The sequence below is a fragment of the Dipodomys merriami genome, unplaced genomic scaffold, assembly GCF_024711535.1.
Source record: "Dipodomys merriami isolate MVZ:Mamm:240054 unplaced genomic scaffold, mDipMer1.0.p SCAF_246, whole genome shotgun sequence".
Lineage (NCBI taxonomy): Eukaryota > Metazoa > Chordata > Mammalia > Rodentia > Heteromyidae > Dipodomys > Dipodomys merriami.
In genome coordinates, this window is record NW_027203893.1 from 49,050 (window position 1) to 193,228 (window position 144,179).

The 144,179-nt window shown below is 37.4% G+C and overlaps 1 long non-coding RNA gene and 3 pseudogenes across 1 annotated transcript; 2 read left to right on the top strand and 2 right to left on the bottom strand.

The window, feature by feature from the left end:
• The first annotated feature begins 19,946 nt into the window (after window positions 1-19,946).
• LOC138836007 (U6 spliceosomal RNA) lies at window positions 19,947-20,043 on the top strand (annotated as a pseudogene).
• A 40,841-nt stretch (window positions 20,044-60,884) lies between these two features.
• Window positions 60,885-109,580, bottom strand: LOC138835996 (uncharacterized). Its single transcript, XR_011374846.1, has 2 exons — window positions 109,295-109,580; window positions 60,885-61,027 (listed from the first exon to the last, which is right to left on the bottom strand). It is a non-coding gene; the product is annotated as an uncharacterized lncRNA (long non-coding RNA).
• On the bottom strand, window positions 91,842-91,941 carry LOC138836014 (U6 spliceosomal RNA; annotated as a pseudogene).
• Window positions 109,581-143,376: 33,796 nt separating the features above from the next.
• On the top strand, window positions 143,377-143,472 carry LOC138836012 (U6 spliceosomal RNA; annotated as a pseudogene).
• The last annotated feature ends 707 nt before the right edge of the window (window positions 143,473-144,179 follow it).

Here is a 144,179-nt window from a genome sequence, read left to right on the forward strand (position 1 = left end):
GAGGCTTTCTTCAGTGTGCCAGGACACCAGCATCGCCTTCACACAAATGCAGAGCAGGATGACTGTCTCTGTCCCACTTCTCAGGCATCCAAGAGCCCCAGAGTCAAGAGGGCAGAGCCAGGTTCTAACTCAGGTGCTTGGAGACAGAAGAGAAATGGCCCTGCCCCTCCTTGGACTGGGGATTTGCATTAATGATGTAGAGAATGAAGTAAGGAGAATGGACTGGCAGAGATAGAAGGGCCTTCAAACTTGACAAATTGAGAGTCAAAAACCCAGTCCGTAAGACCAGAGAGCAGGGTTTTTCTACTCTGTTCCTCCCCTCTCCAGCACTAAACTGGCTCTCTATTGGTAATCTAAATATAGCCTGAGGCCCACTTCACATGAGGAAGGACGGTTAATTAGTCATTGTTTGAAATGACTGAGAAAAGCCTGATCCTGGTGTAACTCTAACAAATGTTTCAGGTTGCCCCCATTGCTGGCTGTGCCTGGAATGAATGAAGTGGTTTTGCAGCTCACTTCCATGATGAATGTGTATATTCTGCCTCCTAATCCTGCAGGCCTAGTTCTCTGCACCTAGCCTGGCTTTTGAAACTGTTTTCTGTCCTTCAAATACAGTGTTACACTGGAGTTCTTCCTGCTAACAGAGTTAGGGCTTGGATCCTGAGAACTTCATTTGAACCCTGATTGGGTCAATAATATTTCTTTCCTTCTTTTGTAGCTCAAGAACTCCAAGAATATTTAGAGTGCAAGTAACTTCTCATCACCAAGTGAAACAGGAATTTCTTAAGCATCTGACCTTTCAGAACAGGAAGTCAGAATGTCCTAGACTTCCCTGCCTTGGCTGGTTTCACCCTATGAGAGACCTCAGCCTCCTGAGCTAGGGTGATGGGCGTGAGGTACTGGTTCTCTGCTAGTGTCAGAACTGTAATGACATTGACAATACAAGTCAACTGCTTATCATAAAGTGCTTTGGGAGCATATTAAGACTTTCAACAATGTGCCTTTCAGAACCCTGTAGGACACAAGTTTATCATGCTAGAGTCTGAGAGGCTGGGCTTATGGATGTGCTACACTTGAACCTTGAGGTCTGACTCCAATTCTGGTGTACATCAGCATTCATTTTCCTAAAAATATTTTCATAAGTAGCAAATAGGAAAATTATTTTGATTATCCCTCAATCTTTTTCCAGTTGTGTGTCTCAAACTGAAGCCTAGGCGCTGTCTCTGTGCGCTTCAGCTCAAGGCAAACACTCTACCACTTGACCCACAGTGCCACATGAAGTTTTGTGATGGTTCATTGGAGGTAAGAGTCTAACAGGCTTTCCTTCCCTAGGCTGTCTTCAAACTGTGATCTTCAGATCTCAGCCTCCTGAGAAAATAGTTTTCCAGAGCCACTGGAATCTGGAGTATTGTTTTTGCCAGACCTGGAGCTGGAAATTAGGGCCTGGATACTGTCTTTGAGCTTCTTTTTCTCAAGGCTAGCACTCTGTCACTTGAGCCACACCACAGCTTCTGGCTTTTTCTGAGTATGTAGCACTGAGGATTCAAACTCTGGCATTCATGCATGCTGAGCAAGATCTCTACCACTAAGCCACATTTCCAGACCCAACCTTACGATTTTATCCCTTAACTTGCCTATCCACAAGAAAAGGCTTCTGAGTATAAATCGTCTAAACAAATACATATAGGAAGTTGTCCAAAGATAAGACAAAACTCATACTGGGGACAGACTCTAACCATGTGATGACTTGACAAATGCCTCCATTTAATTAAGTATTATATTTCAAAACTTAATAAAGTATTAATGAAAATTAGTCAATGTACTGAATTATTGTGTATAATTTTATAATATATATACACAACATAATAAATATTATGTGTATAATAATACTAAATACAATAAACAATAAAATGAGTAAAATAAAAATTAAATACAAAATTAATAATAATAATCATAATATGAAATAAACATACATATTTAACTATATATCTTATATTACACATGTACACAAATATTTTTTCTATTGCAGGGTCTTAATTCAGGCCCTGGGAACTCTAGCTTGAAAATCTTTTCCTCAAGGACAGGGATCTTAGCCTTCACCCCAGGTGCAAAAGAGTTACATGGACAGTGAGCTCAAATCCCAGCAATGGCAGAAAAACTGGCCCCAGTTCCAAGACAGTGACTTAATATTTGTAACAGGAACAGTTACGTTTATTCAGTTCCATACTGAACACTGAGAAAAATCAGTGTAGAATTTTGTATAGCTGTTCAGACATCCATCCCTTAAACCCAAAGTGTTTCTTGAGCACTACATAATTTTTTGTACGTTTTTTATTTTAAAAATGTTGTACAGATGGGTCACAGTTACATGAGCAAAGTAATGAGTACATTTCCTATTGAGCATAGTTGCCTCCTCGTTTGTTTTTCCCCTACCATCCCTTCCCTCCCATCTTCACAACTAACTTCCCTGCTGAGGTCTGTGACTTATTTATTTTTGGCTTGGCATGGGGTTTGAACTCAAATATTGGCAACTCTGCACCTTCTGTCACATTGCTATGGATTCATCAAAACTCTGAGTTCAAATCCCAGGCTATTAAAGAAAACTGGCAGAAATTCCAAACCAAGGAGCTTTATTATTTCAATTTAGTTAGTTAATTAATTAATTAATTAATTAGTCAATTAATTTTGCCAACCGTGGGGCTTGAACTCAGGTCATGGTAACTCTGACTCAGTTTCACTCTCCCTAGGCTGGGGTGCAGCCTTGAGACCCAAAGCTGATCCTGGGACCCTAAGCCCAGAGGGCTTGCAGGAAGGAAAAAAAGCAGAACAGCACAAAAATTGGGGAGCTGTAGAGGGCTCAGGGTTTTACAATTTTTTTTTCTTTACATAGTGAACATCCTGGGTCTGAATGACATGGTTTCAAAGTGGACCTGGCCTGCCATTGCTGATGGCTGGCAGGCTATCAAGGAAGCCATAAGCCAACATGTCAACATAGGCCCTCGGTTCAAATCCTAATCCTTACATTTACCAGTGGCAGGAGATCACAAGAGACTCGTTCCTATGCGTAAGAATACAGATTGAAAGAATAGTTTACGCATTTGTCTAGTCTAAGATTGGATGCAATAATCCTAGGATGCTGATTGACCTTAATTAATAGTTTATTAAGCATGAAAAGAATAATATTGTTTCAATGGAGATATAATAAATACCTAAGATTTGGTAGGAACGTAGTAGATGTCTTTCAGTCATAGACAGCTCTGGAACTCTTTAACAATATATATTTATTTTTATACAACCTCTGCCTAGCCATGTATTGCTGTTTTGGCTAAACTTGGGGCTTGATCTCAGTGCCGGCTAACCACCTGACAGCTTCATTGGCTAGAGGCTTCTGTGCTCACCCTCACCCAATCATGAATTCGGTCTGCTAGTCCCTGAGTTCAGATCCCAGCACTGCCAAAAATTTAATCTTTGAGTAAGAAGCCGAGTGTGACACATGTTTTCCTTTTCTGGGAGAGTCCAGGGTGTCAGGCATGATAGAGAACACATCTACAAATCTAGATGGTATGTGATATGATGTAAACAATGTAATAAATGGTATAGGTGTCATGAAAGTCAATGAAATAATTCGTAAATAAATGAATAAAAAAGAAATAAAATGAATGACCACACTAAACGTGATATGGACTGAACATCTGTATGGAAGTATAAATCCTACCACACCAAACACGGTATCTGCTGACCATCTGTATGGAAGTATAAATCCTATCTTTAAAATGTATATACGGAATATGTTTTCCATGCCTGAGGCTTGAATTCTGCCCACCCCCATGAGAAAGCAATGCCGGGAAATCCTGAGATACAGGAACAGTCATGGAATGCGATTGATATCATCGAATAAGTAGTTAATGCATGATGTGACTAGGAAATGATAGGCAAGACTCATGGGGTATCACTTATTTGTAAAGCAGTGTTGATTAAGCATGACAATAATCATCACAGTCATGAAATGAAGGCATCTGGAAAGATCCAAGAATCAGTAGACACATGGTAGATTGGATTCCATCACAGGTTATCGTCTCTCCTACTCTATACAAATGTGTACTCATTTGCAAACTACCTTCAACTTATGAATGGATGACTACTGTGTACCCTCCCCCCCCACACCTGGGGGTCCATCTCAGGTCCTGGGAGCGGCCTTACTCCTTAGTAGATCACAGGCTGGTATGCTCACATGGACCTATTCGTCAATTGGGTCTGCTGGTCCCCAAGTCCAGATCCCAGCAGTGCCAAAAGATTCATCCTGATGTCAGAAGCCAATTGTTGCACCTGTGTTCCTTTCCTGTGTAAGTCCTGGGTCTCAGCTAGGATGAAGAAGACATGGGCCACCCTGTGGCCATGGGAATAGGTTGTTATCATGTGAGGCAAGTTATACCTGTCATCATATACTGAAGAAAATACACAATACATCCATGAATAGCATACAAAATAGAATAACTACACTAAATGCACAATGCAGTCCACACACGGATTTGAATATACATCCCATGTTTAAATGATGCTTTCAGGACAATTGTGGCCTCCCTGTTGCTCGATCTCTGTTCCTGGGACCCGACCAGCTCCTTAGTGGTTCACAGTCTTGTGTGATCACGTGGACCCATTGTGCAGTTGGGCCTCTTAGGCCCAAAATTCAAATATCAGCACTGCCCAAATTTACCCTGTTGTGAGAAGCCAGTCATTGCACCAGTTTTCCTGTGCTGTGCAAGTCCGGGGTCTCAGCTAGGATGGAGAATGCACAGGCAACTCTATACTCATGGGAACAGGTTGTCATCCAGGTCACCACAGTTATATCTGTCATCCTATACTCAAGAAAATATACAATACATCAAGGAATAAGACACAAAATAAAGAGAATGACTACACCAAATGCAAGATGCTGCCCATCCATGTATGGAAATATAGATCCTCTGTTGAAATGATAAATTTATGACCATATTGGCCCCCACCAGGGCTTCATCTCAGGTCCTGGGAACGACCTACCTCCTTAGTGCCTCACAGGCTAGTGTGTTCACCATGACCCATTCACCAGTTGGGCCTGCTAGGGCTTGAGTTCAAATCCCAGCACTGCCAAAAGATTCACCTTGATTTGAGAAGCCAATTGATCCACCTGTTTTCCTGTCCTGTGAAAATCCTGGGTCTCAGCGAGGGTGGAAATTCTATATAGACAACTCTATAGCCATTCGAATAGGTTGTTATCCATGTCAGCATAGTTATATCTATCACCATACTCAATAAAATAAACAATACATCCATGAATAAGACACAAAATAAAAAGAATAACTACACTGAATGCAAGATGCATACCAAACTTGTAGGTAAAGAGAGATCCTATGTTTAAAAAAGGCGGGCTTGTTATATTGTCCAGTACTGGGGCTTCAAATCAGGCCCTTGATGAGGCTTGACATTCTAGTCTTCAAGGATGGTGAGATTTCTCTTGCCCCAAAATGCAACAGAGCTACCCAGACCTCAGTTCAAATCCCAGCACTGACAAAAGATTCATTCTGTTGTCAGAAGCCAGTTGTTGAACATGTTTTCCTCTCCTGTGAAAGAACCGGGCTTTCACTAGGATATAGAATGCATAGGCAACCATATAACTATGGGAACAGATTGTCATCCATGTCAGCACAGTATACCTGTCACCATACTCAGTAAAATACACAATGACTCCATGAATTAGACACAAATTAAGGAGAAGTGCACCGAATGCAAGATGCTGTCCACACATGTATGTAAATATAGATCCTATATTTGAATTATGAATTTATGACAATCTGTACCTCCCTGGGACTCGATGTCAGTTCCTAGGAATGGCCCATCTCCTTCGTTGCTCACAGGCTGGTGTCCTCACCTTGACCATTTCCCCAATTGGGCCTGATAGAGTGTGAGTTCAAATCCCAACACTGCCAAAAGATGAATCCTGATGTGAGAAGCCGATCGATTCACCTGTTTTCCTGTCCTGTGAAAGTCCTGGGTCTCAGCTTGGATGGAGAATGCATAGGAAACCCTATAGCCAGGGCAATAGGTTATCTTCCATGTAAGTTCTATTATATCTGTTACATTATTCAGTAAAATACACAATACTTACATAAGACAGAAAATAAGGAGAAAAGTACTCCAAAGGCAAGATACAGTCCACACATATGTGTAAATATAGATCCTATGTTTAAATTATTAATTTATGACTATCATGGCCCACCCTGGGGATCAATGTCAGATCCTGGGATGGCCTAACTCCTTTGTTGCTCACAGGCTGGTGTGGTCACCTTGAACTATTCACCAATTGGTCCTGCTAGGCCCTGAGTTCAGATCCCAGCACTACCAACAACTGGATCATGCAATAAGAAGCCAAGTGGGAAACTTTTTTCCTTTTCTCTAAGAGTCCTGTGTGTCTGGCATGATGGAGAACATGTCTACAAATTTAGATTCCATGTGATATGATGCCATCAATGTAATAAAGGGAATCGGTGTCATCATAGTAAAATCAATGGTAAATAAGTGAATTAAACAAAAGTACAAGGAACAACCACACCAAACGTGTATGGACTGAACATCCTAGGTAAGTACAAATTTTGTATTTACAATGTATATAAATAGTATGTTTTCCAAGGCAGGGGCTTGAATTTTGGCTTAGATTACAGGCTTGACTTTCTTATCTTCAAGTACGGTGAGCTTCCGCTTCTTCCACAGTGCTGTAGATTCACCTAGACTCTGAGTTCAAATCCAAAGCCTGGCAGAATAAACTGGGTGAATTGCAAGCCAGGGAGCTAATCTCTTTTAATTATTTTTTGCTCAGCAGGGGGCTTGAACTAAGATTGTGGTAACTCTGCCTCAGCTTTGACATCCTATGCTGGGGTGCAGCCACTGGACCCACAGTAGATCCTGGGATCCTAGACCCCCAGGCCTTGTGTGGCAAAAATGTACAGAAAAAAATGCAGCGAGATGGCCTTATTTATGTTTTCTTCTTTTGCACGGTGACCATCCTTGGCCTGAATGACACTGTTGCAAAGGGTACTTCACCTTTCATTGCTGAAGATTGTCAGAATTTTGAGGAAGTCATAGGTCCACATTGAAATGTAGGCCCTGATTTCGAATCCCAGTCATGACACCAATCAATGGCAGGAGATACTAAGAGACTCGTTCCCATCCATGGGAATAACAAGGTAATATTATCAATGTCACAGTTGAATGAGTTGATGGTGAATGACGCTCCTATAAAATTAGACAGCATCATTTCAGAAGACTGACTTTATTTAATATTTATGAAACATTGCATACAGAATGCAATAATTTCAGGATATTGATTGATTTACTTAATAGTTTGTTAACCATGAAAACAAAAAGATTAATTTCATGGAGGCATTATAAATACACAAGAATTGGTAGGAATGTAGTCTATTTAACTGAATAATGTATAGACATCTCTGGCACTCTATAAAGATATACATTTACTACCATCTGTATGTCAATCTGTTCTTATTTTGTCAACCGCTGGGGCTCGATTTCAGGTACGCGGGACTGCCTGTCAGCTCAATTTGCCACAGGATGGCAGGCTGACACTGACCCATTCATGAATTGGGCCTTGAAGGCTATGAGTTCAGATGCCAGCACTCCCAAAAAATAAATCGTGTAGTAAGAAGCTGATGGTGACACATGTTTTCCTTTTCTGTGAAAGTCCTGGGTGTCAGGAAGGACGTGCAATACATATGCAAACCTATATCCTATGTAATCAATGTAATCACTGTTCTATTTGTCATAATAGTTAATAAAATGAGTAGTCAATACATGAATAAAACAAAAAATAAAATAACTACACTGAATGCAATATGGAATCAACATATGTTTAAAAATTTAAATCATATATTTAAAATGTAAACAAATAATATGTTTTCTAGTGGTGGGCATCTATTTCAGGCCTAAGAAACAGACTTGAATTTCTTGAATTCAAGGAGGCAAGCTTCCCTTTCCCACACAGTGCAACGGCAGGGTTACCTAGACCATGAGTTCAAATCCCAGTCCTGGCAGAAAAAAAATGGCATCTCTATGCTATGTAATGCCCAATTCGTAGGTATTTCATTTGGCCTCCATTTAATGAAGGTGATTGTTTAAATGCTTCATAAAGTATTAATAATATCGACCAGTGTCCTATTATGTAATTGTGTATAATTTTATCCTCGAATCATTCAAGTACTGCCCATTTTATCATGACATACATCACATTCCTTTGGTAATCATATGAATAGGAATGAATTTCATAGGATCTCCTGCCATTTGTTGGTGGCAGGACCAGGATTCAAGCTGTGGGCTCCTGCTCCAACCACTTAAACCTGAGGATAGGGAACTCACAGGTCTGTCCAAGAACATCAGCAAAACCAGGCATCAGTGACTCTCAGCAGTCCTCCTTAAACTTACAAGGCTGTGAAAGGAAGATCATGGTCAAAGTCACCCTAGGCAGGAAAGTCCTTGAGACTCCTGTCCAACTTGTGCCATCAAAGACAGAAGTAAAGCCGTGTGGCTCCAGTGGTAGAGAGCTAGCCTTGATCAAAAACAACTCACAGATTGTGCCCAGATCCTGAGTTCAAGGTCTGGGAACAAACAGACATACACAACAATCTGTGCAGCCATCCTGCTAAAGTGGGTCACTCTCTTGTCCCCAACTGGATTGGACAGAGTTCCCTGGGAAAGGGGCTGCCTTCATTTTGACTCCACCCATTCTGCCTGCACCAGAAGATTCCAGCCACACCTCTATTGTTTCATGGTTCTTTCTGACCAATGGGATACAAGAATGGTGGCCACACCCACATTCCTTGCTGCCCAGTAGCACCTTGATTCGCTCTGTTTGTTGACACCACTACCTCCCCTCCGACCCGGACCGCGCCTCCCCTGTGCCCCACAGTCTGGCCCATGCCGTGCCACAAATGTGCCCCAGGGGTGGGGCTGGGGGTTGACCCGAGGATGCCACCCCCATCCCCAAGCGGCTAGTGTCCAGGATACGGGGAGATGCAGGTTGGGTGAGGAGTGCGCGCCAAAGATCCCCTGGCCTGGAGCAGTGGGAGCCACACAGCAGCACATCTGTGCCCTTCCACTCCCTGGTGGGAACCCAGTGGCTTTAGTCAGAGGTGGGGAGCAGCATGACTACACCTGCCTTCTGGGTTTTTTCCTTTTTTTCTGGGGATGGGAGGTGTTGGATGCAGAAGATAGACACCCTTGCTGTGTGAGCCCTTGTCTTCTGTGCTGTCAAATTTTCACCTGAAGAGAGAGAGAGAGACAGAGAGAGAGAGAGAAAGAGAGAGAGAGAGAGAGAAAGAGAGACAGAGACAGAGACAGAGAGACAGAGACAGAGAGACAGAGACAGAGACAGAGAGACAGAGAGATAATCTTTTTCCTTGTACAGCCTGACTGTGCTCAGGTGAGTGATCAGTTGTCAAATTGCAGGTACTGCATGGAGGAGTCTTCTGTCACCTGTCTGGATGTGTGTCTGTGTGTGTGTGTCTGTGTGTGTGTGTGTGTGTGTGTGTGTGTGTGTGTGTGTGTGTGTGTGTGTGTGTAGAAGTGGGTTGTAACAAGGAGGATGAAAGCTTTGGTAACTTCTACCTGTTATCTTTGAGGCATGTATGGGCTTCACAGCTGAGGTCTGGGGGCCTGGAAGGGTGAGAGGCTTGAAGGGGACACAGCACAGTTAAATTACAAGAACAAGGGATCTGTGTGCAAAGGAGCTGTGTACTCCCTTGGGCCTGGTTGGTGGCAGTGGGAGCTTGGGAGCACCTGGGAGTGTGGCCTGCAGGGGATGGCTTCCCAGGAGGACAAAGAGCATGGTCAACTCTTAGTAAGGATATGAATTCTGCTAGTATGGAGCACAACAGCATAGGTCAGTCTCTGGGTCTTCTCATAATGATGTCTAATGAGCGAGGCCAACCCTATTTTAAATCTTGAGCTGTGATCTTCAGATCTCAGCGTCCTGAGACTCTGGTTCTTTTTGGTATATTAGGGTTTGACCTCAAAGCCTTAGGCTTGCCAGTCAAATCTTCTACCATGCGAGTCAAGCTTTTCTGTCATGGGCATTTCTGAGATGGAGAATTAATATATGCTCATTCTGGGCTAGATCATGGTCCTCCTATCTGTGACAGACCTGAGCCACGAGGCCCGTTCTTCTGTAGTTGGGATGGTATATATGTAGCAACATGCTCAGTCATTGGTTTAGATGGATTGTTCCAAACTCAGTCTACGGCAGCCGATTCTTGACCAGAGGTGAATCTCTAGGTTGGGCCTCAACCATTGGACTTCAATTTCCTCATGGGACAGTTGTGAGGAAACAAGGGATTGATACAGAGGGATCTCTGGAGCAGGGACAGGCACAGAGGGAGGGGCCATCTGATACTGTTCTTGGCAATTCTGTGAGCATATGATAGGAAGATACCCGGAAAAATCTCAGATGGTGTGTGTTATTAACGGTGCAACAGTTATGTGATTATGAAACAAAACATGGCTCTCTTTCTTTATTACTCTATCCCCATGAGTAACGGGATCCTTCACTTTGTTCAGTTTTGAAGCTGGGGAAACTGAGGCATAGAGAAGCTGGGTGACAGGAAACTCCGCCTGACTTCTCTGCCATGCTCCCTAGTACAATGGGTGCTATTCAGTCCACTTCTTGTGGTGGGAAGTCCACTTCATTTCAGTCATGAGGCTTGAACTTTGGGCCTAGGGCAGCTCCCTGAGCTCCTCAGCTCAAAGCTACCATTCCACCCACTTGAGTCACAGCACCACTTCCAGTTTTTTGATGGTTCTTTGGAGATAAGGGTCTCACAGGTGTTCCTGCCCAGGCTGGCTATAAACCACAATCTTCATATCTCAGCTTCCATTGTACTTAGGATTATAGGCCTGAGCCACCAGCACCTGGCTTAAGTGTAATTCTGACCTTTCTTTCTCTTTGTCTCTCAGGAACTGATTCAATGGGTGCTGGAGGAGGTGGTCCAGCATCCCCATGTGGCTGGAACCAAGGTGGTCCTCTCATTCTCGAGGTAGGCTGTCGGTCAGGAGCTGTCTCGTTCAGTCTGTTGTACCAGCTCCATAAGCTAAGTCCCTCTGTGCCCTGGCTACACTGTGACAGTTATACATTGTCCATCTAGCATTACTGGACTCAGTACTGTGTTCAATGTTCTTTTCTAGCAAAAATTCCTGGTTAAAATTATGATACAGAGTTATAGAATGAAAATGTAATGCCATCTTAAGAAAGTCATTTAGGGTTCTGGGAATGTGGTTTCATGGTATGGTGATTGCCTAGCATGCATGAAACCCTGGGTTCAATTCCTCAGTACCACATAAATTGAAAAGGAAACACTGGAAGTGGTCCTGTGCCTCAAGTGGTGGAGGGTTAGCCCTGAGGGGAAAAAACGCTGAAGAATAATTCCCAAGCACCGAGTTTCAGCCCCCGGACTTCCAAAACAACAGCAACAACAACAATGAACTTTTAGTTAGTAAATGCGAAATAAAGAACCCATACTTGGAATATATAATTGCTCCTTCCATGCTGATACCTGACAATAGTTCCTCATACATGTACTTTACCTATGTTAGGATACTGTGTTGAAAAAAACCTTTTGTTCATTGGGTCACGGCAATTAATGCTAGGAATGTGCTTAGATGTCAGGTGAAGATTAATTCTGGAAATTCAATGATTCTAGGCTTTTGAGTGGGGTCACTGCTAATCACAATGAGAAGGATAGTGTAAGTGAGATTCAGAAACTATTTTGGCCAGTCATCTTACAAAAAAAGCAGAGGCTAATTAACAGTTGTGACATAAGAGAAGGAATAACTCCAGATGGAAAGAATAAATGATAGTAACTAAGGTATAGCAGAACCCGTTCTAGGGAACCATTTTTGCTTATTAAAGAACTAGTTATCAACTAGGCTTATTCCTCATTGTCTTTAGCATTCAAAATCTCCTAGGCTAGTTCTTAATCTCTGTGTGATGAATGTATCTCCTTCTATGCTGATCTTTCATACCTGATCTCCTTTGCTTTCTAAAAATCTGTCTTGCTGTATTTATCTATGAACATTTATCTATGAACACCTACAATGATGAAAGAGGATGCTAATGTAAGAGTCCCATAGCTCATGAGTCATTTATGTAACAAAATGGAAAAGGAGGACATATTTATTGCTACCTTAATTATTCTGAAAAGCTGCAATGTCACATCATATGGTTCATATTTCCATTCTTTGTCTACATAGTGACATTAAGTGCACATAAATGCAAATATGAGCGGGGTGCTGGTGGCTCATGCCTGTAATCCTAGCTACTCAGGAGGTTGAGTCCATAGGATTGTGGTTCAAAGCCAGCCTGGTCAGGAAAGTCCATGAAACACTTATCTTCAATTAACCCCAGAAACCCAGAACTTGTGCTGTAGCTAAAGTGGTAGAGTGCTCAAGTTGTGCTGAAGAGCTGAGAGACAGTGCCCAGGATCAAGGTTCAATCCCCACAACCAACAAAAAAGTGCAAATATAAGTTTAAGTTTCCCCCAAAGGAATGATGAAGTCAATAGTAATCTTAAATGATTTAGTAGTGCACATACTTTTACTGAGTTACTTGTTATGGCTTCTTTGCTAAACATATTCTCTTCTTCAAAAATTGTCAAATATTAGCTTTATAATAAACTTCATCTAATATTTCTAGGTTCAAAAGAGTAGTCCATAGAGTTGATGTCACTTAGCTTTCTTACTGTCTTAGTTCAAAGCCAACCCAGGCAAGAGAGTCTGTCCAACACTTATCTGTAATTAAACACCAAAAAAGCCAGAAGTGTTTGAAGTTTAAAAGTTGATACTCCTGGAAAAATAAAACCTAAGAATATAAAGGAGTCTGGGAAGTTCAATTTGCATCCAGCTTGGACAGTATAGGCTTTGAGACACTACCTATAATTAACCAGCCAAAGCTGGGATACCAGTCACGAGCAAGATTGCTGAATTACAGCTTTAAGTTTTTGCATACATACATACATACAAACATACACATACACACATAGGCACTTATAATAATCTAGACAGAGTTGCCAAAAATGGATGACATTAATTTATACATTTAGAAAAACCAATTTTTAAAGGTTTGGTTTAATATGGTATGAAGAGAGTAATTGTGTGACATCTTTCTTCTACCTATATGTACCACAGGAAGCCATTTCCTTATTTACGTGCCTCTGTATACATGGAGAACAATGCTAGGTTTGGGTTTTTTTTCAATTTTTTTTAATGGTTCATCCTAGAACTTGAACTCTTGGCATGGACAGGGTCTCTGATCCTGTTTATGCTCAACGCTCAAGCCCTACCACTTCAACCTCAGTGCCACTTGAGTCTGGCTTTTGCAGAGAAGTTTTTTGGAGATAAGATTCAAAGAAACCTTCCTGCCTGGGAAGGCTTTGAATCATAATTTTCCTATCTTAGCATACTGAATATCTATGATAGTTAAAAAAGTCTAAATATAAATAATATTAGCAAGTGTTCTGATCTCAAAAATACCAGTGGAGGAAAAATGATGCAGCTCAGTTTATTGTGGTGTTCTTTTCAGAACAAGGAGGGTGTCACATTAGCAGAGGTGTAGTATTTATTCAAAATAGAGATAAGGTATTCATGATGTGAATTAAGGAATTTTAAGGTGTCCCTTACAAGTTGGAAACTGTTGGGCTAGGATGACTTTATGGCATACATTTTGGGATTGATGGTCATAGACATAATAGCTTACTCTTATAAACAATTGCTTACTCTTGAAGAATTAATTATTACACATGCTTCACAGTTTTATCCTCTACAAGAATGTGGCTATTTTTCTGTTTACTTCTCAATCTGTAACACCCCATTGGAAACTGCATCTATTGCAGAATTACTTAACATGCAAACAGGTACTGTTTTGAATCGCTTCGGAATGTTGAGAATTTAAAAATGAGTAGTTGTTAGTCATAGGAATTTTGAAGAACACATATATTCTGTCCTCTTAAAAACTTACTTACTTTTAAAATTATGTGTTTCCATAGTATTAAACTGGGTCCGGTCGTGGGGCCTGAACCCTGGGCCTGGGTGCTGTCCCTCAGCTCTTCAGCTCAAGGCTAGCGCTCTACCACTTGAGCTTCCGGCTTTTTTCTTTTTGCTTATGTGGTGCTGAGGAATCGAACCCTGGGCCTCAGGCATGCAAGGCAAGCGCTCTACCACTGAGCCATCTTCCCAGACCCTGTTTTCTGTTTTACAATGAGAAAGTACTATATTTATTCTTTTTTGAAAAAATTGGCAAGTATATTGTGAAAATAGTGTCTAGTTGGATAACATTCAAGTTGATGAACCTCTGATAAATAAGGGGTAATTAATTCAAATTAGAAGCCAAATAGCATTGATTTTTAAAATGTTACTATATAAAGAATAATATTTACTGTGCCAATACTGTAAAATTACATTTTATGCAGCTTATTTTTTCAATTTTATTATCAAATTGATGTACAGTGACTTTACAGTAATTGTAAGTTAGTGAATAAAAAACATTTCAAACTTGTTACCCCTCCCTCATTTTTCTCACAGTTTTCCTTCACCCCTTCACCCCTCACAAGTTGTAACGTACATTTCCAACATATTGTCTTGTGAGTATTGCTATTGCATTGGTTTGCCTTTTGTCCTTTGTCTCACCATTATGCTCACCATTGTCTCACCATACAGAAGGGATAAACCATAGGGGAAAATCCCAAAGAAAACAGAAATCACATAGTTCACCAAAAACAACAACCACAAATGAAAAAAAATCTGGTTCCATATCTTGGAATTCATTTTGCTTAGCATCAGCTAATATGGTTACATATATGCATAACAAAGCCACTGGAAAATAATAGCTGCATGGATACTATATCATGAAAACAGCATGTTAACATTTTGATGGTAAAGGTGGCATTAGGATTGGTGAATTTGCGGTTCTAATAAAGGATTTTCAACAGTTTTAAATTTATGACAGGTAAAATTTAATAGTTCAAAATTTTTAATAACTTAGCCTATTAAGAAAATTTAAAATTGCCTGGAAGAATAGGCTTTCATGCAAAGAAATCCAAGGAGACTTAGTAGAGAGGGAGCAATGTGGATGAAGATGGCTCTTTTTCAAACTAAACAAACAAACCTCAGAAACCTTGCTGTAAATCCTGTAGGTTCCCTTGGAATTGTCCTTACCCAGGAACTATATTCTCACTGTTTGAAAGAAGGTTATATTGGAATTTAAATGAAAAGTTCTTAAAAAAATAAGGCATCAAAATGTGTGAATTTACCTTTAATTACCAAACAGTAATTCTCTGAAAAAGATAATTTGAGTCAAAATATTTAGGGAGAAAGTGCCCTCCACAATGAAAGAAGGTGTTGGGATTACACATTTCTGTTTGTAACACTTTCCACAATGTCTTTGGACGTGAAGCAGTGAAACACAGAAAAAAATTTGATTGGATACTTCAAACCAATGATTTCACATTTCTAAGTGGCTCACAAAAAATAATATTCTTATTAATATGAGGTAGTGAAGACTTCTTTTATTACATATGCCAAAAAGTTCAGAAAAGAATTGAAAAAATGGAAAAATTAATAATAAAAGTTTTCTTAGAAGCCTTAGCTAAGCGTATTGACTTCAGCAGTGAAGGGAGGCCAAAATTTTTTGATGTAAATTGTGTTAGTATTTTTACTCCCTAAAGTGATTTTACAGAGCCCATTTGGCTCACTACAATGCAGAACTGATTGAATGAAGACATGAAAATACATTCCACATCCAAATGAGGCAACTTGAAGAGTTTTAAAAGAGAAATAATGAAGATGTAGCAGGGGTGGAGCCCGTATGGTCCTTCAGCTTCACTAGACTGGAAGCCAAGAAGCTGTGATTAATTGGAACTCTGGCAAGAGCTAAGAGTAGGACATAGAAGTAGGACATAGAAGCATTTTCCTTTTGTAACAGACACTTTCTTCCAAGGTATGGGTGATTTAACTCTATTCTCCTCCATACATCTTGGTGAACAAATGCAAGACCAAGAGAAAAATAATCTATTACAATAATTTTGCATAGAATAACTTCACTGTTCCTGATATGGTATCTAAGGAGAATCTTAAGAGAGAAGATAAAAAGTGCAGTATTTTTTGGTTTCCTCTAAGCATCTTCTTAGCAAAATATATCTTTGAGGTTAGACAATTCTGATTGAACCAACAAGTGATGGAGTACTTATTTTTGTGGGCACTTTAGACACAGGAAGTCTTTCAAGGTAAAAGAAAAAAATATATAGCCAAGTATTTGTGATCACAGCATCTTGGACTGTTTTCTGGAGACAAGGTTTTACATTAGATTTCTCCTTATTAACATAGATGTTGTTTCATGGCAACCAAATACAAGAGGGAATTTTATGGACTCACTTGGCCAATTAAACAGCATGAAAGAAGAAAATGGCAAATAATATTTAATAAAATTACTTTGACCAATTACTTTGCCAGAAGAAAGAAGGAAAAATATAATTCAAAATCAATTGACTTAAAAGTATGAAGAAAGAGTAGTGAAGAGAGATTAGAGAAAATATGGAGGATTGTTTTCTCTCCAGTGGATTAATGGGTTCTTGATCTTGTTTCTTCCATTCTACCTCACAAACTACCCAGTGTGTCTCAGGACTGGATTATCCAGTTCAGACAGAAAACTCCTAGAAGAAAGATACTGTATGCAGCTGATATAGGTGATTTATAACCTTAGACAATCTATTTAATTCTATTCAAAATTCTCCCCTATCCCAAACTTCCCTCTTTGAACAGCTTTGTTTGCTTTTCCCACGACTGCCCTTCATTAACTGATTAAAATTTTGAGTGGTCATATTCATACTATCTAGAGATTGCTGTTTGGTTGTGATTTTTGTGTGTTTTTGTTTCTAGTTGTGTTTTTAACTGAATTTTAAAAGTTTGTGCAATTGTGTTACAATTAAATATATCCATCTAATTGTCCAATGCTCCTAGATCAGAGTCACTCCTTCTATCATTCTCAACCAACCCTTTCTCCAAGATTTATTTCCAATTTACCACTTCCTTCATCTTATGTGTACATTCAGTATTCTAGCTGTATTTGCTCCTTGTTCATTTTTCATTCATTCTATGTCTTTAATTCCTCTTTGGTTTCAACTTCCTGGTAGTCATTCTGTTAAACTGTCTATTAACACTTTGAAAGGTTTATATACATTCCATGGAGTTTCAATCCTGCATATTCTTGAAATGATGTCAGCTTATATTTCCATAATTCATTCATCTGCAGCAACAATTTGCAAGACTGGAGACGGGAAGCACCTAAACATGATTTTTTCTCAACCGTTTGAAAGATTAATCTCTAGTCAAAAAGAAAGTTAAAAAATGGCTTAGAATGTATTCCTAACTATGCTTTTTTATAAATGGCTTTGTACAATCGTGTGATTCTTTTATTTTACATGGAATAATATTTTCTACAACCTATAAGTTTTGGAAAAAGAAGAAAATTAAAATTTTTTCCAAGATAGGAATATGATAGAAATAGAAGACAGATATTATGTTTGTCATATCTCTGATTAATACCCATTTTCAAGACTTAAAGTCATATTTCTTACTATGTTAGACAGAGGGAAAACATAAAATAACATATGATAAGGCAACTATTTGTGATTGTTTAAAATGTACCTTATTAAATGATGAAATTTATTAGCTAACGTTTGGGTTTGAAATTTAGGAGGCTGACATATTAAACACATTTCTGAAAGTCCCATACTGAAAAACACAAATTGTGGCTGGTAATATTTCTACACTTTAGTGAATGGTTGAACATGTTTGGAATTAGTGCTGTGTAAATAATTCAACTGTATTGTAACTTGCTCCCTACACTTGAAAAACTTGTAAAGTCACTAAATATCATCAACTTGTCAAATGTTATTTTGGCGAAAGTGATTTTAAAAAGTTTATTTGAAAAGGAATATACTTTCAGGAGATTAAATGTAGATTATCATTGGTTTGAGAGTGACATTTTTATACCACAGAACCATGTTGTACTGAAGTCCCAGTGTTTTGAAGCACTCCTTAGTGCTTCAAATATTTTTCTGAATTACATTTGACCTCTAAGTCAAGTTTTCGGGCTTTGGTAGACCAATTATAGTTCTATCCTTCTAGGAACTATTTTTTGGCCCACTTATTTTGGACTAAAATCTTTAGTTAATCATAGGTGGGGGGTATTAAAAATAATCTTATGACGCTTTGTGAACTTGTTCACTCATATGGGCTGGTCATCTGTAAATTGAATGTTTGAATTACAGTACTTTCTCTCAAATTTTGTGATCTCATCCTTCATTTTAAGTTGCCTTGCATTTCACAATTGCTTACTGCTAATTCCTGCATCTCAAGGAATTGGGGCCCTGAAATATAGGAAATGCGAAATTGAGATGGGTCTTCAATTACTTTGTGTTGATATATTGCATGGGCCTGGGTGAAAAGTCTTGCCCCTGTTATCTGATGATGCAGGTAACTGGGCCTTGGCATCCTAGGACCCATGGGTACTGCAGAAGAATAATATTTTTTAGACATCTTAGCAAAATTTGAGCATAATCAGTAAGAATGCTTCAGAAATATGGACAAAAACAGTTTGGGACAAGCAAGTTAAAATAATAAACAGAGCAGCAGAGTAAAATCCATTAGAGATTAGAGGAAAACATTGTTTTTTTTATCATGTGGATTCAGAAGAGCAAGAACAGTTATAATGTATCACAAGTTTATACTAAAAAGATTGCATTGATACGTTTTCTAGTCTAATACATATTTGAAACCTAAATATTTATATTCCAATTCTATTTATTGGAGTAAATAAATATCAATTTATTGGTCAAATTATCAACTAATTCTAGTAAGTTTCATTGTGTGAAATATAAAATCAGCACATATAAATATAAAATATATAACTATATATAATATGATTAAAAGACACACATTTTGTATTGTTCTGTTGTAGTTACTGTATCAAAGGCAACTCTGTTTTAAAGTATGATTCCATTATCTCTACTTCAGTGTTTGATAGAATTAGACCTAAAGCTTTATCATTTGTAGATTTACAGCATGGAGGCAAGAGGAAACACTGTGATTAAAACATTATCAATTTAATGCCTAATAATGAGGAGAAACATATGCACTTCTCCTGCAACTATGAAAATATTTGGTGATAAAAAGGCAGTAGTGTAAGTTCCTGCTAGGAACTTACAGACAGGCCAGGACATTAAGTAATCATGGATACAAACAATTTTTTCACCTTCTTGGCTTTAGCTACTTTTAAATGAAAGGTATAATAAACAATTATATTTTGATAAAATACCTTCTCGTCTGAACAGTTCTGTTTGAACTGTTCATCTCTCTATGATCCCTTGTAACCAAGATTAGTTTTGTTCTAGTAAGAAAATCTTTGCTGTCAGGGTAAGGTATTCTGGTTGGTCTGTTCCCACATGGAAGAAGGGTAAAGGCTCAGGTAGACATTTGTTCCAGTAACACCTCATTTGGGAAAATGTCAACTGAAGAAGTTTAGAAGTAGCTCTTAAGCAACTCTTAGTTTGAATCCATTAGGTCCACAAAGCTGGATAAATAAGTACTTGAAAAAGCCATCACCTTTGGACCTAACTATAAATAATAGAGAGTATGATCAAATTCCAAATAAAAAGACAAGATATTCATTGGCAAAAACGTTTGCAAATGTGAGCAATTGACTGATCAATATAATTTTTTCCACTATTCACAGAATTTTAGGGAAATAAGATATTTAGCATTGTTAGGAACAATAAGGTTTCCTTGTTACAAGTAGGCACCCATAGATATAAGCCTGTATAAAGATTGCATCATTAACTATTATAATTAGAGGATATTACATGCTTCAGCAGCACGTATACTCAAATTACAATACAGAGATTAACATGGCACTTGCACAAGGATAATATGAAAATTTGAGAAGTATTCCATATTTTTCATTCTTCAGATGCAAGAAATGAAAAAAGTGATTAAAAAGTTGATTACAAAATTACAAGTGTAACAATACACGTAATTCATATAATCAAATTTAGTTTGACATCAGTGTATTAAATCACCTCAGAAAGGCGTTTACATAGCATAAACTTTACAAAACTTTTCAAATTAGACAACATTGTCATTTTATCCCAAAGAAAAATAATATTAAGACCTAGAAAAAAAGGAATCAAACTGTTTCTATATGGAATACAATCGGAAAGGACACATTAATGAACCTATATATTATAAAATAATATAGAATTCAAAGTATATATAGGAGAAAATAAATTATGAACATTATGCAAACATAGAATATAGAATATTTTAAAATATACTTTTTCAGACAAGCACCAGAAATATTTTGGTTTCTGTACTACTCATTTCAACAGGTAAATTAAAATTATTTCTTATTAGAAAATCACAAACACTGAAGAAATTATTGTACATGTTTACAAAAACTATTGAATACATTTTTCCATCCAAGGCAGGCAATTCACTTGGAAGAATTCCGCGGAATCAATGAATTTTTACAGTAAAATATTGGTGCTGCCGGGCACTGGTGGTTCATGCCTATAATCCTAGCTGCACAGGAGACTGAGATCTGAGGATCATGTTTCAAAGCCAGCCTGGGAAGGAAAGTCTGTGGTACTCTTATCTCAAATAAACCACTAGAAAACTGGAAGTGGAGCTGTGTCTCAAGTGGTAGAGGGCTCACCTTGAGCTGAAGATCACAGGGATAGCTCCAGGACCAGAATTCAAGCCCCATGACCGACCAAAAAAAAAAAAAAACCCACAACAACAACAAAAATCAAACAAACAAAAATATTTGGGCTGGGAAAGTGGCTCAGTGGTAGAGCGCTTGCCTTGCATACATGAGGCCCTAGGTTCGATTCTTCAGCACCACATAAGCAGAAAAAAAAGCGGGAAGTGGTGCTGTGGCTCAAGTGGTAGAGCGCTAGCCTTGAGCTGAAGAGATGAGGGACAGCGTCCAGGCCCAGAGTTCGGGCCCCACGACCAGACCAAAAAAAATAAAAAAAAAAAAGAGTCCTTTAGTTTGGGCATTGGTATCTGTATCATGATGAAGTAAGAAAGAAGCCACTCTGGTATTATTCCACGTATATGCACTGTTCAGGAGTGTCCAGTGATCTACAGTTATTGCATGTGCCGCTTGAGACACCAACTCACTGACAATGTCTAAGTGTCCACCGTAGGCTTCTCAAAGAGGGGTATACTGATCATCATCCCTACTATTCACATAAGTGGCCTTTTGGGAAAGAAGTATCCGCACTGTAGTAAGCTGAATATTTTCGGCAGCCCAATGAAGAAATATACTTTTATCATTCTCCAATTTTTTTCTTGCAATTGATACCATTCCTTACTTTTTCATCTTGTTCCCCAGATTCCTAAGAATTGCCTAACCAGAGACTTTGAGTGCCAGTGGGAATGAGGTGTTCATGTATTTCCCTAATAGTTCACATTGGTTGAACTGGTCAGAAACATCTGGTGAATTTTCTGCAACTGTTTATTCACCATGATTTATTTTCTCTTTTTCCAATTTTACTATTCGAAATTATTCTAACTGGAGAGTAGGGAATTGATGGAGAGCAGAGGAAAGATATTCCTCCATATTCAAATGTACACACTGAAAATGAGGACCAGTGATGTCTTCATGTGCAGCTTATTCTAGGCATGAGAAAATAGGAAATAATGCCTTCCATATAAATGATTTGGGAAATGGCAGAGCAAAAAGTGAAATGATACAACCAAAAATATAAAAGCAAAATAAATTAGGATAATTATGGAGCAATCGTATTATCTATGAGAACCATGAAAGGGAGAGAGAAAGAAAGAGACAGATGTTTAGTGACGTAGCTAGCCACAAAATCCATGCCTCTGTTCAATTTGTAGAGCAAACAAAATTTTATTTTTTAAAAGAGATGGAAATCGAATTTATGTATTTACTTGAAGTTAGTAAATACATTTTTAGTAGCCTACGTAAAGAGACATAACTTTACCAAATTACAGACAGTAAAATATATCCTTGATAGTTCTAATAACAGATCTGACTGAAATCAGTTGAATCATACTTTTCTTGTACGATGCAGGAATAAGAGGGTAGTAAAGCAGCTAGAGAAGGCAGGGAGATTGTATCTGTGACAAAACTTTGTGGAAATTGGTATTGAGGATCTCTTACTAGTGATCCACTTGCACTGGAATCATGATTCTGAAGTATTGCTTGCTGATTCTGAACTATTGATTTGATTATTATATTCTCCAAGAAGAAAATGAGAATTGATAGTGAAGGACTACTAATACATTTTGACCTTCTCATTAAGCACTTTCAATCATCAAAATCACATGAAGACAATAGACAGGACTACTTTTTAGATGAAAGCAAGTGTCTTATAAAAACAAGGAATGTATGTAGTCATGCAAAGGACTTCTATTTTACCAATGCCTTATACATTTTTCTAATCTTGGGTACCAATAAATAATGGATCTATTAGAAAGCTCTTAAGGCTCATATGTTCAATAGTGAGTTCTCTCACACTATATCATGGTATTTTTTGTGTATGGTTTTAAGAATAAATTTACGTTACTAACTTGATTTTCTGACAGGACTGTATCATCACTGTACATCTTGCTTCTATACTCTCATTTTAAAATTACCATCTAAGTATGTGCATGAGATAACTATATAGGAAAATGTAGAAGCCACACTGATGGCTTATGTCTTTAGTAGTAGTTAATCAGAAATATGAGATCTGAGCATTGTGGATTGAAAACAGACCAAGAAAAAACAGTCCATTAGATTCTGATTTGAAAGTAACCAGCAAAAGCTAGAAATGGAGCTGTGGTACAAGCAGTAAAATGCTAGCCTTGAGAAAACTGAAACAAAAAATAAATTCTGGGACAAAGCCAGGCCCTGAGTTCAAGCCCTAGTATTAGCACCAAACAAATAAATTAATTAATAAGGTAATTAATTAATTAAAACTAAATTAAGTGGTCACATGTGGAGAGGCAGGTAAAATGTAACATGCGTGGTAATATTTTATGTATTATTTTGTAATAAGGCATATTATCATTTGTCCTAATCACTAATATTTTATGTGGACTTTTTTGTACAATAAACCCTGAATTTAGCATGCGTGTATATGTGTGTGTACATGTGCAAACATGTGTGTATGTGTATATGTGTGCGTGTGCTGTTGCAATGTTGTTTGCCAATGTGGACAGGGTGAGGCTGAAAAAAGCTAACTGTGTTGCAATGTTTTTATCAGTGTTCTGTCATGTCATTTCAGTGGAACCAGCCTTTGTACATATTATTTGTCTAATAATAACATCATAATCAAAGCATTTACAATATTAAGGTAGAAAAAGAGACAGCTTTCAGCTCTTATTGTATGTTAGGTAAGAAGATACAGACATAATTAGTTAGTAAGTTGTTGCTATAAGATGATTGTCAGTACAAAATACGTATTTGACCTCTTAAATTGGTTATACTTTTAAGATACACTCATAGAGTGATTTGGACAGACTTGACCAAACAGGTATTACTCTCTGATTATTCCTGTGAAACACAAGTTGGATAAACTCTTTCCGGATTTCTGTTGAAAATCACTTTCTTTGCAAGATTATATCTATTCTCACTAAGAGTTAATCCAACCCATATTATGTTTGAATATCCCATTTTATTCATTGAAAATAAGTATTGTGGATATGCTTGTTAGATATTCCTTTCAAAAACGAACAAACAAAAAGCAAGTGTTATGTCCATATTGTGGATGCATTTGAAGGTGTTTTGTACATGCACAGGTATCTTTACTAATGGCTCTTTTGTGGGAGAAACTACGGCAACTTTAACAAAAAAGGCTTTTTGAATATCTGTTTCAATATGCATAACATCTCAGAGCAAGTCTTGCAATTTCTGAAAATCCTTTGAATATTTTAGTATTATTTCAGTTCATTAACTGTAGAGCTAAAATTTCTGAAATATTGTTAAGATCTGAAAATGTAAGTGGGTATATACGCTTTTTTATGCTTCATTTTATGAAAACCCAGTTTTTATGAAAGTAAATGGAATAGAATAAAAGAATTAAGTGAATTGGGTAAGCTAATTATTAGTATAATTTTGTTTTTTATTAATAGTCCATTGAATGTAGATGATGCAGTTAAATTATTTCCTCTCTACTTCAGTTAGTTTTAGAATCTGTACAGTTATGAGTGAACTTTTAGTATAAATAAAGGTCTTTAAAAATGATTAGGATTAACCTTGTGCTTTTTGACCTACTCCCAAGAAAATGAGTTATTTTTAAGTGTTAATAGTTTATCATTATGATTATCATAGCGAATCATTATCATTATCATAGGGACTTAAAAATGCAGTAGTATTGATGTCTTTTTAAACCAATTGTATTCACAAGTTGGAGAGTCTTTAATTCATAATTAGGTCTTGGCGTCAATGATTTTTAACCTCTCGTTCCTAACATTAATGATAGGTAAGACTGCATTTTTGGGTATATGAAAGGTAAAATATTTATCTGGGGTCAAATGTGATTTTATATCAGTCTTTCTTTAATAACATTTTAAAGTAGTACATTTCTCTCAAAATGGTGGGTATAAAAAGCAATCAAAATACTTCTAATGGTAAAAAATTTAGGTGAGCTACAATGCAGAAACGATTGCTCCAAAAGACCTGCAGTCTGTTTCCATCAGGAATTGGGCAGGTCATTCTTTCAGTAAGACTGTGTTAACCAGAGATGGGGTCCCCAGGCAGTGCAGTGTTGAGTGAAGGCATAAAATATGATTTCTACTATTTTGAGCTAGAAATCAAGAATATTATAGTTTAGCAGTTCCTTTCACCAGGGAGGTATAAATTGATTATGAACTTGGAGTTTTCTTATTACAGTTACTTATTTTCTTTTTTTGTTGTTGTTGGTCATGGGGCTTGAACTCTGGGCTTGGGTACTGTCCCTGCGCTCTTCCACTCAAGGCGAGTGCTCTACCACTTGGACCACAGTGCCACTTCCAGTTTACTACTGGTTTATTAGAGATAAGAGTCTCACAGTCTGTTCTGCCCAAGCTGGCTTTGAACCACAATCCTCAGATCTCAGGCTCCTGAGTAGCTAGCATTATAGGCGTAAGCCACCGGTGTCCTGCTTAGTTACCTATTTTCTAACGAAGATAAAGGAAATATTATTAGAGTGTGCACAATAATTTTGGGAATTTTCCTAGAATTAGTAGACTGAGTGCTGGTATTTAGTTATAAAATAGAATGAGGTTAGTTCATATAGTGGGAATGGAACGCAGGCTAACACTTACCATGTGTAGAATGTTGTACTAGTAATTTCAACTCTGAAGACTTAAATATCATCATCTTAGAATTAAAAATAGAAATAGTTTCACTTTATGGGAATTTTGTGAGGATTAAATTAGATACCAAAGGTAAAGTACTTGGAAAAGCAATCAGAGTTTGATACTTTCTACCTTTTATTTTATCATGTGATATATTCTAATATTTTTACTGTGATATTTATATTGTCTATTTAGGATATGCAAAGTGATGTATTGATATACATTGCGTTGTTCACTTTTCTGTCATTATGAGGAAAATACCTGCAAAGAAAATTTCGGAGAAGGCAAGTATCATATTGACTCATGGTTTAAGATCAGATGTCTCCATTGTTTTAAATTATATTTTTATTAAATAGGTGTACGAAATGTTTTCCATTCAAAGAATCAGTTTATAAGTACAATGGATCGTTACATAACTTTCTCACAACCTTCCAAACCTCAACCCACTTTCGTTTTTATTAGTTTCATACTATCTGCATTGAATATTATGGCTTCACTCTCTACTTCCATAAGTCAATTTATTTCCTACCTTTGATTTCCCCTCACATTTTCCAAGTGGTAGCCTCCTGGTATTCATTTTGTTGGATTAAAAGTTCAATTTTATAAGAAATTACACCTGTTAAATACTCCTCTGCAAATAGCATGCTTTGATTAATACTGTTGTTTAACTTGCATAAAATTCTGGCTTCTAAATACGCGTTCTTTTTGTGTCTGGCTGTGACTTCGTTTACTTAACCTAATTTTAGTTCTATCCATTTCTTTGCAAATGCTGTAACAGTCTTTATAATGGATGGGTGCAATCCAATTGTGTATATGTGCAACACTTTCTCCAACCATCCCTCTGCTAAAGTGCGTCTGGGCTGTTTCCATAAATTCTCTACGGTGAATAGTACAGTAGTGAACATGATTTTGAGAGTGATTTTACTCTAACCTTTTGGAAAAATTCATCACTGTTTTTCTGGGAGCAATCCTCTAGCCAATTTTCCAGAATTAGCACATCCCTTCCTTCATCTACATCACAACGTTTTTCAGGTCCTCAAAAACACACTACCCCCTACAGGTACCAATCAGCTAAAACCACACTGTGCCCTTATTCTTTTGTTGTTGTTATTGTTTTCTTTCCGGTCGAGGGGCCTGAACTCTGGGCCCCTCTGGTGCTGTCCCTCAGCTTTTTTGCTCAAGGCTAGCAATCTACCACAGCGTCACTTCTGGCTTTCTTCTTTTTGCTTATGTGGTGCTGAGAAATCAAACCCAGGGCCTCAGTCATGCAAGGCAAGAGCTCTACCACTGAGCCACTTTCGCAGCCCCGATGTGCCTATATTCTTTTAATACATTTTTCATAATTTTACACATAATTTAGTGAGAACCCTCTATGTACTTTCCTAATGTGGGAATGAGGTATATGACAATAGAGCAAATGTAAGAGATATGGAATTAAATTAGCTATTATCATATTTAAAATAATTTTCAGCTCTAACTCATAGCCTCACTTAGTATTGTTTTAATCTATATTTGATTACTTCACCTATCCCCTAAATTATAACATGTGATTTAAATACAAAGGCAAAAATGTGTGGTTTGACTTTGAAACTCATGTGTGAGGATGCAAAATATGGGCAAATAAAGGGATTGGAATTAATAGCCATTATCCATTTTGTTAAATGGTTTTCTCAAACTGATTCTCACAATTCATATTTCATTCAACAAGAAACATGACTATTCCCTATGCTTTGCTCCTCATTAAACTTATTTCCATGTTATTTTGTAATGAAGGATGATTTCACAAATCTACTGTAGATACAAAAATACATTAAAATATTTCTATTTGTATGCATTGATATAAATATGCACACATATATTATAAAAGTTATAATGATAAATTTTAACTTCTGTAACTGTACAATTTACTAAATTCTTAAAAACATGGACGGCTCAGGCCTGGAATCCTGGTTACTCAGGAGGCTGATATCTGAAGATCTTGGTTTGAAGCCATCCTGGGCAGAAAAGTCCATGAGCCTCTTATCTCCAAACAACCAACAGAAAATCAGAGTTGGGACTGTGGCTCAAAGTAGTAGAGTGATAGCCTTGAGAGAAAAGACTCAGAGATATCACCCAGGCTCTTAGTACAAGAACTAAAATCTACCCCCCCAAAAGTATTTAATTTACACCTGTGTAAATAGAGTATTTCCTTCACCCAAATGCACATCCATGCTCATTTGCAAGGTAACACTGTTAGGTCTGGAGTACCACATAATATTATCACTTAAGTAGAAAGTATTACAACATGGGTAAATTCTACCTCTCTCATGGATTTTTCTCCACTCAAATATTCAAATCTTGCAATTATTCCCATTATTTAAAGTCACAGCTTTTTTTCTTTAATACACATAAGATTGGAATTTGAATTGAGTGTCTTGTGTCTCCTAAATGGATGTTCTTACCACTTTGGCATGCCCCCAGCCCTAAATTATCCTGATTAATTTTCAGATAGAATCTCGCTTCCTACTTGTGTATGATCGTGGGCTCAGTCTACTTTATGTTATTCTTCCTGGAATTTAGAATATAAAGTGCCTGGCATTGTGTGCAGATCTTTCTGTCCAGTCTGAGCTTTAACCACTATCCTCACAATTGTAGACTCCTTCGTAGTAAGGATTTTCATAAGCTTATCATAGCTATTTTTTTAAAAAAATCTTTGCATTTCCTGCAGGTTCTTGAGTACTGAGTTCATTGGTGTTTTCTTGGGTTATTTTGTTTCTTTTGAATGTATGTGTTGAGTTGTTCCTCATTTTTCCTTTTTTTTCTTTCACTCAAGTTCTTACCTATAGTGCTGAGAAACCAATTCTTCTTTCTCAAGATAGTCAAGGTGAACATTATTTATTCCAAAACAATTCCAGTAATATTTAAACACCTTCAGAAATTTCGAGAAGATGGCGGAGGAGAATCTGGTGGCTAAACAAGCTCTTGCATAGAAAGCAGTTCTAGTGTTCCAATGAACAGTCCTAGGCACACCAAGTGTGCCATCTCATTACAGAGAGTTTGGGCAGAGAGGGAAAATCCAGGTAAGGAGACAGATCTGAGCATTTTCCAGCAGCCATGGCTGAGGTTGCTGTGGCGGCTGTGGTTCCATCCATAGCCGCCATAACTACAACCCAGAGAGTCTGGGACAAATGTGCCAGATGCAGCGGGCAAGCAGATTTTACTCAACACGAGCAAGAACTGACAAGTAGCAGATATATTCATCCTGCAGATAGCAGACCAGAGGCTACCCAGGAACCCACACTCCAGCATGAGTACAAAACTAACATTCTCACTCCTTCTCAAAGGGAGCAGAGGAGGGAAGGACACCCCTCCCTCCAACACCGGAGATATCCACCTTTGATGTAGACAAAAGCCTGGCTAAGTAGCTAGATGCAACTCAGTTCTTTGATGAAAACAAAAGAGTCATTTAGCGAGTCACAAGTACCTACCCTGACCTGCCATTTTCAACTCCATCCATGGGAAAGTCACCACAACAAGGCAGAGAAAGCTACACCTATGAAGGAGTGGCTTTCTTCACTGGGTAAACAGAGCCAGAGGCTGCCCCTCCCTACAACAGCCCTGACAATCAATTGAAACTCAGTAAACATAAACCCTGAGAATGGCTCTAGGTTGGGCTCTGTTAATGTCTCAGAAGCTAGCCCCTCAGGGAAAAGCTACTGTTTGCTGAAAGGCCTCGACTTTCCCCAGAACCCAGCCTTATTACAGTAACTCCAAACTAGAGGAAACAGCCACCTCCCTCTTTTGTGATACTCAAAGCAGATCTGCCTCCCACTGAACTAGCCTGGGAGGCGATCACAAACTTCTGGGTAAACCAACAGAATTTTTTCTGTCTGCCCAAACAAACTGACTTAAGAAACCAATCAAGCCACAGAAAACCAAATACCACAAGCAAACCAGAGACTCCACCAAGAGACTGGTTACTGACATAAGGGAGATACAGGATCTTCCCATCAATCCCCCAAAAACAAAATCAAAGAAGTCTTTCTTTGTATCTTTTAAAATTTTTACTTTTTAATTATAAAATTGTTTTCATTAATCTTTTTTTCTTCCTCTTATAACTTTAATTTTAGGTGTGTGTGTGTGTGTGTGTGTGTGTGTGTGTGTGTGTGTGTGTGTGTGTGTGTGTGTGTGTGTGTGTGTGTTTGTGTGTGTGTGTGTGCTTTTTTAAAAAAAATGTTTACTGACCTGTTGGTCTTTTTTGTTCTTTCTTTCTCATTCGTTTTACTTTTTCAACTTTTGTTCTTTTTGCATGAATTATTTGTTGTTCTGTTCACCTCCTATATACCTGTCATTGATTATAAGACCTTATCCCCAATTGTGTACATTCTTAATCCCAAATTGTATTACTCAATTCAAAACCTCTTAGGATTAATTCCTTAATAGCAGTATTATTTATTTATACCTATAAATTATTTGAAGTATTTTTATTTTTTAGTTTTTCAGGTCTCCTTTCTATCCTTCCCCTCCTCTCATCCCCATTCATCTCTCAATTTTACTTCTTTAAATTTTCATTACTTTTAAGAGTTTCACTTTTTAAATTTAAATATTTGTCTTTCCACTTTTTCTTTTCTCTTTTTAAAAATTTTTTCTTCTCTCTTTTCTATCATTCTTTCCAATCCATTTCCCTCTGTGAGATTAGGACTTGGTTAATTTCACTCTCCTTTTACCATTCGACATCCCTCTAACACTGTTTTCCCCACCTTTCTCCCTAAACATAATAATTTCTGGTTTGTCAAATTATTCTTTGGTATTCTTAGCCCATTAAAACATAGTTATTTAATGTTGAATGGACTGTATCTGTTGAACTAGATTGTATCTTCAAACATTTGACTATGCAATTATAGGACTTTGGTTGATGCTTGCCTTAAAATGGTCTTCTAGCACAAAACTGGCATTACTTTCATCCCAAATGGGCAGAACAAGCAAGAAAAACACAAGTTAAATGGCAAGTCCGGGTATCTCAATTCCCACTCAAGATAATCAGGTGACAGAACAGATAATGAATAATCCAGACAAGAGTTCCCAAGAAGCTCTACAAACACTACTGGTAAGCATGGTGAATGAAAAGATTGAAACCCTGCAAAGGACTCAGTGTGAACGTGTTAGGGAGAGAGAGGAGGCAAACCAAAGATAAAAACAGGAAGCTCATGGGCTTGAGAAAGCTACTCAAAGATTGATACTGGAATTGCGTGAGCAGGTTGAGAATACTCAAAGAGAAAGAAAGGAATTGTGTGAGCAGGCTGAGATCAATCAAAGAGAACTACAGAAGTTACATGAACGTGAGAAATCTAATCAAATAGTAATACAAGAATTGCAAGAGCTGGATGAGCATTGACAAAGATCAATAGAGCCATTCAAGGAATCCATAAACAGACACCTGAAAGGAGTCAGGGAGACCACAAAGGGAATGTTGAATGGAGCCCAACAGAAGGAATGGGAGTCCAAGGAAACCATAACCAATCAACTAAGTGATTTGAGAACAAACACTGAACACCAAATTAAGGAAGTAAAGTATTTCATACAAGATCTAAAACAAAGCTCCAACAAAGAATTTGAAGCCATAACAGCCGACCAATTAAAAGGAAAAGAAATGAAAAATAAAGTAGAAAGTCTTGACATTAGGTTAGAATATGCAGAAGATTGAATGCCCGGCATTGAAGATAGCCTAGGTATTATAGAGAAAGAACATACAACTATCCAAGACAAATTCAAGAAATATGATAGATCTATTCAACACTTGGAAGACAACATCAGAAGGCCTTATCTGAGGGAAATGAGTGTAGAGGAGCACATAGAGACAGAAGGCAATGGTCTAGAAAATTTGTTCAACAGGAGCCCAGCAGAGAACTTCCCAACACGCAAAAAGATAGGCATATTCAGATACAAGAAGCTTTTAAAACTCTAAATAGACCAGACAATTTTAAGCCACACAGGATCAATTCAGACCAAGGAAAAGATCCTTAAAGCTGTCAAGGAGAAAAGATCAGTCACCTATAAAGGAAAAGCAATTACAATCACCTCAGATTTCTCAAAAGAGACAATTAAAGCAAGAAGAGCCTGGAATGGTGTATGCCATGCTCTAAAGACAAACAACTATCAACCAAGAGTAGTGTACCCAGCTTAACTCTCCTTCGTAATTGAAGGTCTAATAAAAATGTTCCATAGCAAAGAAAAACAAACAATATATCTCCACCAAATCAGCTCTACAAAAGATACTTAAAGATGTCCTAAACATAGAAAACCAACAAGACCACAATAAAGGCCAAGAAACCACATACAAACAGAATCCAAGAACCATAGAAAGAATCCAGTAGGCGCAGCACCCAAGAAGGTGGATAAAATGGCAGGAGCACCCAAATACCTCTCAGTCCTCTCTCTCAATATTAGGGGATGTAACTCTCCAATTAAGTGATATAGACTGTCTAGTTGGTTTAAAATACAAGATTCTTCTATCTTCTACCTTCAGGAATCACAACTTGCCCATAAAAATCAAACACATTTTGAAAGTGAAAGGCTGGAAAAAAATCTACCAAGCAAACGGCCCCCCAAAACAGGCAGGAGTTGCAATCCTAATATCAAATAAAATAGACTTCAAATTAACATTATTGAGAAGAGATAAAGAAGGTTACTACATACTAATTAAGGGATATCTCTTTCAGGAGGATATTAAATTCTAAATATTTGCCAAACAGTAGTGCACCCAAATTTATCCAAGAAATACTACTTTAAATCTCACATAGATCCAACGACGTTAATTTTTGGGGACTTTAACAAACCACTATCCCCTCTAAATAGATCAACTCGGCAAAAACTCAGCAGAGAAACCGCAGATCTAAACAAGTGCATACATCAACTGATTTAGCAGACATCTAGCAAATATTCATCCAGCAGCATCAGAGTACACTTTTTACTCAGCAGCACATGGATCATTTTCCGAATCAAACTTGTCAAAATTCAGAAACATTGGATTCATATCTTGCATTCTATCAAACCAAAAGGGATTAAAATTAGAACTCAACACAAAAAGCCACAAAGAAAGTCCAATAAAAGATGGAGGCTGAAAAACACACTGTTCAAACACCAGTGGGTCAAGGAAGAGCTTAGAATCGAAGTTCAAATGTTCATATTATTCAACAAAAACTAGCACAGATACTTTCTGCTCCTCTGGGACACAGAAAAGGCACGATTCAGAGGCAAGTTTATAGCTCTGAGTTCCTATATTAACAAATTGGAGAGACCTGGAACCAACAATTTAATGAGATCTGACACTCCTTGAAAAAGTGAATCATGATAAACCCCAATCGAGTTGATGGAAAGAAAGAATTAAAATTCAATCAGAATTAAATGAATTAGAATCCAAAAAAAACCATATGAAGAATCAACAAAATGAGAAGGTTCTTCAAAAAAATTAACAAAATTGACAGACCCTTAAAAACGAAAAAGAAGAGAACACACCCAAATTAATAAACTCAGAGATGAGAATGGAAACATCACTACAAAAACAACCAAGATTCAGAACATTATAAAGAATACTGTTCAAAACTTTATGCTAATATGTTTGAGAACTTGGCAGAAATGGACATTTTCCTAGGAAATATTGACATGCAGAAACTAAGATGAGTTAAACCATCTTAACAGGCCCATATCAAGCATTGAAATAGAAAGAGCAATAAGAGAACTCCCATCTAAGAAAAACCCAGGAATAGATGGTTATACAGCAGAATTCTACAAGGCCTTCAAAGCAGAGCTCACACCAATACTCCTCCAACTCTTCAATGAAATTGAAAGAGAAAGTTCACTACCGAACAATTTCTATGAATCCATCATAACCCTCATCCCCAAACCCTCATCAAAGAAAGAGCACTATAAACCCATTTCTTTGATGAATATTGATGCAAAGCCTCTCACCAAAATTTTGGCTAATCAACTTCAACAATTCATCCAAAAAATCATACACCATGAGCAAACAGGATTCATTTCAGGGATGCAAAGCTGCTTCAATATGCACAAATCAATTAACATAATTCATCACATCAACAAGAGCAAGGATAAGAACCACATGGTTATCTCAATAGTTGCAGAAAAAGCCTTTGACAAGATCCAACACCCCTTTATGGTGAAGGTCCTGGAAAAATTAGGAATCTATGGAACAGTCCTCAATACAATAAAGGTTGTGTATGACAAAACTACAGAAAGCATTATACTCAATGGTGAAAATCTAAAGCTATTCCCTCTAAACTCTGGAACGAGACAAGGAGGCCCACACTCTCTACTGCTCTACAATGCAAACATAAAGAGGAACCCAATAGGGAAAAAAGAAGTATAACTTTCCCTCTTTGCAGATGACATGATCTTGTATTTAAAGACCCCGCTCCCAAGTTACTCAAGGTTACTCAAAACTTGGGCAAACTAGAAGGGTATGAAATTAACCCTCAAAAATCAATGGCTTTTCTGTATGCCAACAATGAGAAAATTGTGGCTGAAATTAGGAAAGCAACTCTATTCGTAATAGCCCCACAAAAAATAAAATACCTACGAATTAACTTAATCAAAGGAGTGTAGGACCTCTATGATGAAAACTTTAAATACCTGTAAAAGGAAATCAAAACAAACTTAGAAAGTAGAAAAACTCCCATGTTCCTAGATTGGAAACATCAAATCGTGATAATGGCAATACTTCACAATTCTATCTACAAATTGAATGTGATACCTATCAATATTCCAACCTCATTCTTCAAGGACATAGGAAAGGCAATCCAAAAATTCATATGGAACAATAAAAGACCCTGAATAGCAAAATCGATCCTTAACAGAAAAAACAGTGTTGGAGGAAAATCAGTACCAAATTTCAAACTCTTCTACAAAGCCATAGTAAGCAAAACAGCTTGGTACTGGCACAAGAACAGACCTCAGGACAAATGGAATAGAATTGAAATGAACCTAAAGACCTACAGCCATCTAATCTATGATAAGGGAGCTGAAAAAAATAGAATGGAAGAAAGACAGCCTCTTCAGTAAATGGTGCTCTCAAAATTGGTTAACTACTTGTAGAAAAATAAATCTAGATCCTTATATATCACCCTGTAGCAGAATCAACTCCAAATGGATCAAAGACCTCACAATATGAGGACACTCTGAAAACATTACAGGATGGAATAGGAGACACCCTAGATCTCCTTGGTACAGGCCGAAAATTGCTTAATAGATTCCCAGAAACACAACAAATCATAGAAAGGTTGACAAATGGAACTGCATGAAATTGCAGCACTTCTATATGGCAAAGGACATAGCTAGCAAGATCCATAGAAAGTCCACAAATTGGGAGAAGATGTTCACTAGCCATACAATGGACAAGGGTCTCATATCTAAAATATATCTGGAACTCCAAAAACTTAAATCCCCCAAAAACAAATCCTAAAAGAATCAACAGCCCAATAAATAAGTGGGCTAAAGGCTTAAAGAGAAACTACTCTGAAGAGGAAGGAAAGATGGCCAATAGACACATGAAGAAATGCTCCACCTCCCTAGCTATAAAAAATGCAAATCAAAACAACATTGAGATACCACCTCACCCCAGTTAGAATGACTAGAATCAAGAACTCTAACAACAACAGATGCAGAAGGAGATGTGGATAGGGAAACCCTACTGCATTGTTGGTGGTAGTGTAAACTTGTTCAACCACTTTGGAAAGGGGTATGGAGGTTACTCAAAAGACTTCATATGGAGCTCCCCTATGACCCAGGAATCACATTTTTGGGCATTTACACAAATGATCACAAAGAAGACCACACTAAAGCTCCCAGCACAACTATGTTTATGGCAACATTATTTACCATAGCTAAGCTTGGAACCAACCCACATGCCCCTCAGTAGATGAATGGATCAATAAATTGTGGTATATATACACAATGGAATTTTTTGCCTCCATCAGAAATAATGACATTGCCCCATTGTTAGGAAAATGAAAGTCTTGGAAAAAATTATATTAAGTGAAGTAAGCCAGGCCCAAGTACACATAGGCCCCATGGTTTCCCTTATTGGTAATAAATAGGATATGTCTGAGACAAGCAGAAAAGGTAAGATTCGTTGATGTTAGGTGAAATGTACCCCAAGATAAGCATTCAAATATTTTTTCTTTCGTGCGATTGTTTCTAACATATTTACAATGTGAATTTTTGTTGTTTTGTATGTCCCTTACCCACAATATAGCTCCTGTTTTCATTGTATTTTATGTTGGTATAGTTTGTGGAGGGGAAGGGAAAAAACAAATCTTTTAAAAAAGGATAGAGTTGGACCCATTGTACCAATGAGATGTACAAGATGTTTTGTCGAAAAATGAACTTTAAAATTTTCTCAAGGCGGGGCATAATGGGGGGAGGGGCAGGAGGGATGAATTGGAAAGTGATAGGAAGTGGAAACAAAAGAGGAGGCAACAATGCTTGATAAGAAATGTACTCATTATCTTGCCCATGTAATTGAAACTCTTCTGTATGGTATTTTCAGAATAATAAAAAGAAACCTTCATACCTATTAATGGTATACGAATTCTATGTGCTTAGAAGGATCTTTTTATTTTCACAGCCGTTTTTGGCATACACAGACATATCATGGATTATATGAAGATAAATTTCCAGATGCTTGCCAGGAGGAGTAAAACCTATAGTTTATTTTTTTCCAGAGGTTCCCATTTCATGAAAGAAATATGCTGCTTGATGTAGGATTTCACAAAATTATATTGCTAGGAAGAACTTAAACAATCATCTAACATTACAGAGATGAGGGAGATGAATTGATCTCTTAAATAATTTACTTTTGGGTCAAATAAGAGCAGGGTGCCAAATAGAGAGTAGACTTTAGAGAAACATGATGAGTTGTATGTAAATAGGTGCTTAGCTGATTTTGTTAATTTGTGAACTAATACAGGGAAATAAAGTACAGCAAGGTAAAAAAAATAAAGAACTCTGCATTGAAATACTCATTTATGTGTGTGTGTGTGTGCACACACGTGCCTGTACACACACGTGCATGTGCTTGTGCTCATGCATGCATTCATCATTCCTGCTCTAAGCATCTGTGCCCAAGGTAGTGGTCTACCACTTGAGACACTGCTGCACTTCTGGGTTTTTGGAGATAATCACAAGTTTTTTCATGATTGTACTGGCTTTGAAAAGTGGTTTTCAGATCTCGGCCTCCAGAGTAGCTAGCTAAGCTGATTCACCCTCTGAGTAGCTAGCTAAAATTCTGTTTGTCCTCTATGCTTCATTGCTCTTTTATTCTTTTCCTGAGTTAATCACAAACCTGTCATATAAATGTCTAATTGCTTTAAAAATACTTTTACTGTTTGGCACCAGGGGCTCCAATCTGTACTCTTAACTACTTAGGAGGCTTGAGAACAGAAACCAGGCCAAATTTTAGGGGAGTTCCTTCTCAATCTATAGCTGGGTGCATTAGATCATTTCCACCATCCTGCACTATCTAGAGACTAAGATTGGAAGGACTGCAGGATCCAGGAAGCTAGACAAGTTGGTGTGCAATTCTGATGCAATTGATGATGGGAAACTTAAAAGGACAGATCAGGTGCATGTTCTTGTGGAAAGGGAACCCTTATCCTAAAATTAACCACGGACATAATGCCAGCCTAGCAAGAACAATACCCCAATTTGAAATCCTCACAATTTTCCAAAACCAAAATAAGTACATACATTAACATCCCAAAACTTAGTACAATCTGTACTTTGCTCTAATATCATCTTTATCTGATTATCATATGACATGACAGAATAGTTTCTTCATTAAACTTATGATATATTTTAAAAGACCTAGAAAATTCTTTCTCACTTATTAAGTGCAAACGAATGGCATATTACCTCACATCTTACATATCTGACTGCCACTAAAAATCCATTCAATGATTAGTATAGTAATATATTCTGATTTATTACTTTATTTGTAACAGTTGTTAAACATGTTGCTTTTCTGTTGAAGTATAAGTATTTAAAAAGTCTTAACACAGGGTGCTATATGCTGAGTCCTGGGAAAGAGTGCTACGTGCTGAGTTTTTCAAAGCATGCCATGCACTGAGTCCTATACACAGCGTGCTATGGACTCCCTCCTTCAAAGGGTGCTGTGTGCTGAGTCATCCCAAAGGCTACTATATGCTAAGTCCTTCAAAGGACACATTGTGCTGAGTCTTTTACTTAGTGTGCTTTGTGCTGTTTTTTGAAGTATGCTGTGCGCTGAATCATCCCAAAGTGTGCTATGTTCTGAGTCCTTGAGAGGTAGTTTTCCCCAACAATCTCTCTCAGTCTCTCAGTCTCTCAGTCTCTCTCTGTCTCTCTATCTAACTGCGTCACTGTGCACGTTCTTGATATGTGGAGTGGAGAGGCTTGGAGGAGAGACTCCTCTAGTGGTGGGGCTGAGGGGAGATTCGATCCCCTGAGCAAGTGCTAGGGTTGGCAGGGAGTGCAGAGCTGAGGTGAGGCTGTAATTCCCATGGCCTGGAAGCCTTAGGGCCCAGTCAGGGCTGATCTTTTGGGCAAGGGTAGGGGGCGGAGCCAAGGCAAAGAGGGGACTGGGCAGAGGGGAGGAGGAGGCAGGGTCCGGGGGCCTCACTGTGGAGTCAGCAGTGGCCAGGGTCTCCCAGGGGCAGGTGTACATGAGCAGAGGATGTGAGGCGGCCTGCAAGAGGAGTGGAAGTAGAGAGAGAGAGCAGAGAAGAGCAAGGATAGGCACGAGGGTATGTGGCTTCACATGCTCTGTTCGTGGAGCAATAGAAAAATAGCCAAAACGAGAATAAAGGAAGCAAATGTACAGCCAAGAAGAATATAGTTAGAATAAAGATAGAGGCAATAAAGGTGCAGCCAAGTATATAGGAAGCCTTGAACCAATACCCCCTTCCTGCAAGCATGCTTCCATGAAGCTTATGCTTTGTCTGGCGTGATCTCTCACACAGATTCAGCAGGAGGTGTCATGGCATTTCTTCCTTTTTTATTTTTTAATTGAAGCTCATGAATGTCTTGGTGCACAGAAGAGATAAATCTAAAGATCATCCAGAAAATGACTGGAAATATAAGAATAAGAATTGGGAGAATTGATCTGACAATGGTAATTATAATTATTACATTAATCCAATCCAGAGGATTGAGGGCCTCCACGTTATGCTTAAAAAATGCTGCCAAAGATTGTAAGTATTTTACATCTAAATGAGCTTTACTAACTGCTGTAATTTTATCCTGTAAAGCCTCCATAACATGAGAGATATCTTTATCTCTCCAGACTCCTAACAAATGATTTTTGGTGGCATTCGAATTAAAAGAAAAGTTATATTTTAGAACAGTAACACAGATATATTTCAAACTAGCATGACATTTAACTGAGAGTTTTGTTTTTAAATTTTTAACTTCCTGACCTATAGCCAGAACCACTTCCTCCAGAGCATTTATTTTCATTTCTAACTTTTTATCTATAATTTCTTGTTCTGCTAGGGCTAATGAAACGTATTTGTTTAAATCAGTAACAAAATGAGCAGTGTTTACTTCATTTACTAAGGCTGCTGTAGAAATAGCTAAAGAGCTAATTATTGTTAATAAAGCACTTATTCCTAAAATCAAGGCCACAACAAAGTGTTTTGGCTGCAACACAATATCCAGAATTTTCAGCATTTGTAAAGCAGAATTTTTAAACCAAGGGTCATTTTATAGATCTACATGTAGCATTACATACGAAGGTCTTTTTAAAATAAAAATTACAGAATATGTTTTATCCAGAGAAGAAGTAAGACAATTAGTAAAAATATAATCCTTACAGCTAATATAATAAGATTTTCCTTGATTAATAGTGATTAAATTATCTAGTTTTCTAGATAAAATTCCCATAGGATAATCTACACATGCTCTTACCCCAATTGCAGTACTCTTAGTTTCTTTGGGCTTTTTCAGTAAAATCATGTTTGTTGCTGCAAAAATTCTAAACAAATACAGATGAATGCCCATTTTATTGTGAAAGGGAGAGTGACTCACCAAAACGGAAGCCACCCACGCTGGAGTGAGCCATCTTTTCAGGGGTTCCCCGTGCCTATCAGGAGCATAGCCATTAAACTTTCCTGAATTATGTTTTAAGTAGGCGGCATAATCATAATCGGGGTTAGCAATGGAAAAATCAAAAATACTATCTGTTGACCCAAAAGGTAGTAAACAGAGGCCTTTTGAAATCCACATTCTCACCATTTCGGTGAGGTAATTAATACATCCCCAAACTGATCTTTGTCATGACATTTTTGTAGGCAGTTACCTAAATGTATATTCCTCTTGGGAATGAAAAAGGATTCGTTATAAGTATGAAAGCCTAATGTCATCATGCCAATTTCCCACATCAATCTTTTTTTGAACTTTTTATCATTGGATTGATCAAGGGTATCAGTCAAAAAAGTTCTATAGTTTATAGGCAAACACCCGTGGAGATTTTCTCCTGATTGCGTTATGCAAATTGGAGTGGTATCTGTCATTCCTTCATAATTAATTGTTTGAGAAGTCATATGAGAATTAGAATAGTCCTCCAAACCCCCTAGCAGGTCACTATTATTTGTCATTACTTGTATTATATCCTCATCCCCCCACCCCATCCCACAGGATGTAGAAGAGGAGGATTAGGAACATATGCCCAGTATTGTTCTCCTGAAACAGACACTGCCTGCACAGCAATAATGGCAAGCATAGCAAAAAACGTATTTTCAACAGTGATAGTCTTTGCTGTAGAAACAACAATCTCCTCTGCAGAATGGATGACCCTCTTAATTTATTCCCAGGTTGGTGGTTGGGCTTCTTTTGTTGTCTTCGCCTGTTGAGGAGAAAGGTGAAGACTTTTGAGCTTTGGCATCGCTTTCTTCATTTCCATCTTCTGTTTTGTTTTTTTCCTGGGTTTCTCTTATTTTTGTAGGGCACACAAGTCGGTTGCGATTCCACATGGGTGACTCGGCTCCTGTGGAAACACACATGTATACCCTCTTCCTGAGGTGATTAATACATCAGGCCCTTTCCAGGTGCCTCTGAGCAAATCTATCCTTTTAACTTTTGGCTGAACTTTAAATCCAATTTCACTCCAATGTTTATGCATAAGTGTAAGATTTTGTTGATTAGTATTAAGGTGATTAATTACAAATAAAGCATGATGGTTTCTCTAGTTAATAAGTCAGCCATCATATTTCCAAATGAAAGAGGACCCGGTAAATTTGTATGTCTCTTATGTGTTCAATAATTTTTTCTTTTCTAAGTTGAATTAATTTTTGTAACTGTTGTAACAAGTCTATAATTTTTGATTGTCCTGATAAAAGAGCTGTCTCTATGGCAGGAAATAAGTTAACCACATGCTCAGAGTCTCTGTAAATGTTATGCTGCTGGGGAAATATGGTTAAAGCTTAAATTACAGCAATAATTTCCGCCTGTTGCTCTGAAATGTCAGATCCCTTTTAATAATAGGGAAGTGGTCTGGAATGTATACCACCGAAGTCCCATTTGAGAACCCACCAGTAAAAACTGTTAGAGCTCCTTCAAAAAGTGTTGTTACCACTAATGGAAAAATGGTTTTTACCTCTTACACAAATTTTAATGAAGGATGTTGAGGAACATGAAATTTTATTTGTCCTGTATAATTTAATAATGCTAATTTCCAATTCTCATCATTCTGAAATAATATTTTAATTGTTTTTTATTTTCAGTTATAATTATATTATACATTTCTTTCTCAAGTAACCCTCAGGACCTACTCCTTGCCTTGACAATGAGTTGGCTGCACAAATATAACTAAGAAGCTATCATTCTTGTCTGACTGTGATGCAAGTGAAGCCATTCCAGGACTCCACCTTGCCATAAACATCTTGTATAAGATGTCTTTAATGTTATAATATCCAAGTCTTTATTATAGTCCAATTGGACCACTTTTGCTTGTAACTTTTCTTCCACCAATGAAATTTTTCTAACATTATTGGAGTGAATTGTCTCTTAGATTTAGGATTAGAATCCCCTTTTAAGGCTTCAAACAATGGGTGTAATTCTCCTGTGGTAATTTTCAAGTAGGGTCTAACCCAAATTATGTTTCCTAGTAATTTTTGAAAATCATTCAATGTTTTTAATTTATCTAGCCTAATACTCATTTTTGTGACATGATGTATTATTTTTCCTAAATAGTTTAAAGGTTTATTATGTTGAATTTTATCTGGAAAATAAGCAAACCAAAGTTGGTCAATTGCTCAATGGTTAATTGTTAAAATTTGTTCTGTTACATGTTTACTTTCAGCAGCTATTAAAATATCATCCATATAATGAATAATATAAGCATTAGAAAACTCTTCCCTAGTTTTTTGTAAAGCTTAATCCATAAAATTTTGACACAATGTAGGAGAATTTTTCATGCCTTGTGGCAAGACCTTCCACTGATATCTCTGCCAGGGCCTTTTCAAATTACATGAGGGCACATGAAATGCAAATCTTTGAAAATCATTAGGATCCAATTTTATTGTTTAAAAAATCCTGAATATAAATGATTATTATATAATGTCCTTTAGGAACAGCCACAGAAAATGGAAGTCTTGGCTGAAGAGCCCCCATGTCACACATGGTGTTATTAATGGCTCTGAGGTCTTGTAACAACCTCCATTACCAAGATTTCTTTTTAATTACAAAAATTGGAGTATTCCAAGGGCTATTGGTTTCCTCTAAATATTCTTACTGTATTTGCTCATTTACCAATTGTCCTACAGCCTGTATCTTCTCTTGAGTTAGGGACCACTGATCAACCCACACAGACTGATCATTTTTCCATGATATTGCATCAGCAAACTTCTCATCAGCGGCCGCTAGGAAAAATTTTGTACAGTAACGGAATTTGCAGTAACGAATTTAATTCAATGTTTTGCAAAAGGTCTCTGCCCCATAATGTAATGCAAAGAAGATATAATATAAGGTTGAAAGTTTCCAAATCTATTTTCACACTCCCACTTTAAAATTTTTGAACTTGAGCAACATTGTTAGCCAATCCTATTAATGTAGATTCTGTCTTCATAATTGGCCAGGATGAGGGCCAGTCTTTTCCTAAAATACATGGTGGGTCTGCCCCTGTGTCCAAGAGACCTTTAATAGGCTTTCTATCCACTTTTATAGTTTTCATGGGTCAATCCTTAGAAATAGATTGTACCCAGGCCACAGTTTCTGTGGAACTGAAACCTCCTGTACCTCGATCTTGTTTTAGGATTTGATTTGGAAGATGGACATAATTTAAAATTAAGATTTGAGCTAATCTTTGATCCATAAGTATTTGCATACTTTTTAAAGACCTTACCATTACGTTAATTTTCCCTTGGTAATCTGCATCAACTACTCCGGGTAATACCTCAAAGTTTTGTTATAATTTGAGCTTCTACCAATTATCAAGCCCACAGTTCCTTCAATTACAGAACCATAAACCTGAGTTTCTATTAGCTGAACAGCATGCATGATAGAGATGATGTAATCTCTTTTTGCTGCCAGATCAAACCCTGCATTTCCTGGAGTAGCTCTTGGCAAATCCCATACTGTAAATGGAGGAGACAAGGGATTTAATGGAACTGATCCCTTAGGGGATTTTTATTTAACAGTAGGTGTTTCCCCTCTTTCGTTTAAGGGGCGGAGGGAGCACGCCTCTTCTTGTTTTTTGTCTCCTTTTCTTCTGCTGTTAGGAGAATTCTATCCTTATGATATTTTGATATACACTCATTTTTCCAATGATTGCCTTTCTTTCATCGTGAACAAGGTCCAGGCGCTTTACCCTTTTTATTGTTACTAGGTTTATTTTGCTTTTGTTGAAAATCTTTACTCATGTGTTCTGACTGGCCACATGAGAAACAGACCCCATTTCTGGCCTGAGGTCGTGTCTTATGTAATTTTTGTTCATAAGCACTGAATGGTTCTCCTTTCATTGCTGCAGCATATGCCATTCCTTGAATGACTGCTGGTGAGGCATCTATGCATGCTTTAACATTATCTTGCAATGATCCCGTCAGGAACTGAAAAGTACTTAATACATAACTTTTCATACTTGTTACCTCCTCCCTCATTTTTCTCACAGTTTTCCTTCTCCTCAATACTTCTCACAAGTTGATATGTACATTTCCCATATATTGTCTTGTGAGCATTGCTATTCCATTGGTTTGCCCTTTGTCTTTTTTCTCACCATTTTGTTTTTTCTCTTCCATTCCCTAATTAAGGTAAATGTATACACAAAATACAGGGTACCAAAATAAGGGGGATAAACCATAGAGAGAAAACCCAAAACAAAATAGAAATCATATACTACCTTAAAAACAGCAACCGCAAAAAGAAAAAAAGCCTCTGTTTTCATATCTTGGAGTTCATTTTGCTCTGCTTCAGCTTATATTGTAATATATATGCATAACAAAGCTACTGGAAAAGAATTGTTGCATGGACACTATATCATGAAAACAACATTAACTGTTTCTGATGTTAAAGGTGGAATTAGGATTGGTGAATTCACGATTCTGATAAAGGAATTTAAAGAGTTTTACAATTATGACAGGTAAATTTCAATTCTTCAACATTTTTAACAACTTAGCCTATTAAGAAAATTTAAAATTGCCTGGGAAAAGAGGCTTTCATGCAAAGAAATCCATGGAGACTTAGTGGAGAGAGATCAATGTGGGTGAAGATGGCTCATTAAACAAACAAACAAACAAACCAATAAACCTCAGAAAACTTGCTGGAAATCCTGTAGGTTCCCTTGAAAATGCCCTTACCCAGGAAATATATTTTCAGTTCGTGAAACAAGATTGTAGTGGAATTTAAATTCAAAGTTCTTTAAAAAAAAGACATCAAAATTTGTGAATTGACCTTTACCAAACTGTAATTCTCTGAAAAATATATTTTGAGTCAAAATATTTAGAGAGAAAGTGTCCTGAACACTGAAAGAATGTATTGGGTTTACATTTTTCTGTTTGTAATTCTTTCCACAATGTCTTTGCACATGAAGCACTGAAACACAGAAAAAAAATCTGATAGGATAATTCAAACCAATGATTTCACATTTCTATGTGGCTCACAAAAAATAATATCCTTATTAAGATGAGATCGTGAACACTTCTCTTATTACATAAGCCAAAAAATTTTGGGATCAGAAAAGAATTGAGGAAATGAAAAATGTAAGAAAACTCTTTTTAGGACCCTAGCTAAGCATATTGGCTTCAACAGTGGAGAGAGGCCAAAACTTTTTGATATAGATTCTCTTAATATTTTAGCTACCTAAAGTGATTTTACAGAGCCTATTTGCCTCACTACGATGAAGAACAGATTGAATGAATACATGAAAATAAATTACACATCCTAATGAGGCAACTTAAAAGAGTTCTAAATGAGAAACAATGAAGATGGAGCAATGGGGGAGGCTGTGTAGTCCTTCAGCTTCACTAAACTTGAAGCCAAGAAGCTGTGATTCATTGGAAATCAGGAAAGAGCTAAGAGGAGGACATAGAAGAAGGACATAGAAGCATTGTCCTTTGTAACAGACACTGTCATCCAAGTTATGGAAGATTTAACTCTATTTTCCTTGATACATCTTGTTGAACAAATGCAAGAGCAAGAGAAAAATAATCAATTGAAATAATTTTGCAAAGAATAACTGCACTTTTCCTGATATTATATCTAAGGAGAGACTTAAGAGAAAAGATAAAAAGTGGAGTATACTTTGGTTTCCTCTAAGCATCTTGTTACCAAAATATATCTTTGAGGTTAGAAACGATTGAACCCAAAAGTGGTGGAACACTTATTTTTGTTGGCAATTGAGACACAAGAAGACTTTCAAGGTTAAAAAGAAGAAAAGAAAAAAGTATAGTGAAATATTTGTGATCACAGCTTCTTGGATTGGTTTTTGTAGACAAAGTTTTACATTAGAGTTTGTCCTCATTAACATAGAAGTTGGGTATTCATGACAACCAAATTCAAGAGGGAAGTTTAATGGACTCGCTAGGAAAGTAAAAAGAAAACCACTAGAAAACCCGAAAGTGGTGCTGTAGCTCAAGAGGTAGAGTGCTTGCGTTGAGCTGAAGAGCACAGGGACAGCACACAGGCCCAGAGTTCCAGCCCCATGACCAACAAAAACAAAAACAAAAAAATAAATCAAATTAGTAACAGAAACTGAGAAAACCTTGATCGTTCATCTTATATAATGGGTGGGAGAAGAAGGGTAACAAGAAATCTAAAGGTTTCTACATCTATGGCCAGGCAAATGTGTTAGTCATGTTCTTGGTGATAAGGATTACAGGTGAAAATGATCGATTTAGGGGAAAAAACTCTCTGATAGTTCTAACGTTTATATTAAACAGATACAAAGATCGATCTGTTTAGATATCATCAAAATATCCATGACCATGAATATGAAAAAGAATGATAAAATTGGGGGCATTATTAAAGGGAAGAAGAAAAGAAAAGTTATGATATAAGTGTAGCAATGTGAGCACCAGTGTGGACAAGATTGGAAGAAAGAGATAAGGAAACAAAAAAGTTATAGAAACAGATTTACAGAAGAAAAGAAAAGAAAGAATTTGCAGGAAGAAAAGGTCAAAACTGTTACAGAGACATTGAAGGAAATATGCTATTTGGATCTGAAAACTTAAAGGACATAGACAAGTTCAATAAGAACAGTGTTTTGGTGAACTGGTAGGGATGTGATTCATATTGATAAAATTTTGACATATGAATGTGAAGCCATAAAATTCAGATCCATTAATTCAATAGATCCTTTTTATTTTAAATGTTGGGAACAAATGCTTTTATTCTGACCTTAGAATAATAATGAGCTCCAAGAAAATGTCTCTAAGAAGCCTTTCAATTCAAATATCACTGTTTGTCTCAAAATGCCTTAAATTCTACATCTTCTAATGTTGGCATAGAGTTACACTGTGGAACTTTTATCCTCAGAGAGTGAGTACTACCCTATTGGTTAACATGGACAAAGTACCTTCATAAATAGACTGGGTGTTTGCAAACAAGAAGTGGTAGCTGAACAATGTTCTTAGCAGTTTGTACAGATGAAATGGAAAGAGAGCAATCAAAAGGAACATGCAAAAAAAACAAAGGCACAAAATAGAATGTGCCAAGTAAATGCTGATGTACAATTTCAAATAATGTGCTCAGGTGTGAGGGTGTGTTCAAAGTACAACGTCCGACAATATACTTGTATACCTTGAGAAAAAACTGCATTAAACTATTCTGGGATTATCATACAAGTAGAAACCTGTTACACTGACTCTCTAATCAGTCACAACATCATCAATTTAGGGAGTATTTTCCAAGAGCATACTGAGAAAAAGAGGGCTCATCACAATTAGTGTTCAGGTTGAAGTAACGACAATCACATAACGTTTCATTTGTTTTCAATTATTTTGTAGCATTAAAGTGGGAAAAAGCAAAGTAAATATTTTGCATGTATCTAAATTAAGTGGAACGAATTATATTGGTCTCTAACTTGGAAGTTATAGGCTATGATTTTTTTATATACTCTACGTTGGGACAATGATCTGCTTTCAGTTATTTTCTTCTCTTCCCCTTCTTTTGTCCTTCCACTTAAAGAGACATACTTGAGCATGCATTTCTAAATCCTTCAAAATTATCTGAATTTCTCCATACTTCTCTCAGCCTCCTATATCTTTCTCAAGGGAATATCTTCTTAGTACCATTTTTTTTATCCCATATGATATTGGATATCTACCTGCCTAATTCAGTGCAAGATACACATTAGACTCATCCATATATCTCAACACTTGTACCACCATAAAATCCTATCCTACTTAGAAATCATGATTTTAGTATGTCTGGGGAGGTGACATCTGTCATTTTTGAATGACCGTAATTGATACTTACATGCAAGCATGTTTTAAACCAATATGCCTCTCAATAGATGAATGAATTGGCATGTCCATTGCGGTGCTGTGGGCTGTGGCAGGGACGAGGAAGAAAAAGGTTGGCTACCCTCGGTTATTAATCCTGGGTCCCAGGGCTGGCCAGATGGAGAGTTTCCCTGCATAGGGTAAGCATTTTTATAGGAATTCCTTTATTGTCTATTTTTTATCTACACACTCTTGCCCAGTGCTTTCCTTTTTATATTTAGGGCAAATTCCTGGTCCTCTCTTGTTAACATCAGTAGCCTTTTTACAGTTCTTCTTTATATGTCCCATTTGACCACATCCAAAACATTTTAGATTAGATGGTTTGTAAAGCATTCCAGGTAGTGGGCATAGTTTCAGCAAACAACTGCAAACGCCGGGATTCGGATGTAATGTCTTTACATGCCCTTAAATTTGTATTTACATCCCCAGATTCTTTAATAGGCAATAGGGCTCGTTTACAGTCCTCATTAGCATTCTCATAAGCCAACATGCCTAGTAGTTGTTACAGTGCAGCCTCTCCCACAACAGTATGTTCCAAGGTCAGTGTCAATCGTGATAAAAATTCAACATAGGGTTTATTAGGTTTTTGAATTACTTTAGTCCAGGAGCCATAATGCTCTCCTACCAGCTGAATCCTCCCCCATACCTCAATACCTATGTCTCATAACTGCTCATTGATCTCTTCAGGAGAGTTCACTTGCATATGAGCATCTGCATATGGTTCTGTTCCACTCAACATAGGACAGGTTATGATCTGCAGGCGTGGATTATTGCTCTGTGCATTTTGTCTAGTCCTTTCTGTATATAAGTCAGTAAACTATATTTGCCATTGTAGGTATTCAGGTTCCTTAAGCAAGGCTCTATAAAGCGTCTTCCAATCCTCGGAAGCAAAATTATCGGGCAAGCCCATTAAGTAATTCCTTAACATAATGATACTGAGGACCATAAGTCACTGATTGTTAAGTTTACCAATATCATCGACAGCAACACCCTCATATCTGGTTGGTTGAGCTATACCATTCATAGGAGGTGGTCAAATTGCAGGTTAAGAAAAAATATGCATTTCTTCATCAAACTCACTGAGCCTTCTGTTTTGTGAAGGAGTGATGCAGTAAAAATTGCTTCCGCAAGCTGAGGAGAGGAAGGCTGTTTTACTTTCACCTTCTCAGATTATCCTTTCACTCTGCTAATTTCTAACTCCATATGTAGTAATCTTGATAAAATCAATTCCATTTGCTCAGACATTCTATTTACGCTTTCAGTTTGTTCATTTTCACCTTTCTTTACCTCTTGTTTTTTCTCCTAATTGTGATGCAGCCTTATCTATTGCGTCCTTAACCTCCGAGTCCAATAGTAAACCTACAATAGAAGGCGCTGCCTCTTTCTTTAAGTCCGCTATTAATCTTTTCTCATTTAAAGCTTTAAAAAGGGTATGTAAAATAGCCCAAATGGACCAAAATGTAACAGGAATCCTTTCCCCTTCTCGAACATCTCTTTCTACAATATTTTACTCATTTCCAATTATCAACATCTAATGCCCCATCAACGGGGAACCAAGGATTCCATTCCCTAACTACATCAATACACATTTCTATGTCAAAAGAAGAAATAGTTACACCATAAGCAGCAAGTAAATATTTTAGCATATGTAAGTACGGAGTAAACTTAACTTGTTCCATCACCCTGTAATTAAAAGTACTTACCTGAATATCCCTTCCTGTAATCAACACTGCAGGGTCCAAGTTTGTGTGCCAGTTGTCAATGTCTCAGGCATTGGGGTCCCTGGGTAAGGGTCGCAAAATCACCAGGACACAGGGGTTGCAGAGTGCAAACAGCATTTGCCACTGCATGCTGTGCTTTATTGTTAGTGGGTATTTAAAGACAAGCAAGTATTATCTTTGCCAAGATTTATTCAGGAGACATTCACAAAAAGAATTTCAACAGATACAATTTTGCTTAAACTATGAGATAAGTCTTTGTATATTTTTATCTAAACTATTTTAGAGCAAGCTCAAACCATTTCCCCCTACTCTGGAAAATGCTTGGCTAGCTGTTCGTCTATGCATAAGTAAGCAGAAGAGCTACTTCCTCAGCTTTGAGACATGATAGCTTTGAGATAGGGAGAGAGAACATGTTCCCTCTCTAGGCCGGCATGCCAAGAGCTTTCCACATACACAAACACAGTCCTCAGATAATCCTGAGGCCGGAGCCAGCATCATTCTGCCCTTCCATCACAGACCCTGAGTCTTCACAGAGATTGTCTCACCAACTCTTCTATTACTTTAAGCAAAAACAAAGCAAAGCAAAGCAAAAAAAATAGACATTATCGTTAATTAAGCTGCCATTAAAGATTCTAGGCACAATTATACTGTTAAATGATGTTAGTAAATATGTTTTGTAGATACTGATCACACATGTGTCACAAAAATATCCATGGATTCATAACTAGAAACTCTGAAGTGTAAAGTATATTAAGTAGGTGAGTTTCATTAGGTAGCCAATGAAGAGAACACCACAGGGTTTTCAGTCAGGTAAAGAAGTTTATTTACTGAACTGCTGCCCATGCCATACATGGTGGAAATACATGTAAAAAAAAAATGGGGCGATCCAACCTCTGGCAAGGATGAATCTATGTGAAGGACCAGATGAGGTGTGGCTGTTTGTGGGAAACTCTGGCCACACTGGATCTGGATGTGACTTCAAGTTCTGGGACTCACCTCTGGTCAGAAGGAAAGTGGGACCAGAGGCTGACCAGGTTGTGACTTAACAGGATGGGGAGGTGGCTGCCTCCAGGTGTGCCAGATACTAGGCAACACATAAAGGGAAACTTAGCCAAGAAGTGGCTGCATAGGGTCTGCATGACCTGGGGCAGACCTAACAACAAATACAGGTAGTACTTCTGACATATGACTCCTGACTCCAAACAATTCATTCTCAGTCATGTTCTTTCTTTCTTTCTTTCTTTCTTTCTTTCTTTCTTTCTTTCTTTCTTTCTTTCTTTCTTTCTTTCTTTCTTTCTTTCTTTCTTTCTTTCTTTCCTTCCTTCCTTCCGTCCTTCCTTCTTTCTTTCTTTCTTTCTTTCTTTCTTTCTTTCTTTCTTTCTTTCTTTCTTTCTTTCTTTCTTTCTTCCTTCCTTCCTTCCTTCCTTCCTTCCATTCTTTTCTCCCTCCCCTCTCTCTATTTTGTTTAATTGGTTGGTCGTAGGGTTTGAACTCTGGTCTTGGGCAATGTCCCTCAGCTCTTGAGCTCACGTCGAGCACTCTACCGCTTGAGCCACAGCGCCACTTCTGGTTTTTGAGTGGTTTATTGGAGATAAGGGTTTCACGGACTTTCTTGCCCAGGCTGGCTTTGAACTGCAATCTTCAGATCTCAGCGTACTGAGTAGCTAGGATTACAGGTGTGATCCACCAGCGCCCAGCTCTTTCTCTCTCTATCTCTCCTCTCTTTCACTCACCCTCCCTATCTCCCCTACCTCAGCATTCTCAACTCTCAAATAATGAACACTTGCTGAGTTGAACTCACAGGCTGGGAGAGCAGCTCAATTGGCATATGTGAAATTTATTTAATGTTTCTTTCTACTTCTACCACAGGTCACTGGAATCACATAATGAACACTCAGCAGCATGGCATCTCAAGCCCTTTGGAGGAGGAAAGCAAGCATGCTCACTTCATTCTGTGAGGTTCACCCTGGGAAGGTGGAGCAGACTCCTCCCTTCTCTTGCTAAATCTCAGCCCAGATTCTGCATCTATAGAGGTGACTACCTCCAAGAGTCCCAGTTACTCAAGTGAAACAGATACAAGGCAGAGACTTAGCTTCTTGTGGTGCTGAGATTAATGGCAGCATGATTCAACATGATCCACTAGTTTATTGAGATTGGGACTTCTTAAAGTTTTTGGTTAGGCTATGTTCAAATTTTGATCTATTTATTCCTGATTGCTAACCATGATTATAGATGTGAACCAGCACATCAGACCATTCAAAGTTCTTTATCCCACATGGAAGACAAGAAATTTATTTTACCAAATGACATACAACTAGACAGACAGCAAAAGTAAGTCCTTAATTCTGGTTAAGATGTGTTGTTAATGTGAAACAAAATTACTTAGCAAAATATCTGACTACTGTGATTATACTTTCAAACTTACCCTACACTTTAATATCAAATCACTTATATTTAGCCAATGATTCACTCAAATTACCTGTAATCATTTATGTCTGTCCTATCTTCTAGCAGTAGGGAGAACAGGAGCTCACACAATTAACTAAAGTGGTAGAATTTGAGAGGATCACATATCTGAATAGGTCTAGGAAAAAAAGTATCAGCCATATCAACCTACTAGGTAGGGATATTGGAATGCAATCATGATCCCTGCTTTTTGGGCTGGGTGCAAAAATTGCTACTCTATGCGTAAAGTAACTTAAACTAGAAAGGAGTGGTGGAGTGACTCCAGTGGTGGAATACTTATCTAGAAAACAACATCAAAACTCAAATCAACTTCCTAAAGATAAAATAAGACGAGGAAAGAAAGAACAACTCATACTGAGCATGTGTTCATTGTAAAGATTTACACTAAATTATTGTAGTTATAAATGCCATCATTTATTTCTAGGAGCACACACATTTTGTGTCAAGACTAAATGAAAAATTAACACCATATATATAAAGCTTTGGTAGAACACAGGTTTAGCTTACAATGGTGAACACTTAAGTTTGCATGTGCAGTGGTGTTGCAGGGTGGTTAAGGTTTATCTAAGCCCATCTTTTTGATGGACTTGACATGATGAAATTACCTAAACATACATAACCACATACAGTTCACTGGACAGATACTGCTGATATATATATATATATATATATATATATATATATATATATATATATATATTCCACACACATGTATGCATTTATATTTTAAGTGACAGGTAAATAAAAATAAAAAAAATATAATGAATACATTTAGTGAACAGATAACTTTTCCAAAGTATTACTTTACCTGAACCAGTTCATTTCGTAAAGTCTCCAATGCTAAATCACACTTTCATGGCAGCTGATCCCCTTCAGCTTTTTTGTGAAATTGTTTTTTCTTTGTTTTACAGGTGAAAAGCCTGCCAATAAATATACTTTCATGACATTCCTTTCTTTAGAAAATGCAAAGCACGTTGTGTTATCTGGCTCTTTATGTATCATCAATATAACTTTTTTTATAATTTCAAGTACATATTGTCTAAGATCTCACTCATTCTCTTCCAATAGTACCTATGGGAAGGAGAAAATGAAGGATTATTCTGTTACTTTGAGAGTTTCTGTTATTAATAACTGCAATAAATATGAAAATGAAACTCTGAAATTACTTAGAGAGGTAACTTGAAAGTTAAATTTCTACACGCTTATGTTACTCCCTCAACTAAAAAACAAAACTTAAAATAAGTAACATTTTTAGGTGGGTGGCAGTGGCTCATGCCTGAAATCCTAGCTACTCAGGAGCTGAGATCTGAGGATAGTAATTCAAAGCTAGCCCTGGCAGGAAATCCATGACACTCTTACTTCAAATTAACCACCAGAAAACCAGAAGTAGCACTGTGGCTCAAGTGGTAACATGCTAGCCTTGATCTGAAGAGCCAGGGACAGCGCCCAGACCCAGAATTCAAGCCCCTTGACCAAGAAAATTAAAAAGGAAAAAAGGGGGGGAAAGTAATATTTTAACGCTAATGTGCATACATACACAGAATTTGTCTAGAAATAAAACTATAACAGCACCTGGACTGGCAAAAAAAAGAGATTAAAGTGAAATTGCCTTCAATAATTCATTTAGACGATCTAAACTGAGGGCAGGCTATTGGAACTCACATCACTAATGGAAGAGGTAGAATTTGAGAGGATCACAGATCAGAACCAGTGTGCAAGGAAAGTAATAAGAGTCTCATATCATCCTAAAGGTTCTCATGTTGGAATGCATTTGTGATCCCCGCTACTTGGCAGACAGAGGTGAGGAACTTAGCCTGTGTTCAGCCCTCAGCAAAATGGATAACCTATGAACAAAGTAAATGAATCGAAAAAGGATTATTCTAATGGTAGAATACTTGTTCAGCAAACAAAATATATAAATTCATACTCATTTCCTAAAAGAGGAAAGGAAAGGGAAGAAAAGAAAGAAAGAAAGAAAGAAAGAAAGAAAGAAAGAAAGAAAGAAAGAAAGAAAGAAAGAAAGAAAGAAAGAAAGAAAGAAAAGAAAAGAAAAGAAAAGAAAAGTAAGAAAAGAAAAGAAAGAAAGGGAGGAAGAAAGAAAGGGAGGAAGAAAGAAAGGGAAAAGGAGAGGTATAAAGAAAAAACTCAACATGTGTTAGATGTTAACAATGACCCTAAATCATTTTAGCTTTAAATGCCTTCATTTAATTCTGGGCAGTGACATTTTGTATCAAGCCTGAAAAAAACCATAGCATACCGCATACAAAACTTGGGTTAAATACAGGTCTGCCCTACACTGTTAACAGAACCCCAAACTAGACTAAGGCATCTAATAGCTATCTAATTTTTGTTGTCTTTTGTCAATACTGCTTTCTTATCATATTGATTAGTATGAATTCTGTGACCATTATAAAATCACATTTGTAATAAAAGTTCCTAGGTGGGAACTTCAAGGATGAGGTGGTGTGGGGTTTCTGGTGGAGCCGTGTCTGGTTCAAGGGAGGAGTTGGTATTGGCACAGCCTCTGTGGTAAAGCAGGGCGGGGCTTTGAGGGTGAAAGCCAGTCTGTGTAAGGCTTTGAGACAGCAGGGAGGGGACAGGAAAGACTAGACTTGTTAGGAGCAGGGTCTCTTGTGGAGTAGGTGGGACTTTAGGATGGAGACTGGCAGGTGGATGGGTTTTCAGTGGAAGAAGGCATGGTCACTGGGGAAGAGGCTGTTTGAGGCAGAGCTTTGAAAAGGAAGAACAAGGCTACAGAGGAAGAGGTTACTTAGAGGAGGGGTTGTGGTGTAGCACTGTGAGCCCTGGTGGGATATGTAGGGTGAGGTTTCCCATAAGACAGGGAAGATAATGAAGGCAAGAGGCTGACAAAAGGTGGGGATTCTGGTGCAGGAATGCAGAGCTATGAGAGAGAGGCTTTTCAAGGTCTGTGAGAGGGCAGAGTGGTGCTAGAAAGAAGTGGGCTAGTAGGGGGCGGGCCTTTGGGAAGTGTGTTAGGGTGGAGGTGGGGTTTCTGGCAGAGCAGGATGTAGTAACAATGTATGGAGGAATTTTTCAGGACCAGAGCTTTGTGAGAGCAGAGATAGGATCCAGTGGACTAGATTAGTTAGGACAGGGTTTCTGGTGTAGCCAGTTACCACTTCGAAAAGAGCAGTGAGTTTGGGTGGGGATTTCAGTGTTGCAAGGCAGGACATTAGACTTGGACAGGGTTTCCAGTGGGGCAAGGTAAACTTCAAAAAGGGATTATGAAGGGACAGGGATTTACAGTTGAGCCTGGTGAGGCTTCCAGAGGGAGGCCAACAGATGCAGTAGTTTGCAGTGGAGCAATGTGGGTGTCGAGAGATGGGATAGTGTGGTGGGGGTTTTCTAGAGCAGGTCAGGGCTTGGAGCCATGGGGTTAATTGGAAGAGGGACTTTGAGAAGGAGTGGAAGGTCTACAAAGGTGTAGAGTAATTATGGGCAGGGTTGAGTAGGGTGTGGATCTGTGGGAGGAGCCAATAAGGGGAGGATTCATCACGGGAACAATGAAGCCATTGAGAGAGTAGATATGGGAGGTAGAGAGGCCCATGGTGGAGCAGGGCTGGCTTTCCAAGCAGGAGATGGGCTGTGTGAGAAGCTTCTGGTCAACTAAGGGGGGGCTACAAGGGCAGTTATAGAGAGGTGGAGGGATTTTGGTGTAGTATGAAGGGAATTGTGGGAAGAGGTAGGTTCAGGGATGTGCTTGAAAAGTTCGGCTACTTAGACTAGTTATGGATCGAGTTTCTGATGAAACCAGGAGGGGTCGAGGGAGAAGTTTGGTTGGGAGTGGGGTATGAAAGGGACGGGAGGAGCTTGGAAGTAATAGAATATGGGAGTAATGGGACTCTGAGGGAATAGAGTAGTTAGGGACAGGGTATCTGGTGGATGAAGTTAGGAGTAGAGGGAGGAGCCCAATGTAGGCGGGGTTCTTGGTGCAGCAAGGTGGATCTTAGGAGGAGATATGGATGTGGCTTGGTTTCTGGTGGTGCAGAGCAGGGATTCCAGGAAGGGGTGGAGTGGAAGAAGGATTTCCCTGTAGCAGAGGAGGACTTTCAGGAAGGATTCTGGTTGCAGTCAGGCCTTTGAAAATTTATAGCAGGACTACCAGGGGGTAGGTTAGTTAAGGTTTGGCTTTTTAAGTACCAGGCTGACTGGAAGTGGGTTTCCAGTGGTTCCAGTCAAGTTTTATGGGAAGGGGAGATAGGAAAGGGACAAGACTTAGTGAAGAGTGGGGCTACAAAAAATAAACAATTACTCTAATAGGAACACCATTTTCAGTCAGTGTAGAATTATATTACTTTTATGTATGCGAGAGATATTGGAGAAAGTAAGCAAGTAATAATTCTTTCCTATTGAATTTTTTTTTAAATTCCTGTTGAGTGAAAATAAAACCACAGGTCACATCAGGCTCAGAGGCCCACAGTAGACCAAGAAATATGAAGCACTGGGCTGTATTCCCCAGCACAACCTTTAAGGACTACAAAAAAAATTTAAAATATCTCACTTGGTCATAATGGATATTCTATTATCTTAAAATTGTGAATGAAGGGCTGAGAAGGTGGCTCAGTGGTAGAGCGCTTGCCTTGCATGCTCGAGGCCCTGGGTTCAATTCCTCAGCACCACATAAGCAAAAAGAAAAAAAAAGCCGGAAGTGTTGCTGTGGCTCAAGTGATAGAGCGCTAGCCTTGAGCTGAAGAGCTGAGGGACAACGCCCAGGCCCAGAGTTCAGGCCCCACGACCGGACCCAAAAAAAAAAAAATTGTGAATGAATAGAACTTTTACTCTGACCGTTTTAGAAATCCTAAAACTAAGTAAGTGATAATGTTTTAAATTTATATAATATGGGAAGTATATTAAAATAATTAGGAAAATATAAAATTGTACACAGAATATTTGTTGTCCAGCATCAATTTTAATCTAAAAGAATTTAAAACCAGAAAATTGCCATATAGTGAGATTGCAGCATGGTTTCTTTTCAGTCATCAAAATGGTGACTTAAGGAATGTGTCTTCATCATTGGATGCATCGATGTTAAAACATATTTTAAAATGTGAAGCACTATACAGACCCTGAAGAAACTCAGAGGGATCTGTGAAATGAGGTTGGAATAAAATTAATGAATAGTTACAGTAAGAATTGATCTTCACTAGGCACATAAATATTTTCCAGAAGAAAAGACTACATTGAAAAATAAACAAAACAGTGAAAAGGAAGCAGGCAGGCAGACCTTGAAATACACATTATCCAATGAAGAATATCTAGTGAAGCATGATTGCAATAATCTTTTACCTAAGTTACAGTACTGATCTATGTTCTTCCCTAATGCCAAGTAACAAAGCCATGAAAATGCAGTAATAATTTTAAGACATTAGACTTTACAGAAGGAATTCAATGAATGTATTTCTAGAAAGTAAAGATAGATGTCTGAGATAAAGAGTAAAGCAAACATCCCCAATTCTTAGCCCTTCGAGGTCAGAGGGGTACAAGCCGAAGCACAAGGAGAATGGACAGAAGTATAGTAATGCATACCAGTAGTTCCCAAGATGCAATGATGAATATAATAGGGGAGAAAATCAACATGACCATCACAAGACTTAGCACTGGAGAATAGAGAAAAGAACAGTGAAAATCCATGGAGAATCACAAAGAATGCCCTTGCATATTTGACAGAAGTGTGCATTGTATGGCATTGAGGTCTAAAATATGTGTAGGTATTATAGGAAACTATTTGTGCTCATATGGTGCCTCAAGTAGTGATAAACTTATGATTTACAGGACATTGAGTAATAATAAAGGTCCTGTTTCAGTAGTTTATAGTTAAACCTTGATAAATTCTGTTTTTAAACACCTAACACCCTATAAAACCAAGACAAGAAGAGTTCAAAAAATCAAATCACATAATGTGTATGCAAAAGGATTACATTATTAAGGTAATCTTTAAACAACACACAATTTTATGTGACTAGTCCTGATTATAAATGATTTGTTTTCCATACAGATTTTAGATGCACAAAAACAACAAAAACAAAACAAAACAAAACGAAGAAATGACACTTGGCAATAGAGCTAGATGCCAGTATCTCATCTCATGAGGCTGAGATTGTAAGACCATGGTTCACAGATGGCTGGGGTAGCAATCCACGAGACATTTATGTTCAATTGTTCAATCAAACACATAGTGAAACCTTGGTTAAAATAGTACAGATTCAGTCAGACATGAGTGAAAAAAAACAAGCAAGATTTTGAGGCTCTGAGTCAGTTTCATTGCTGCACACACGTGCACACACGTGCACACACACACGTGCACACACACACGTGCACACACACACACACACAAACACACACAGCGAATATTAAGAGTGTAAAAAATGAACCTATCTTACAGGACTATCCTAAGTATATATTAATTAATAAAAATGAGGGAAACCATAGAGCCTATGTTTCTTTGAGTCTGGCTTCCTTCACATAATGATTTTTTTCCAAGTCTTTCCATTTTCTTAAGAAAGGAGCTATGTCATTCTTTCTCATACAAGCATGAAATTCCATTGTTTATATATACCACATTTTCCTGATCCATTCATCTACTGAGGGGCATCTGGACTGGTTCCATATCTTAGATATGGTAATAATGCTGCCAAAAACATACTTGTGCTGGTAGTTTTAGTGTTTTATTTTTTGGAGTCCGGTCGTGGGTCTTGAACTATGGACATGGACGCTGTCCTTCAGCTCTTCAGCTCAAGTTTAGCACTCTACCACTTGAGCCACAGCGCCACTTCCGGGTTTTTTCTTTTTGCTTATGTGGTACTGAAGAATTGAACCAGGGACTCTTGCATGCCAACACTACCACTGAGCCACCTTCCCTGCCTGAGAGAAGATATTTTAACTTATTTTCTACACGTAAATTAATATTAAGCAAAGCTATTTAAAATAATTACTTTTTTACTCTTTAGAGGATGAGTATATTACTCTTGGATATCTTTGAGGAAAAGAGTTTAGACTCATTTCAACTGATGCTTTGCATTGAAATTACAGGCTAAACTGTCTTCTTCATTAAACAAAAGCTTCAGTTCTTTCATATTAGAATTATAAAATCATAATACCTGAATGGTGATTTGTTTTCCTTTGCTATTTTCAATTCTATTTTTCATCCATTAGCTATCTAGAGATAATTTCGACAAATGCCCATGAATGGGAATGCTGGCTCTAGAGCTATGTACATTTGACCATACAAAATGATGCTAATTGAAATGGACTCCAAGACATGGAAACAACAATTACTTTTTTTTTTCAGATATCAACCTTGATGTCGGTAAAGAAGTGTAACTAGATGTTATTTTATTTCATTTGTCTTTGATTTATCTCTGGACATCTCTGTCTTGATTCTGGTACCTTCCATCTTGTATATACATTATCTGATTTGGAGAAGGAAAGGGAAATAACATAATGATGAAAGAAGTGACCCATTGCAACAATGATATTCACAAGACAATATACCGGCAATGAACTTTACAACTTTGGGGTGGGGGGTATGGTTGAGGTGGGAAAGGATAGGAGAACAACAATGGAGTGGGTAACAATATACATCAAGGAATGTACCTTACTCATGTAACTGTAACCACTCTGTACAGTACCTTTAAATAAAATAAAATTTAAAAATGTGAACCTACCCTAGAAAAAAATATCCCTTTCAAAATAACCCATCTGTAATAGTACTTGTGAGGGATTCTACAGTCAAACTGTTATACCTGGAAAGGGATATATTGGGAAGCCATCTCAAACAGTAATCAAAAGGCTGAGAGCTGTGCTCTGGAAAGGTCAAACAGTTAAGGGAAGACAGGGGTATGGGTTATTACCTCAAAAGTATTTAAGTTAGAGCTGTTGGACACTAAAAGTTTAAGACTTTGGAAACAAGATGGATGTCTGTGCTATGGTTGTAATGATTATTGCTCCCTTCTGCTCCTTAATAATAAGGGATTCAATTATCACTATGTATACAAACAATACCTCAGTTAATAATTGTAACCACCAACTAGATTGATGCCTCAGTTTGCGGACATACCTGTAGCCACTCATTACCCCACCCCTGTAGTAGAATGAATATAAAGCATTTAAAACAGGATTTGGGGATCCAGAAGCTGGCAATGAGGCTTTGGGTCCTCTGGTATCTTCTTTCCTATCACTTCCTGTGATTTCTCAGTTCTTTGGCCAGGTATCCCATCATCTTTGCTGTTTCATGGCTGTGGTTAGTGACAGTACTGATATTCGGAACACCTCAAAACAAACTATGGAAAACACTTCCTCAGAGAAGATTCACAAATGTATAGGAGCACCTGGAAAGAAACCTAAAATCAGCAGTCATTCTGTGATCCTCTAACAAGAAAGTATAATTCTGGTGTACCTTTACTTCGGATATATATAAGAGATGGACAATTGTCCCTTTTGTACATTTGGTATTTGGTATTGCATAAATTTTCAGAAACACATATACATTGTGAAATAATGTTATTTATTTCATAGGTCACAAACCTGGTCACTGGAGTGATGACCCAAATGTCTTATCTCAGTTGCCTGATTCAGACTTAGATGAGTGTGAATTGCATAATTGTGAACATTTTTCCATGAAACTTAACAACACAGGTCACTCCATACCTCTAAAGATTTTACATATATTATAGTAATACACACCTAAACTGGTCAGCACTCACAGCACATCGGTGTGTTATAATTGTCTTCAGATCAGAAATATTCTAGAGTTTAAAGTAGAATGATGGGCTGTACATTTTCAATGGAAGAGTGATGATCACCCCCTGCAATTATTCTCAGTGGAAAATCCTTCCTATACATTTTACTGACTTAGCTTCTACTCTGTGCTTTACCATTATCAGGGAGGGTCACATTGTATAGAGCTACAATACTGCAGCAACCTTAGCTGTCTTTGAATTTTACCTCTAATCTTAATACCAAGGTCAACTCCGAAACTCTAATCACATCATTAGTGGACACCTGAACTTTCCAAGCTTGGTGAAAAATTCAGATATCATTGCTCATTGCCAGTGTTAAAGATCTCACTCTATAAGATTTATTGTGTTTCTTCTTGTATTTCCAACACTGCCTTAGATGTTGGTTTTTGATATAGAGCTTTTAGTTTGCATTTGATTTATGGAAGTGTTAGTAATGCCAGTTGAACTGCATATATTATAATGTAAGTAATTTGATGTTTTGACATATGAATTTAATTTTGGCAATTGAGGAAGTCAATGCACATCACTCACAAAAGTTTCTTTATATGTACTGGTATTGCTTTATTGTGAACTTCCTAAAAGCCAGTCATAGGAGCACATGTCCTAATCCCATCACTTCTGTCACTGAGATGAGTCTTGAAATGTCCAGACGACTTGGCACTTCATAGTGAGAAAGTTTCTACAATGAAGGGTGAGAGAATAGAAAAAAGAGCAAATGAATCTTCCAACTGTTTTGTTACATGTTCTTTACACTTAGCCATTAAGACACCATAATAGTATTTTTATAACTTCTTACCTACTTTTTTCCTGTTCTGAGATGTTTTATTTATGGATCTCTAAGAAATCATATAAGAATCATAAAATAAATCTATAAATCATATAAGAAATGTTAAAAAATAGTTTGTTAGGGATATATAACCTAAAAGGAATAATTTCAGGAAAGTATTAAGCACATAAAATGTAATGCACACCTAAAATTGTCTCTTTATTTAAAACTTCAGCAGTTTTAGTTTATTTATTCTAATAACAAAGATTATAAATTGTTACAATAGTATTCCAAATGCAACACAGAACTAGAAAAATGAAGGGTAGCACTAAAGAATGCTACTGCTACTACTAATCGTGTAAGAATAAAATTTAGGCAAAACTCCTTCAGACTAAAAGCCACAGGACAGCCCCAACATTACTTTGTTTCATATGAAGACAAGACCTTTTTTTGTAAAGATAAGTTTTCACAGATATTAACAGCAGTTGGGTATATATTTCTTAAGGCCTTCAGGAAGGATTCTCTGACAATGTTGATGGAAGCTGACTTCTTTGGGACCTACTACACAGTGTGCAGTCACCATTCCAAGCACTGCACCTGCATTAGGGTAATTTTCGTGCTCAAGATAGTTCTTCCAGTTAGGAAATGAATTAACTATTTTATTAAAAACAGAAGTAGGCAACAAGGCCAAACAAATTTCCCAAGTACCAAATACGGATCAGCTGCAGAACAATAATTCAAATCCAGGTTTCCACCAGGCATATCTGAGGATATTCTGTAGGTTTCACATTCATTACCTTTCAAGATGTATGGAGCAGATGAACCCACAATATCTTCCTAATTATGGTTATAATGGCAATAACATTGCTACAGAATATACACATTTTTAAATTAAAAGGGTGTGGGTAATGACATTGTAGGTGATCTTTATACCAAATAAAGACTGAACCAAAAAGAAAAGTAAGGGGCTGGGAAGGTGGCTCAGTGATAGAGCGCTTGCCTTGAATGCATGAGGTCCTGGGATCAATTCCTCAGCACCACATAAGCAAAAAGAACAAAGTTGAAAGTGGTGCTGTGGCTCAAGTGGTAGAGCACTATCCTGGAGTTGAAGAGCTGAGGGACAGCACCCATGCCCAGAGTTCAGGCCCCACGACCGGACCCCCCCCAAACAAAATAAAAATAAAAGAACCTAGGCCGCAAATTTTAGTCATAGTACTAGCACTCATATAACATATATATATATATATATATATGTGTGTGTGTGTGTGTGTGTGTTTGTGTGTGTGTGTGTGTGTGTGTGTGTGTGTGTGTGTGTATACACATATATATGCTTCCTAAAATATACAGTGAGTTAATTTGTCGAACCTGGTCATAGATTAAACATGAGGTGTGAAAAAGTATGTAAGTCTGAAATGACTCCAAGGTATTTTGAGAAGACAGCTGGGAGAGTTATCACTTAATCAAATAGTAATGAGGGATTGGTTTGTAGATAGAGATCAAAGCTCACTTTGGGATATTTTGAGTTTGTTAAAATCAGTTGTTAGGAGTTGTCAGTAGACAGGATGCTATTAAGGACTTGAATTAAAGTAAACAGAGATGGAGAAAAACTACAGAAATAATTACTGTACTCAGTGGTAAAAATAAAAAAACATGAGAAGGAATATTACAGAGCTAAGCCCAGGGATACCCAAATATGTAAAACATGACAAATGAAGAAAAACAGTAATAAGTATGTAATGCAGACTTATATGGGTAGGTATTTTTAATGTTTAAGGGCTATGAAGTGATTGTGTGATGACCTAAAATTTAAGAAATTCGTAAGTTCAACTATCCTTTGGGCCAACCATAGCTGATAGTTTAAGTAAAACGGAGCCACAATAGTGTGTCTTGATTTACCAAAGTGAAAATAGGTCAATATTTGGAAAGCCAATTTTTGGACATGTCGTTGGAGTGGCAATTACTGCAGTTTGTTCAACTGTCAGTAGAAAGCTACAGGTTTAGCACAATGATAGAAATCTTTCAGAGATCTGGTAGATTTTCCCTCTGACTTCAATTTCCCTTTTTTTCTGAGAGCTAAAATATCACTACTGGAAACCTGTCCAAATTGTGCCTTTGGCAAGTTAACAGATAGTCAGTCTATCACATGCCCAAATAAAAGAGAATTGGAACAGGTTTACATTGAGCACTCACAGTAGACGGGTCTCTGGACTTTCTCAGGAAAAGCCTTCTGCCATTGTGGGATGGATAGGGCTGGAAAACATGCAAAATAGACACCATAGATTGAAAGTATTCTGCTAAGTTACCACGTGAGATAACGGAAGGTTTAACTGCATTGTATTGACTTTTATGAATCAGTTAATCAGATTCTTCATGCCATATGATTTTACTAGACTGTAAAATGCATGCTTATTGCATTTCCTTTGTATAACATATAGTATGTTTTGAAATTTGGTATAAAACATTTGTCTTTTCATTTATTTATTTTTAATATGTATTACTCTAGTTTTCAAGAGTAGGGAAATGTCCTGGAACTTTGTAAATTGATGTCATATGTAATTTATTTTTTTTAATTCTTATTTATTGTCTATTGTAGCCCCCGGCTATATGTAATTTAAACTGTAGTTTTCTTCAAGTGTATCATCCTATGCTGAAGTTTTTTTCTTACAAGCTTTCTAATAAATATGTAGTCTATTCAATTTTGAAAAGTACTGCTGTACCTCCCGCTTATTTGTGGCATTTCTGAAATCCAAGTTCCTCTGTGTGTCAGGGTGGATACTTTTGCTTGTAACAGTTTTGTTATTGAATACATAGCATCTGACTACTTAGGGAACAGAAGATGTGAAGTTACAGTATCCCAATAAAGAACTTCCAGGACAGTTCAAGGGCAACTCATGTACTCTCTATGTAGGTGAATAAGAGCAAAGAAAAAAAGTCTTATACATGAAAGTGACTGGGAGTGTGTGCACATAGTTATTCACTTATTTATCTGTTGTTATAGTTTTATATATTCAATATTATTCATTATATATATATATATATATTTATATATATATATATATATATATATATATATATATATATATGATCACAATTTCCAAAATCCAGAGAACCACATCCATGGGCATCGCTTTCCTATGTTGCTCTTTGGGTAATAAGAATGAAACCTGGGGGGAAGATGGCGGAGGAGAAGCTGGAATCTGAAGAAGCTCTAGCATAGAAAGCAGTTTTAGAGTTCCAGTGAACAGTCCTAAGCCAGAGAATCACACCAAGTGTGCCATCACAGGACAGAGAGTTAGACAAGAGGGGGGAAGCCAAGGCAAAAAGACACATCTGAGCGCCTGCCAGCCACCGTGGCGGCGGCGGCGGCGGCAGGGTCGCGGCACAGCTGGGGCCATAACTGAGCGCTCACACAGAGAGTCGGGGACTAAGGAGCCAGACACAGCAGGCGAGCGGATTCTACTCAACACCAGCAAGAAATGACAAGGAGCGGACAACTTCATCCTGCAGTTCCCAGACCAGAGACGACCCAGGATCCAAGACTCCACGTGAGTAGAAGCCCGACATCCTCACTCCTTCTCAGGGAGCGGAGGAGGGAAGGCCACCCCTCCCCCCCCCAGCACCGGAGATCTCCATCTTGGATACCGACAAAGCTTGGAGGAGCTGCCAGCTCCAACCCAGGCCTTGGAATAAAACGAGTCATTTAGCAGGTCACAAGAACTTAACGGCGGCGAAGTGACCTGCCAGACTCGGCTCCATCCAGGGAAAAGTCACCCAGCTCAGGCACCAGCCATTGGAGTGGCATTCCTCACTGGCTAACCAGAGCCAGAGGCTGCCTCTCCCTCTAGCAGCCTCAACAATCAATTGAAAAACAGAAACCCTGAGAACGGCTCCAGGCTGGGCTCTGTTAGTTTTGTTTTTTTTTTTTTTCACAAAATATCCCCAGGAAAAAGCTACTGATTGTTGAAAGACCTCAACTCTACCCAGAACCTAGCCTTACCACTGCATCCCCCTCTTTTGTGATTCTCAAAGCAGATCACCCTTCCATTAAACTAATCGGGGAGGGGGATCTCAAAATCTTGGGTAAAGCAGAGCATTTTTCTGCCTGTTCGAACAAACTGACTTAAGAAACCAGTCAAGCCACATGACTTCAAGCTGACCAGAGACTCAAACAAGAGGCTGTTTACAGACAAAGGGGAGATACAGGATTCTTCCCACCCCTCCGAAAAAATCAAAAAAAAAATCAAAGAACTTTTTTTTTCTTCTCTTCCTCTTCTTTTCTTTTCTTTTTTTTCTCTTTTTTTTCTTTTTTTTGGTACCTTTTATATATATAATTTTTTTTCCTTTTCTAAAAATTTTATTAATCTTTAATTTTTGCCTTTTTTTGAAAAAATAATTATTTTCCGGTAACTTTTTTTTCCTCTTATAATTTTTATTTTAGGAATACATGAATGTGCGTTTTCCTTTCTTTTCTTGTCTTCTTTCTCTTTTTCTTTCTTTCTTAACTATCTTTTTGTTTTTTTTCTCTAGCTCTACTGAACTTCTGATCTTTTTCTCTCCCTTTCTAATCCTTTTCACCTTTTCCTCTCTTTTGATCTTCTGTATGTGACTTAACTATTGTCCTGCACATCCTCAGATAAACCCATAGTTGACTATTACACCCTATCCCCCATTGTGTACACACTTAATCCACAAATTTATTACTCAATTCAAAACCTCTGAGACATAAATTCCTTAATAGCAGTTCTACCTCTTTATACCTATATAATATTTTAAGCATTTTCTTAAGTTTTTCACTTCTCCTCTATGTCCCTACCCTTCTATTAATATACTCACATTCCTCTCTAAATAGATGGTCTTTTAATCTCCATAATAATATTAATTTTTACGTTTCTATTTTTTTCTGGTCTCTTTTCATTTCCCTTTCACTTTCTTCCTTTTCTCTCTCTCTCTACTTCCATCCTACCCAACCTATTTCCTGCATTGAGATTAGGACATAGTTAACTCTCCCTGTGCCTCCCCACACCAATCTATTCCTATTTTTTACCCACATCTCTCCCTAAACCTAAAAATTTTTGGTTTTCGAAATTCTTTTCTGCAGTTTGAAACCCATTAACATATAGTTGTTTGATGTTGAATAGATGTATCTGTTGAACTAGAATGTATCTGTAGACTATTGACTGTATAAATGCAAACGTTGGTTGATGGTTGCCTTAAGATAGTGTTCTAGAACAAAACTGGTGCTATTTTCATCTCAAATGGGCAGAGTAAGCCAGAAAAACAAGAAAAATGGCAAATCCGGGTATCTCAATTCCCAATCTTGATAATCAGGGGTCAGAACAGATAATGAACAACCCAGAAGAGAGTTCCCAAATAGCGCCACAAACACTGGTGGCAAACATGATAAATGAGAATTTTGACAACTTGCAAAGGACCTTGTATGAGCGTGAAAAGGGAGAGAGAGGAGGCATCCGAAAAGTTTATACAGGAATATCATAAGCGTGAGGAAGCTACTCAAAAACTGATACAGGATTTGCGTAAACAACTTGAGAATACTCAAAGAGAAAGGGAGGAATGGCATGAGCAGGCTGAGAACACTCAAAGAGAACTGCAGGAATCCCCCGAATGGAAAGAAAGGGAACTGCAGGAATCCCACAGACGGGAGGAAGCTAATCAAAGAGTAATTCAGGAATTGAGAGACCAGGTAGAGAATACACAAATATCACTAAAGGCATTCATGGAATCCATTAACAAAGAGCTGAAGGAAGTCAGGGAGACCACAAAGGGAATGCTGAATGGAACCCAAGAGAAGGAATGGGAGTCCAAAGAAACCATAACCAATCAACTAAGTGATTTGAGAACAAACACTGAACACCAAATTAAGGAAGTAATGAAATTCCTACAAGACCTAAAACAGGGCTTCAACAAAGAACTTGAAGCCATCAAAGCTGACCAATTAGAAGGAAAAGAGATAAAAAACAAAGTAGAGAGTCTTGACAGCAGGTTAGACCATGCAGAAGATCGAATCTCAGGGATTGAAGACAGCCTAGATATTATAGAGAAAGAACATACAACCATCCAAGACAAGTCCAAGAAATATAGATCTATCCAACACCTGGAAGACACCATCAGAAGGCCTAATCTAAGGATAATGTGTGTAGAGGAGCACCTAGAAACAGAAGTTAATTGTCTAGGAAATTTATTTAACAGGATCCTAGCAGAGAACTTCCCAAACATACAAAAATATATGCCTATTCAGATACAAGAAGCTTTTAGAACCCCAAATAGACCAGACCAGAATAGGACATCACACAGTCACATTATAATCCACACAGGATCAACTCAGACCAAGGAAAAGATCCTTAAAACTGTCAAGGAGAAAAGGGTAATCACCTATAAAGGGAAACCAATTAGAATCACCTCAGATTTCTCAGCAGAGACAATCAAAGCAAGAAGAGCCTGGAATGACATATGCCATGCCCTAAAAACAAACAACTATAAACCAAGAATACTGTACCCAGCTAAACTCTCCTTCATAACTGAAGGCCAAATAAGAGCCTTCCATAGCAAAGAAATATTGAAATAATACATCTCCACCAAACCAGCCCTACAAAAGATTCTTAAAGATGTCCTACACATAGAAAACCAACAAGACCGCAACAAAGGCCAAGAAACTGCACCCAAACTGAGAATCCAAGAGCCATAGGAAGAACCCAGTTTTCGCAGCCCCCAAGAAGGTGGATAACATGGCAGACACTCCCAAATAGCTCTCAGTCCTATCTCTTAACGTTAACGGACTGAACTCTCCAATTAAGCGACATAGACTGTCTAGTTGGATTAAAAAACAAGACCCTTCTATCTGCTGCCTGCAGGAGTCACATCTTGCCCGTAAAAACAAACACATTTTCAAAGTTAAAGGCTGAAACAAAATCTACCAAGCAAACGGCACTCATAAACAGGCGGGAGTTGCAATCCTAATATCAGATAAAATAGACTTCAAATTAAAAATCATGAGAAGAGATAAAGAAGGTCACTACATACTAATTAAAGGATCTCTCCTTCAGGAGGATATTACAATTCTAAATATCTATTCGCCAAACAATGGAGCACCCAAATTTATCAAAGAAACACTAGTTTCCCTCAAATCCCATATAGATCGAAAGACATTAATTGTTGGGGATTTTAACACACCATTCTCCCCACTAGATAGATCAACTCGGCAAAAACTCAACAGAGAAACCGAAGATCTAAACAGCTGAATAGATCAACTAGACTTAACAGACATCTACCGAACATTTCACCCAGCAGCATCAGAATACACGTTTTTCTCAGCAGTACATGGAACGTTTTCCAAAATACACCACAATTTAGGCCACAAACCAATCTTGTCTAAATTCAGAAACATTGAAGTTATACCTTGCATTCTCTCTGACCACAAGGGAATAAAATTAGAACTCAACACCAAAAGCCACCAAAGAAAGTCCGGTATATCATAGAGGCTGAACAACACACTGCTGAATCAAGAGTGGGTCTTGGAAGAGATTAAAAAGGAAATTCAAATGTTCATGCTTTTCAACAAAAATGAACACACAAATTACCAGCTCCTCTGGGACATAGCAAAGGCAGTACTCAGAGGTAAGTTTATAGCTCTGAGCTCCTACATCAACAAATTGGATAGATCTGAAACTAGCAATTTAATGACACAACTAAACCTCCTTGAAAAAGAGCAGCAAGATAAACCTCAATCCAGTAGACAGAAAGAAATAATCAAAATTAAATCAGAATTAAATGAATTAGAATCCAAAAAAACTATAGAAACAATCAACAAAACAAAGAGTTCGTTCTTCGAAAAAATTAACAAAATTGACAGATCCTTAGCAAATCTTATCAGAAAAAGGAGAGAACACACTCAAATTATTAAACTCAGAGATGAGAATGGAAACATCACCACGGAAACAACCAAGATTTAGAACATTATAAGGGAATACTTCTCAAAACTTTATGTTAATAAGTATGGGAACTTTACAGAAATGGAACTTTTCCTAGCAAATACTGACATGCCAAAACTAAACCAAGATGAGTTATACCAGCTCAACAGGCCCATATCAAGCATTGAAATAGAAACAGCAATAAGAGACCTCCCAGCTAAGAAAAATCCAGGACCAGATGTTTTTATAGTGGAATTTTACAAGGCCTTCAAAGCAGAGCTCACACCAATACTCCTCCAACTCTTCAATGAAATTCAAAGAGAAAGCTCAATACCGAACACATTCTATGAAGCCATCATAACACTCATCCTAAAACCAGGCAGGGAATCATCAAAAAAAGAGAACTATAGACCCATTTCATTGATGAACATTGATGCAAAACTTCTCAGCAAAATTTTGTCCAATCGACTTCAACAATTCATCCAAAAAATCATACACCATGATCAAACAGGATTCATTTCAGGGATACAAATCAGGTTCAATATACGCAAATCAATTAATATTATTCATCACATCAACAGGAGCAAGAATAAGAACCACATGGTTATTTCAATAGATGCAGAAAAAGCATTCGACAAGATCCAACACACCTTTATGATGAAGGTTTTGGAAAAATTAGGAATCCCTGGAACATTCCTCAACACAATAAAGGCTCTATATGACAAACCTACAGCTAGCATTTTACTCAATGTTGAAAAATTAAAGCCATTTCTTCTTAACTCAGGAACAAGACAAGGATGCCCACTCTCTCCACTTCTCTTCAATCTAATATTAGAATATCTAGCTACAGCAATAAGACAAGATGCAGACATAAAGGGGATCCAAATAGGGAAAGAAGAAATAAAACTCTCACTCTTTGCAGATGACATTATATTGTATTTAAGAATCCCATAGACTCCACTCCCAAATTTTTCAAGCTGATTCAAAACCTTGGCAAAGTAGCAGGTTATAAAATTAACCCCCCAAAATCAATGGCTTTTCTGTATGCCAACAATGAGAAAAGTGTGGCTGAAATTAGGAAAACATCCACATTCGTAATAGCCCCACAAAAAATAAAATATCTAGCAATTAACTTAACTAAAGAAGTGAAGGACCTCTATGATGAAAACTTTAAAATCTTAAAAAAGGAAATCAACACAGAACTTAAAAAATGGCAAAATCTCCCATGCTCCTGGATTGGAAAGATTAACATTGTGAAAATGGCAATTCTTCCCAAGGGTATCTACAAATTCAACCTGAGACCTATCAAAATTCCACCCTCATTCTTCAAGGAAATAGAAGAGGCAATCCAAAAATTCATATGGAAAAATAAAAGACCCCGAATAGCAAAAACGCTCCTCAACGGAAAAACACTGCTGGAGGACTATCAATACCAAATTTCAAACTCTACTATAAAGCCATAGTAATCAAAACAGCTTGGTATTGGCATAAGAACAGACCTCAGGACCAATGGAATAGAATTGAAAACCCAGAAATGAACCTACAGACCTACAGCAATCTAATCTTCGATAAGGGAGCTAAAACAATAGAATGGAAGAAAGACAACCTCTTCAGTAAATGGTGCTGGCAAAATTGGTTAACTACATGTAGAAAACTTAAGCTAGATCCTTATATATCACCCTGCACCAGAATCAACTCCAAATGGATCAAAGACCTTGAAGTCAAAGCAGACACTCTGAAAACATTACAGGATGGAATAGGAGAAACCCTAGGTCTCCTTGGCTCAGGCCGAAATTTTCTGAATAGAGACCCGGAAACACAACAAATCAAAGAAAGGTTGGACAAATTGGATTGCATAAAGTTGCAGAGCTTCTGCAGGGCAAATGTCATAGCTAGAAAGATCAATAGAAAACCCACGGATTGGGAGAAGATCTTTACTAGCCATACAACGGACAAGGGTATCATATCTAAAATATACTTGGAATTCAAAATATTAAACCCCCCAACAACAAATCCTCAAAGAAACAACTGCCCAATAAATAAGTGGGAGAAAGACTTGAAGAGAAACTTCTCTGAAGAAGAAAGAAGGATGGGCAATAGACACATGAAGAAATGTTCAACATCCCTAGCCATAAAAGAAATGCAAATCAAAACAACATTGAGATATCACCACACTCCAGTTAGAACGGCAAAAATCAAGAACTCTAACAACAACAGATGCTGGATGGTATGTGGACAGAAAGGAACTTTACTTCATTGTTGGTGGGAATGTAAACTTGTTCAACCACTTTGGAAAGCAGGATGGAGGTTCCTCAAAAGACTTCACGTAGAACTCCCCTATGACCCAGCAATCCCACTTTTGGGCATTTACCGAAATGTTTACAAAGAAGACCACACTAAAGCTACCAGCACAAATATGTTTATTGCAGCTTTATTTAACATAGCTATGATATGGAACCAACCCAGATGCCCCTCAGTAGATGAATGGATCAAGAAAATGTGGTATATATACACAATGGAATTCTATGCCTCCATCAGAAAGAATGACATTGCCCCATTTTTTAGGAAATGGAAAAAATTGGAAAAAATTATATTAAGTGAGTAAGCCAGGCCCAAAGTAACATACGTCCCATGGTTTCCCTTATTTGTAATATCTAGTATACGTATGAGTCAAGCGGAAAAGGTCGGATAATGTGATGTCAGGAAAATGAACACTTAGATGTATATTTTAATGTTTTTTTCTTTCATGCATGTGTTTCTAATGCATTTATAAGATTATCTCTTTGCTATATTTGATGTCAGTATAACTTGTGGAGGAGATGGGGAAAAACCAGTTGTTTAAGCATGCAGGTGGACCTGTTGCAACAATGAGAATTACAAGTTGTCATGTCCAAAATGAGCTTTACAATGTTGGTGTGGTGGGGGTGGGGGAAGGATACGGCTGGGTATTGTGAGGGGAGGGTGGAGGCTGGGAAGTGATGTGAAGGGTAAACAAAGATGAGGCTGCAGTGCTTGGTAAGAAATGTACGCATTATGCTGCCCATGCAATTCTAACCCCTCTGTACAGTATGTTCACAAATAAAATAAAATAAAATTAAAAAAAAAGAAATGCAAATCAAAACAACATTGAGATATCACCTCACTCTAGTTAGAATGACAAGAATCAAAAAGTCTAACAACAACAGATGCTTGAGGGGATGTGGACAGATAGGAACTTTACTTCATTGTTGGTGGGAATGTAAACTTGTTCAACACTTTGGAAAGCAGTATAGAGGTTCCTCAAACGACTTCACATAGAATTCCCCTATGACCCAGCAATCCCACTTTTGGGCATTTACCGAAATGTTTACAAACAAGACCACACTAAAGCTACCAGCACAACTATGTTTATTGCAGCATTATTTACCATAGCTAAGATATGGAACCAACCCAGATGCCCCTCAGTAGATGAATGGATCAAGAAAATGTGGTATATATACACAATGGAATTCTATGCCTCCGTCAGAAAGAATGACATTGCACCATTTGTTAGGAAATGGAAAAAATTGGAAAAAAATATATTAAGTGAAGTAAGCCAGGCCCAAAGAAACATTGGTCCCATGGTTTCCCTTATTTGTAATATCTAGTATATGTATGAGTCAAGCGGAAAAGGTCAGATAATGTGATGTCAGGAAAATGAACACTTAGATGTGTATTTTAATGTTTTTTTCTTTTATGCATGTGTTTCTAATGCATTTATAAGATTATCTCTTTGCTATATTTGATGTCAGTATAACTTGTGGAGGAGATGGGGAAAAACCAGTTGTTTAAGCATGCAGGTGGACCTGTTGCAACAATGAGAAGTACAAGTTGTCATGTCCAAAATGAGCTTTACAAGGTTGGTGCAGGAGGGGAGGAGGGGGGGAAGCAGAAGGCTGGGAATTGGCGGGGAGGGGGGAGGCTGGGAAGTGATGTGAAGGGTAAACAAAGGAGGAGGCTGCAGTGCTTGGTAAGAAATGTACGCATTATCCTGCCCATGCAATTGTAACCCCTCTGTACCGTATGTTCACAAATAAAATAAAATAAAATTAAAAAAAAAAAAGAATGAAACCTGGTATTGTTCTCTGGTAGAGAAATAACTCGGAGATTAGAACATTTTTCTTTTAATATGTTGCCTGTTCCTACATCTAAAATGAGGAAGTCTGTTAATACATAATACATGTTATAATCTATTTAATATATTTATACAATGTATAATATATTCTATATTATAATATATATTATATATAATAACTGAGTATTATATATTAATAAGGAAAAATACAACAAAAGTATCTATGTCCACACTTTCCCAGCCATGATTAGGTTCAGTAGAGTTAGGTGCATTACATCTCAACAGGAAAGTTCTATTGAAGTTTTGATGACCTTGAGCTAGATAAGGAGAATTTCTGTAAAAACAGCCTCTCTTCAATCATGAGAAAAGATAAGTTTGGAAGTTTTTTTGTTTTATTTTTTTGTTTTTATTTAGACCAGACAAGGAGCCTGAACTCTGGGCCTGAGTACTCTCTGTCACCTCTTCAATTCAAGGCTAGTTCCCTACCACTCAAGCCATAACAGCACTTCTGGCTTTTTTTGGCTTATGTGGCACTGAAGAATCGAACCCTAGGCATTGTCCCTGAGCTCAAGGCTCGTGCTCTACCACTTAAACCACAGCACCACTTCTGGCTTTTTCTGCCTGGGATTGCTTTGAATCATAATACTCAGATCTCAGCCTCCCGGGTAGCTAGGATTACAGTTGTGAGCCACCAGCGCCCAGCAAGTCCCTCTCTTTTAGATATTATTCTAAAAGCCTCCTATCCAAGGTCACTCCTAAGATAATAAATGGACATATGCCAATAGTTCCTTCATACTCTTATCTCCTGTTATGGCTATTGTGTGTCTTTTCATTGTATTCTGAACCTACTTCACAGTTCTCTTCCTAATCCATGATTCTAGATGTATTACTAATAATTACCTAAATTTTGTGGCTATAAACCCTAAATTACTCAACTATTAATTTCATTTAATTTTTTTCAGTATGATCGTGGTTCTGTACAAATCTGAGATTATATTAACCTCTTGCATCTACCTCTTGGCATGAGCAGAGCCTGGGCCTAATCTACTTTAAATGCAAGAGGTTAGCCAAAGAACAGCCTACAGTATTCCTGCCTAGGAGTCAGTACAGGTAGTTGAGTGCCTGAAAGAAGCAATGCATTCCTGACATGAGAAGGGGTGAGAGAGACAACAGCCTACAGAGCAAACTGGCAGTCACAACATTTAACAACTTCTCCTTTGGGGAAACTGACTTCCTGCAAAATGGCAATGAGATAACATTAATTTTCTTATATGAAGGAAGTTGTCATGTCTCACTACATAACTCCCTTGTAATCAAAGAGAGGGTCATCCTTTTGTTTCCACCTTAGGCCCAGTCTCAGTTTATGTCAGACTTTGCTCAGACTCTATTCCTACTAGAAGGTCCCTGATGAGGAGGAAAGTGTGATCTCTTGGCTTCTGACTGGCCCTTTGGGACCTGAGGCCACTTTTAGTTTTCAACCTGTTCCTTCTGACAATGGGAAAGCTCATTGTCTTCATTGTGCCCTAGTATCGAATCTCTTCAAAGAATGTCAAGGAATGACAGATTCTGTCTGAGTGAGTGAGTTTCTCCATTTCCAAAGAGGTCAATTAATATCTGATTCTGAGACCCAGGTGAAAGTCCTTTACCAGATCCTCCAAGCTGGAGTGGATGTTAGCTCAGACTCCAAGCCATCCTCATATTTCTCTAGCTCTTTCTCATGAACCAAAAGGTTACAGGAGTTTAGTTCAGAAACAAGGAGAAATGAGAGAAGCAGAAGAACCATTGGCAGGGTGAGGAATTTAGAGATTTTGGGTGAAAAATAGGGCTCAGAAAATCTAGAATCAAGGGGCTGGGAAGGTTGCTCAGTGGTAGAGAGCTTGCCTTACATGCCTGAGGCCCTGGGTTTGATTCCTCAGCACCACATAAGCAAAAAGAAAAAAGCTGGAAGTGGCGCTGTGGCTCAAGTGGTAGAGCGCTAGCTTTGAGCTGAAAAGCTGAGGGACAGTGCCCAGGCCAGAGTTCAGGCCCCAGGACCGGACACCCCTCCCCCCAAAAAAGAAAATCTAAGATCACTCACATCATTAGGGAATCACATCATAAGATTAGGGAATAAATGTAATAAATTACTACCGAAATTACTAATTCCACTACTCTACATTACAAGTGTTCTGTCAAAAGTTAGCTGTCCTAGCTCTATTTTGATCAGGAAAACAGAGCACATTCTTTCCTAACAATGTTCTACTGAGTATCTTTATCCATACCCCAGGTTGTTCTTACTCTCTACTTCTCTGTTACTTTCCTTTGCTGCATGCAATCAATGACACTTGAATGTGTTATCATCTTCTAATCCATTTGCTATAAAGGAAAACAAATTATGGGGAAACGTATATCTATGGTACATTTTCTTCTATGGCATATTTATTTGATGTTATTAAGTATTATTTTAATAGTTTCATTGTTAATACTTGAGAAAAATATTTTACTATTACCAGTAATTAGTTGCACATTTTTTTGGTATTTTTCCATGTCTGTGTATTTTTTAAGCTTCTAACATCGTCTTTTCCCCCAACAGTTGCCTTCTTAAAATTGCTTCAAATTATAAACTATATATGATGGTCCTCTATGTGTTCATTGATATATTTAAATTTTGATCTAATATCTACATATTATAGGAAATCTCAACCTATTGTAATTGGTCTGAAAATCAATATGGATGTTCCTCATTAAAGCAAAAACACAATGCCACAAAATTTAGTGAAAGTAGGATTAGGTATATATTCAAAATATTTAGCAATGATACAGTAGAAACATTCACTTCTCATATACCAGAACATGTTTATAGCTATGAATAGCACATTTTCTTCATTCCCTCTTTCTGGTGCATCTAGGTTGATTACACAGCTTGGTTGCTATAGAATATTGATGCCATGAACATGTATGTTCATGTTGATTTATATTCCTTCAATATGTATCGAATTGCAGTAAAGGTCATCAACATATCTGTCTTTTTGGTATTGTGTAAACTTCCATTAAGATATCCCTATGGGTTGCACTAGTTTACAATGCCACAAAACCAAATATAGTTCCTGATTTATTTACCTCTCCAGCAGTTTATTTATTTGAGTGGTGGTAGCTATTCTGGTGTGTAAGATAGGATCTCAGTGACTTTCCTCTTTATTTTCCTTCGTATTTGCTATGTGGATATGAATCTCAAAAATTTCATTTATTTATTAAATACTTACATTTATACTTCATTCCTGATTAGTGTCTTTCTTTTTCTTTGGTATTTGATCAATTTTTAAGATTTATAACATTTGATTTTTTCCCATTACAAATACTCATTTCAGTTAGTAAAATGATTTTTTTTTCATTACAGTGGTGCACAATTAACTAAAAACAACAGATTGTACATTTATATCACTGGATGTTTTGTTTGTATTTACAGCCAGGAAATTGTTTCAATAAAGATGCTGAACTTCTTTCATTGATATACTGAAAGTATAGTATCTCATATTGGCCTAAACTAATCTCAGAATTAACAGTCAGAGCCTGGGCCACCACAGTCTGGCCTAAGTAAAACCACTAACAAAGTATAAACTGCATTTAAAGAGAGCAAAGAGCTTCATAAAAGATCGAAGAAAGGCATCCCCTTCATGAAGCAAATGTTGAAGTTCACAAGCATACCTTAGGAAACTGAATATCAAGAAGATCAAAGGATAAAAGTATTTAGAAGGACAACATTAGAACTCAAAATTGGGGAGGTGGGACAAACAATAGATACCAAAGCTCAATGCTGAAGGGAAGGAGAATTTTACCGCAAACCTCAGCTGTGTCTGACTCTCTCACACAACACACACAGACACACACACAGACACACACAGACACACAGGCACACACACACACAAACACACACACACACACACACACACACACACACACACACACACACACACACACACACACACACACACACACACACACACACACACCTAGTGAGAAATCTTTGCCAAAGGACAGGCATTCTGGACTTAGACACCGAATACGCCGAAACTATCCACTGTGAGGGCCTTTACTGAAAGTACCCATTGTAAGTAGACATTTACTGAAAGTTAGAACTCAGGTTCCTGGAAAAACCGTGAAATGTCACAATAAAGTTCTGCCTATAACTCCCCTAGCAACAGCCATCAGCGGATGACAGGAAGTACCTAAAGCTACAGATTATTTTTAATTTTTAATGTTTTTTTTTTTACTTTTTTATTGTGAAAATACTGTACAGAGGAGCTACAGTTACATGGGCAAGATAATGAGTACATTTCTTATAAAGCATTGTAACCTCCTCCTTTGTTTCCCCCTCCCATCCCTTCCCATTGTCCCCCCCGCCCCCCCATCGAATCCTGCTCCCCACTTCCCCTCACCAAAGTTGTAAAGTTCGTTTTTCTCCATAAGAACTTGTACATCTCATTGTTGCAATGGGTCCACCTGTATCCTTATTTAAACGATTTGTTTTTTTTCCCCTTCTCCTCCACAAATTATTTCTTTTTGCTTAGCCTGCACTCGCTAGCCCATAAGATTTTTATATGATTACCCAGTTAACAGAAGGGTCGGGGATCTCAACTCTGACCCACTGCAATGGTGACAGTTGTGAGTCCAGGCTCGACCTTGCAATAAATGACTCTAATGTGGTCACATGAGAACTGGCTCCATGGTGGTCTTTGGGGATCCTTATCTAAGCACAAGGCTAGTGTACACAGAGAACCCCAGGGGCAGCTGTATCTGGAAAAATGAAGCTTTTTTCCTCTTCTTTTTAGATAATCAATCATGATGTTGCAGTTGGCTCCACAGTTGCTCCACACCTGAGCAGGAGGAAGGAAAGGATGCCTTAGACTGCAGGACAGCCTTGTGTACCCCTGGATTTATGTGTAAGAAAGCAGTTTGTGATCCTCTAGGCAGGGGTAGCCAAGCTGAAATGGTGGTAAACTTTGCCTGGAGGGTGGCACCCTGTGAGCCCTGCATGCATGGTGAAGCAGCCTGGAAAGCCCTGTGAACATCTCCGGGATGGCCTCTCAGTGGCTTGGAGAAATTGACTCCTTTAGTTGCACATGGCAGGAGGCAGGAGGAGAGCAGGAATCCAGAAGATGTGAGAGGCACAGAAGCAAATGCACCTCTCCATTGAAACTCCTCGGTCATTCTAAGGAGGTTCACAACCCACACGTAGTGGCCACTGCACAGGTCCCCAGAGGCCCTACTTGTCTGGGGAGCAGTTCCTGGTCCTGATCCAGAGCTGGAACTTCCAAAGTGGCCCTGAGCTTGGCTGGGCTGGAGCAGAGCCTACCAGCCATGCTTCCTCTGCCCTGCTGAGTATAGCATCCTAGCAGCTGCCCAGGCTACAGCACCCACAACAGGCCACCTCCTTGGGGCAGGCTGAAGCTGTGCTGACAATTCCTGCCTGGTGCCTGCTTCAAGGCAAGAGCCAGGCCTAGCCCACAGCAGAGCTGGCCCTCACTTCCAAAGGCATCGAGAGAGGCATGACAACCACAGGCCCAGCCTTGCTGCCCTCACTGCCACTAGAGGTTACCTATAAGTCCCTGCCTTTGTTCTTGAAATTCTTCAGCCATTGGTTGTCTCATTTTTCATTTTCTGTTTGGGTGGGACTCGAGACTTCTTCCTCTCCTCACCAAGCTAACATGCCCTAGCAAAGCCACCCTAACTGCCAATCTACCATATATTATGTGATTTTTTGTTTCTCTTCTATTTTCTTCCTCCATGGTATAACCCGTTTCCACTGTATTTGAGGTCTGTGAGCTCCAACTTGCATATACAAATTTCTAATGTGGGGAGGGGAAGGGAAATAAAATGCTGAAAGAAGTACACAGTATGACCCATTGTTACAATGAGATGAACAAGACACTATGTTGAAAATGAACTTTACTAGTTGGGAATGAAAGGTGAGAGTTGGGGCGGTGGGGAGAAAAGGGATGGCAGGGAAAAACAAAAGAGGAGGTAACAATGTTCGTTAGATAATGTACTCACTAACTTACTTATGTAACTCTAATCCCTCTGTCTACCATTTTCACAATTAAAAAAAACATGAAAAAAAATTATCCTGGAGTACATTAAGTTCAAATTTCCTAAATGCTCTGTAAATTAAGACCAATTTTAAGTGGGAAGTAGGTTCTCAGAAACATTTTTTTGTCAGTGTTTGTGTTGTGCATTATTACCCAAGTGTACATAAATTAACAGAAGGATAAACAATAGGAATAGGAGAAAGAGAAGTTCTATGTTTAAGTATAATGGTTCAATACACTGTAGAAGACTCTGCAAATAAGACAACTTTGAAACAATAAAGCCAAGGCCAGTATTTAGACCTATGGGAGTGACATAGAGAAAGCATTACTCCTAAATGGAACATGAAGGATGAGGCCACTCCCTTTCTTCTACTAGCTCTAAATCATGGTAGCTAATCATGCAAATTTGTAAAAACAAGAATGGAAGAATAATACTTAAGATTCGGAATCATTGTAGCATTCACATTGTAGCATTAACAAATATGTTCCCTCTATCTGTTGGATATGTTTCACTTCGGTTATAGTGTCCTTTGAATTATGAGTACAGTGTCCTTTGAATTATGAAATACTATCACTTGATATAATCCAGTATATTCTTGCCTTTCTTTAGCCACTAATGATTTCCATTAGATACCTTTATTGATACAATGTCATGAATTTTTACGTTTATCTCTTATAGGTTTTTACATCTCACATTTAGTTTGATAATCTTTTTTTATTATAAATTTTTGTATAAGGATTAAGGTAGGCCAGCCACCTGTAGGTTACTCCTGTAATCCTAGCTAGGCAGGAGTCTGAGATCTAAGGACCACGGTTTAAAGCCAGCCTGGGCAGGAAAGTCCATGAGACTCTTATCTGTAATAAACCAATAGAAATCCAGAAGTGGTGCAGTGGCTCAAGTAGTAGGGTGCTCACATTGAGCTGAAGAGCACAAAGACAGCTCCTGATCCCAGAGTTCCAGCCCCATGAGTGACAAAAAAAAAAAAAGAAACAAAAAAAAAAGGATTGAGGTAGTAGTCTAAGATCATTCTGTAAATCCCGAAAGACAATAGTGCCAATATACCCATTTAAGATTCTATTTTTATTTCATAAAGTCATAGGATAGTTTTCAAAATCTATTGACCATACAACTGAGAATTTATTTTTAACATATCTGTTACATTCTTCTATGTGTCTGCTGTTGTAGTAGAACTATGTTGCCTCCACTACTAAACATGATAAAAAGATTCAAAGCTAGTATGCAGGGTGAAGCTACACCATTTTACAAGATTGTTCTGACTGACCTGTATTCCTTGAATTTACATAGGAGTTTATTGAGCAGGTGGACCAATATTCTACAGAGATATCTAGATGTTTGATAGTCACTCATATTTTGTACCTTCAAAAAACACAAGATCCCAGATATTATATATAGAAAAATGTCTTCAGAGTATACTTGAAACAACTAAAATTAACTCAGGAATTAGTTAAGATTTAGATAAAACTGTAGCATAACAAAGCTGAATGATAACAACTTGAGCTGTACAACAGAGGAAAGTGAGAGGGGAAAAAATGATGGACCACGTAGGAGCTATATGTGATTGCTATTGTGTTTCAAAAACTAGAAAGACTTCAGAGTAGAGAAGGAGAAAAATAAAGTGTCCTGAGACAAGTTTCTTTTCAATCCATCTAATAGCTTGTACTAAAATCAGTGGAAATGGGAAAAATTAAAATAGAAATTAAAGCATTGTATATACATGTTGTAATAGGAATATGATAATTTTCAAAGAAATAAGAGAGAGAATAGTTAAACTCTAAAGGGAGAAGGAATGAAGAGAGAAAAGAAGCAAAGTTAAACCTTTATCAATAACACACACAACAGTTTGGAAGTGGAAATATTCTAAATTACAATAAAAATTGCTAGCGTGGATAGAATATGGATGACATGTTATTATATATAATTTTGAAAAAGCATACTAGGAATGAAAGTCATGGTTTAAAACACTATTTGGATTATAACTAGACAGTATAGCTCAGTGGTAAACCATTGGCTTTGCATATGTGAAGCAACCGTGTGAACTCCCAAGCATTACAAAGTACACAGAAAGCACACACACAAACACACAAAAACCACATAAACACACACACACACACACCACCTACACATATTTGCAATATTGATATTATCATATTAAACGGAGGAAATTATCACAAACAGTAAAAGTATGTTAATATATGAAATAATAATATTGCTCGTAGTATTTAAAAGTTTGGTAGAAAGAAAATAGTCACAATATACTTGGATTTTAATAGATTAAGTAAATTGAGAATTAATAGAAGACATGAGAACTTTTGCAAATAAGTTTTAAACAATAAACATTTGAAACATGTGTCCTTTTATTTTAACAAATGATTGATATTACTGGTGTTTTAACTCAAGATTTAGAATATGATAGCGAGGTGCTGTATATAACGCTAGGGATGGTTATATCCATAATTATTTCACTCTGAATATTTTTATTCTAAGGCCTCATAGTTTACCAGTCTCTCCCGAATTACAAACTCTATTTACACATCCCACCATAGCTGGAAAATGGATGTCACAAATCACCATGCCGAGCTCAAAGCTTTTTTTTTTTTAATTCAAAGTAAACGTACTTCCAAAAAGTGACCAAGTAATGAAGCCTTTCTTAGTAAAGTATGTGCTTCTTGAAAATACTGTAAGTATTTGTTACCTGCACAAATATTTTTATACTATAAGAAAATAAATGTATTTAGATTCACTAACCATGTAAAATTAAGAAATTAATTTTTAAATAGCCACATGTTAAATATTATAAAAGCAAAATATATGTGTCTGAATAATTTACATGGGTAAAAATCATGCAAAATTAAATTAACTGATCCTAAACTTTGAAAAAAGAATTACTCTAAAGAAAGAAAAAGAAATATTTAAGCTCAAAATTTGAAATTTAGAAAATAAAATGAAGTAGGGGCTGGGAAGGTAGCTCAGTTGTAGAGCCCTTGCCTTGCAAGCATGAGGCCCTGGGTTCGATTCCTCAGCACCACAAAAGAAAAAAGAAAAAAGCCGGAAGTGGTGATGTGGCTCAAGTGGCTCAAGCGCTAGCCTTGAGCTGAAGAGCTGAGGGACAGGGCCCAGGCCCAGACTTCAGGCCCCACAACCGGACCCCGCCCCCCCCCAAAAAAAGTAAAGAAAATGAAGTATACTCTTTAGTTGAATTAATTAAGTGTAAATTCTCTGTATATCAATTTTATAATAAAAATGAACAAAAACAGCAAAAGTACCCATTGATCAATGGCAACAGCAAAAGCATCAATAGTTCTTGTTTTGAGTGTAAAAAAATATTGTTGGAATATATAACAATGTTCCTTCCCGAAGAAATGTACTCATTACCTCATTTATGTAACTGTAACCACTGAGTACATTACCATTACAATAAAATTAATTTGAAATTAAAAATAAACCAAATAATATACCAATTAAGAATTCTTAGAAGCCATTGGTGAAAAACATTGTAAAAAATTCCCTAAATATCCAAGAAATATACTTTGATGATACTATTTAAACGCTTCAACTTCAGCAGAAAAGCAAAAAGTTTAAAAACTGTTACAAAGTAAAGTAATAAATCAGAATATATTACCATTAATAATAATCATATGATGAATTTATAGTGGTAGTCAAGTATGTAAGAAATGAGGCAATTTGCCATTCATTTGCACTTAATAAGTGAAAAGAATTTTCTAGGTCTTTTAAAATTATCATAAGTTTAATGAAGAAATTATTCTGTCACATCATATGATAATCAAAGCTGATATTAGAACAAAGAACAGATTTATTAAGATTTTGGATGTTAATGTATATACTTATTTTGGTTGTGGAAAATGTGGGGATTTCAACTTGGGGTATATTGTTCTTGCAGGCCGGCATCATATCTGTGGTTAATTTTAGGATAGTAATTCCCTTTCCACAAGAACATGCACCTGATCTGTCCTTTTAGCCTTCCCATCATCAATGGCATCAGAGTTGCACACCAACTTTTCTAGCTTGCTACTTTGCCTGGCCTGGATCCTCAGTCCTTCCAATCTTAGTTTCTAGATAGCGCAGGATGATGGAAATGATCCAATTCACCCAGCTATAGATTGAGAAATAAGTCCACTAAATTTTGGCCTGGGTTCTGTCCTCAAGCCACCTAAGTAGTTAAGAGTACACATGTGATACCCTGGTGCCAAGCAGTAAGAATATTTTTAAAGCAAGTAGACATATATATATATATATAACTTAGGCTTGTGAATACCTCAGGAAAAGAATAAAAGAGCAGTGAAGCACAGAGGATAGGTAGAATTTTAACTAGCTACTCAGAGGCTGAATAAGCTTAGCTACCTACTCGGGAGTCTGAGATCTGAAGACCACTGTTCAATCATGAAAATACAAGCGATTATCTAAAAAAAAAACACACAACAGAATTGTAGCAGTGGCTGAAGTAGTAGACCACTATCCTTGGGCACAAAATGTGAGGAATAGTTCCCAGGGACTATCAAGCCTCAAGAATGATGAATGCAAGCATGAGCATATGCACATGTTCGTGTGTGTACTTGTACATGCATGCACACATATACAAACACAAATGAATATTTCAATGTGAAGTTATTTATTTTTTTACCTTGCTGTACTTTATTTCCCTGTATTAGTTCACAAATTAACAAAATCAGCTAAGGACCTATTTACATAAAATTCATCATGTTTCTCTAAAATCTACTCTCTTTTTGGAAGCCTGCTTTTATTTGTCCCAAAAGTAAATTATTCAGGAAGTCAATTCATCACTCTCAAGTCTATAGTATTAGATGATTGTTTAGGTTCCTCCTAGCAATATGGTTTTTTGAAATTCTGCATCAAGCAATATATTTCTTTTACTAGAACAGAAACCTCTGTCAAACAATTAATAATAGCTTATTCTCCTCCTGGCATTCATCTGTAGTTTTATTTTCTTCATATATTTCATGATCTCTCTGTGTATGCCAAAGTCTGCGCTTAGCATGTGTATACCATTCATAGATACTGAAATTGCTTTGGAATAAATAATGTTCACCCTGACTATCTTGAAAAAGAAGCATTGGTTTCTTAGCACTTTAAGTAAGAACTTGAGGGAAAGAAACAAAAGGAAAAGTGAGGAACAACTCAACACATAGATTCAAATGAAACAAAACAACCCAAGAAAACAAAAATTAATTCAGTACTCAAGAACCTGCAGGAAATGAAAGATTTAAAAAAATCAGCTATGACAAGCTTATGAAATTCGTGACTACATGGGAGTGCAGTTGGGAGGATAGTGGCTAAAGCCCAGACTGAACAGAAAGTTCTGTACACAATGCCATGCACCTGTTATTCTAAATTCCAGGAAGAATAACATGAAGTGCACTGAGACCAAGTTCATACACAAGTAGGAAGCAAGTTTCTAGCTGAAAAATAATCAGGATAACTTAGGGTTGGGGGCATGACAAAATGGTAAGAACATCCATTTAAGGGGCACAAAACACTCAATCAAACTCTAGTATTAGGGGTAAAAAAAGCTATGATTTAAATAATTAGAACAATTGTAATACTTGAGTATTTGAGTGGAGAAAAATCCATTAGAGAGATAGAATGAACCCATGTTCCAATCTACTTTAGTGATAATATTTTGTGGTACTTGAGACAAAACAGAGTTACCTTGCAAATGAGCATGGATGTACATTTGGGTGATGGAAATACTCTACTTACAGAGGTGTAAATTAGAATTTTTGGGTAGATTGTAGTTCTTGAACTAAGAGCCTGGGTGATGTCCTTGAGCTTTTTCTCTCAAGGATACTTCTCTAATACTTTGAGCCACAGTTCCAATTCTGATTTTCTGTTGGTTGTTTTGAGATAAGAGGCTCATGGACTTTCCTGCCCAGGATGGCTTCAAACCATGATCTTAGCCTCCTGAGTAACCAGGATTCCAGGCATGAGCCGTTGACGTTTTTAATAATTCAGTAAATTGTATAGTTACAGAAGTTATAAATTATCATTGTAACCTGTGTAATATATGTGTATATATAGATCAATGCATACAGTTAGAAATACATTGACATATTTTTGCATCTACAGTAGATTTATGAAATCATCCTTCATTATAAAATAAAATGGAAACAAATTTAATAAGGAGCAAAACAAAGGGAATTTTTACACGTTACTACTTGTTGAATGGAAGATGAATTGTGAGAATCAGTTTGGGAAAACCATCTCTACTTTAACAAAATGGATAATTGCTATTAATTTCAATCAACTTTGGTGGGGGGGAGTATTGGATGAGGGGGCGGGGGGTGGCTGGGAACGGATGTGAAAGGTAAACAAAGGAGGAGGCTGCAATGCTTGATAAGAAATGTACTCCTTATCTTGCCCATGTAATTGTAACTCCTCTGTACAGTATGTTCACAAAAAAATAAAATAAAATAAAAAAGAAATAAAAAAGAAAAAAGTATAGGGAAAGGTTATATAAAGATCCATTACACTTAAATCATGATTTATTTAATGGAAATTCCCTTGTACAACTAGTTAACATAATGAAAATATAATTAAAAAGAATGGAGACATCTGATCTTAAACTGTGTTCTCTTAAACCATGAGTCAATATAATAGTTTCCTCCTCAGAAATTTTCTTTGCAGGTATTTTCCTCATAGTGACAGAAAAATGATCAATGCAATGAATATCAATACATCACATTGCACATCAGAAAGAGACACAATAAAAATCACAGTAAAAATGTTAGAATTCACCACATGATAAAATAACAGGTAGAATGTGCCAAATGCTAATTGATTATTTTTCCAAGTACTTTACCTATGGTATCTAATTTAATCCTCAGAATAATTCCATAAAGTGGAACTACTTACATTTTTAATTCTCTGATGATGATATTGAAGTCTTCAGAGTTGTAATTACTAGTACAACATTGCACACATGTAAGTGTTAGCCTGAGGTCCATCCCCGACAGTATCAATTAACCTCATTCTATTTTATGACTAAAATTCTAGGAAAAATTCCTAGAATTTTTGTGTACACTCATAATATTACATTTTATCTTTGTTAGAAAATAGGGAACTGTAATATGAAAACTTGAAGTTCAGAATCAATGTATACCTCCCTGGTGAAAGGAACTGCTAAAATATAACATTCTTGATTTCTAGGTCAAAATAGCAGAAATCATATTCTATCCCTTCACTCAACACTGCACTGCCTGGGGAGCCTAACTCTGTTTAACACTGTCTTACTGAAAGAATGACCTCCCCAATTCCTGATGGAAACAGACTGCAGGTCTTCTGGACCAATCATTTCCACATTGTAGCTCAAGTAAGTTGTTTACCATTAGAAGTATTTTGATAGTTTTTTATACCCAACATTTTGAGACAAAGGTACTACTTTAAAATGCTATTAAAGCAACACTGATATAAAAATCACCTTTGACCCCAGATAAATAATTTGCCTTTCATGTACCCAAAAATGCAGTCTGACCTATTATTAATGTTAGGAATGAGGGGATAAAAAATCATAGACAAGAAGGCCTAAGCATGAATTAAAGCCTCTCCAACTTGTGAATACAATTGGTTTAAAAAGACATTAAGGGCTGGGAAGGTGGCTCAGTGGTAGAGTGCTTGCCTTGCATGCATGAAGCCCTGGGTTCGATTCTGCAGCACCACATAAGCAAAAAGAAAAAAAACGCAAGTGGTGCTGTGGCTCAAGTGGAAGACCGCTAGCCTTGAACTGAAGAGCTGAGGAACAGCGCCCAGGCCCAGAGTTCAGGCCCCACTACCAGACTCCCCCACCCCCGAAAAAAAGATATCAATACTACTATATTTGTTCAAAATTTCTTATGATACTGAAGATTCAATTGTAAACTGTTAACACTTGAAAATAATTCATTTTCTTGGGAGTAGGAAACAAAACACAAGGTTAATCCTAATCATCTTCAAAGACATTTATTTATACTACAAATTCACTCTCGTAACTACAAAGATTCTAAAAATAACTGAAGCATAGTGTAACGAAAGACATAATTTAACTTCATCATATACATTCAAAGGACTTTGCTAATAGAAAATAAATTTATACTAATAATTATCTCAGCCAATTCACTTCCATTCTTTTATTCTATATCTTTTATTTTCATAAAAACTGGCTTTTCATAAAATGATGCATAAAAAGCCTATATACCCACTTACATTTTCAGATTTTAACAATGTTTATTTCAGAAATGTCTTTAGCTGTATAGTCAATGAACTGAAATAACACTAAAATATTCAAAGGGTTTTCAGAAATTGCAAGACTCGCTCTGTGATGTTATTTATATTGGAAAGGATATTCAAAAAGCCTTATTTGTTAAAGTTGTGATAGTTACTCCCACAAAAGTACTATTAATGAAGAAACCTTTGTATGTATAATACAACTTCAAATGCATCCACAATCTGGAGGTGACACATGCTTTTTGTTTGTTTTTGCAATGTATATCTAACAAACATATCCACAATACTGATTTTCAGTAAATATGATGGGATATTCAAACCTAAAAAATACGGGGTTTATTATCTTAGTGTGAATAGATTCAAACTTACAAAGAAAGTTATTTTCAACAGAAATCCGGAAAGAGTTTATCCACCTTGAGTTTCACAGGAATAACTGGAGAGTAATAACTGTTTGGTCAAGTTGGTCAAAATTACGCTATGAGTATATCTTAAAAGTATATCCAATTTAAGAGGTCAAATACATATTTTGTACTGAGAGTCATATTACAGCAATGACTTACTACATAATTATATGTGTATTTTCTTTCCTAGCATATACTAAGAGCTTAAAGTGATCTCTTTTATCTAACTTAATGGTGTAAATGCTTTGATTATGATGATGTTATTATTTTACAAATAAAATGTACAGAAGGTGGTTCCACTGAAATGACAGGATGGAACACTGATAAATAACAATATTGCAACATAGCTCTTTTCAGCCTCACTGTCCACATTGGCAAGCAACATTGCAACCGCACACACACACACACACACACACACACACACACACACACATGTGTGCACATGTACACACACATATACATGAATGCCAAATTCAGGGTTTATTGTACATAAAAGTTCAATTAAAATATTAGTGATTAGAAAAATGATAATTTGACTTATTACAAAATAATACATAATCTAATCACCACGGTTGTTACATTTTACCTGTCTCTCCACATGTGACCCCTTAATTTATTTTTAGATCATTCATTTATTCATCATTCACTAGTTTGGTGCCAATACTGGAGCTTGAACTCAAGGCTTGGCTCTGTCCCAGAATTTGTTATGTTTTTGTTTTAGTTTTCTCAATGCTAGCATTTTACTGCTTATACTACAGGTCCATTTCTAGCTTTTGCTGGTTACTTTCAAACCAGAATCTAATGAACTTTTTTGTCTGGTTTCAAAGCACAGTCATCAGATTTCGTCTTTCTGATTAGGTAGGATTAAAGACCTGAACCACCCGTGTGGATCTTAATTTTTCCTGTACATATGTAATGCACATACTTAGATAGTAATTTAAAACTGAGAGCATAGAAGCAAGATGTACAGTGATGATATTGTCCTGTCAGAAATTCAAGTTAGTAATGTAAATTTCTTCTTAAGACCATACACAAAAAATACTTAAGAAGAAACCTGATGTTGTGTGTGTATATGTGCATGTGTGTGTGTGTGTGTGTGTGTGTTTGTGTGTGTGTGTGTGTGTGCTGTTGCAATATGTTCCACATATAAGCACTGTGCAGTGGTGTCCAGCCATTCACAGTTATTACATGAATATCTGCCTTGAGATACCAACTCATGGGCAATGTCTAGGTGTCCACTCTAGGCTTCATGATGAAGAGGGGTATACTCATCCTCATCCCTAGTATTCATATAAGTGGCCCTTTTGGAAAGTACTCTCCACACTGTAGTAAGCTGTAAGATAAGCACTCTACCACTGAGCCACCTTCCCAGCCCAAGGATTAAGGTTCTTGCCTGTAATTTGGTCAAAGCTATGTCTCTTTACATAGGCGACTAAAAATGTATTTACTAATTTCAAGTAAATACATAAATTCTATTTCCATCTCTTTTAAAAAATAAAAAAAAATTGTTTGCTCTGTAAATTGATTAGATGCATGGATTTTGTGGCTAGCTATGTCATTTCACATATGTATCTCTTTTCCTCTTTCTCTTTCATGGTTCTCATAGACAATATGGTTGCTCCATAATTATCCTAATTTATTTTGCTTTTATATTTTTAGTTTCATCATTTCACTTTCTGCTCTGCCATTTCCCAGAACAGCACCACATAAACAGAAAAATCCAGAAGTGGTTCTGTGGCTCAAGTTGTAGAGCGCTTGCCTTGATTTGAAGAGCTAAAGGAGAGTGCCCAGGCCGAGCTCAGGCCCCACAACTAATTTAAAAAAAGAATCTAAATACTTGATAATTCTACTAACAGATCTGACTGAAATCAGTTGAATCACATTTTTCCTGTACAATGAAGGAATAGGTCCAGGCTAGGAAAGCAGCTACAGAAGGCAGGCAGAATGTATCTGTGACAAAACTTTGTGGAAAATGGAATCGAGGACTACTTACTGGTGATTCACTTGCACTTGAAGCATGAATCAGAACTATTGCTTGCTGATTCTGAACTATTGCTTTGATCATTATATTTTCCAAGAAGAAAAAGTGAAATTTAATTGATAGTAAAGGACTATTAATACATTTTGACTTCTCATTAAGCATCTTCAATAATCAAAATAACTTGAATGCAATAGACAGGCCTATTTTTAGATGAAAACAACTGTCTTTTATAAGATTATTTCTTTGTTGCTTTGTATGTCCCTCCCCCACAGTGTAACCCCCGCTTTCACTATATTTGATGTCAGTATAACATGTGGAGGAGATGGGGACAAACAAGTCGTTTAAGGATTCAGGTGGACCTGTTGCAACAATGAGAAGTACAAAATGTCATGTCAAAACCAACTTTACAATGTCGGTGTGGGGGGGGAGGGGGGTATAATTGGGTGGGGGGAGGGGGGAGGCTGGGAAGGGAGGTGAAGGGTAAACAAAGCAGGAGGCTGCAATGCTTGGTAAGAAATGTATGCATTATCCTGCCCATGTAATTGTAGCCCCTCTGTACAGTATGTTCTCAAATAAAATAAAATTAAATTAAAAAAATAAAAATAAAAAAACATAAAAAAACAAGAATTTAGGTAGTCATACCAAGGACTTCTATTTTACTACTGCATTATACATTTTTTCTAATGTTGGATACCAACATTAGAAAGCCACTAGAAAGCTCTTAAAGCCCATATGTTGAATAGTGAGTTCTCTTACACTATAACATGATATTTCCCAAATCATTTACAAAGAAGGCATTGTTTCCTATTTTCTCATTCCTAGAATAAGCTGCACATGAAGACACCAAGGGTCCTCATGTTCAGACAAGGAACAAGATGAAAAAGTGAGGAATGGTATCAATTTCAAGAAAAAAAATGGAGTAGGATCCAAGCAAATTTCTTACTATGGTGTGAAGACTACTTTCCAGAAAGGCCACCCAGATGAATACTAGGGATGAGGATGAGCATAGCCCTCTTCATATGGAAGCCTAGAGTGGACATTTAGACATTGTCCATGAGTTGGTAGCTCAAGGCAGATATTCATGCAATAACTCTGAATGGCTGACACCCCTGCACAGTGCTTATATGTGGAATAATACCAGAGTGGCAGATACCAATCCCCAAATTAAAGGCCTCTGGTCCTCCTTGCATGTTGCTGCTGGGAATATAAATCGAAATGATACTCTGTTGAACCATTATATCAAACCAGGTTTGAAGAATAGCTTGGAAGAAACTGCATTTAATATTGCCAAAAGGAAAAGTATGTATCACTACCTCTTTGAAGTTGTGGAAGGCTGTACAAATTGTTCTCATAAGTCGTAATGGTTTGGTTAAGTTTATTAAATTTCAAAAATGCCAGTCCATCCTCTGTGGCCCTACACATTTTTTCACAATAAAAAGCAACAGCAATATCTTACTTTTAAAATTCATGGATTCCATGGTATTCTTCCAAGTGAATTGCCTGACTCTGATGTCAAAATGCATTCAAGAGTTTTTTGTATACATCTATAATGATTTCTGCAGAGATTGTGATTTTTTTATCAGAAATAATTTTAACTTATCTGTTGAAATGGTGCTTTTGGGAAACAAGTATATCTATGTTTGTACAATATCCATAATCTATTTCATTCGCTCCTAGATATAATACTTTGAATTCCACATTTTTATATAATGTATAGTTTCATTAATAAATGTGTCCTTTCAGATTGCATTCCATATAGAAGAAGTTTAAAATTCCTTTTTATCCTAGGTCCTTATATTATTTTATTTCTTTGGGATAACATGACAATGTTGTCTAATTTCAGGTTTGTAATGGTTTTGCAATGTAAAGGCCTTTCTAAGGTGAAGATTTAATATACTGATGTCAAACTAACCTTTAATTCTATGAATTACATGTATTGTTACACTTGTATTTTTGTAATCAACTTTTTAATAACTGTTTTTATATTTCTTGCATCAGAAGAATGACAACTATAGAATACTTCACAAATTTTCATATAATCCTTGTGCAAGTGCCATGTTCATCTCTGTGTTATTGTAATTTGGGTAGACCTGCTGCTGAAGCATGAAGTACCCTCTAAATTTAAATACTTAATGATGCAATCTTTATACAGGCATATATCCATGGTTGCCTATTTGTAACAAGGAACACTTATTGTTCCTTAAATTGCGATTGATCTTATTTCTCTAAAATTCTGTGTATAGTGGAAAAGCTTATATCATTTGGTCGATTGCTCATATTTACAATTTTTTTGTCAATGACTATTTTGTCGTTTTCATTTTAAATTTGATCATACTTTGAAGCCTTTAAAGCTAAGTCCAAAGGTGATGGCTTTTCAAGTACTTATTTATCAACTGAGTTAGCTTTGTAGAGCTAATTGATTCAAAGTAAGCCTTGCTTGAGAGCTACTTCTAAACTTTTGCAGCTTAAAATTTCCCAAATTAGGTCTTGCTGGGACAAATGTCTACCTGAACCTTTACCCTTCTTCCTTGTAGGAACAGACCAACCAGAATATCTCACCCTGACAGCATAGATTGTCTTACTGGAACAAAATTAATCTTAGTTACAAGGGATCATAGAGAGATGAACAGTTCAGACAGAATTGTTCAGAATAGAAGGTATTTTATCAAAATATAATTGTTTATTATACTTATCATTTCAAAAGTAGCTAAAGCCAAGAAGGTGAAAAAATTTTCATATGCATGATTACCTAGTGTCCTGGCCTGTCTATCATCCAACCAGGCAGGAACTTACACTACTGACTCTCTATCACCAAATATTTCCATAGCTCCTGGAAAAGTCCATATGTTTCTCCTTGAAATTAGCCCTTAAATTGGTAATGTTTTAATCACAGTGTTTCCTCTTGCCTCTAGGCTGTAAATCTACAAATGGTAAAGCTTTAAGTCTAACTCTACCAAACACTGAGGTGGAGATAATGGAAGAAAACTTTAAAATAGAGTTGCCTTTGATTCCCTAACCACAACACAACAATGCAAAACAATTTTTATATTATATATACTTATATATTTTATATTTATAAATATAAAGTATGTGCTGATTTTAAATTTCACACAATGAATATTACTAGAATTGATAATTTGACAAATATATTGACACTTATTCTGATAAATAGAATGGAATATAAATAATTAGATTTAGGATATATATTAGAATATAAAAAGTATCAATGCAATATCTTCGGTATAAACTTGTGATACGTTCTATGTGTTCGTGATCTTCTGAAATCACATGGTAAAATAACAATATTGTTTTCTGCTAATCTATAACGGATTTTACTCTGATGCTCTGTTTATTGTTTTAACTCGCTGGTCCCAAAGTGTTTTTCTCCATATTTCTGAAGCATTCTTACAGATTATACCCAAATTTTGCTGATATGATGTCTAAAATCTATTATTTTTCTGAAGGACCCACGGATCCGAGGATACCAGTTCCTAGTTATCTGTATCATCAGATAACAAGGGCAAGACTTCTCACATAGGCCCATGCAACATGCCAACAGAAAATAATTGAAGACATCTCAATTTCTCATTTCCTATAATATTTCAGGACCCCACTTCCTTACAAGAATTAGCAGAATTCAATTGTGAAATGCAAGGCAAGTTAAAATGAAATATGAGATCACAAAATCTGAGAGAAAGTACTATAATTCAAACTTTCAATTTACAGATGATCAGCCCATATGAGTCAACAAAATTACAAATGAACAAGATTATTTTTAATACCCCTCTCCTAATGATTAATGAAAGATTTTAGTGCAGCCAAAAAATAGATTCTGTAATGATAGATCCATAAGTGGCCTAACAAGGCTAGGAATACTTGATTTAGAGGTCAAATATAATTTAGAAAAACATTAATTGAGAAGATCCTTAGTGCTTCAAAACACTGGTACTTCAGTAAAATGAGGTTCTGTAGTATAAAAAAATGTTGTCATTCTCAAACCAAAGATAACCTATATTTAATCTCCTGAAAGTATATTCATTTTCAAATAAACTATTTAAAATCACATTTGCCAAAATAGCACTTGACAAGTAGATGATAGTGACATTACCAGGATTTCAAGTGTAGGGAGCTAGTTACAATAGAGTTGATTTACATACCCAGCACCAATAGCAAACAAGTTCAACCATTCATCAAAGTGTAGAAATAGTACTCCCCACCATTTGTGTTGTTCAGTAGGTGCCTTCCAGAAATGTGTTAAATAGATCAGCCTCCCATATTTCAAACCCAAATATTAGCTAATAAAGTAAATTTTATCACATAAGAAGGTACATTTTAAAAAGTCACTAATAGTTGCCTTATCATGTGTTGTTTTATATTTTCCCTATCTGTCTAACATAGTAAGAAATATGACTTTAAGTTTTGAATATGGGTACTAATGAGAAATGTGACAAAAATAAAATCTGTCTTTTATTTGTATCATATTCCTCTAAGTAGTAAATTTTAGTTTTCTTCTTTTTCCAAAACTTATAGGTAGTAGAAAAAATTATCCTATGTAAAATAAAATAATCATACACCATTTTACAAAGCAATTTATAAAAACTGGTAGTTAGAAATAAATTCTAAGCCATTTTTAAATTTTCTTGTTGACTAAAGATATAAAATCATGTCTAAGTGCTTCACATCTCCAGTCTTGCTAGTTGTTATTGCAGATGAATGAATTATGGAAATATAAGCTGACATCAGTTCAAGTATATGTGGGAGTGAAACTCCATGGAACGTATATAAACGTTTCAAAGTATTAACAGGCAGTTTAACAGAATGACTATCAGGAAATTGAAACCAGAGAGGAACAATAATAAAGAAATAGAATGAATGAAAAATGGAACACGGGGCAAGTACAGCTAGAATACTCAATGTACATATGTAATGAAGGAAGTGCTAAATCTGAATTCAATCTTGGAGAAAGAGTTGGTTGACATTGATAGAAGGAGTGACTCTGATCCAGGAGCATTAGACAATCAGATGGACATATTTAATTGTAAAACACTTGTACAACCTTTTGAAATTCAGTTAAAAAAAACAACACACAAAAATGACAACCAAACAGCAATCTCTAGAGAGTATGAATATGACCTCTCAAAATTTTAAGCAGTTAATGAAGGGCAGTCTTTGGAAAAGCAAACAATCTGTTCAAAGAGGGCAGTTTGGGGTAGGGGAGAATTTTGACCAGATTTAGAAAGATTGTCTAAGGTTATAAATCACCTATATCTTCTGCAAATATTTTCTTCTGCGAGTGCTCTTTGTCTGAACTGGATACTCCAGTCCTGAGTCACACTTGATAGCTTGTGAAGACAGAATGGAAGAAACAAGATCAAGAACCTATTTCTCCACTGGAGAGAAAACAGTCCTCTCTGTTTTCTCTCAATCTCCTCACTACTCCATTTTCATACTTTTAACAACGTCAAGTAATTTTGAATTATATCTTTCCTTCTTTGTTCTCACAAAGTAATTGTTCAAAATAATTCATTAAATATTATTTGCCATTATTTTCTATCATGCTGTTTACTTGTTCAAGCGAGTCCATTAAACTTCCCCTTTTCATTTGGTTGCCACGAAAATCCAACAACTATGTTAATGCGGACCAACGCTAATGCAAAACTTTGTCTCCAAAAATCCAGTCCAAGAACCTATAATCACAAATATTTAGCTATAATTTTTCTTTTTTTTTACCTTGAAATCTTCTTGTGTCTAAAGTGCCCACAAAAATAAGTATTCCACCACTTTTTGGTTCAATCACTTCTAACCTCAAAGATATTTTGCTAACAAGATGCTTAGAGGAATCCTAAGAATACTCCACTTTTATCTTCTCTCTTAAAACTTTTATCTTCTCTCGTAAGAATCTCCTTAGGTACCATATCAGGAACAGTGAAATTATTCTTTGCAAAATTATTTCAATAGGTTATTTTCCTCTTGGTCTTGTATTTGCTCAACAAGATGTATGAGAAGAATAGAGTTAAATCACCAATTCCTTGGATGATATTGTCTGTTACAAAGGACAATACTTCTATGTCCTACTTCTATGTCCTCTTCTTAGCTCTTGCCTGATTTCCAATTAATCACAGGTTCTTGGCTTCAATTCTAGAGAAGCTGAAGCACCATAAGGCTTCCCCCACTGCTACATCTTCATGGTTTCTCTTTGAAAACTCTTTTATTTGGAGGTGGAATTTATTTTCATGTCTTCATTCAATTTATTCTGCATTATACTGAACCAAATAAGCTCTGTAAAATTACTTTAGGTAGCAAAAAGATTAACACAATCTATATCACTATATAGAATAGTTTTGGCCCCCTCCATTGCTGAAACCAAAACGCTTAGCTAGGTCTTCTAATATCGTGTTTTCTTACCTTTTCTATTTGCTCGAATCTTTTCTGATCCCCGATCTTTTGGGCTTATGAAATAGGAGAAGTTTTCACTATCTCATGTTAATAAGGATATTATATTTTTGAGCTACTTAGAAATGTGAAATCATTGAAGTATCCAATCAGAATTTTTTCTGTGTTTCAGTGCTTCACGTGCAAAGACATTGTGGAAAGTATTAAAACAGAGAAGTGTAAACTCAATACGTTCTTTCATTGTGCAGGACACTTTCTCCCTAAATATTTTGACCCAAATAAGCTTTTTAAGAGAATTACTGTTTAGTAATTAAAGGTCAATTCACAAATTTTGATGTCTTATTTTAAAAAAAACTTTGAATTTAAATTCCACTACAACCTTGTTTCACACAGTAAGAGTATATTTCCTGGGTAAGGACAATTCTCATGGGAACCTATACAGGATTTACAGCAAGGTTTGAGAGGTTTGTTTGTTTACTGTGAAAATGAGCCACCTTACCCACATTGCTCCCTCTCAGCTAAGTCTCCATGGATTTCTTTGCATGAAAGCCTATTTTCCCAGGAAATTTTAAATTTTCTGAATAGGCTAAGTTAAAAGTTAGAACAATTAAAATTTACCTGTCATAATTTTAAAACACTTTTGAAATTCCTTTATCAGAATCTCAAATTTACCAATCCTAATTCCACGTTTATCATCAAAAACAGTTAACATGTTGTTTTCATGATATAGTATCCATGAAACTATTATTTTCCAGTGGCTTTGTTATGCATATATATGAAGGTATAAGCTGATGCGGAGCAAAATGAACTCCAAGATATGGAAAGAGATATTTATTTGCAGTTGTTGTTTTTAATGTACTATGTGATTTCTATTTTCCTTGGGTTTTTCCCCTATGGTATAACTCCTACTGTGTTTGATTTTGGTACCCTGTGTATTGTGTATACATTTACCTTAATTAGGGAAGGGAAGAGAAACAACAAAATGGCGAGATAAAGGACAAAAAGCAAACCAATGCAATAGCAATACTCAAAAGACAATATGTTGGAAATGTACATTACAACGTGTGAGGGGTTTGGGTGTGAAGGAAAAACGTGAGAAAAAATGAGAGAGGGCATAACAAGTTTGAAAAGTTATGTATTCACTGCCTTACAATTGCTAACCCACATCACTTTCACATTAAAATTAAATTTAAAAAATAAGCTGCATGAAATAAAATTTCACTGTATTGGTATAGTAAATATTATTCTTTATGTAGTAACTTTTTAAAAATTCAGTGCTATTTGGCATATAATTTGAATTAATTACCCCTTCTTTATCAGAGGCCATCAACTTGAATGTTATCCAACTAGAAAATTTTTTCACAATATACTTGCCAATATTTTCAAAAAAGAATAAATTAGTACTTTCTCATACTAAAACCGGAAAACATTTAATTCTATGGAAACCCATAACTTTTAAAAGTAAATAAGTTGTTAAGAGGACAGAATATGTGTGTTCTTCAAAATTCCTATGACTAATAACTACTCACTTTCAAATTCTCAACATTCCATACCTGAGAGATTCAAAATAGTTCCTGTTTCCGTGTTATGTAATTCTGCAATAGATGCATTTTCCAATGGGGTGTTACAGATTGAGAAGTGAACAGAAAAATAGCCACATTCTGGTATAGGATAAAACTATAAAGCACCGGTTATAATTAATTCTTCAAGAGTAAGCAATTTTTTTATCAGATCAAGCTATTATTTCTATGAACATCAATCCCAAAATTTATGCCATAAAGTCATCCTAGACCAACAGTTTCCAACTTGTAGGGTGCACCTCAAAATTCCCTTAATTCACATCACAAATAGATTATCTGTATTGGGAAAAATATTACACCTTGCTAATGTGGTGCCCTCCGTGTTCCAGAAAGAACACCACAACATACTAGGTTGCATCATTTTTCCTCCACTGATATTCTTGCAAATATTATTTATATTTATACTTTTTTACTATCATAGATATTCAGGATGCTAAAGATTGGAAGATTACAGTTCAAAGCCCACCCAGGCAGGAAGGTTCCCTAGATTCTTATCTCCAATAAACTTCTCAGCAAAAGCCAGACACAAGTGGTACTGAGGTTGAAGTGGTAGGGCACAAGCCTTGAGCTTAACAGGCTCAGACACAGTGTCCAGGTCCAGAGTTCAAGCCCTATGACAAAGCAATAAAACAAAAACAAAAATAAAAACAAACCCAAATCCTAGCATTTTTCTCACTGTATACAGAGGCACGTAATTAAGGAAATTGCTTCCTGGGTTACATACAGGTAGAAGAAAGAAGATGTCACACAATTATTCTCTTCATACCATGTTATATTAAAGCCTCAAAAATTGCTTTTTCTAAATTTATAAATTAATAACATCAATTTCTTGGCAACTCTGTCTAAATTATTCACATTATCATTTTCTACATGAAGTTAGAATTATCTATTAACTGAGTTCTAATTATAACTCGCTTGAAACAATATGCTAGGTAAATAGAATGCAAGAAACATCTGTAAATTTGTCAATTAAACCCTCTACCTAAAAAGAATTTTGTAGTATCCTATAGAATATGAAATTACAAATGAAACCAAAATATTTTTTGAAGTCTAAACTCCAATTTAGCAAGATCTATAAAGACCTACATTAGGTAATCTTTGCTATTCCTCCAGGCTTAAGCTTTTGTAATCCTTCATCCTTTCCTTGGAATCTAACAGAATGATGATTACTTACTTTTTCAAATTTTGGATGGGAATCATGAACCACTTTGCATCTAGGAATGTTCTGTAATGAAGAGCGCATTTAAAACACAACTGAGGAGGGGCTGGGAAGGTGGCTTAGTGGTAGAGCACTTGCCTCGAATGCATGAAGCCCTGGGTTCAATTCCTCAGCACAACATAAGGAAAAAGAAAAAAAAGCTGGAAGTGGCGCTGTGGCTCAAGTGGTAGAGTGCTAGCCTTGAGCTCTAGAGATGAGGGACAGTGCCCAGGCCCAGAGTTCAGGCCCCACAACCGGAACCAAAAAAAAAAAAAGAGTAAAAAAATAAAAAATAAAATAAAACAAAACTGAGGATTAGTTGTATTTCAATAGAAAACTTGGCTTCTCAAAACATAATGAAAAAATTAGCCCAAATTTCCAACTGTGTATTCCTTTCTTGTTTTGTTTGTTTCATTAAGACAAAATTATACTACCTGGTCCAGCGAAGTTCTCAGTAGTAATTCCAGTCTCTAATCTCCTGTCAGTTTGGGTGCTAGAATTCAAGGCTTACATCACATTGCCCCACCATAGTTTCTTGGTTTATTTCTTTATCTGTTTGTTTGTTTGTTTGTTTATTTTGGGGTCCAGTAATGGGGCCTGAAATTTGGGCCTGAATGCTGTCCCTCAGCTCTTCAGCTCAAGGCTAGTGCTCTACTACTTGAGCCACAGAGCCACTTCTGGCTTTTTTCTTTTTGCTTATGTGGTGCTGAGCAATCAAACCCAGGGCTTCATGCATGCAAGGCAAGCACTCTACCACTGAGCCACCTTCCCAGCCCCTTCTTGGTTTATTTAATCTAGATACAGACTATCAATTCTGAACTTTTCCAGTGATATTATCCACTAGACTTCTCAGACTGTTCATGCACTATTTTCAAAGATGTTCTAACATTTGACACAGGGTATGAACATTTTCAAATGCACCTGCCGGGTCTCTGATTCATTCCTCCATGGATCCTATCCCTTTAATATTGATTACTTGACTCTCTTACTATCTCTGGTCCCTACTTATGTAACATTCTCAAACTTTTTTGAAGAAAGTTCACTTTAGTATTTTAATTTTAAAAATTAATTTCTAATTTTAAAAATTACCACTTGATTCTAGTCTCACTCAGGACATACTTTCTATTATTTTCTAACTTTTCTACATATTCTGAGAGTTGCTTCATTTGTGTATATGTGTGTGCACATATAAGTGCCTCTGTGTGTATGTGTATGTTTATATGTATGTATGCAAAAGCCTCAAGCTCTTATTCATCATTCTTGCTCATGACTGTTATTCCATCACCTGAGCCATTCTTCCAATCTAGCTTTTGGCTGGTTAATTACAGATAGTGTCTCAAACACTGTTCTGCCCAGGCTGGATGCAATCTGAACTTCCCAGACTCCTTTACATACTTAGGTTTCATTTATCCAGTAGAAACAACTTTTAAACTACAAACATTTTTGTGAGTGTAAAGTCTAAGCTGTAACCCAGATTTTTAACTCAAGAATTCATATAAAGATAGATGAACATACACATTACATATGTTGAATGTACACGGTTAGAAATGTGATCTTAAGCTGGGTGGTGGTGAGATCTGAGGATTGGGGTTCAAAGCCAGCCCAGGTAGGAAAGTCCAGGAGACTCTTTTCTCCAATTTACTGCAAGAAAACTGGAAGCCGCACTGTGGATAAAGTGGTAGAGCATTAGCCTTGAGCGGAATAGCAGAGGGACAGTGCCCAGGCCCAGAATTCAAGTGCCAAGACCACCACCAACAAAAAATATATAAGTAAAGGAAAGAAAAAAATGTGATCTTATCCACCAGTTGATGGCTAGTATAATCCCTGCTCTCTCAAGATGGAATTTTTTCCTTATTAAATCCATATCTGACTTGCATTGGAAACAGAATTATTCTTCCATTCTAATTTCTACAAAGTTGTGTCATTAGCAAGCGTGATTAGGAAGGGAGTGGCCTCATACTTCGGGTTCCACGTAGGAGTAATGCTTTCTCTATATCACTCTCATAAATCTACATATTGGACTTGGCTTTATTGTTTCAATGTGGTCTTATTTGTAGAGTCTTCTATAGTGTATTGAACCTTTATACTTAAACACAGAATTTCTCTTTCTCTTATTATTGCTATAGTTAACACGAGTTAACAAATTCATGTACACTTGGGAAATAATGTGCAGCACATATACTCACAAAAAAAAATGATCTAGGAACCTTCTTCCTCTTTAAAATTCGCCTTAATTTACAGAGAATTTACAAATTTTGAATTCAATATACTCATGAATAATGTATTTATAAGAAATATAAATTTCATATTTTCTCTTTACTAAGTTGTCTCTGAAATACGTGTTACATCAGGTCCAAATGTGTTCTTGTGTTATTTCGGTGAAGCCAGAAATCATTCATTATACCTCAAGCAGCACCATAGCTTGTTCCTGGAAGTAACTGTTACTGGATATGGAAACTGATCCCAGTAGAGGAATGGAACATAGAGTATTGACAAAGTTCAAGTTAACATGTGCTTTCCTTTATACTGTAAACGAAGAGAATCTGAAGGCTTGAAGGAAACTTTGTCCCTGAATTTTTCTAGTGTGTTTTTACTTATATATAATTTTTCTGTAAACTTCTAGTTGAGAGTATTACAAAAAGATATAATGTGCCATTTGATGGCCAGCATAGAACAAAAAGAAAGAACGTTGTTTTAAATATGTTCTTCTTCAGGGGCTGGGAAGTTGGCTCTGTGGTAGTGCACTTGCCTTGCATGCCTGAGGCCCTGGGTAAACTTCCTCAGCACCACATAAGCAAAAATAAGCCAGAAGTGGTGCTGTGGCTCAAGTAGTAGAGCGCTAGCCTTGAGTTGAAGAGCTGAGGTAAAGCGCCCAGGCCCAGAGTTCAGGCCCAAGACTGGATCCCCCCCAAAAAAATTCTACTGCAATGAAACAAAGACATGGATGTTTTATAGTGTTTTTTGGATGGATATTTCACCCCGAGATGATTCTTTTGTTGCAGAAGTCAGTTATCAATTACTTTAGTTTGGTCCTGAGTTCTCCAGAGCAATAAGGATTCCAAAAAAGCATCCAGTGCGTATGATCAGCAAAAGGAGCCATTTCTCAGACCAATACTCCTTTAAGGAGGGTCCAATGAAATATCTGTTTTTTTGTTTGCTTTTGTGTTTAGCTTGTGTTGGTTCTGGGGCTTGAACCCAGAGGCTGAACCCTGTCCCTGAACAGTTTTCTTTCCTGCTCACCTACCCCCAAAGCTAGTACTCTACTGCTTGAACCAAAACTCCACTTCTGGCTTTTTTGCTGTGTAATTACAAATAAGAGTTTGACAGCCTCTCCTGCCTGGTTTGGCTTTAAACTAAGATAGTAAGAAAGCCAAGTGACATCAACTGTATAGACTTCTCTTTTTAAACGAGAAATATTAGATGAAGTTTATTGTAAAGCTAATATTTTACAAGTTTTTTTCTTTCTTTATTATTGTGAGCATAACGTATAGAGGAGTTACAATTACATGGGCAAGATAACGAGTACATTTCTTATCAATCATTGTTGCCTCCTCTTTGTTTCCTCTTCCCATCCCTTCCCATATTCCCCCCTCCCCAAACCCGATCCTCCCCCCCACCAATGTTGTAAAGTTCGTTTTTCGACATAATGACTTGTAAATCTCATTGTTGAAATGGGTCCACCTGTATCCCTAGTTAAATGATTTGTTTTTAGAGCATATGTCCAGAAAAGAATCCATAACATAACTCAGCAAAAGTAGGTGCACTGAATCATTTTGGAATTTTTTTGTTTGGGAAGATTATTGAACTTGTCATTCCTTTTGGGGAAACTTAAAGTCATATTTCACCTTTTTGTTGGTTGTGGGGCTTGAACTCTGATCCTGGGTGCTAAGCTAGAACATGACCTCCGGGTTTCTGGTGGTTAAGTGAAGGTTAGGGTCTCGTGGACTTTCCTGACCAGGCTGGCTTTGAACCACAATCCTCTGGACTCAACCTCCTGAGTAGCTAGGATTACAGGAGTAAACCACCAGCACCTGGCTGATAGTTGCATTTATGTGCACTGAATGACACTGTGTAGAAAAAGAATGGAAATTTTAACCAAATGATATTGCAGCAATTCAGAAAAATTGAAGTAGCAAAAAATATGTCCTCCTTTCCATTTTGTTACATTAATGACTGATGAGCTATGGGACCCTTACATTAGCATCCTGTGCCATCTGTATAGGTGTATTTAGTATCAGGAAATGTTCATAGAGAAATATAGAAAGAATAAGATTTTTAGAAAGCAAAGGAGATAAGGTATGAAAGAATAGCTTAGAAGGAGATACATTTATCACACAGAGATTAAGAGCTAGCCTAAGAGATTTAGAATGCTAAAGGCAATGAGGAACAGCCTAGCTAACAATTAGTTCTACAATAACCAAAAATGGTTCTCAAGAACAGTTTCTGGTATACCTTAATTACTATCATTTATTCCTTCTATCTGGAGTTATTCCTTATTTTCTTTCACAACTATTAATTAACCTCTGCATTTTTGGTGCCATAACTGTCCAAAAAGATTTCAAAGTCACACATAGCCTACCATTCCCTTTGTGATTAACAGTGACGACACAAATCCTGGAATGGTTGAATTTCCAGAATTAAACGTTACCTGACATCTAAGCACATCCCTGGCATTAATTGCTGTGACTTAATGAACAAGATTTTTTCAACACAGTATCCTCATATAAGTAAAGTACATGAATTAGGAACTGTTGTCAGGGGTCAGTATGGAAGGAGCAATTATATATTCCAAGTGTGGGTTATTTATTTTGCATTTACTAACTGAATGTTTTTGTGTTCTTTTGATTTGATTTGTTTTTGTTCTTTTTGCCAGTAGAGGGGCATAAACTCAGGGGTAGGGAATTTTCCTGAGCTTTTTTTCTCTTGCTCAATGCTAGCTCTCTATCATTTGAGGCACAGCACCACTTCCAGTGGTTTTGTGTGTGTGTATGTGTTACTAAGGAATTGAACCCAGGGTTTCATGGATGCTAGGCAAACACCGTACCATGAAGCCACATTCCCGGAGCCCTAAATAACTTTCTTAAGATGGCATTACATTTTCATTCTGTAAATACATATCATAATTTTGGCCAGGTGCTAGAAAATGATGTAGAAAGCAATGCAATACAATAAGTCTAGTAAGGCTGGATGGACAATGAATAACTGTTACCGTCTATCCAGGTAACAGAAGGGCTTATCTCATGGAGCTGTTTCAACAAGCTGAGGAGACAGCTCCTGACCCACAGCCAACCTCCAGAATGAGAGGGCCAACCTTGGGTTCCAGCCACATGGGGATGCTGGGACCCCTCCTCCAGCACCCATTTGACCAGTTCTTGTGAAAGAGAGAGAGAAAAAAAGTCAGAATTACAATTAAGTCTGGTGCCAGTGGCTCAGAATTCTAATCCTAACTACACAGGACGCTGAGATATGAGGATCATGGTTCATAACCAGCCCAGGCAGGAACGTCTGTGAGACTCTTATCTCCAAAGAACCACCAGAAAATCAAAAGTAGTGTTGTGGGCACAAGTGGTAGAACACTAGCCTTTTGCTGAGGCTTTTGGGAACATGGCCCATGCCTAGAGTTCTAGCCCCACGACTGACAAGAAGTGGACTTCCTACCACAAGAAGCGGACTGAATAGCACCCATTGTCCTAGGGAGCATTTTAGCAAAGTCAGGCAGAGCTTCCTCTGAAGTTGAAGTCATAAGTAGGTCACCTGGCTTCTCTCTGCCTTGGTATCTCCAGCTGCAAAACTCAACACAGTGAAGGATCCTCTTCCTCATGGGGATAGGGTAATGATGAGAGAGAGCCATGTTTTGTTTCATAATCCCACATCTGTTGCACAATTAATAACAGGCCCTGCCTGAGCCCTTTCTGGCTATCTTCCTGTCATTTCCTCACAGAATTGCCGAGAACCTTATCTGAAGACTACTCCCTCTGTTCCTAGCCATGCTCCAGAGATCCCTCTGTATAAATCCCTTGTTTCCTCACAACTGTCCTGTGAGGAGAATGAGGTCTGATTGTTACGAACCGACCCAGACCTTCACCAGTGGTTCAAGAATCGTCTGCTGTGATTTTTCTGCTTGCTCAAACTGACTTAAGAAATCATTAAACCACAGGAAAATCAAACACAAGTAGACCAGAGTCTCCAACAAGAGACAGGTTAAGAACACAAGGGAGATACAGGATCTTCCCATCCCCCACAAAAAAATCAAAGAACTCTTTTTTTGTACCTTTTACAATTTTTTTCTAAAAGTTTTTTTTTTAATTTTTAATTTTTTACTTTAATTTTTTTCTATTAATTTTTTTCTTCCTCTCATAATTTTATCACTTTTCAGAAACATTGAAGTAATACCTTGCATTCTCTCAGGCCACAAGGGAAAAAAATTAAAACTCAAAAGGAAAAGCCACCAGAGAAAATCCTGTAACACACTGGAACAACACACTGCTGAATCACGAGTGGGTCATTGAACAGATTAGAAAAGAAATTCAAATGTTGATGAAAACACAAATTACCAGCTCCTTTGGGACACAGCAAAGGCAGTACTCACAGGCAACTTTATAGCTGTGAGTTCATACATCAACGAATTGGAGAGATCTGAAACCAACCATTTAATATGACATCTGAGTCTCCTTGAAAAAGAGCAGCAAGATGATCCCCAATCCAGTAGATGGTAAGAAATAATTAAAATTAAATCATAATTAAATGAATTAGAATCCAAAAAAAATCATAGAAAGAATCAACAAAACAAAGATTTGTTACTTCCAAAAAATTAACAAAATTGAAAGACTCTTAGAAAATCTTATAAGAAAAAGAAGAGAACACACCCAAATAAATAAACTCAGAGATGAGAATGGAAACATTACCACAGAAACAACCAAGATTCTGAATATTATAAGGGAATACTTCTCAAAACTTTATGCTAATAAGTTTGAGAACTTGGCAGAAATGGACCTTTTCCTAGCAAATATTGACATGCCAAAACTAAACCAAGATGAGTTATACCATCCTAACAGGCCCATATCAAGCATTGAAATAGAAACATCAATAACACACCTTCCATCTAAGAAAAGCCCAGGACCAGGTGGCTTTACAGCATAATTCTATAAGCCCTTGAAAACACAGCTCATACCAATACTCCTCCAAATCTTCAATGAAATTGAAAGAGAAAGTTCACTACTGAACTCATTCTATGAAGCCATAATAACCCTCATGCCCAAACCAGGCAGGGACACATCACAGAAAGATAACTATTGACCCATTTATTTGATGAACATTGATACAAAACTTCTCAACAAAATGTTGGCCAATCAAATTCAACAATTCATCCAAAAAATTCTACACCTTGATCAAACAGGATTCATTTCAGGGATGCAAAGCTGGGTCAATATACGCAAATCAATTAATATAATTCATCACATCAACAGGAGCAAAGATAACAACCACCTGGTTATCTCAATTGATGCAGGAAAAGCATTTGACAAGATCCAACGCCCCTTTATGATGATGGTTATGGAAAAATTAGGAATCCATGGAACTTTCCTCAATGCAATAAAGACTATATATGACAAACCTACAGCCAGCATTATACTTAATGGTGAAAAACTAAAGCCATTTCCTCTTAACTCAGGAACGAGACAAGAAGGTCCACTCTCACCACTTCTCTTCAATCTAATATTAGAATGCCTAGCTACAGGAATAAGACGAGATGCAAACATAAAGGGATCCAAATAGGGAAAGAAGAAGTGAAACTCTCCCTCTTTGCAGATGTCATGATCTTGTATTTAAAGAATCCAATATACTCCACTCCCAAATTACTCAAGCTGATTCAAAACTTTGGCAAAGTATCAGGGTATAAAATTAACCCCTCAAAATCAATGGCTTTTCTGTATACCAACAATGAGAAAAGTGTGGCTGAAATTAGGAAAGCATCTACATTCGTAATATCCCCACAAAAAATAAAATACCTGGGAATTAACTTAACCAAAGAAGTGAAGGAACTCAATGATGAAAATTTTAAAAACCTGAAAAAGGAAATCAAAAGAGATCTTAAAAAGTGGCAAAAACTCCCATGCTCATGGATTGGAAAGATAAACATCGTGAAAACTGCAATCCTTCCTAAGGCTCTCTACAAATTCAGTGCGATACCTATCAATATTCCAACCTCATTCTTCAAAGAAAGAAAAGAGGCAATCTAATAATTCATAGAGGATAATAAAAGACCCCGAATAGCAAAACGATCCTCAACAGAAAAAACTGTGCTTGAGGAATATCATACCAAATTTCAAACTCTACTACAAAGCAATTGTAATCAAAACAGCTTGGTACTGACTTAAGAACAGACCTCAGGACCAATGGAATACAATTGAAAACCCCGAAATGAACCTACAGACATATAGCCAACTACCCTTCAATAAGGGAGCTAAAATAATAGAATGGAAGAAAGACAGCCTCTTCAGTACAGGGTGCTGGAAAATTTGGTTAACTACTTATAGAAAACTAAAGTTAGATCCGAATATATCACCCTGCACCAGAATCAACTCCAAATAGATCAAAAACCTCGGAGACAAATCAGACACTCTGAAAACATTGCAGGATGGAATAGGAGAAATCCTAGGTCTCCTTGGCACAGGTTGAATTTTTTTAATAGAGACCCAGAAACACAAGAAATCAAAGAAAGGTTGGACAAATGGGATTGCACAAAGTTGCAGAGCTTCTGCATGGCAAAGGACATAGTTAGCAAGATCAATAGAAAGCCCACGGATTGGGAGAAAATCTTCACTAGCCATACTAGAGACAAGGGTCTCATATCTAAAATATACTTGGAACTCAAAAAATTAAATCCCCCAACAACAAATCCTCAAAGAAACAACTGCCCAATAAATAAGGCTAAAGCCTTAAAGAGAAACTTCTCTGAAGAGGAAAGAAGGATGGACAATAGACAAATGAAGAAATGCTCAACCTCTCTAGCCATAAAAGAAATGCAAATGAAAACAACATCGAGATACCACCTCACCCCAGTTAGAATGGCTATAATGAAGAACTCTGATAACAGATTCTGGAGGGGATGTGGAAAGAAGGGAAGCTTACTTCATTGTTGGTGAGAGTGTAAATTTGTTCAACCTCTTTTGAAAGCTCTATGGAGGTTCCTCAAAGCACTCAACATAGAGCTCCCCTATGATCCAGCAATCCCACTTTTGGGCACTTACCCAAATATTTACAAAGAAGACCACACTAAAGCTACCAGCACAACTATGTTTATTGCAGCCTTTTTTACCATAGCTAAGATATGGAAGCAACCCAGATGCCCTTCGGTAGATGAATGGATCAAAAAATTGGGTTATATATACACAATGGAATTCTAAGCTTCCATCAGAATGAATGACATTGCTCTATTTGTTAGGACATGGAAAGACTTGGAAAATATTATATTAAGTGAAGTAAGCCAGAACCACAGAAAGATAGGTCCCATGGTTTCCCTTATTTGCAATAACTAGTATATATCTGAGTCAAGCATAAAAGTTCAGATAAATACATATTAGTGAAAAGAACCCTAAGATATCTATTCAATTTTTTTTCTTTCATACGATTGTTTCTAGTACATTCATAAGATTTATTTATTTGTTGCTTTTTATATCCCTCCCCCACGGTATAATCCCTGCTTTCACTGTATTTGATGTTGTTATAATTTATGGAGGGGAAGGGAAAAAACAAATCTTTGAAATAGGGATTAAAGTTGGACCCATTGCAACAATGAGACGTAGAAGTGGTATGTAGAAAATGAACTTGACAACTCTGGTAGGGGGAGGGGGAGGATCGGATAGGGGGTGGGGGAAGCATGGGATGGGAAGGGGAAACAAAGGAGGAGGCTACAATGCTTGATAAGATATGTCCTCATAACTTGCCCATGTAATTTTAACCCCTCTGGACAGTATTTTCACAATTAAAAAAAAAAACTCGGCTGCTGTGGAGTAAATGTTTGAGATAATCCATCTAAATTGATGACTGTGCATGTTGCTACATGTCTACCACCCCAACTACAGATGACCAGGCCCGGTGGAGCATACCTGTCACAGATAGGAGGACATCAATCCAGCCCAGCCAGAGCATATAGAGGCTCTGTTTTAGAAATGCCCAAAACAGAAAGGTGGCTCCTCAGAGCCAGGGAAAGGAAACAAGTAGCGGGTCTTGGTGCCCTCAGAGGGGTGTCTGACCCAGTGTAGGGGTGGTTTTGGGGCAGCCACTCACATGTGCTCCTGGGGGAAGTTGCTTGAGGCTGCTCCAGGTGGGGCGAATGGGAATGGCAGTGGCATTGCAGACACATGTCCTCAGAGAACCAAGGCCTTTGACCAAGTTGGGGCTTTACACAGCCTGGCAGGGTACCATTGCCTGGTTTGAAATTCTGAACCTTGGGAAGGCGGGGGGCGGGGGGCTGGGGACTAGGCAGGCATCTCAATTTCCTTCTCTATTCCAGTCGCCTTGAGGCTCTTCTCACCACTCAACCATCTATACCTTCCTCAACTGCTGGTAGTGTTGTAAACTAACAGAGGGAATCCTGGTGCTACCAGGCAGCATGGAATGTGGGCGTGGCCGCCATTCTTGTATCTCATTGGTCAGAAAGAACAATGAAAGAATGGGGGTGTGGCCAGAATCCTGTGATGCAAACAGCATGGGCGGAGTCAAGAAGATAGCAGCTCCCCCAGCCCTTTTCCCAGGGAACAATGTCCAATTCAGTTGGAGACAATAGGGTGACCTGCTTTAGCGGCATGGCTGCACAGATCATTGTGTATGGCTGTTTGTTCCCAGTCCCAGACCATGAACTGAGGATATGGGCACAGTCTGTGAGCTGCTTTTGCTCAAGGCTGGCCATCCACACTAGAGCCACAGGGAAGGGATTCTGGCTTTATTGGCACTGAAGTTGGACTTTCCTGCCTAGTGTGACTTCGACCATGATCCACCCATCACAGCCTTGTAAGTATCAAGGAAGACTGTTGAGGGCCACTGGTGCCTGCCTAATCATTGATCTTACTGATGTTCTTGGACAGACTGATAAGTTCCCTATCCTCCTGTTTAAGTGGCAGGAGCTATAGCCCACAGTTGGAATCCTGGTCCAGCCACCTCAAAATGGAAGGAGATCCTAAGAAACTTATTCTTGTCCATATGATTACCAATAGAATATGATGTATGTCATGATTGAAAGAGCAGTCCTTGAATGATTCTAGGATAAATTTATATAGAATTATTTTATAGGACACTGATCGATGTTAGTTAATGCTTTATGAAGCATTTAAACAATCACATTCATAAAATGGAGGCATAATGAAATACCTAAGAATTACTATACTATTACATAATATAAAGGTGACATTTTTCTGCCAGGACTGGGATTGGAACCTATGGTCTTGGTAACTCTGTTGCACTGTGTGGGAAGGGGAAGCTGGCCTCCTTGAAGTCAAGAAATACATGTCGGTTCTTTAGGCCTGAAATAGATCCCCACCACTAGAAAACATCCTATTCATGTACAATTTACATATATGATTCATATTTACATACATATGTTGACTCCATATTGCATTCAGTGCAATTATTTTATTTGTTTTATTCATGTATTGACAATTTATTTTGATTATTATGGCACATAAAACATTGATTACATAAGATATAGGTCAGCATATGTATTCCACTTCATACCCGACACTCAGGACTTTCACAGAAAAGGAAAACATGCGTCGCCATCAACTTCTTACTCCACAATTCATTTTTAGGGAATGCTGGCAACTGATCTCACAGCCACAAGCCTATTAGGCCCAATTCATGAATGGGTGAGTGTCAGCACGCCATCCTGGGGCAAATTGAGCTGAAAGGCTATAACCAGGACCTGAGATCAAGCCCCAGGTGTTAGCAAAATAAGAACAGATTGACCTGCAGATGGAAGTATTTATATGTATTTATATATATTTCTATGTATTTATATAGAGTGTTAAAGATGTCTATATATTACTCAGTTATATATAATACATTCCTACCAATTCCTGGGTATTAATAATGCGTCCATGTCATTAATGTTATTGTTTTCATCCTTATACTATTAATGAAATCAATCAGTGTCCTGAAATTATTGCATTCCTGTAAGTAATAATATTCTTTTTATGCTTCATAAATACTAAATAAAAATCAATTAGCCTCCTGAAATGATGCTGCCTAAATTTATAGTAGCATCATTCATGATCAACTCATTGAACATTGACATTGATAACATTCCATTGTTCTTCCTATGGTTGGGAACAATTTTCTTAGTATATCCTGCCATTGGTTGGTGTTAGGAGGGGGATTCGAAATCAGGGCCTATGTTGCCAAGTGGGCCTATGGGTTCCCAGATAGTCTGGCAGCCTTCAGCAATGCAAGGTAAAGTACCCTTTGCAACAGTGTCATTCAGACCCATGAGGGTCACCTTGCAAAGGAAGGAAATATAAAAAGGCCACATTTTTCTGTGCATTGCTTTCCCTGCAAGACCTGAGGGTCTAGGATCCCAGAAGCAGCTGTAGGTCTAGTCGCTGCACCCCAGCCTAGGGTGATCCAAGTTGAGGCAGAGTTGCCACAAACTGACTTCAAGCCCATACTGAGAAAAGTAAAATAAAAAATTAACTCACTGGCTTGCAATTCGTGATGTTTAATCTTCCAAGCTTTAAATTTGAACTCAGGATCTGGGTAAATCTGCAGCAATGTGGATGAAGGAGAAGATCACTGTATTGAATATAAGAAAGTCAGACCTGGGAAGATGGTGGAGAAGCTGGAGTCTAAACGAGCTCTCACAAAGAAAGCACTTTTAGAGTTCCAGTGAACAGTCCTAAGCCAGAGAATCACACCAATTGTGCCATTACAGGACAGAGAGTCAGGCTAGAGAGGGAAAATCCAGGCAAGGAGACAGATCTGAGCTCTTGTGAGCAGCTGCCACAGTGGCGGCAGCAGTGGCAGCTGCAACTGCAGGCGCCATACCTGAGCCACACAAAGTCAGGGACAAAGGAGCCAGATGCAGCAGGTGAGCGGATTCTACTCAAAACCAGCAAGAACCGACAAGGAGCAGATATCTTCATCCTGCAGTTCACAGACCAGAGACGACCCAGGAACCAAGACTCAGCGTGAGTAGAAGCCTGATGTCCTCACTCCTTCTCAGGGAGAAGAGGAGGGAATGCCACCCCTCCCCCCCTACTGGAGATCTCCATCTTGGATACTGACAAAGAGCTCCAACTCAAGCCTTGGAATAAAATGAATCATTTAGCAGGTCACAAGAACTTAACGGCATTGTGACCTGCCAGACTCAGCTCCACCCAGGGAAAAGTCACCCAGCTTGGGTGCCAGCCCTAGTAGTGGCATTCTTCACTGGGTAATCAGAGCCAGAGGCTGGCCCTCCCTACAGAAGCCTCGACAATCAATTGAAATTCAGTAAACAGAAACCCGAGAATGGCTCCAGGCTGGGCTTTGTGAGTCTTTCACAAACTAGCCACCAGGAAAAAGCTACTGCTTGTTGAAAGGCCTCAACTCTACCCAGAACCTAGCCTCATCACTGCATCTCCCACTTTTGTGATACTCAAAGCAGATCTGACTCCCATTGAACTAGCCTGGGAGGAGAATCACAAAATCCTGGGTAAAGCAGAGCATTTTTCTGCCTGTTAGAATAAACTGACTTAAGAAACCAACCAAGCCAAAGGACCAAAAGCAGACAAGAGACTCCAACAAGAGGCTGGTTAGGGACACAAGGGAGATCCAGGATTTTTTCCCACCCCTCTGCAAAAAATCAAAGATTTTTTTTTCTTCTTCTTCTTCCTTTTTTTTTTTTTTTTTTGGTACCTTATATTAAAAAAATTTTCATTTCTAAAACTGTTTTTAATCATTAATTTTTGTCTTGATTGAAAAAAAAATGTTTTCCAGTAACTTTTTTTTCCCTCTTACAATTTTTATTTTAGGGATACATGTGTGCATTTTTCCTTCTTTTTTGATGTCTTTCTCTTTTTTACTTATCTTTTTGTTTTTTGTTTAGCTCTACTGAACTTCGGATCTTTTTTTCTTCCTTTCTTATCCTTTTCATCTTTTCCTCTCTTTCGTTCTTCTTTATGGAATGTACCTCTTGTCCTGCACATCCTCAGATAAACCTGGAGTTGAATATTAGACCCTATCCTCCATTGTGTACACATTTAATCCACAAATTTATTACTCAATTCAATACCTCTGAGACATAAATTCCTTAATAGCAGTAATACTTCTTTATACCTATATAATATTTTAAGCATTTTATTTTTAAGTTTTCACATCTCCTTTATATCCCTCCCCTTCTCTCATTATATTCACAGTCTTCTTTAAATAGATTCTTGTCGAATTCCTGCATAATATTATTAAGTTTTATTTTTCTATTTTTTCTGGTTTCTTTTCTTTTCCATTTCCCTTTCTTCATTTTTGCTCTCTCTCCACTTTCATCCTACCCAACCTATTTCCTGCTTTGAGATTAGGACTTAGTTAACACTCCCTGTGATTTCCGACATCAATCTATTCCTATTTTTTACCCACATCGCTCCCTAACCCTAATAATTTCTGGTTTTCCAAATTCTTCTTTGCGGTTCATAGCCCATTAACATATAGTTGTTTGATATTGAATAGATTTATCTGTTGAACTAGATTGTATCTGTTGAACTATTGTATCTGTAGACTATTGACTGTGCAAATTCAGAATTTGGTTGATGCTTGCCTTAAGAGAGTGTTCTAGCACAAAACTGGTGCTATTTTCATCTCAAATGGGCAGAGTAAGCCAGAAAAACACAAGAAAAATGGCAAGTCCGAGTATCTCAATTCCCAATCTTGATAATGAGGGGATAGAACAGGTAATGAATAATCAAGAGGAGAGTTCCCAAATAGCTCTACAAACACTGTTGGCAAACATGATAAATGAAAAGATTGAAAACTTACAAAGGACTCTGTATGAGCATGATAAGGAGAGAGAGGAGGCAATCCAAAAGTTTATACAGGAATATCATAAGTGTGAGGAAGCTACTCAAAAACTGATACAGGATTTGTCTGAGCAGCTTGAGAATACTCAAAGAGAAAGGGAGGAATGGCGTGAGCAGGCTGAGAACACTCAAAGAGAACTACAGGAATCCCACGAATGGGAGGAAGCTAATCAAAGAGTAATACAGGAATTGAGAGAGCAGAAAAAGAATACAAAAAGATCACTAAAGGCATTCATGGAATGCATTAACAATACACTGCTGAATCACGGGTGGGTCATGGAAGAGATTAGAAAGGAAATTCAAATGCTCATACTATTCAACAAAAATGAACACACAAATTACCAGCTCCACTGAGACATAGCAAAGGTAGTACTCAGAGTCAAGTTTATACCTCTGAGCTCCTACATCAACAAATTGGAGAGATCTGAAACCAACAATTTAATGACACATCTAAACCTCCTTGGAAAGAGCAGTTAGATAAACCCCAATCCAGTAGACAGAAAGAAATGATTAAAATTAAATCAGAATTAAATGAATTAGAATCCAAAAAAAAACTATAAAAAGAATCAACAAAACAAAGAGTTGGTTCATCGAGAAAATTAACAAAATTGACAGACCCCTACCAAATCTTATCAGAAAAAGAAGAGAACACACCCAAATTAATAAACTCAGAGATGAGAATGGAAACATCACCACGGAAACAACCAAGATTCAGAACATTATAAGGGAATACTTCTCAAAACTTTATGCTCATTAGTTTGAGAACTTGACAGAAATGGACCTTTTCCTAGCAAATATTGATATGCCAAAACTAAACAAAGATGCGTTAAACTATCTTAACAAGCCCATATCAAGCATTGAAATACAAAAAGCAATAAGAGGCCTCCCAGCTAAGAAAAGTCCAGGACCAGATGGTTTTACAGCGGAATTATACAAGGCCTACAAAGCAGAGCACACACCAATATTCCTCCAACTGTTCAATGAAATTGAAAGAGAAATTTCACTACCGAACACATTCTGTGAAGCCATCATAACCCTCATCCCAAAACCAGGCAGGGACTCATCCAAGAAAGAGAACTATAAACCCATTTCTTTGATGAACACTGATGCAAAACTTCTCAACAAAATATTGGCCAATTGACTTCAACAATTCATCCAAAAAATCATACACCACGATCAAACAGGATTCATTTCAGGGATGCAAAGCTGGTCCAATATATGCAAATCAATTAATATAATTCATCACATCAAGGGCAGCAAGAATAAGAAGCACATGGTTATCTCAATAGATGCAGAAAAAGCATTCGACAAGATCCAACACCCCTTTATGATGAAGGTTTTGGAAAAATTAGGAATCCATGGAACATTTCTCAATACAATAAAGGCCTTATATGACAAACCTACAGCCAGCATTATATTAATGGTGAAAAACTAAAGCCATTTCATCTTAACTCAGGAACAAGACAAGGATGTCCACTCTCTCCACTTCTCTTCAATCTAGTATTAGAAAGCCTTGCTACAGCAATAAGACAAGATGCAAACATAAAGGGGATCCAAATAGGGAAAGAAGAAATAAAACTCTCCCTCTTTGCAGATGTCATGATCTTGTATTTAAAGAATCCAATAGACTCCACTCCCAAATTACTCAAGCTGATTCAAAACTTTGGCAAAGTAGCAGGGTATAAAATAAACCCTCAAAAATCCATGGCTTTTCTGTATGCCAACAATGAAAAAAGTGTGGCTGAAATTAGGAAAGTAACTCCATTTGTAATAGCCCCTCAAAAAATAAAATACCTCGGAATTAACTTAACCAAAGAAGTGAAGGACCTCTATGATGAAAACGTTAAAATCTTGAAAAAGGAAATCAAAACAGAACTTAGAAAATGGCAAAACCTTTCATGCTCCTGGATTGGAAAGATAAACATCGTGAAAATGGCAATACTTCCCAAGGCTATCTACAAATTCAACGTGAGACCTATCAAAATTCCACCCTCATTCTTCAAGGAAATAGAAGAGGCAATCCAAGAATTCATATGGAACAATAAAAGACCCCGAATAGCAAAACGATGCTCAACAGAAAAAACTGTGCTGGAGGAATATCAATACCAAATTTCAAACTTTACTATAAAGCCATAGTAATCAAAACAGCTTGGTACTGGCATAAGAACAGACCTCAGGACCAATGGAATAGAATTGAAAACCCAGAAATGAACCTACAGACCTCTAGCCAACTAATCTTCGATAAGGGAGCTAAAATAATAGAATGGAAGAAAGACAGCCTCTTCAGTAAATGGTGCTGGAAAATTGGTTATCTACTTATAGAAAACTAAAACTAGATCCTTATATATCACCCCACACCGAAATTAACTCCAAAAGGATCAAAGACCTCGGAGTCAAAGCAGACAGTCTGAAAACTTTACAGGATGGAATAGGAGAAACCCCAGGCCTCGTTGGCTGAGGATGAAAATTTCTTAATAGAGACCCAGAAACACAAGAAATCAAAGAAAGGTTTGACAAATGGAATTGCATGATATTGCAGAACTTCTGCATGACAAAGGACATAGCTAGCAATATCAATAGAAAGCTCACAGAATGGGAAAAGATCTTCACTAGCCATACAACGAACAAGGGTCTCATATCTAAAATATACTTGGAGCTCAAAAAACTAAATCCCCCAACAACAAATCCTCAAAGAAACAACTGCCCAATAAATAAGTGGGCTAAAGACTTGAAGAGAAACTTCTTTGAAGAAGAAAGAAGGATATCCAACAGACACATGAAGAATTGCTCGACCTCGCTAGCCATAAAAGAAATGCAAATCAAAACAACCTTGAGGTACCACCTCACGCTAGCTAGAATGTCTATAATCAAGAACTCTAACAACAACAGATGCTGGAGGTGATGTGGACAGAAGAGAACCTTACTTCATTGTTGGTGGGAGTGTAAACTTGTTCAACCACTTTGTAAAGCAGTATGGAGTTTCCTGAAAAGACTTCACATCGAGCTGTCCTAATGACCCTGCAATCCCACTTTTGGGCATTTACCCAAATGTTTTCAAACAAGACCACACTAAAGCTACCAGCACAACTATGTTTATTGCAGCATTATTTACCATAGCTAAGATCTGGAACCAACCCTGATGCCCCTCAGTATATGAATGGATAAAGAAAATGTGGTATATATACACAATGGAATTCTATGCCTCCATCAGTAAGAATGACATTTCCCCACTTGTTAGGAAATGGAAAGGCTTGGAAAAAGTTATATTAAATGAAGTAAGCCAAGCCTAAAGAAACAAAGCTCCATGGTTTCCCTTATTTGCAATATCTAGTATATGTATCAGTCAAGCAGAAAAGGTCAGCTAATGTGATGTTTGGAAAATGAACTCTTATATAAGTATTTAAATGTTTTTTTTCATGCATTTGTTTCTAACTCATTTATAAGATTATTTCCTGGTAGCTTTGTATGTCCCACCCCACAGTACAACCCCTGCTTTCACTATTTTTGATGTCGGTATAATTTGTGGAGGAGATGGGGAAAAACAAGTCGTTTAAGGATACAGGTGAACCCGATGCAGGTATAAGTACAAGTTGTCATGCCAAAAACGAACTTTACAATTTTTTTTTTGGGGGGGGGGCGGATTGGGTGGGGTGTGAGGAGAGGTTGGGAAGGGATGTGACGGGTAAACAAAGGAGGAGGCTGCAATGCTTGATACGAAATGTACTCATTATCTTGCCCATGTATTTGTAACCCCTCTGTACAATATGTTCACAAAAAATAAATATTAAAATTAATTTTTAAAAATGTCATATGTGAAATTTAATGAGGTCAACAAAAGATTATGGGGACAAAACGGCCTTAGAATTACAATTGCAGCATAACACAAAGTTATGATGACAGGATAGGTTTGTGATATCACGGGGTGTTATGTGATATTGTGATATGTGGTTATTGTGATATTACAGTGGCAACGTGATGTAAAAAGGGATTGTAATGTCACAATGGTTATGAGTTTACTATTTCTTTATGATATCAACCTACAGGCCGCATTTTAAATAGTATGAAATCACAGAAAAGGCATTCATAATGTGTCTATGATGTCACAGGGACGATGTGAAGTTCTAAATCTATCATATCATTTTAGTTTTGTGATTCCCCAATGAGCAGATGTTGTCAAAATGACAAAGTGATGTCACAATTGTGATGAACTCACAAACTGTTTTTGATGTTAAAATGTCTTGTCTGATTCTCAATTGTCAATATTTCACAGTGGGGATTTGAGTACACAAAGGGAATGTGATGTCACAAAGCTATGTATTTTATCAAAGGATAAAGGAGGTCATAATAGATTTGAGATGACACAATGTGATCCTGGTGTCAAAGCAGCAATGTGATGACACAATGGGTTTGTGATGTCACACTGGTGATGAGATCATAATGGATTACTTATGCCACGACTTTTAATATCACAATTATTTGTCCAATTTCAATTGCTACTAGACCACCATGAGGACACGGTAAAAACCAGCAGTGTCCTTATAATCCACGGGAACAGATATTCATCATGGCCTCTTGGTCTCGACCACCAGAGAGGGTGGCTTCATGCCACTGGAGGGGGCAGGACATGCTGCTAAAGGAGATAGGATGTCAAGCCCCACATGATGAGCTACCAAGAAGTCATTGGGCATCAACATTTGGGAAGTGATGATTGAAAACTGTTATGCAGAAAACATCACAGTGGGGGAAGGGCCCAGCCTATATATAGGCTGCAGGTTCAGAGCAACAGAAGGGGAGAGAAAAAGGGGAAAGGACTGGAAGGAAAGAAGTGATGAGCCAGTAGGAAGGTAAAGACCTGGGAGTAGAGGAATTTGAGGGAGAGCAGGAGGTGAAGGATGGCAGCTGGCCACCTGGATATGGCAGGGCAGGACTGTCAAGAGTAGAGCAGCCTGAAGAGAAGAAGGGAATGGTGGAAGGAGAAAATGAAAAGACCTGAAATGTAGGACAAGTCTGGAGAGAAGGAGGATGAAGAGCACGGAAAAAGCCTTGTCCTTTGAAGTGTGGAGTTTTGGAGATCATTATTTTGGGGGATGGTTGTTTGCAGACCAGTTAACAAATGGCGGGGCTTCTGTTTGGAGTTCTGAGGTTTTATGGTTGAGGCTGAATTTAGCTCTGTGCATCCAGCCCAGGTCAAGGTAGTCGCTTGTTACAAAATTTATGAGGACAAGGCAGGTTTGTGATGTTACATTGCATTAATGATATCACAATGTCAATATGAGGTCTCAAAGGGATTGTATTGTCACAATGGTGATGTGGTCGCAATGGGTTTCTGAAATCAAAATATATGCCACATTTGAGATAGAATGAAATCACAGAACAGGCAAGCACATTGTCTCTATGACCTCACAATGAAAATGTGATGTCATAATGTTATGATGTCATTGTCATTTTGGGATATCACAATGGGCTGATGTTATCCTAACAACAATGTGATCTCACTCTGGAGATGATGTCACAAAGCATTTGTAATGGTAAAACGGCCTGTCTGATATCAGTTGTCCTTTGCTCGCAATGAGGATATAATTACCCAAAGGGACTGTGATGTCACAGACAGTATTTGCTTTTTCAAAGGTGCTAATAGGTCACAATAGGTTTGGTATATCACAAGGTGATCGTGATATCACTGTGGAACTATGATGCCACAATGGGTTTGTGATGTCACAGTGGGGATAAGGTCACACTTCGATAGTGATGTCACAATGAAGATAGTTGTTCACATAAGGAGCTAGAAGTCAGAAAGGCCATGAATTTTGTAAAATATTATGAGTACATAATAGATTGGTGGAAATGCGTTGGGACAGAGATATCCCATTGGCAATATAAAGTTACCATTACATGAGATAGTATTGTTTTGAAGTCACAAATAGTTGGTAATGCCATATAGGTGATGAGGTCATATAGAGTTGTGATTTCACAATGGGATGGTGATGTCATAATCTCATGCTAGGTCTCTAATTGACAATGAATATATAAGTTCACAAGGGATAATGATGTATTCGAAGGCATATGTTGGCACAAGTGTAATGAGTCTTAACAGGTTTATGATGTCACAATGTGACTCAATGTTCATGACATCTGGCAATGTGTTGTCACAGTAGTTGTGATGTCACACTGGATTTCTGATATCACATGTCATACCTGATATATTATGAATTAAACAATTATTAGCTCAGGGAGGCCAGAGATCACACTGGCAGCATGTCAAAACATTTATGAGGATAGGACAGTTTTGTGATGTCACAGTGGGTTAGTGATATCATAATGGCAATGTGGTGTCATCAAGGTATTGTGATGTCATAATGGTTAGGTTGTCACAATCTATTTCTGATATCAACCCACCTGCCACATTTGCAATAGAATGAAATCACAGAATAGGCATTCCAATGTATCTGTGACATCACAATGAGTATGTGATGTCATAATGCTATGAAGTCATTGTTGTTTTATGATGTCACAATGGTCTGATGGTGTCATAATGACAATGTAATGTTACACTGGTGATGATGTCACAAAAGTTTTGCGATGTTAAAATGGCATGTCTGATCTCAGCTCAAAATGAGGATATGGGTACACAAAGGGCCTGTGATGACACAAAGGCCATGTTTTCAAAGATTCTGAGGTCATAATAGGTTTGGGATGTCACAATATGATCATGGTGGCACAATGGCAATGTGATATCACAATGAGTTTGTGATGTCACCGCTGTGATGAGGTCACAATGCATTAATGATATCTCATCAAGTTTTAATATAACAATGACATATACAACTTCAATTTCTTCTAATTCATTATTAGGATACTGTAATAACCAGTGTTGCCAGAATTATCTGTGGGAGCCTATAATCATTGTAAATTCTTGGCCTGGCCCACAGGAGAATGTGGTGAATGCCGCCAAAGGTGGAGGTGTCAGGCCTCACATGGTGAGCTGTCAAGAAGTGATTGAGCATTGGGCAGATTGGGAAGAGACGATTAAAAATTGTTAGGCAGGAGACCCGTTAGAGTGAGGAGGGGTACAAGCTATATATAGGTTGCATTTTCAGAGCATTGGAAGTGGGGATAAAATAGGAGCTACCTGGATGGAAGAAAGTGATGAGACAACAGGAAGGAAAAAACCTGAGAAGAGAGGAAGATGAAGGAGAGCAGAAGTTTGGCAAGTGGTCACTGGGTCAGAGTAGAGCAGGCCTGTGGAGACTGGAGAGACCTAAAGAGAATAAGGAAATGGTGGAAGGGAAAAAGGGAACGACCAGGAAGGAAGGACAGGTCTGTAGTGAAGGAGGAAGGAATGAAAAAGTAAAAAGCCTTGCCCATTGAGGTTTGGAGATTCGGAGATCATAATTTTTTGGCCGGTGGTTTGCAGACCAATTAAGAAAGGGTGGGGCTGCCCATTGGAGGTCTCAGGTTTGGTGGTCAAGGCTGCTTTTGGACCTGGCTATCCAGGCCGGCATAAGGTAATCACAGTCCTCTTGCTATTGTAAATTGTTTTATTATATTAAATGTGACTACATGGTTTTTCTCCTTGTCTTAGAGGTCATAAGTACACAAGTTCACAGAAAGAGCTTGAAGTCTCAAAGGCCATGAATATTCTAAGATGTGATGTGGCCATATAGGTTTGTAAAAACACAATGGGACAGTGATATCACAACGACAATACAATGTCAAAATAATGCTTTGATACTAGAATTATTTCTTGATGCCATTCTCGTGATGAGGTCACAATAAGTTTGTGATGCCACATTGGGTTCATGATGTCAGATGGCAGATCTCAATGGTCATTATTTGGAAATGAATATATGAGTTCAAAAAGGGACTGTAATGTCTCCAAAGGCATGTGTTGTCACAAATGTGATGCCGTTCTCACAGGTTTGTGATGTCACAATGTGACACAATGGCCATGATATCTGGCAGTATGATGTCACAGGGGATTTCTGATATCACATGTCCTATAAGAAATATGAGATTGAAAACAGGTTATGAGCTCACAAAGGGTCTAACATATGACAATGTCACAAAACTTATAAGGACAGGACTGGTTTGTGATGGCACAGCAGGTTAATGATGTCACAATGGCAATGTGATGTCACAAAGGATTGTGATATCACAATGGTTATATCGTCAAATGGGTTTCTGAAATAGAATGAATTCACAGAATAAGCCTTCACACTGTTATGTCTATGACATAACGATGTCACTGTGATTTATCATGCTATGATGCCATTGTCATTTGGTGATGTCACAATGAGCTGATGGTGTCATAATGACAATTTGATGTCACTGCTGATTTATGATGCTACAACGGTTATGAGGTCACATTATGTTTCTGCTATCAACACACATGTCAAATTTTAAATAGAATGCAAAGCCTGGCACGGGTGGCTCATGCCTGTAATCCCAGCTACTCAGGAGGCTGAGATCTGAGGATTGCAGTTCAAAGTCACCTCAGGCTGGAAAGTCCATGAGCCTCTTATCTCCAATAAAAACCACTAGAAAATGAGAAGTGGTGCTGTTGCTTGAGTGATAGTGTGCTCGCCTAGAGCTGTAGAGTAGGGACAGCACCCAAGCCCAGAGTTCAAGTCCCATGACCAACTACAACAACAAAAAAGAATAAAAACAGGCATTCACAATCTGTTTATAACATCACAATGACAATGTGATCTCATAATACTATCTTGTCATAGTTTTCTGATGTCAAAAGTAGTTGATGTTGTTATAATGAGAATGTTATGTCACACTGGTGCTGTCACAAAGTGTTCATGATGTTAAAATGGCATGTCTGATATCAATTGTCAGTTCATAATGAGGGTATAGTTACACAAAGGGACTGTGATGTCAAAAAGGCCATTTGTTTTTCAAAGGTGCTAAGAGGTCCTAATAAGTTTGGGATTCTACAATGTGATAGTGATGTCAAATATCTATGAAAGCTCACAATGGGTTTGTGATGTCACACTGGTGATGAAATCAAAGTTTTGTGAAGTCACATCTCACAATCACATGCCCAATTTCAGTTGCTACTATTTCACAATGAGGATAAGAGTTCACAGAAGAAGACAAATATAAAAGGCCCTGAATTTTCTAAAATGCTATGAAGACATACTAGGTTATTGAAAACACAATGAAACAGTGATATCACTATGGCAATGTGATGTTGCAATATGATGACTTAAAAATATTTTGATACCACAATTGGTGATGCCACACTAGTAATGAGTTTATAAGAGGTGATGTCACAATGGGTTGGTGACATCAAAATGACAAATATGTGATCTCAATTGTCAACTCACAATGAGTATATGTGCTCACAAAGGGACTGTGATGTCTCCAAAGGCATGCGTTGTCTCAAAAGTGATGAAGTCCTAATGTGCGTGTTATCAGAATGTGACAAATACTCATATCATCTATCAGTGTGATGTCACCATGATCTAAATGTCACACTGGATTCGGGTATCACATTTCATACCTGGATTGAGTATGAGAGAATTGGAATTTCACAGTGGATTAGTGATATTACTATGGAAATGTAGGGTCACAAAGAGATTGTGCTACCACAATGGCTAATAGATCACAATGTGTTTCTACTCTAATAGGTTTGTTCTGTCACAATTGGTTGGAAATGTCACAATGGCATGTCGATTCTCAAATATCATTAATTCACAATGAGGATATGATTTCACAAAGGGACTGTGTAGTCAACAAAGTCATGTGTTGGCACAAATGTGATGAAATCCTAACAGATTTGTGAGTTCACAATGTGACACCATGGTCTGGATGTCTATCAATGGGATGTCACAATATTCATAATTTCAGAGTCAATTTCTGATATCATATATCATACCTGAATTATTATGAGTTTGAAAACAGAATATAAGCTTACTAATGGCCTAAAATATCCTAAGGGCAGCATATCACACAAGTTATGACTAAAAACTCATGGTCTTTGGATCTTAAGATTCTTACTTTGAAATTGTATCCTCATTGTGAACTAGTAGAAATTGAAATTGGACATGTCTTTGTAATAATACAAACTCATAGTGACATCACAAACTCATTGTGATCTCATCACCACTGTTACATCACGAACACATTGTGACATCACATTATTGTTGTGCCTTCACAATCACATTGTGACATCACAAAGCAATTGTGAAGTCTTAGCACATTTAAAAAAACACATGACCTCTGTGGCCTCACAGACCCTTTGTGTACCCATATTCTCATAGTGAAAATTTTTATCACACATAGCATTGTATCATCACAAATACTTTGTGCAATAATTACAGCTGTGAAATCACATTGTCATCATGACACCATCATCTCATTGTGATAACACCAAACCCCAATGACACTATACCATTTGTTTCTTTTCTTTTCTTCTGTATGTTTTTATTGTAAATATATTGTACAGAGGGATTAGAGTTACATGAGTAAGGTAATGAGTACATATCTTATCAAACATTGCTGCCTTGTCATTACATTGTCACTTTGATGTCATAGACCCATTGTGAATGCCATTCTTTGATTTCAATCTATTTCAAATGTGCCATGTGGGTTGATATCAGGAAACTATTGTGAACTCATTACCTTTGTGACATCAAAATCTCTTTGTCATACCACATTACCTTTGTTATATCACTAACCCAGTGTGAAATCAAATACTTCTCCTGTCCTCACAACATTTGTGACCTGTCATTGTGATATTTTAGGCCCTTTGTGAGTTGAAAATCTGTGTTTGACTTCATATTTCAGATATGACATGAGATATCTAAAATCCAGTGTAACATCATGATATTACACCACTGGACATCATAACAATTGTGTCACTTTGTGACATCTCAGAACTGTTAGTTCTTCACCTTTTTGACTACATATACTTTGGGGACATCAGAATCCCTTCCCAAACCCATATACTCATGGTGTAGGACAACTGAGGTCCCACATGCCATTGTGACATCACCAACTCCTTGGGACATCTCAAATCTATTGAGACCTCTTCATCAGTATGGTGTCACCAATTGTGACATCAAAACATTATTATAACATGATGTTGAGATATCACATTGTCATTGTGAAATCAGTGTCCCATTGGGTTTTCAAATAGTATGACCTCATACTATGAAGCTTCTTTTATCACCTGGTATCCTCATATTGAATTAAGAGTAATTGAAATTGGATATATCATTCTGATATTATAAACTGTGACATCACAAAACCATTGTGACTTCATCAAAAACCCAATGGGACATCTCATTTCCATTGTGATATTATGAATCACAGTGTGCCATCCAAAGCTATTATGACCTCTTACCACCTTTGAAAACACACATGGCTTCTATGACATCACAGAACATTTTTTGTATCCATATCCTCATGGGGAACTAATGACAACTGACATCAGACATACCATTAAAATACCAAAAAATTCTTTCTGACATCATCATAATTGTGACATCATGTTGCCATAATGACAACATCAGCTCATTTTGACATGTAAAACTACAATGACATCATAGCACTGTAACATTATATTGTCATTCTGATATCATAGACACGTTGTGTTTGCCCTTTATGTTATTTGATTCTATATCTAATGTGGCATGTTGGTTGATATCAGAAACCCATTGTGAGTTCATCACCATTGTGATATCATGGTGCCTTAGTAGCATCACATTGCCATTGTGATGTCACATTGCCAAATTGATGTCACAAAGGGATATTAATGTCACAAAGGTTATGACATCACAATGAGTTTCTGATATCCACCCACATGCCACATTTCAAATACAATGAAATCACAGATTAGGCATTCATAATGTGACTATGATGTCACAATGACATAATGGCAAATGCTATAATGTCATTGTCATTTTGTGATGTCACCATAAGCTAAAGATATCATAACAACAATGTGATATCATACTGGTTATGACACCACACATGGTTTATAATGTTACAATGGTTATGAGGTCACAATATGTTTCTGATATCAACTGATATGCCACATTTAAAATAGAATGAAATCATAGGATATACATTCTCAATGTGGCTATGACAGCAAAATGGCAATGCAATGTCATAATGCCATGATGTCAGTGTAGCTTGGTGATATCACCATGAGCTGAAGGTGTCATAACCACAGTCTGATGTCACATTGGTGATGATGTCACAAAGGGTTTGTGATGTCACAGTGGCAAGTCAGATCTTAATTGCCATGAGTTTATAGTGTGGATATGAGAATTAAATCACAATGACATATGCAAATGAACTGTGATGACACAAAGGCTATTTTTTTTCAAAAGTGCTAAAGTTCCTAACAGGTTTCAGTTGTCAAAATGTTAATGATATAAAAATGCTCTCAGCAGTCCTCTTTGATAATTCCAAGGCTGTGATAGGAGGATCATGGTCAAAGTCACCCTAGGCAGGAAAGTCCTTGAGACTCCTGTCCAAATTGTGCCAACAAAACCAGAAGTAAAGCCATGTAGCTCCATTGGTAGAGGGCTAGCCTGGATCAAAAGCAGCTCACAGACTGTGCCCAGATCCTGAGTTCAAGGTCTGGGACTGGGAACAAACAGACATACACAACAATTTGTCCAGCCATCTGGCTAAAGCAGGTAACCTTCTTGTCCCCAAGTGGATTGAACCTGGGAAAGGGGCTGCCATCATCTTGACTCCACCCATTCTGCCTGCATCACAGGATTCCAGCCACACCCTCATTCTTTCATGGTTCTTTCTGACCAATGGGATACAAGAATGGTGGCCATGCCCATATTCCATACTACCCACTAGCGCTGGGATTCTGTCTGTTGGTTGACACCACTACCAGCAGTTGAGGTAGAGGTAGCTGAGTGATGAGCAAGAGACTCGAGGCCTAGGAGGAGATGCCTTGCTGAGGCCCAACATGTGCCCGCATGTGCTCCAACCCCCTCCTCCCCTTCCCTGTGGCACAGCATTTCAAACCTGGTGCTGCTGGCTAAAACCCATGTTGCCTCTTGGATTCCTCAGACAATGGTGCAATGGTGCACCTCTAGCCAGCTTGTTGCCCTGACCTGGTCCTGGCAACCTTGTCCTCTGCTCCTGGGCCTGATGTCGACCATATCACTGCCATTGCTGTTCGCCCCACCTGGAGCAGCTGCCAACAGATTTTGCCAGCAGCACATGTGAGTGGTGGCCACACAGGCCCACTCCCTGCGACCCCATATCACCCCCCCTCCTGACCAGGACCTGCACCTCCTCTGGGCCCCACAGTCTGGCCCACGCCCTGACATAAATGTACCCCAGGAGTGGGGGTGGGTGTTGACCCGAGGATCCCATCCCCATATCTAGTGTCTAGTGTCCCAGGAAATGGGGAGATGCAGGGTTGGGTGAGGAGTGGACGCCACAGAGCCCCTGACCTGGAGCAGTGGGAGACACACAGCCACACATCTGCACCCTTCCTTTCCCTGGTGGGAACCTGGTGGGGAGCAGCATGTCCACACCTGCCTTCTGGGGTCTTTTCCCTTTTTCTGGGGATGGGAGGCTTTGGATGCAGAAGATAGACCCCCCTTTCTGTGTGAACCCTTGTCTTCTGTGCTTGATCATCCTTTCACCTGAAGACGGAGAGACAGAGAGAGACAGAGAGACAGAGAGAGAGATCATCTTTCTCCTTGTACCGCCTGACTGTGCTCAGGTGAGTGATCAGTTGGCAAATTGCAGGTGCTGCATGGATGAGTCTTCTGTCACCAGTCTGGATGTGTGTGTGTGTGAGTGTGTGTGTGTGTGTGTGTGTGTGTTTGTGTGTGTGTGTATGTGTGTGTGTGTGTGTGTGTGTGTGTAGAAGTGAGTGGTAACAAGGAGACTGAATGCTTTGGTAACTTCTACCTGCTATCTTTCGGGCATGCATGGGCTTCATAGCTGAGGTCTGGGAGTCTGGAAGGGTGAGATGCTTGAACGGGACACAGCACTGTTGAATTACAAGAACAAGGGATCTGTGTGCCCTGGAACTGTGTACTACCTTGGGCCTGGTTGGTGGGATTGGGAGCTTCGGAGGACCTAGGATTGCAGCTGCAGGGGATGGCTTCCCCGGAGGACAGAGAGCATGTCCAACACTTAGTAAAGATATGAGTCCTGCTAGTATGGAGTGCAACAGCATATGTCAGACTCTGGGTCTTCTCATCATGACCTCTGATGGGCGAGGCGAGCCCTATTTTAAATCTTGAGCTGTGATCTTCAGATCTCAACATCCTGAGTACCTAGGATTATTGGCATGAGCCTCTGGCACTGTGACTCTGGTTCTTTTTGGTATATTAGGGTTTGACCTCAAGGCTTTAGGCTTGCCAGTCAGGTCATCTACCAGGTTTTCTGTCTTGGGCATTTCTGAGATGGAGACTTAATATATGCTCAGGCTGGGGTGGATCACATTCCTCCTGTATGTGACAGGCATGAGCCACCAGGGTCGGTCCTCTAGTTGGGATGGTAGACATGTAGTGCCACGCTCAGTCATTGGATTAGATGGATTGTCACAAACTCAGTCCACACCAGCCCATTTTTGACCACAGGTGAAGCTCTGGGTTGGGCCTCAACCATTGGACTTCAATCTCCTCATGGGACAGTTTTGAGAAAACAAGGGATTAATACAGAGTGATCTCTAGAGCAGGGCCAGACACAGAGGGAGGGGCCGTCAGATACGGTTCTTGGCAGTTCTGTGAGTATATGACAGAAAATACCCGGAAAGATCTCAGATGGTTTTGTGTTATTAATGTTGTGACAGGTATGGGATTATAAATCAAAACAGGATTCTCTTTCTTTAATACCCAATCCCCATGAGGAACGGGATCCTTCACTTTGTTCAGTTTTGAAGCTGGGGAAACTGAGGCACAGAGAAGTTGGGTGACCTACTTATGACTCCCAGCTGACAGGAAGCTTGGCCTGACTTCGCTGCCATGTTCCCTAGGACAATGGGTGTTATTCAGTCTACTTTTTGTGGTGGGAAGTCCACTTCTTTTCAGTCATGGGGCTTGAACTCTGGGCCTGGGGCAGCTCCCTGAGCTCCTCAGCTCAAAACTAGCACTCTACCACTTGAGTCACAGGACCACTTCCAGTATTCTAGTGGTTCTTTGGAAATAAGAATCTCACATGTGTTCCTGCCAGGGCTGGCTATAAACCACAATCCTCATATCTTTGCCTCCACTGTACTTAGGATTACAGGCCTGAGCAACAGGTACCTGGCTTAAGTGTAATTCTGACCTTCTTTCGTTTCTCTCTCTCTCTCTCTCTCTCTCTCTCTCTCTCTCTCTCTCTCTCTCTCTGTCTCTGTCTCTCTGTCTCTGTCTCTGTCTCTGTCTCTCTGTCTCTCTCTGTCTCTCTCTGTCTCTCTCTGTCTCTCTCTGTCTCTCTGTCTCTGTCTCTCTGTCTCTCTGTCTCTCTGTCTCTCTGTCTCTCTGTCTCTCTGTCTCTCTGTCTCTCTGTCTCTCTGTCTCTCTCTCTCTCTCTCTCTCTCTCTCTCTCTCTCTCTCTCTCTCTCTCTCTCTCTCTCTCAGGAACTGATTGAATGGGTGCTGGAGGAGTTGGCCCAGCGTCCCTAATGTGGTTGGAACCAAGGTGGCCCTCTCATTCTGGAGGTGGGCTGTGGGTCAGGAGCTGTCTCGCTCAGTCTGTTGTACCAGCTCCATGAGGTAAGTCCCTCTGTGCCCTGGCTAGACCGTGACAGTTATTCATTGTCTATCTAGCCATACTGGATTCAGTACTGTGATCAATGCCCTTTTCTAGCAAAAATTTCTGGCTAAAATTATGATACATAGTTATGTAATGAAAATTTAATGCCATCTTAAGAGAGTTATTTAGTGTTCTGGGAATGTGGCTTCATGGTAAAGTGATTGCCTAGCATTCATGAAACCGTGGGTTCAATTCCTCAGTAACACATAAACAGAAAAAGAAACACTGGAAGTGGTCCTGTACCTCAAGTGGTAGAGGGTTAGAATTGAGAAAAAATAAAAAAAGCTGAGGAATAATTCCCAAGTGCTGAGTTTCAGCCTCAGGACTGCCAAAACAACAAGAGCAACAACAACAACAATGAACATAGTTAGTAAATGCAAAATAAAGAACCCAAACTTGGAATATATAATTGTTCCTTCCATACTGATACTTGACAATAGTCCCTAATTCATGTACTTTACCTATATTAGGATACTGTGTTAAAAAAAGTTTTGCTCATTAGGTCAGGGCAATTAATGCCAGGAATGTGCTTAGATGTCAGGTGTAGATTAATTCTGGAAATTCACATATTCCAGGATTTTGAGAGGGGTCACTGCTAATCAAAATGAAAAGGGTAGTCTAAGTGAGATTTGGAAATCATTTTGGCCAATCATAGCACCAAAAATGCAGAGGCTAATTAACAGTCGTGACAGAAGAGAAGGAATAACTACAGATGGAAGGAAAAAAGGATAGTAGCTAAGGTATAGCAGAAACAGTTCTAGGGAACCATTTTTGGTTATTGAAGAACTAGTTATCAACTAGGCTTATTCCTCATTGTTTTAGCATTCTAAATCTCTTAGGCTAGATAAATCTGTCTCCTTCTATGCTGTTCTTTCATATCTGATATCCTTTGCTTTTTGAAAATCTGTCTTTCTATATTTCTCTAGGAACATTTCCTAATACTAAATACACCTACACAGATGTCACAGGATGCTAATGTAAGGGTCCCATAGCTCATGAGTCATTAATGTAACAAAATGGAAAAGGAGGAGATATTTATTGCTACCTCAATTTTTCTGGAAAGCTGCAATGTCATCATTTGGTTCAAATTTCCATTCTTTGTCTACATAGTGTCATTAAGTGCACATAAATGCAAATATGAGCCAGGTACTGGTGGCTCTTGCCTGTAATCCTAGCTAAAAGCAGAGGATTGTGATTCAAATCCAGCCTGGTCAGGAAAGTCCATGAAACACTTATCTTCAATTAGCCACCAGAAACCCAGAAGTGGTGCTGTAGCTAAAGTGGTACAGCATTCAAGTTGAGCTGAAGAGCTGAGAGACAGTGCCCAGGATCAGTGTTCAATCCACACAATCAAAAAAAAGTGCAAATATGGCTTTAAGTTTCCCCCAAAGGAATGATTAAGTCAACAGTAATCTTCCCAAAGGATTCAGTGCACCTACTTTTGCTGAGTTATTTAAGTTATGGTTTCTTTGATGAACATATTCTCTTCTTTAAAAATGGTCAAAGATTAGCTTTATCGTAAACTTCATCTAATATTTCTTGGTTCAAAAGAGAAGTCCAAACAGTTGTTGTCACTTAGCTTTCTTACTGTCTTAGTTCAAAGCCAACCAGGCAGGAGAGTCTGTCAAACTCTTATCTGAAATTAAACACCAAAAAAACAGAAATGGAGTTTTGGCTCAAGCAGTTGTGTACTACCTTTGGGGGCAGGTCGGAAAGAAAGACAACTGTTCAGGGACAGGTTCCAGCCTCTGAGTTCAAGCCCCAGAACTAGCACAAAGTAAACAAACAAGCAAACAACACAATTCCTGGGTATTTCTTTGGGACTCTCCTTAAAGGAGTAGTGGTCCGATAAGAGGCTGGTTTTGCTGATCATACTCTCTGGATCCTGCTTTTTTGAAATCTTTATTGCTATGGAAAACTCAGGACCAGACTAAAGGAATTGATAACTGACTCCTGCAACAAGAGAATCATCTCAGGAGTGAAACATCCATCCATAAGACACTTCAGCACCTCCATATCTTTGTTTATTTGCAGTAGAACACTTTTAAAACAAAGTTATTTCCTTTTGTTATGCTGGCCTTCAAATGGCATATTGTTTCCTTTTGTAATACTCTCAACTACAAGTTTACAGACAAGTTTTATATGAATAAAGAACACACTCAAAATTGTCAGGAAGAAAGTTTCCTTCAAGCCTTGAATTCTTTTCTTGTACAGTAAAAAGGAAATCAAAAGTTAACTTGAACTTTGTCATTCCTCTATGCTCAATTTGTCTCCTGAGATCGATTTCCACATCTAGTAACAGTTACTTCCGCTTACTTCCAGTAACAATCTATGGTGCTGCTCCAGAAAAAAAAATGAATGTTTTCTGGCTTCATTGAAATAGCACAAGGACACTTTTGGACATGAGGTAACACGTGTTTCAGAGACAACTTAGTAAGGAGAAAATATGAAATTTAAATTGTTTATGAATACTTTTTTCATGAGTACATTTTGTTCAAAGTTCTTAAGTGCTCTGTAAATTATGGTGAATTTTAAATGGGAGAAGGTTCTCAAATCATTTTTTGTGAGTGTATGCGCTGTGCATTAATTTCCCAAGTGTACACGAGTGAACAGTAAGAGAAACAATAACAATAATACGAAAGAGAAGTTCTGTGTTTATTTAAAAGGCTTCAGTAAAATATAGAACACTCTACAAATAGGACAACATTGAAACAATAAAGCCAAGTCCAGTATGTAGATTTATGGGAGTGATATAGAGAAAGCATTACTTCTATGTGGAAGATGAAGCCAAATCCTTTCTAAATCACGCTTTATAAACACGTAATTTTGTAAAAAGGAGAATGGAAGAATGATTGTTTCCAATGCAAGTCACGTATGATAGAATGGACTTAACTGGAAAAAATAGGAATTATACTAGCAATGAATCTGGTGGCTAAGATCACATTTCTTTTTTTTTTCCTTTTCTTATATTCTTTTTTGTAGTTGTTGGTCTTGGTACAATATGGGACTGGGCACTGTCCTTCTGCTCAAGGCTAGTGCTCTTCCACTTGAGCCACAGTGCCACTCCCAATTTTCTGGTAGTTATTGGAGAAAAGAGTCTCCAGGACTTTCCTACCTGGGCTGGCTTTAAACCCCAGTCCTCAGATCTCACCACACCCAGCTAAGGACCACATTTCTAACATTGTATACTCAAGATATGTAATGTATATGTTCATTTATCTTTATATTAATTCTTGAGTTAAAAATCTGGGCTACAGGTTATACTTAACACTCACAAAAGTGTTTGTAGTTTAAAAGTTGATACTCCTGGAAAAATAAAACCTAAAAATGTAAAGGAGTCTGAGAAGTTCAATTTGTATCCAGCCTGGGCAGAACAGGCTTTGAGACACTACCTGAAATTAAACAGCCAAAAGCTGGAATACTAGTCATGAGCAAGATTGCTGAATAAGAGCATGAGGTTTTTGCATACATACACACTAACATACACATACACACAAAGGGACTTATATGTGCACACAAAAATACACAAATGAAACAACTCTCAGAATATGTAGAAAAGTTAGAAAACAATAGAAAATATGTCCTGAGTAAGACTAGAATCAAGTGATAATTTTTAATATTAGAAAGCCCTCCAGTGAACTTTCCCCAAAAAAGTTGAGAATATTACATAGCTAGGAATCAGTGATAGTAAGAGAGTCAAGCAACATTATTAACGGGATAGGATTCATGGAGGAATGAATCAGGGAACCCTGTAGGTGCATATAAAAATGTTCATATCTTGTGTGAATTGTTAGAACATCTTTGAAAATAGTACATAAAGAGTCTGAGCAGTCAGTTTAGTGGATAAGATCTTAGGAGAAGTTCAGAATTGCGAGTCTGTTTCTAGAGTAAATAAACAAACTATGGCAGGGCAATGTGATACAAGCCTGGAATTCTAGCACTTCGTCAGGAGATTAGAGAATGGAATTACATTGCAATACCTTCCCTGGACCAGGTAGAAAAACTTTGTCTCAATAAAACAAACCAAACAAAAAAAAAAAAAAAAGGAATACACAGTTGGAATTTTGGGCTAATTTTCTCATTATGTTTTGAGAAGTCAAGTTTCCTATTGAAATGCACCTTATATATATCCTCATTTGTGTTTTAAATGCTCTCTTATTACAGAACATTCTAGATGCAGAATGGCTCATTATTTCCATCCAAAAATTTGCAAAACTAAGTAAGCACCATTCTGTTGGATTCCAAAGAAATGTTGAAGGATTACAAAAGTTTAAGCCTGGAGAAATAGCAAAGTTCATCTAATGTAGTACTTTGTAGACTTTGTTAAATTAGAATTTAGATTTAAAATATGTATTTTTGTTTTGTTTGTAATTTTATATTCTATAGGATACTAAAAAATTATTTTTAAGTAGAGGGATTAATGGACAAATTCACAAATGATTCTTGCATTCTATTTTCCTAGAATATTCTTTCAAGAGAGTTATAATTAGAACATAGTTAATAGATAATTCCCATAGTTCATGTATACCATGTTAATGTGAATAATCTAGACAGAGTTGCTAACAAATGGATGATATCAATTTATAAATTTAGGAAAACAGCAATTTCCTCTCTGTTTGTTTCTAGCTCTCTGCTCTCTCTGTTCATTTCTAGCTCTCTCTCTCTCTCTCTGTTCGATTCTAGCTCTCTCTCTCTGTTCTTACCTCTCTCTCTCTCTGTTCTTTTCTAGCTCTCTCTGCTCTAGCTCTTTCCTATCTTTTCAAGCTCTCTCTCATTCCCAGCCACGTGGAGTGCGAACCTTGCCTGGTCCCAGCAGGCCTACTGTATAAACCTACCCCTTACCTGAATACCACGTGCATGCTGGTGCTGTCCTTACTCGGCTACCTCTTTTTAAAAAACCTAACATAAATGGTGCCGTGACTCGGATAAAGAGCTTAAAGTCAGGATAGCTGGGATTTCTCTCTGTTTTTTTTCCCTCTTTTTTCTTTTTTTGTTTGCTTTTTCCTTTTTTGCTCTGAGGAATACCCACAGTTCTGACGGCCTTTTGCGAACCAGTCTGTCTGTGGCGGAAACAGCGCATCAATACCATTGCTGGCCTTCACATCCATGTCCACACCACTTCTCTACTCTGGCCCTGGTAACTGAGGCCCAACCATCTGATGTGCTTTGTTAGCAAAGATGTCTAAATGTTGTCAAAATTTTAGGTTTTGAGATTTGCCTTTTTTTGTTTTGTGTTGTGTATTCTACTACTGACTACATGGTTCTAAAATACTGGGCATATCTATGCTAAAATTCTCATCACGTCTAATGAGTTTTGTCATTGCAGAATATTTGTTGGTCAGTTCTTGATAGGAGCAGGTAAGCTCTACTTATTCTACTTGATCTCCTTGTTGCTTTAATTGGAAATAACAAAGGGCTTTTGTGGCAAAGATTTCAGTTCAAAGCCAGCTCGGGCTGAAAAATCCCTAAGACTCCATCTTCCAGCTAAACTCTGCAAGTGATACTATAACTCAAAGTGGTTCAGTGCTAGCCTTGAGCAGAAGTGCTCAGGGACAGTGCCCAGGCCTTGAGTTCAAACCTCCTTGAACACTGGAAGTGTTATTGTAACTCAACGTGGTAGAGCACTAGCCTTGAGCAGAAGTGCTCAGGGACTCTGCCCACACATGGAGTTCAAATCTTGAATACCAACTGGGAGAAGCCATCTGAGCAACCAGCACCTAGACTCAGCCAGTCTGGGGAACAAGGAAACATGGAGAGGACTAAGAGAAGATAATATCACATCAGCTACTTTGTGCCTGCACTTTCAAAATTAACCAGAGCCGGGAGGTCAGTGGAAGTAAGAAGCCTATCCAGCCAATGGTTATACCTGTCTACATATTAACTGAACAGGAATTTATATTCTTGCCTTTGTCACCTGACTTCTCTACTTAGTCGCCAGATGTCAGAAGTAGGTAGGGACATTTCTACCAACATTTTCAGCCCCAAGTCCTTCCTCTTGCCATTTATTTGCCGTTTAGTATTTTTTTTCCAGCCGCTCAATGCTCATGAGACTTCTCCAGACTTCACCCAAGGACTCAATCCACCAAGGGACAGCTACTGCTCACTGCCTTCTGGGAGGGGACTAAATTCCAGCCTTTTGCCCCTATTGTCCATGCCCCTTGTCAGCAGGAAGTAGCCAGAGAGAATCCTTGCCCTATTTCAAGATTATTAAAAGGCTGGAATGTAAGGTCCACCCCTAGATGGCTAGCAGACTCCACCCTCCTCACAGCAAAGTCTCCACCCAGTACCTGCGTTACCTAGGCAACTGGGATGCCTAGAAGAGGTCACATCTGAATTTGATGTGGCCACGCCTTTCCCCGCCCATACCCTAGATAAGGCCTACCACAGGCCCAGGCGCTCTCTCTGTTCCTTTCTAGCTCTCTGCTCTCTCTGTTCATTTCTAGATCTCTCTCTCTCTCTGTTCTATTCTAGCTCTCTCTCTCTCTGTTCTTACCTCTCTCTCTCTGTTCTTTTCTAGTTCTCTCTGCTCTAGCTCTTTCCTCTCTTTTCCAGCTCTTTCTAATTCCCAGCCACGTGGAGTGCCAACCTTGCCTGGTCCCAGCAGGCCTACTGAATAAACCTACCCCTTACCTGAAAAAAAAAAAGAAAAACAGCAATTTTTGAGGGTTTGGTTTAAAATGGTATGAAGAGAGTAGTTGTGTGACATCTTCTTTTTTCAACCTCTAAGTAACACAGGAAGCCATTTCCTTATTTACGTGCCTCTGTATACATTGAGAAAAATGCTAGGTTTGGGGTTTGTACTCAACATTGTTTTTGTTTTATTGGTTTGCCTAGAGCTTGAACTCTTGGCCTGGACAGTGCCTCTGAGTCTGTTTATGCTCAAGGCTCATGCCCTACCACTTCAAGTTCAGTGCCACTTGTGTCTGGCTTTTGTGGAGAAGTATATTGGAGATAAGATTCTAAGAAACCTTCCTGCCAGGGTGGGTTTTGAACCATAATTTTCCAATCTTAGCTTCCTGAATATCTATGATAATTAAAAAAGTATAAATATAAATAATATTTGCAAGTGATCTGATCTCAAGAATACCAGTGGAGGAAAAATTATGCATCTCAGGTTATTGTGGTATTCTTTCCAGAACACGGAGGGCATCACATTAGCAGAGGTGTAGTATTTTTCACAATAGAGATAAGCTATTCATGATATGAATTAAGGAATTTTAGGGTGCCCCTTACAAGTTGGAAACTGTTGGGCTAGGATGACTTCATGGCGTAAATCTTGGGATTGATAGTCATAGAAATAACAGCTTACTCTGATAAAAAAATGCTTACTCTTGATGAATTATTACAGATGCTTCATAGTTTTATCCTCTACCAGAATGTGGCTATTTTTCTATTGACTTCTCTATCTGTACACTCCATTGGAAACTGCATCTATTGCAGAATTTTATAACATGCAAAAAAGTACTGTTTTGAATCTCTAACATATGGAATGTTGAGAATTTAAAAAGGAGTAATTATGAGTAGTTATTTGTCATATGAATTTTGAAGCAAATATTTAATCTGTCCTCTTAACAAATTATTTAATTTTAAAAGTTATGGGTTTCCATAGCATTAAAGTGTTTTTCTGTTTTAGAATAAGAAAGTAATAAATTTATTCTTTTTTGAAAAATTCGGCAAGTATATTATGAAAATATTTTCTAGTTGGATAACAATCACGTTGATGACCCTCTGGTAAAAAAGAGGTAATCAATTTGAATTAGATGTCAAATAGAATTGATTTTTAAAATATTGCTACCTAAAGAATAATATTTACTGTGCCAATACAGTGAAATTACATTGTACGCAGCTTATTTTTTCAATTTTATTATCAAATTGATGTACAGTGAGGTTACAGTAATTGTAAGGTAGTGAATAAAAAACATTTCAAACTTGTTACCCCTCCTTCATTTTTCTCACAGTTTTCCTTCACCCCTTCACCCCTCACAAGTTTATAAGGTACATTTCCAACATATTGTCTTGTGAGTGTTGCTATTGCATTGGGTTTTCCCTTTGTCTTTTGTCTCACCATTTTGCTTTTCCTCTTCCCTTCCCTATTTAAGGTAAATGCATACACAATACAAAATCAAATACAGCAGGAATGAACTATAGGGGAAAAACCCAAAGAAAACAAGTCACATAGTTCAACAAAAACAACAACCACAAATAAAAAAATCTGGTTCCATATCTTGGAATTCATTTTGCTTAGCATCATCTTATATGGCTATATATACGCAGTACAAAGCTACTGGAAAATAATAGTTGCATGGACACTATATTATGAAAAGAGCATGTTAACTTTTGGATGTTAAAGGTGGAATTAGGATTGGTGAATTCGCGGTTCTGATAAAGAAATTTCAAGAGTTTTAAAGTATGACAGGTAAATTTGAATTGTTCAAAATTTTTAACAACTTAGCCTATTAAGAAAATTTAAAATTTCCTGGGAGAATAGGCTTTCATGCAAAGAAATCCATGGAGACTTAGTAGAGAGGAAGCAATGTGGGTGAAGATGGCTCTATTTCACACTAAACAAACCTCAGAAACATTGCTGTAAATACGGTTGGTTCCCTTGGAATCATCCTTACCCAGGAAATATATTCTCACTGTGTGAAACAAGGTTGTATTGGAATTTAAATTCAAGTTCTTAAAAAATAAGACATCAAAATTTGTGAATTTACCTTTAATTACCAAACAGTAATTCTCTGAAAAAGATAATTTGAGTCAAAATATTTAGGGAGAAAGTGCCCTCCAAAATGCAAGAAGGTGTTGGGTTTACACATTTCTGTTTGTAACACTTTCCACAATGTCTTTGCACTTGAAGCAGTGAAACAGAAAAAAATCTGATTATATAATTATGTAATTATATAATTATATAATTATATAATTCAAACCAATGATTTCACATTTCTAAGTGGCTCACAAAAAATAATATCTTTAATAACATGAGATAGTGAAGACTTCTCTTATTCCATAAGCCAAAATGTTTTGGGTTCAGAAAAGAATTGAGCAAATGGAAAAGGTAAGAAAACGTAGTTCTTAGAAGCCCTAGCTAAACGTATTGGCTTTAGCAGTGAAGGGAGTCCAAAAATTTTATATAAATTGTATTAATATTTTTTGGAGCTTCCGGTCGTGGGGCCTGAACTCTGGGCCTGGGTCCCTCAGGTCTTCAGGTCAAGGCTAGTGCTCTACCACTTGAGCCACAGCACCACTTTCGGCTTTTTTTCTTTTTGCTTATGTGGTGCTGAGGAATCAAACCCAGGGTCTCAGGCATTCAAGGCAAGCACTCTACCAAAGAGCCAACTTCCCAGCCCTAAATTGTGTTAATATTTTTACTAACTAAAATGATTTTACGGAGCCTATTTGGCACACTACAATGCCGAACAGATTGAATGGAGACATGGAAATACATTCCACATCCAAATGAGGCAACTTAAAGAGTTTTCAAAGACAAATCATGAAGATTTAACAGTGGTGGAGCCCATATAGTCCTTCAGCTTCACTAGACTTGAAGCCAAGATGCTGTGATTAATTGGAAATCAGGCAAGAGCTAAGAGGAGGACATAGAAGCAGGACATAGAAGAATTGACCTTTTGTAACAGACACTGTCTTTCTAGGTATAGGTGATTTAACTCTACTCTCCTCCATACATCTTGGTGAACAAATTCAAGACAAAGAGAAAAATAATCTATTGAAATAATTTTGCATAGAATAACTTCATTGTTCCTGATATGGTATCTAAGGAGAGTCTTACAATATAAGATAAAACTGCAGTATTTTTCAGTTTCCTCTAAGCATCTTCTTAGCAAAATATATCTTTTAGGTTAGAATTGATTGAACCAAAAAGTGATGGAGTACTTATGTTTGTGGGCACTTTAGACACAAGAAGACTTTCAAGGTAAGAGAAAAAATACAGCCAAATATTTGTGATCACAACTTCTTGGACTGTTTTCTGGAGACAAAGTTTTACATTACACTTCTTCTCATTGACATAGATGTTGTTTCATGGCAACCAAGTGCAAGAGGGAAGTTTCATAGACTCGCTTGGCCAATTAATCAGCATGAAAGAAGAAAATGGCAAATAATATTTAATGAATTACTTTGACCAATTACTTTGCCAGAGGAAAGAAGGAAAAATATAATTCAAAATCAATTGACTTAAAAGTATGAAGAAAGAGTAGTGAAGAAAGATTAGAGAAAATATGGAGGATTGTTTTCTCTCCAGTGGAGTAATGCGTTCTTGATCTTGTTTCTTCCATTCTATCTTCACAAGCTATCAAGTGTGTCTCACGACTGGATTATCCAGTTCAGACAGAGAACTCCTAGAAGAAAGATACTATTTGCAGGAGATGTAGGTGATTGTGATTTATAACCTTAGACAATCTATTTAAATCTGTTCAAAATTCTTTCCTATCCCAAACTTCTCTCTTTGGACAGCGTTGTTTGCTTTTCCCAAGACTACCCTTCATTAACTGCTTAAAATTTTGGGAAGAAATATTCATACTCTCTAGATATTTCTGGTTGGTTGTGATTTTTGTGTGTTTTTGTTTTTTGTTGTGTTTTTAAACTGAATTTCAAAAGGTTGTGCAAGTGTGTTACAATTAAATATATCCATCTAATTGTCCATTGCTCTTGGATCAGAGTCACTCCTTCCATCATTCTCAACCAAATGCTTCTCCAATATTTATTTCAGATTTACCACTTCCTTTATCATATGTGTACATTGAGTATTCTAGCTGTACTTGCCCCTTGTTCATTTTTCATTCATTCTATGTCTTTACTATAATTTCTTTCTGTTTTCAACTTCCTGATAGTCATCCTGTTAAACTGTCTATTAATACTTTGAAAGGTTTATATACATTTCATGGAGTTTCCATTCTGCATATGCTTGAACTGATGTCAGCTTATATTTCCATAATTCATTCATCTGCAGTAACAATTTGCAAGACTGGAGACGTGAAGCACTTAAACATGATTTTATTCTCATCCATTTGGAAGATTAATCTTCAGTCAAAAAGAAAGTTAAAAAATGCATAGAATGTACTCCTAGCTACCAATTTTTATAAATAGCTTTGTACAGTGGTGTGATTGTTTTATTTTACATGGTATAATATTTTTTACTACCTATAAGTTTTGGAAAAAGAAGAAAACTAAAATTTATTCCTATATAGGAATGTGATAGAAATAGAAGACAGATTTTATATTTGTCATATCTCTGATGAGTACCCATATCAAGACCTAAAGTCATATTTCTCCCTATGTTACACAGATAGGGAAAACATAATATTACATATGATAAGACAACTATTTGTGACATTTTAAAATGTGCCTTATTAAATGATGACATTTACTTTATTAGCAAACATTTTGGTTTGAAATTTGGCAGGCTGATCTATTTAACACATTTCTGGAAGGCTCCTATTGAAAAACACAAATTGTGGTTGGTTATTTCTAGACTTCAATGAACGTGTTTGGCATTAGTGCTGGGTAAATAATTCAACTCTATTGTAACTTGCTCCCTACACATGAAAAACTTGTAATGTCACTAAGTATCATCTACTTGTCAAATGTTATTTTGGCGAATGTGATTTTAAAAAGTTAATTTGTAAAGGAATAACTTTCAGTCGATTAAATGTAGATTATCATTGGTTTGAGAGTGACATTTTATACCACTGAACCATGTTGTACTGAAGTCCCAGTGTTTTGCAGCACTAAGGATCTTCTCAATGTTTTTCTGAATTACATTTGAACTCTAAGTAAATTTTTCTGGATCTTGGTAGACCAATTATGGATCTATCCTTCCAGGAACTATTTTTTGGCCCACTTATGCTGGACTAAAATCTTTCATTAATCATAGCGGAGGGGTATTAAAAATAATCTTATGACACTTTGTGAACTTGCTCACTGATATGGGCTGGCCATCTGTAAGTTGAATGTTTGAATCATAGTACATACTCTCAAAATTTGTGATCTCATCTTTCATTTTAAGTTGCCTTGCATTTCACAATTGCTTACTGCTAAATCCTGCATCTCAAGGAATTGGGGCCCTGAAATATAGGAAATGAGAAATTGAAATGGGTCTTCAATTACTTTGTTGCATGTTGCATGGGCCTATGTGAGAAGTCTTGCCCTTGTTATCTGATGATGCAGGTAACTGGTACCTGGGATCATAGGAATCATTGGGTCGTGCAGAAGAATAATATTTGTTTGACATCTTATCAGAAAAATTTGAGCATAATCAGTAGGAATGCTTCAGAAATATGGAGAAAAACAGTTTGGAATCAGTGAATTAAAACAATAAACAGAGAAGCAGAGTAAAATCCCTTATAGATTAGAGGAAAACAAAATTGGTTTTTTACCATGTGAATTCAGAAAACCAAGAACAGTTTGAATGTATCACAAGTTTATACCAAAGACACTGCGTTAATACTTTTTATATTCTAATATACATTTTAAACCTAATTATTTGTATTCCAATTCTATTTATTGCAATAAATAAATTTTAATTTATTTGTGAAATTATCAACTAATTCTAGTAAGTTTCATTGTGTGAAATATAAAATCAGCACATATAAATATAAAATATATAACTATATATAATATAAGAAAAAAGACATATGTTTTGCATTGTTCTGTTGTGGTTACAGTATCAAAGGCAACTCTGTTTTAAAGTATTATTACATTATCTCTACCTCAGTGTTTGATAGAGTTGCACCTAAAGATTTACTATTTGTAGATTTACAGCCTGTAGGCAAGAGAAAACACTGTGATGAAAACATTACCAATTTAAGGCCTAATAATGAGAAGAAACATCTGGACTTCTCCTGCAACTATGAAAATATTTGGTGATAGTAATGCAGTAGTGTAACTTCCTACCTGGTAGGATGGTAGACAGGCCAGGATATTAAGTAATCATGAATATGATCGATTTTTTCCCCTTCTTGGCTTTAGTTACTTTTGAAATGTTAGATATAATAAACAATTATATTTTGATAAAATACCTTCTAGTCTGAACAGTTATGACTGAATTGTTCATCTCTCTATGATCCCTTGTAAGTAAGATTAGTGTTGTTCAAGTAAAACAATCTATGGTGTCAGGGTAAGATATTCTGATTGGTCTGTTCCTACATGGAAGAAGAATAAAGGGTCAGGTAGACATTTGTGCCAGTAAGACCTCACTTGGGAAAATGTCAAATGCAGAAGGTTAGAAGTAGCTCTTAAGCAAGGCTTACTTTGAATCCATTAGCTCCACAAAGCTAATTCAGTTGGATCAATTAGTACATGAAAAAGCCATCACCTTTGGACCTAGCAATAAATTATTGAAAGTATGATCAAATTCCAAATGAAAAAGACTTAAAATTGTCATTGACAAAAAAAAATTGCAAATGTGAGCATTAAGATGAACAATATATTTTTTTTCCACTATTCACAGAATTTTAGGGAAATAAGATCAGTAGCATTGTCAGGAACAATATAGTTTCCTTATTACAAGTAGGCAACGGTGGATATAAGTCTGTATAAAGATTGCATCATTAACTGCTTAAATTTGGAAGATACTACATGCTTCAGCAGCACGTATTCCCAATTACAATACAGAGATTAACATGGCAATTGCACAAGGATGATATGAAAATTTGTGAAGTATTCCGTATTTTTCTTTCTTCAGATGCAAGAAATGAAAAACATTTATTAAAAAGTTGATTACAAAATAACAAGTGTAACAACATACGTAATTCATATAATTAAATTTAGTTTGACATCAGTGTATTAAATCTTCACCTCAGAAAGGCGTTTACATACCATAAACTTTACAAAACTTTTGAAATTAGACAACATTGTCATTTTATCCCAAAGAAAAATAATATTAGGACCTAGGAAAAAAAGGAATCTAAAACTATCTATATGGAATACAATCTGAAAGGACACATTATACAAACATAGAATATTTTAAAATATTCTTTTTCAGACAAGCACCAGAAATACTTTAGTTTCTGTACTATTCATTTAAATAGATAAGTTAAAATTATTTCTGATTAAAATTTCACAAACTCTGCAGAAATCATTATACATGTATACAAAAACTCTTGAATACATTTTGACATCCAATGCAGGCAATTCACTTGGAAGAATTCCACGGAATTCATGAATTTTTTACAGTAAGTATTGGTGTTGCCGGACGCTGGTGGCTCAAACTATAAAAAGAATTTTGAGGTATTACCAGGTGTAATAGACTCAGACAGGCCTACCACTATAAAGGTCATGATAAGGTCTCTAAAAGAGACTATTCAAGTTAATAAAGGGCAGAGGATTGCCCAAATATTTTACTCTCATATTTAAACTTGCCTAATCCCACACTGACTCAA